Raw genomic sequence first — 138,625 nt, 5'->3', positions numbered from 1 at the left:
GGCTGAGGGGTGGGTGCCAGGCTTGGGAGCGGGAGAGGAATGGCAGAGTGTCAGGCTAGCAGGGTACATGGTGCATGCACAGGGGGAGGAGGGGAGGGTGCCAGGCTGAGGGGTGGGTGCCAGGCTTGGGAGCGGGAGAGGAATGGCAGAGTGTCAGGCTAGCAGGGTACATGGTGCATGCACAAGGGGAGGAGGGGAGGGTGCCAGGCTGAGGGGTGGGTGCCAGGCTTGGGAGTGGGAGAGGAATGGCAATGTGTCAGGCTAGCAGGGTGCATGGTCCCTGCACAGGGGAGGAGAGGTGGGTGCCAGGCTGAGGGGTGGATGCCAGGCTGAGGGGTGGGTGCCAGGCTTGGGAGTGGGAGAGGAATGGCAGAGTGTCAGGCTAGCAGGATGCATGGTGCATGCACGTGGGAGGAGGGGTGGGTGCCAGGCTGGAGGCTGGGCATAGCGCAAGGGCAGGCCAGGAGGGAGGCAGGGTGCATGGTGCATGCACAAGGGGAGGAGGGGTGTGTGTCAGGCTGAGGGGTGGGTGCCAGGCTTGGGAGCGGGAGAGGAATGGCAGAGTGTCAGGCTAGCAGGATGCATGGTGCATGCACAGGGGGAGGAGGGGAGGGTGCCAGGCTGAGGGGTGGGTGCCAGGCTTGGGAGCGGGAGAGGAATGGCAGAGTGTCAGGCTAGCAGGATGCATGGTGCATGCACAGGGGGAGGAGGGGAGGGTGCCAGGCTGAGGGGTGGGTGCCAGGCTTGGGTGCGGGATAGGAATGGCACAGTGTCAGACTAGCAGGGTGCATGCACAGGGGGAGGAGGGGTGGGTGCCAGGCTGTGGGTTGGGCATAGCACAAGGGCAGGCCGAGAGGGAGGCAGGGTGCATGGTGCATGCACAAGGGGAGGAGGGGTGTGTGTCAGGCTGAGGGGTGGGTGCCAGGCTTGGGAGCGGGAGAGGAATGGCAGCGTGTCAGGGGCGGGAGGGAGGCAGAGTGTACAGTGTCAGTATTGGGGAATGTAAGCGGGGGGGGGGGGGAAATGGTGTCCCTAGCCTCTGTTTGCCAGAAGCTGGGACTGGGCGACAGGGAATGGATCAGTTGTTGGTTACCTGTTCTGTTCATTCCCTCTGGGGCACCTGGCATTGGCCACTGTCGGAAGACAGGATACTGGGCCAGATGGACCTTTGGTCTGACCCAGTATGGCCGCTCTTATGTGCCAGGCCTGGTACTGTGATAGGGGAGAGGTCAGTGTGTACTTGCTCTATTACCAATTGCCTAGCCTTAAACTTGTATTCAGGTGCCAGTGTTTGATGATCAGTAGCACCCATTTGTCCAAGCTTTAGCCATAGTTTAATGGACTGGATGCAGGCTCATTCCTGTCAGCTGGACGTTCTATTAGTATGACAGAATAAAGATGATGCACAGGAAGGGAAACATGATTACTAATCAGAAATCAGTGCAGCAGCTAAAGCTGCCTTCCTTGCCCATTGATTCATGTTGCTGCCTTCTTCAAACCACTGCCCTGGTGCCCCAGCCACGAGCACAACAAATTTTAACATCCTGTCACCACACTGAAACCCGTGTCCCTTCTTCTTTGTTGCCTCTCCCCGTTGCCAAAATGCTTCATGGTTTCTCATGCAATCACAGCCAGGCTTTCGTCCACACAGCCTGACATAGGCCCTGGCCACAACTAAGTCCCTTTTGCAGACCCTCTTCTACTTGCCCTGTATACAAAAGCCATATGTGTTCTTCCCTTTCCCCTAATCTCTGCCAGTCCTGAGGCTGTGAGCTCCTTGGGGCAGGGACTGTCCTAGTGTGACAGGCTGGAAAGTGCCTCGCATCTAGTGATTGCTGCCATAAACAAACCAATCATAATAAACATTAGTGAGTCTTTTCCATTTCAGCACTGACGCAATCAGAGCTAATCATGGCATATAATAATAGATAACAGCTGTTTCAAGTAGACTATTTTTACTCTTTCTTGTTAGAATTGCTCTCAAAAACTAGACGGAGAATTTTAAACTCACCATTTGTAACCCAGACTAACCACCTGAAGGCGATGCTTATTTACTGATAATTATCCTTTTCCCTACTGACGACTTGCCCTTTCTTACTTATTAAAAAAAAACCCAACAACCTCACGTTGCAGAGTAAAAGAGTTGGCAAGCAGGCTGTGTAGGAGCTTTAGATTAACAAGACTAATGTCTTCCTTTCCTTCTGAATCCTTTGGCACCTCCTGTAGCAGCATCACTCTCAGGTTGGTTTAAGACCAGGGGTGGGCAAACTTTTTGGCCTGAGGGCCACATCTGAGTATGGAAATTGTATGGCGGGCCATAAATGCTCACAAAATTGGGGGTTGGGGTGCAGGAGGGAGGCTCCGGCTGGGGGTGCGGGCTCTGGGGTGGTGCCATAAATGAGGAGTTCAGGGTGTGGGAGGGGGCTCCAGGTTGGGGCAGGGGGGCTGAGGGCTCCAGCTGGGGAGGGGGCGAGCTCTGGGGTGGGGCTGGGGATGAGGGATTTGGGGTGCAGGAGGGTTCTCCAGGCTGGGACCGAGGGGTTCGGAGGGCAGGAGGGGGATCAGGGCTGGAGCAGGGGGATGGGGTGGGGGAGGAGGTCAGAGGTGCAGGCTCTGGGCGGCGCTTATCTCAAGCAGCTCCTGGAAGAAGCGGCATGAGCCCCTCCGGCTCCTACGCGGAGGTGCGGCCAGGCCGCTCTGCGCGCTGCCCCGTCCGCAGGCGCCACCCCTGCAGCTCCCATTGTTCCCAGCCAATGGGAACTGCAGAATTGGCACTAGGAGCGGGGGCAGTGTGCAGAGCCCCCTGGCTGCCCCTATGCGTAGGAGCTGGAGGGGGGACATGCTGCTGCTTCCAGGAGCCATGGCATGTGCAGAGTGGGGCAAGCCCCTAACCCCCACTCCCCGGCGGGGGCTCGAGGGCCATATTAAAAGGTCTGATGGGCTAGATGTGGCCCCCAGGCCATAGTTTGCCCACCCTTGTTCAAGACCCTGGCTAGATGGTGCTTGTGTAACAACACAGCTATTCAGGTCATCTGTGGGCATTGAACCTGTGACTGCTGGCGTTAAAAAGCAAAAACCTCTACTGTCTGCACAAAAGAAATAGGTCTGTGAGCCCAGAGACGGTAGCAGACAAAGGGTACGTCTACACTACCCGCTGGATCGGCAGGTAGTGATCGAGCTATGGGGGATCGATTTATCGTGTCTAGTGTAGACGCGGATAAATCGATCCCCGATCGCTCTGCCGTCAACTCCGGAACTCCACCACAGCGAGAGGCGGAAGTGGAGTCGACGGGGGAGCGGCGGCCGTTGATCCCGTGCCGCGAGGACACGAAGTAAGTGATTCTAAGTCGATCTAAGATAAGTCAACTTCAGCTAAGCTATTCTCGTAGCTGAAGTTGCGTATCTTAGATGGATTCCCCCCCAGTGTAGACCAGGCCTCAAACTTCTATACATGGTGTAGCCACTCGGGGGGCAGGGGGGAGGGGAACAAAGAGCTACATCATGGTAACATGGGTTACATTTTACTGTTTTTAATTGTCCCTTGTGTGGTTCAACCTGGTTTCACTTTCAAATGGACATCTGATTGAGGATGTCAACTAAAGTCTTAAAAGTCCAGAAGTTTATTAAATTGAGACGCCAGGACCTTCTTTCAGCATCTGCTAAACAGGACTTAGGGTATGTCTACACTACGAAATTAGGTCGAATTTATAGAAGCCAGTTTTATAGAAATCGGTTTTATACAGTTGATTGTGTGTGTCCCCACATAAAATGCTCTAAGTGCATTAAGTCGGCGGACCGCGTCCACAGTACCGAGGCTAGCGTCGACTTCCGGAGTGTTGCACTATGGGTAGCTATCCCACAGTTCCCGCAGTCTCCGCCGCCCATTGGAATTCTGGGTTGAGATCCCAATGCCTGATGATGCAAAAATAGTGTCGCGGGGGGTTCTGGGTACATGTCGTCAGCCCCCTCCCCCTCCGTCAGAGCAATGGCAGACAATCGATTCGCGCCTTTTTACCTGGGTTACCTGTGCAGACAACATACCATGGCAAGCATGGAGCCCGCTCAGCTCAGCTCACCGTCACCATATGGCATCTGGGTGCCGGCAGACGTGGTACTGCATTGCTACATAGCAGCAGCTAATTGCCTTTTGGCAGTAGACGGTGCAGTATGACTGGTAGCCGTCATCGGCTATCTGGGTGCTGGCAGACGTGGGGCTGCATTGCTATACAGCAGCAGCTCCTTGCCTTTTGGCAGTGGATGGTGTATTACGATTGATATCCGTCATCGTCATATTCCTCAGTGAGTTCAGTCAGAGGCACCTGGGCAGACATGTTTTGTCTCCTGGAGACTCAGTCCTGCCGGCAGTCCTATTGAACCGTCTTGACGATGATGGCTAGCAGTCGTAATACAGCATTTTCTGCCAAGCACCCAGAAGATGCCGATGGCTATCAGTCATGCTGCACCGTCTGCTGTCAGCTTAAGATGTAAAAAATAGATGGACCAGATTTGTTCTGTATTCATTTGCTTCCCCCTCCCTCCGTGAAATCAACGGCCTGCTAAACCCAGGGTTTTGAGTTCAATCTTTGGGGGGACCATTCTGTGTGACGGTTGTTTGCGTTTCTCCCTGATGCACAGCCACCTTTGTTGATTTTAATTCCCTGTACCTGTAAGCCATGTCGTCACTCGCCTCTCCCTCCCTCCCTCCATCAGACAATAGTTTCGCGCCTTTTTTCAGCCCAGACGCCATAGCACTGGGATCATGGAGCCCGCTCAGATCACCGCGGCAATTATGAGCACTATGAACACCATGCGCATTGTCCCGGAGTATATGCAGAGCCAGACCATGCCAAAGCAAAACCAGGCGAGGAGGCGATTGCAGCGATTGCAGCGCGGTGACGAGAGTGATGAGGAAATTGACATGGACATAGACCTATCACAAAGTACAGGCCCCAGCAATGTGCAAATCATGGTGTTCCTGGGGCAGATTCATGCCGTGGAACGCCAATTCTGGGCCCGGGAAACAAGCACAGACTGGTGGGACTGCATCGTGTTGCAGGTGTGGGACGATTCCCAGTGGCTGCGAAACTTTCGCATGTGTAAGGGCACTTCCATGGAACTTTGTGACTTGCTTTCCCCTGCCCTGAAGCGCCAGGATGAGAGCAGCCCTCACAGTTGCGAAGCGAGTGGCGATAGCCCTGTGGAAGCTTGCAATGCCAGACAGCTACCGGTCAGTCGGGAATCAATTTGGAGTGGGCAAATCTACTGTGGGGGCTGCTGTGATCCAAGTAGCCAACGCAATCAAAGACCTGCTGATATCAAGGGTAGTGACTCTGGGAAATGTGCAGGTCATAGTGGATGGCTTTGCTGCAATGGGATTCCCAAACTGTGGTGGGGCGATAGACGGAACCCATATCCCTATCTTGTCACCGGAGCACCAAGCCACCGAGTACATAAACCGCAAGGGGTACTTTTCAATGCTGCTGCAAGCCCTGGTGGATCACAAGGGACGTTTCACTAACATCAACGTGGGATGGCCGGGAAAGGTACATGATGCTCGCGTCTTCAGGAACTCTGGTCTGTTTCAAAAGCTGGAGGAAGGGACTTTCTTCCCGGACCAGAAAATAACCGTTGGGGATGTTGAAATGCCTATTGTTATCCTTGGGGACCCAGCCTACCCCTTAATGCCATGGCTCATGAAGCCGTACACAGGCAGCCTGGACAGGAGTCAGGACCTGTTCAACTATAGGCTGAGCAAGTGCCGAATGGTGGTGGAATGTGCATTTGGACATTTAAAAGCACGCTGGCGCAGTTTACTGACTCGGATAGACCTCAGCGAAGCCAATATTCCAATGGTTATTGCTGCTTGCTGTGCGCTCCACAATATCTGTGAGAGTAAGGGGGAGACATTTATGGCGGGGTGGGAGGTTGAGGCAAATCGCCTGGCCGCTGATTACGCGCAGCCAGACACCAGGGTGGTTAGAAGAGCACAGCAGGGCGCGGTGCGCATCAGAGAAGCTTTGAAAACCAGTTTTGTGACTGGCCAGGCTACAGTGTGAAACTTCTGTTTGTTTCTCCTTGATGAACCCTCCGCCCCCCCCACCCGGTTCATTCTACTTCCCTGTAAACTAACCACCCTCCCCTCCCCACGTCAAGCACCGCTTGCAGAGGCAATACAGTCATTGTTACTTCACATTCATGCATTCTTTATTAATTCATCACACAACTAGGGGGATAACTGCCAAGGTAGCCTGGGAGGGGTGGGGGAGGAGGGAAGGAAAAGGACACACTGCAGTTTAAAACTTTAAAACTTTAACACTTATTGAAGGCCAGCCTTCTGATGCTCAGACAATCATCTGGGGTGGAGTGACTGGGTGGCCGGAGGCCCCCCCACCGTGTTCTTGGGCGTCTGGGTGAGGAGGCTATGGAACTTGGGGAGGAGGGCTGTTGGTTACACAGGGGCTGTAGTGGCAGTCTCTGCTCCTGCTGCCTTTCCTGCAGCTCAACCATACGCTGGAGCATATCAGTTTGATGCTCCAGCAGCCGGAGCATCTACTCTTGCCTTCTGTCAGCAAGCTGACGCCACCTATCATCTTCAGCCCGCCACTTGCTCTGTTCATCCCGCGATTCAGCCCGCCACCTCTCCTCTCGTTCATATTGTGCTTTTTTGCACTCTGACATTGACTGCCTCCACACATTCTGCTGTGCTTTGTCAGTGTGGGAGGACATCTGGAGCTCGGAGAACATATCATCCCGAGTCCGCCGTTTTCTCCTTCTAACCTTCACTAGCCTCTGTGAAGGAGAAACATTTGCAGCTGGTGGAGGAGAAGGGAGAGGTGGTTAAAAAAGACACATTTTAAAGAACAATGGGTACACTCTTTCACGTTAAATGTTGCTGTTCACATTACACAGCACATGTGCTTTCGTTACAAGGTCGCATTTTTCCTCTTATATTGAGGGCCTGCCGGTTTGGTGTGAGAGATCACTCACGCAGTGCCAGGCAACAGATTTCGGCTTGCAGGCAGCCATGGTAAGCCACAGTCTTTTGGCTTTTTTAACCTTCTTAACATGTGGGAATGGTTTCAAACAGTAGTGCCCTCATTTCCCATACCTAGCACCCGTTGGGTTGGCCATTTAAAATGGGTTTGCAATGTAAAAGGAGGGGCTGCGGTTTCCGGGTTAACATGCAGCACAAACCCAACTACCCCCCCCACACACACCCAATTCTCTGGGATGATCCCTTCACCCCTCCCCCACACCGCGTGGCTATCAGCGGGGAACATTTCTATTCAGCCGAGCAGGAACGGGCACCTCTGAATGTCCCCTTAATAAAATCACCCCATTTCAACCAGGTGACTGTGAATGATATCACTCTCCGGAGGATAACAAAGAGACATAAGGAATGGATGTTGTCTGCATGCCAGCAAACACCGGGACCATACGCTGCCATGCTTTGTTATGCAATGATTCCAGACTACGTGCTACTGGCCTGGCGTGGTAAAGTGTCCTACCATGGCGGACGGGATAAGGCAGCCCTCCCCAGAAACCTTTTGCAAAGGCTTTGGGAGTACATGAAGGAGAGCTTTCTGGAAATGTCCCTGGAGGATTTCCGCTCCATCCCCATACACGTTAACAGACTTTTCCAGTAGCTGTACTGGCCGCAATTGCCAGGGCAAATTAATCATTAATCATTAAACTCGCTTGCTTTTAAACCATGTGTAATATTTACAAAGGTACACTCACCAGAGGTCCCTTGTGCGCCCTCAGGGTCTGGGAGCACGCCTTGGGTGAGTTCAGGGGTTACTGGTTCCAGGTCCAGGGTGATAAACATATCCTGGCTGTTGGGGAAACCGGTTTCTCCGCTTCCTTGCTGTGAGCTATCTTCATTGTCTTCATCATCATCTTCCTCGTACCCCGAACCCGCTTCCCTGTTGCGTGATTCTCCATTGATGGAGTCAAAGCACATGGGGTAGTGGTGGCTGCACCCCCTAGCATCGCATGCAGCTCTGCGTAGAAGCGGCATGTTTGCGGCTCTGCCCCGGACCTTCCGTTTGCCTCTCTGGCTTTGTGGCAGGCTTGCCTTAGCTCCTTAATTTTCACGCGGCACTGCTGTACGTCCCTGTTATGGCCTCTGTCCTTCATGGCCTTTGAGACTTTTTCTAATATTTTGCCATTTTGTTTACTGCTACGGAGTTCAGCTAGCACTGATTCGTCTCCCCATATGGCGAGCAGATCCCGTACCTCCCGTTCGCTCCATGCTGGAGCTCTTTTGCGATCCTGGGACTCCATCATGGTTACTGTGCTGATGAGCTCTGCGTGGTCACCTGTGCTCTCCACGCTGGGCAAACAGGAAATGAAATTCAAAAGTTCGCAGGGCTTTTCCTGTCTACCTGGTCAGTGCATCTGAGTTGAGAGTGCTGTCCAGAGCGGTCACAATGAAGCACTGTGGGATAGCTCCCGGAGGCCAATAACGTCGAATTCTGTCCACACTACCCCAAATCCGACCCGCAAAGGCCGATTTTAGCGCTAATCCCCTCGTCGGAGGTGGAGTAAAGAAACTGGTTTAAAGGGCCCTTTAAGTCGAAAAAAAAGGGCTTCGTCGTGTGGACGTGTCCAGGCTTAATTCGATTTAATGCTGCTAAATTCGACCTAAACTCATAGTGTAGACCAGGCCTTAGACTAGCAAAATAAGTCATATTTAACTCATCTTAGCTAACATGTTTTAAGTAACATGTTTGAACACTAGTCTATAACAGGATTTTTAATACCTCCAAAAAGGCTTTCAAAATGTTTACTGGTGTTTGAACTAGTGTTCACCTGTGTGCCTAACACATTTTAAACATTGTATCTTTTACTGTAGGTGAAGCTGAAAACCCGAAAAGCAGCTTCAAATATCATGATGGTAATACACACTGTAAAATCACGAGTAGAAAACGTGCAATTAAGCTGTATAAACAAAATGCGTGTGGTAAAAATCACAAGTAAATTATGCAGTTATACCAATAATAAAATAATTTAATTCACCACCAGCTCCATTGATATAAATAGCCCAAACAACAGTGCCACAGCAGCAACTAGAAGCTAATTGGTAATCCAAAAAGGATTATATTTAATGAAAGCACACCTTGCAAAGAAATAAACTCTATAGCAATCCGGGGATGCTGTCTTCCCACGGGCATCTAAATGTTCAGAAGACATGTCTCCAAAGCCTTTAAATACAATGTGTTATACAGATAGGAGAGGAGAAATATATGTTGCATATCAGTCAAACAGGGCTATGGAATGAACCCCAATGGTTTGCTTTGTACAGCCCTGCAGACTGAATGGCATGAAATCATTCTTTAACGTTTAAATCTTATTTTTCCTTTCTCCTACACTCTGTCCCATTAGTGATTGTCAGTATTTTATATTAATTAATTGTTTGGTAGTGAAAAATAGAATCCTGTAAAACAAAGGACCCAATTGGCAATTATCTTTCTATCGCTTTTGTTTATGTGTGTTGGTATACATGGGAACCTTATGACAAATATATCTTATTTTCTGTAGAAAAAATATATTCTGTCACTAAAAAAATGTGTTACATTTTCATTTTGTGTTTGGGTTATTTGATTAAGCATTACACTTTATAAACTAGTTATAAATGTATCTTTATTATAATAAAGTGTTAATAAATGATTAATTGATGTTTTAATACATTGTTAGTTAATTCTTATAGCATCCAATAGGTGAATATGTTATTTATAGCCAAGGCTTATTACCACCTATTATTAATTCTACTCTTTGCTGATAGCCATGCATGCTGCTCATATCTGTAACATATTTATGACATCTATTAATCATTCATTATTAATAAATGTACCTTTCTTATAAAATGTGACCTGATTAACTAGGTTAGCATTAAATGGCCTTCCTTTAGGAGGAATGGAGTAGTTCTAACAAGTCCTTCACCTGAAAGTAGAAACTCATTATTCAGTAACATGATTACTAAGCAGGGGGTCCCTTTATATGAATGATTAATTCTTATTGTCAATTATTATTATTCCATAGGCCCATAATTTACTTGGGCATGGTATATGCGGAAGATGTAGACAAAGACAGGCCCTTGCCCAGAAATGCTCACATTCAGGCGGGTGACCATTCTACACTCTCGTTAAAGTCAATGAGAGTGGGGGGCATTTATAACTATGAGGGATCAGCCCATAAGTAGATAAAATACTGATAATGATGAGGGAAAAGTAAGTGACTGAATTGTATGTTTTGTTAGTTTTAAGGTTTGTTTGTGTACTTTTCCCCCTTTTAATATTTTTAAATATTCTTCAAATTTAGCTAAATTAAATAATTATAATGTGAGGTCAGACACCAGCGATTGGAGGTGATTACTGGCAGGGTATCCAAACTATATGCATTTGTAAAATGGCTCTGCAGGAGGAGAACAAGTTGTCTTGGTGCACCACAGAATCACTATTCTACGCCTATGGAGAGTGTAATAAATCCTTCTTTTGCCAGGGCCTCTGAGATCAGGATACAGTTTCATAAGCCAAGCAAAAAGGGGGTAGGTGGGTTCCCCTAGAATAATAGTGGGGACAGTAACTCTATTTATGACAATGTCATTTGGTGGGAATAGTGTCTTGGCATGACAATGAAGGTAGACTCCTGATCAGCAGGAAACTTTGGCATCAGGAACTTTTCCAATACAGCCCACGATGACACCCATAAGTCAGCGATTATGGGCCACCAGGGCCTGCATAACAATAGAGTAGTATCTTTTGCAGTTATGTACTCATGTGCTCCGTGAGGGAGGCAAACTATGAACATGAGTCCCATCAATGGCCTTGGCATGGTCTGGAAAACCCATTCTCAAAACCAGCAATTACTTCAGTGTTATTGGTTATGCCTACTGCCTTTGAGTAAATCACACGCCTGCTAGCCTCAGAAACTTCTGCCCCCGCTTTTCCCACAGTTGACTTTCCAACAAACTGGTTAGCAACTGACCTGTAGTAGTCTGGGGTAGCCAGCTTCCAGGTGGTTAAAGCAACCTGCTTCTGGCCCAGGAAGGCCACCCTCATGCATGTGTTGTAATGCTGGAGGTTGGGGCAAGCTGCTCACAAAGCTCCAGAAATGTTGTATTTTTTTTATGCAAACGTTCTGGAACAACTGCTTGTCATCCCAGGCCCACAAGATGATGTACTTCCATCAGTCTGTGCTTGTGGCTGCTGCAGAAATGCCAGGTTGTGTGAAGTGTGTCAGCGTCAGTGGCTACACCAAGAGTCGTGCGCAGCATCAGCCAGTTCAAGTCTTCCATGTCTGTAGCGTCCTCCTCCTCCAGGCATCTTTGGTAGGCCAAAAAATGCCATTGAAATGTCCACCAATGTCTCCTGGATGCTCTGCCCATTTTCTGAAATAGGAATGAAAGTCCAAGCTAGACAAATTCTTCCAGTGGTGACTCTTCTATGTTCCTGACTTCCTCCCTGCTTTCCACCCTCCAGCTTGGAGCCACAGGCACAGATTCATTAGGGGGTTGCTTGATAATGGACTTCAGGATTTGGCCAATCCTGCATACAGTAAGTCAAGCCTTGTTTGAGCTTAATGCACTTTCTTCATTCAGAAGCCAGGAATGCAGAATAAGCCCACGGCTTTATATCTCCCACTTCATGGGTTTTTCTCCACTACATTTTCTTTGCTCCCTCCCCTGTGTTTATCTTATATCATTTATGTTCTCACGGTTAAGGCACTAGACTGGGACTCAGGGGATCTCGCTTCAATTCGCAGCTCTCCCACAGAGTTCCTGTACAATCTTGGGAAAGTCACTTAATCTCTGTGTGGCCCAGTTCCCCATCTGTACAAGTTGGTAATAATCCTCCTTTTCTCCCACCCTTTGCCTGTCTGTTTAGACTGTAAGTTCTTTAGGGCAGAAAGTACCTGTTACTGTATGTACAGCACCCTGCACAGTGGTACTCCAATCTTGACTGGAACTGCTACTGTAATACAAGAAAATAAAATGCTCCTAATACATTTAAAAAATCTTGTACTAATTACTTTTGTGCCCTTTTTTAGACTCATTTGCTCTAGCATACTTTAATTTATTACCAGACTGCTAGGATAATAGGTTATTCGCATCTTTGTTAGCTTTGTTATGACACCTGTAGTCTGTAATTGGTCTGGGCAGTCTCCAGTTTTGCCCTAACATCCATGTGATAGTGTGTGTGTGTGTGTGTGTGTGTGTGTGTGTGTGTTTTTAATAAGCACATTGAAGTGTCTCTCTTGTCCCTTTGAGAATCATTCTCTCCCCCCGCCTCCTCCCCAGTGGCAAACTAAAAAAGGTTCATTTTAGTGAATGGTGGGGGGAGAGGGGACAGGATTTATGAATTGGAGAAATGCATTCCTGATGTGGAAAAGGCACATTCCACATTTTTTCTCCGCGCTCAATAAATGTGCCATTTTTGTGGCAAATCGCCAAAGGTTTTATGAATAGGGTCCTTACTTTCTCCATCTGCTAGGAACCTTTCTCAAATCTGACTTAAAATTAAAGCACTGCTCGAACACTTTAAGCACTCATAGCTTTGCTGTTTGGGGGCTCTAGTATGGAGTTTTGTGTCAGAAGTCTTGGTTTGAGTGACTTCTTTAAAATATTATTAAATGGGGGGGGGGGGTGGAATCCAAACAAACCCTGAAGATGTATTACATGATTTGAAATATTCTTCTCACTAGCATCTGTATTGCTACTGATTCAACATAATTATGTTCCTACATTTGGTTGAGAAGATAAGCATTCATTTAGATCCCTGTTGATTGTCTTACAGATGATATTATTATTAAGTAGGTAGATGCACCATGGGTAGTAAATTAGTTTCAACTGTAGCTTTCCTTGAGTTCCATTTTGACTGCTGAATTCTCTTTTCCAAATTGAAAATGTTCTCAGTTTTCAGGGGTAGGTATTAAACATTCAAAACATACCAGCTGTTTCCACACTGTGGGCCAATGGTAAAACCCATGTAGAAGTGTCTATGAATTGGCTCTCCCTTTTCTCATTGGGCCCCATTCAGAGGATAGTTTAGTCTTGCGTGAATCAGTATAGTAAATAAGAGGAAACTATTTTATTATTCAGACAAATATAGGGATGTTTATAAGGTTAATGACTTATTACTATGTTTGGTTACTTCAGGGCCTAATCCAATGCCTATTATTGACTTCAGTGGGAGTCAATCAGACCCTTAAAGTACCACACTGGGGAACTGCATTCTGGGGTAATTTGCAATAGAAAATAGAGATTTTCACTTCCGCATCATTGGTTTGAATCCAGACCTGGCTAGTAGTAACCAAAAGTTATACTATTGGTTGTTCATTGACTTACATGAAATGATTTTGGTGGTCACTGTGACCCTGAGAGTCCCTTTATACCAGCTGGCAAAGGGTACACCCAACACACTATTGTCAGAATATTTAGCCAGTGTCTTGTAAGGTATCATGTAAAACTGGTGACACGCTGGTCATGAATATCACTGTGGGATGCATGTATGGGCTGGAAATACGTTCTTAACCTATGTTTTGGAGGCAGTTGATAAACAAGCCTGCCCTAGAATATGGATTTGTCTGTCTGCAAGGCTGGATTGCAAGCAAAGGACAATGAAAGTACATTTACATATAATGTGAACAGAGTGATTAAGCCAATGGAAAAAGCAAATTGACCAGTGGATGAGGTAGACAGCATGGCATCTGCACACCCGTGGGGAAGAAGAACTCTGTCTGAGGTGTACACTTCAAAAGAATACTGGTTTACTGGACTATGAAAAGAAGGGGAGAGAACCCCTTAGTTATCCATCACTTAGGGGACCAAGGGGGCAGCACCCTCTGAATCTATGAAGGGTGGATCCTCCTGTCTGAGAGGCTGGAGGTGCTGCAAATTTGGTGGAAGTGAGAAAGCTAATCAGGCCAAGATTGAAGCATGTTATTTTTGTTTGAAACCAGACCTGCTGTTTTTCTCCTGCATAGTATCATTTAAATCTGTGTTTTTAATTAATAGACTTATTCTCAGTTTTACTATAAACCACCTCAGTGCTGTTATATGCGTCATCAGCCTGTTGGCTGGTGTGTTTTCTGTCTCTTTGGAGACAGCAGACTTGGTTAATTGCTGTGAGTGTCCAGGGAGAGGGACTGGATGCTGCAGAGAGATAGATGCCTCTGGGGAACTCAGGAACTGGGGTTCACTGAATGTTACCTGGAGGGTTAAGTTTAGACTGGCAGAGGCTCGAGGAGTTTGCTGGTTAGGCAGACAGATTGGTACGGCAGGGAGCTGTCACACAGGACTCTCTTGCTGAGGCTGAGAGGTTTACAGTTCTGGGCTCCCTGAAGAGCGTATCATAGTCGCAATCTAAGTTTGGGAGGCTATATGAATGTACTGTATTCCTTCCAGTCCTGGGCAAGTCTCCAGATCACAGACAAAAAGTCTCACCCCTGCAATTATCACTAATTATCAGCTTTATTGGCAGTCCTAGTAGAGAGGTCAAGAACAGAATGGGCATGGAAACTGAACTGTCTTCTCAGCCTTGGAGATGGCCCTCTAGGTCAAGACTGAGGCACACTGGTGAAGCATGGAGGGAGGGGGGAAGGAGGAACCTGCTATACTTGTTCTTTGAATAGAGGACTTAATTCTCCCAGGCTTTCCTGAGAAATAATTCATTAAAACATATTTTGAAAGCATGTAAACCCTGTAACTTATCTTCTAATGCTTAGTATATCTCTGGCTTCTCCCACCTATGTATCTCAAAGCACTGTGCAAATTTTAATTCACAAGACACCTGTCAAGCAGGTATTATCATTCCCATTTTACTGATAGGTGCTAACCACATAAAATCTGGGGCATTTCTCCTGACTTTCGGACCTCTGATTTGCCCACTAAACCAGGCTTCCTTTGTCAACTCACCATCATAGGGTACGTCTACACTACCCGCCGGATCGGCGGGTAGTGATCGATCTATCAGGGATCGATTTATCGCGTCTAGTGTAGACGCGATAAAATCGATCCCCGATCGCTCTGCCGTCGACTCCGGAACTCCACCGCGGCGAGAGGCGGAAGCGGCAGCGGTCAACTCACCGCTGTCCTCACGGCCAGGTAAATCGACCTAAGATATCTTAGGTCAACCCCCCCCCCACCCCCAGTGTAGACCTAGCCATAGTCTAAAAGCAAACCCAAATCAGGTCTTTCTCTTGTACATAGGTATAATTTTTTGCGATAATTTTAGCTGTGTGCATGAGTGCTGTGAAATTCCAGACTCCTTCATTGCTGTGTGCAGTGATACTGCTATATTATACTAGAGATATTATTTTACATGTGCTCTTTTGTATGTTTATGCATCACCGTAATTTTGCAATACCAGCCAATGCACATTTGAAGGCAACGGGTTTTCCACTACCTTCAATGGATCAGGGTCTTTCTGAATAATGCAAGAAAAGGCATTTTTAAGATTATTAAAATATATTAATTCACACTCATGGGATAGAAACCTTCCTTCTTCAGAAGAGAGATTGGCTCATTCTAGCGCATACTGGATAGGCTGACCAGACAGCAAGTGTGAAAAATCGAGATGGAGTGGGGGGTAATAGGTGCCTATATAAGAAAAAGCCCCAAATATCAAGACTGTCCCTATAAAATCGGGACATCTGGTCACCCTAATACTGGATATTTGTCATGTAAATGAAAAATCTTTTCAGAGCTCATTTTTCAGACAGTTTTTCTCCATCCTCAGGAGATCTACTAATCTGTTTTCATCATGTTTGTAAATCTGGCATATTATAAACAGTTCCTCTCTCAGTGAAGATTATAGTGCCCTCCCCTCCTGAGAACGCTCTCAGGAGTAAATTTAAGGACTAGTCTGAAACCAAGAAGCAGCAGCAATAGCCTCTGGAGACATGTTCATAAATAGAAACCACAATGTTTTCACAAAGTTTGCTGAATCAGGACAGGAGAAAAATGTTTTGGATACACAGATTTATTTAAATTCCCTTGAACTTTTGTAGTGAGTCTCCCCCCCCAGTACAAACAAACACAGACCCACAACCATACAGCTGGACACTTAGATCATTCAAGGTCAAATCTTGGTCCCAGTGAAGTCCACAGCAAATGGGCTTCAATAAGACCAGGTTTGGGCCTCCACTGAGGTGACTGCCTATCAGTAGGGCTGAATTGGAGTTTGTAGTAAATAGGCAACAACAAATGCCACCTCGCATCTTTTAAGTCAGTGTAGCTAATGTCTGCTTATTAAGATTGTCCCAGAGATGCATGTTAAGCAAAGCAGATTACAATATGCTCACTTCTTTCTGTATGTGGGAGAAGGGGAAGATAGTTTGGATGATTTTTCCAGACAGAAATGACTAATCAAGCAATAGTGAAAACAAAAGGCTTAGGGCCAATGAATTTGGCCCTCATTTTTTAGGTGAGTGGGAAATAGACTTGGCCAATGATTAGTTGAAAAGACATTTAACCCTCTTAAATAAGTTGAACCCTCTTTATAATAAAACATTGGCCTTCAGTGGAGAACTGTCATTAAAAAGAATGTAGATACAAAATCCAAAGGGGTGCTGCTCTGCAGAATGATTTCCAGCATGTCGTGTAAGACATACCCAGTGCAATAACCGTATGAAGGTTATACTGGGGTGATCATTTATTTTTATGGGGAGGAACTATTATGTGTTCCAGCTCATAGAGAAACCGTTTAGGCAACGCATTGCTCCTATTAATATTGCTATTTATTTATTATTTGTATTACCATAATGCCTAGGAGCCGTAGTCATGGACCAGGACCACATTGTGCTGGGCGCTGTACAAACCCAGAACAAAAAAAGAGGGTCCTGCCCTAAATTCCCTCTAAGCCGCGCGGCCGCGCAATTGCCTATTAAGCCCTGCACAGGGGCTCAGGGCTGTGGCAGGGAGAGATGCCTCTCCCCCAGCATGGCCCTGCCATGGCGGTGAGAGGTGCCCCTCCCCGCCGGCCCCAGCACGGACTTGCCGCGGTGGGGGGAGAGGCACCCCTCCCACGGCCCCAACATGGACCTGTCCCGGACTTGCTGCGGCTGGGGGAAATGAGCCCCTCCCTTGGCCCAGCCCTGCCCTGGCCCGCCGGAGAGGCCTGGTAAAGGAGCCCCTCCCTCGGCCCAGCCCAGCCCCGCCAGCGGCAAGAGAGTGCTGGGGGGAGTCCTCTCTCCCCACCGCAGCCCCGGGCAGCCTGCACCCCAAACCTCTCATCCCTGGCCCCACCCCAGAGCCTGCATGTTGCACCCCAACCCTCTGCCTCAGCCCTGAGCCCCCTCCCGCATCCCGAACCCCTCATCCCCAGCCCCACCCCAGAGCCTTCATCCCTAGCCAGAGCCCTCACCCCCCCGCACCCAATCCTCTTCCCCAGTCCTGAGCCTCCTCCCACACCCTGAACCCCTCATCCCCGGCCCCACACAAGGCCCCACACCCCAAGCCAGAGCCCTACCCCCCCTTCGCACCTCAACCCTCTGCCCCAGCCCTGAGCCCCCTCCTGCACCCCGAACCCATCATCCCCAGTCCCACCTCTGAGCCCGCACCCCAAGCCAGAGCCCTACCCCCTTCGCACCCCAACCCTCTGCCACAGCCCTGAGCCCCCTCCCGCACCCCCAACCCATCATCCCCAGCTCCACCTCTGAGCCCGCACCCCCAGCCAGTGCCCTCACCCACCCCCGCACCCCAACTCTCTGCCCCAGCTCTGAGCCCCCTCCCACACGCCGAACCCCCTCAGCCCCACCCCCACCACATGAATTTTGTTATGTGCACATAACAAAATTCATTCTACACATGGACATAAAAAAATTAGAGGGAACACTGGACTCCTGCCCATCGCTCTACCTGCAACATGCCACCACGTTTTCCCTTTCCTCTGCCCCATCATTTAGGACCTAGGAGTCTCAAACCACAGCAAATAACACCAGGCTGCCAGCTAGGCCTTTTATACCTAAACATACATATACACCTCTACCCCAATATAACGCGACCTGATATAACACGAATTCAGATATAACGTGGTAAAGCAGCGCTCCGGGGGGGCGGGGCTGCGCGCTCCGGCGGATCAAAGCCAGTTCGATATAACGCGGTTTCACCTATAACGTGGTAAGATTTTTTGGCTCCCGAGGACAGCGTTATATCGGGGTAGAGGTGTATTACCATTGGTTTCTAGTGCACAAATCATTGTGAATCCAAACTTGACTCCACTACTTGGAATACATTTATCGAACACTTTCAGAAAGTCAACATACGGAGTGACACTATAGCTGTCACTCAGTAGTGTACATGGAACATTTCCTTTTAGTGCAGGCATGCTGCTTCGCAAAGCCCGAGTAAGGAGGACGTCGCTTTGCATTCCCGTTTGTGGTTCTCGGTGGCCAAATGGAACACCAGCCCAACAGTGCTTTTGTCGGCATAGCTCAGTGGTTCTCAAGCTTTTGTACTGGTGACCCCTTTCACATAGCAAGCCTATGAGTGCGACCCCCCCTTATACATTAAAAACACTTTTTTATATATTTAACACCATTATAAATGCTGGAGGCAAAGCTGGGTTTAGGGTGGAGGCTGACAGCTCGCGACCCCCCCATGTAATAACCTCACGACCCCCCCCCCCCCCCCGTGGGGTCCTGACCCCCAGTTTGAGAATCCCTGGTATAGCTTATACCTGTTCCCCAAACGAAATAAGATAGACCAGCAAAAGCCCTTTTATGCTAGTATAATTGTGTCTAAACTAGAGTTCTTGCTTGTATAGAAAGGTCAACAACAAAATAATCACACCACTAACAAGATAGCTATTCTGGTGAAAGTTTCTAGTGTAGACCTGGCTTTATTCTGACATTACCACGGTTCCACGCCAGTACTAGTTTCATTAATTTTACCATAAGGGTAAAGTTCATCTGTGGAGGAAACAGCTTTCTGGGTGGGGGAGGTGGGACGGGGAGGGCAGTATGGGTGTGTCTACATTGCAAAAAAGTAACCGGCGGCAGCAAGTCTCAGAGCCTGAGTCTTCAGACTTGGGCTCACAGGCCTTGCGCTATGGAGCTAAAAATAGCCATTGAGACTGTGCCGCTTGGAGAGGCTCAAACTGGGGGAAGGGAGGATGGGTTTCCCGAGCGGGAACATCTCCACGCACCATAGCGTGAACCCAAGTCTGTAGACTCAGGCTCTGAGACTCGCTGCTGCTGGGTTGTTGTTTTTTTTGCAGTGTAGACATACCCTATGACGCTGTTGAACAAACTCCCCCAGGAACTCCCCAAGGCCCATCCCAAACCTCACCACCTTCCATGCCAAGCACAAGGTGCAGTTTTTCAACCTGCCTTTTCCAATATAAACACACAGCAGCTTGCACATTTTTTTAAATCCCAAAACAAAACCCTACCAAACCAAAACTCTCCACTGCACACACAAATCTCCTTGGAGAGGATGCAAGAGAGAATGACCCACCTATGATAGATGTTAGACACATCGCTTAATGCACTACTGGAAGGCACTCTGATACTTTGGTGATGGGAGTGGTCCAAGAACCTATATAGAATATGCATTCCAGTTTTCTTATCTTAATTTTCCCCATATAGTGTATTGATGCAGCCTCTACTGAGCTTTTTCTCTTTATACAGTGCTATTGGGATAGATCATAGAATAAAAGGTCAAATCCTGAAGTCTTTACTCAGGCAAAACTCCCATCAATTTCAGAAATTCAATATTAAGGTCTTCAGGACTTGGCTTGTTGAAATTAGAGATGAAAAAGACCTAGTAGGTTGTCTTCATCATCCTTTACTTAGATTATAAGGTCTTTGGGGCAGGGGGCCATCTCTTTTGCTATGTGATTGTACAGCACCTACCCAGGAGCGGCGCCGGGGTTTTTGGCGCCCTAGGCAGGGGTCCTTCCGCGCTCCTGGTCGTCGTCGGCAATTCTGCGGCGGGGGGGGGGGTTCTTCCGCGCTCCCGGTCTTCTGGGCACTTCGGCGGCGGGTCCCGGAGCGAGTGAAGGACCCGCCGCAGAATTGCCGCCGAAGACCCGGAACGCGGAAGGACCCCCCGCCGCCGAATTGCCGCCCCCCAAAATCCTGGTGCCCTAGGCGACCGCCTAGGTCGCCTAAATGGAAGCGCTGGCCCTGCACCTACCACAACGGACTCCCATTGCACTACTGGGGCTCCCACACGGTACCCCAACATTAATAATAATAAAATGAAAATAACAGAGGATTGTTCCCCGCAATATACTGCTTTGTCAGTCTAGTTTTAAATATGTTTCTGACATGCTGTATTCATTTTTCATGACTGACTTATTTCTCTGTTGCATTTTTTTTAAACTAACCATCTACCTACCAAGTTGTTTGAATCTAAGTTTTTGAAACCACGGAAAGATTTGATAAGGAATCCTATTCAATATCAAGGAATTCTTGGCTCAGTAGGATCTTGAAAGGTACTGCTATATTGATTTGGTAATGTCTGTTTTACCAGCAGCATATAAATCATAAGACAGCGTATGCAGTGGAGGTACCTATTGGGCATAATCAGAAAAGAGAGACTCTGTTCGCTCAGACTCTTCTCCTTGCTAGCTGACATGAACGAACTAATAGGGTGAGTACTTTTTTTTGTAAACAAGGGGTGATGGAGTATGTGTATGAGAAAATGAATCACCTTATTCCAAATTCAAGGGAAGCTGTGTTGCTCCTGATCACAGACTAGAGCATGCAAGTGATTCATGTACTGTCACACACCAGAGACAAATGCAGTCTGGCTCCAGCAAAACAGATGAGCTGAATAGTTCTTGAAACTGCAGTATCACTGAGTAGGGTCATATATAAAGGAACAAACCTGGAATCTGGCATCAGTAGGTTCCTTTAAGTTGCACCTGCAATACAGTGAGTGATGGCACTGCAGACAGAATAGCCAATTATTGACAGAACTGTCATTAGAAAGAATGTAGGCACCGAATCCATTACATTGCAGTAGTGCCATGCCAGGAATGGTGCAAACATATAATCAGTGGCAGTCCTTGCCCCAAAGAGCTTACAATCTAAAAGAGAAAGCTTCATGGGATAGTGAGAAGAATGTGTGCGCCTGCTGAGTTTGGCTGCCTTTTGCAGCTAAGGGACTGGGTTGAACTGATAAGAAAGGATAGGCCATAAAGCAAACACACAACACAAAGGTAGAACTCATTTAGAGCACTGAGGGCCAAATTCAAAGGGGAATATCACTAGTCTAGAGAATAAGTCTAGCTGGTACAACTTACACCTTCTTCCAACACCCTAAAGGTGGCAATTTCAAAGCTGCCTGAGGAACGTGGATACCCAGTTCCCTTTAGAAAAAAATGGCCATACAACTCTTCTGGAGGTATTGAAAAGTCTACTTTTTTCTTTCTCGCTCTCTTCTTTTCTCTAACTGTTCATTTATTCAGGAGGTTTTATCAGGTTTACAAATCCTTGCCATGTAAATATCAGAAACAAAACACAACTATAGTCATTACAACACTGTTTGTTTAGAGAAACATTATACAGTAATATAATCATCAAATCTCTGTATTTAACAGGATGTTACCACGGAACAGAGTGAACATCTGTACACATTCCACAGCATAGAAAATTCCACCCTTAATGGTTAAGGCTTTGCTTACCCACAAGTTTGCAGAAACTTAATTAGGCCTTGTCTACATGAGAAAGTTGCACAGGTTCTGAAATGGATTGAATTAAATGGTTGCAATCCTGGCATAGACACTCATTTTGGCTTATTTGAGTTTAGTTTAAACTAATTCCTAATTGACTTAGGCTATGTCTACAGAACACCACCCTCCTGACCGACATAAGCTATGCTGACAGAAGCCATTTTCTGTGGGCACAGTTGCATCTATTATGCTGAGGGTTTGGTTGGCATAGCTCTGTCATTGGGGGGGAGGAGGGGTTCACACCTCTGACTGTCAAAGCTATGCGGGTATATGTTTAAAGTGTCAACCAGGTCTTGAACTGTGCAAAAGGCTGTGTGGACATTTATTTTGGTTTATCTAAATCTGTTTAACATCACACCTTACATTAAATTGGTATAACTCTCTCAAGCAGACAGAGCTTAAAACTGATTTAGTTAAACCATTTTAGTATAACCAGTGCAAATCCCTGTGTAGGCATTCTGATTTTGGGTTTAAGAGTGGCTTCTTTTGCTTTATCTTAAACCAGTTTCTAATCATCATCACTACCATCATTCTTCCCTTGTCATCAAATGCATCAGGCAGGGCTGCCCAGAGGATTCAGGGGGCCTGGAGCAAAGCAATTTTGGGGGCCCCTTCCATAAAAAAAAGTTGCAATACTATAGAATATTACATTCTCGTGGGGGCTCCTGTGGGGCCCGGGGCCTGGGGGAAATTGCTCCACTTGCCCGCCCCCCCCCTTCCGGGCAGCCCTGATATCAGGCAGAAGTTGTTTCAAGTCCTTTATATTCAGATGTAATTATGCTGCTTCAGCCTTTATTGTGTTATGGAGTATGCACTATTGTGCTATGGAGGTTGGCCTCTCCAATATCTTGCCCTGGGGTCACTAAATAAATTCTTGTTCAGGCAGCCTGTTATTCTTAAAAGATGTCCCAGTTATGCCCATCACTTCTGCTGTACTTTTTTGTAAGTAGTTGTGCCCATTCTCAGACCTCTTCATTATTTATTCTATCAGGCCAATTTACTTTGAATATTCTACACAGCCACCTGCATTGAAAGCTGTTCAATTTGGGATGGGTGGACATATTAATTTTCCAGAGGAGGATGCTCAGGTTGTTGCTTCTAAAGATCTTTTGCTTATCCCATTGGACATCCATACTATATTGTTTACTTGCTTTACCTATTCTGGCCTTTACATCCAACAATGATGCTACCCAGAAAAGGAAACTTCTTCACAGTTTTCAAGGCTTCACTTTCCAAGCAGATAAAATCATTGGTAGGTAAATTCATTTTCATAACTTCCTTCTTTGATTTATTGATGGTAAGACCTATTTGCTTGGCAGAACTTGCAAGATTATCTCTCTTTTGCTGCATATCTTCATAAAACCGATGTCAGTCAGTCTCCAGGCTCGCCTTTTTTCCGTGCAAAGCCAGTTTCCAATCAACTCAAGTTAAATGGCTATAAACCCATTTTAAACCCAGCCTCCTGCACAAGTTTAGGCTTGACTGCATAGGGAAATTTACCGGCAGAACTATACCAGTATAATTATACTGCTATAGCTATGCTGGTATAACTCACCATGTAGATGCTCCTTTGGCTTCTTGGGGGATTAGCTTAAACCACTTCCAAAGAAACATAAACTAAACCAAAAAAAAAAAAAGGCATTCTAAACCCAGAAATGGAATGTCAACATGAGGAGTTATATCAGCATAGTTATGGTGGTATAATTATACTGATATAGGTCTGTCAATAAATTTCCCCATGTAGACAAGCCCGTAGACTCCCTCTGCCCTTAGTTATATTCACATCTAATCACTAATGTGAAACTTACATCTTACCTATCACCTCTGAATTTGGCTCACTAAGTATATGGGTGACTAGGTCTGCACTACAAAGCTTTGTCAGCATAAATTTTATAAATTAATGGAGATATCCTATCTCCTAGAACTGGAAGGGACCTTGAAAGGTCATCGAGTCCAGCCCCCTGCCTTCACTAGCAGGACCAAGTACTGATTTTTGCCACAGATCCCCAAGTGGCCCCCTCAAGGATTGAACTCACAACCCTGGGTTTAGCAGGCCAATGCTCAAACCACTGAGCTATCCCTCCCCCCCCCAGCATAACAACGTTGGTCCGGGTCCCAGGATGGAAAAACCCCACATCTCTGACTGACACAGCTATGCTGGCAAAAGCCCCTGGGTAGACCCAGCTTACCTCAGCAAAAGGGTCTTTTTGCCAATATACTATGTCATTTGGGAAGGTGGTTTAACTACACCAGCGAAGGAACTCCTTTTGCCTGTAGAAGGTGCATCTCCACTAGGAGGCTATACCGGTTCAGTTGTATTGGCAAAGCCTGTGTAATGTAGACTAGCTGGGGAGTCTGAGCTGCTGTTGCCCACACAAGGAGTCAGAAGAGAGGAATAGCAAGAAAAGCAATTAGCATGAGAATGTAAGGAAGTGTCAGTTAAAGTAGCCCTCACCCTGTTCTAACTTACATATTCTTACACCTTGTTACGGCTCCTCAGTGTGCTGCAAAGTCAGGTCTACACTACAAAATTTTGTCGGCACAACTTTGTTGCTTAGGGATGTGACAAAACCCACACATTCTGCAAACATGATGCTGGCAAAAACCCCCAGTGTAGATACAGCTAGGCTGACAGAAGATAAGGGCAGATAGACCTTTAGGGAGGAGGGGCTGTGGGACTGGGGTGAAAGAAGTACTGTAAACTTAAAAGGAAAGACAGACCCTCAGAGAGGAGGGGCTGGGCCCCATTGAAACAGGAATGAAGACTTTGTAGGTATGAGTTCTATTTGGAAAGTCTTTGTGCAGGACTTAATAAACTGGATCCCAGAAGGGGAATGCTTTTAATATACGGACTGTGTGGACTTTTTAAGGGGAACTGACGTGGGCCTCAGCAGAGCTATGCTGGCCGGAAGGGGGTGCTACAGGGCAGGTGCACCCTTTGACAACAAAGCCAGAAACAGGGTGGGGAAAGAGAGAGAGAGCACAGAAGCAGAACCATGGTTTGCAAACATCATGTTAAAATTTTCCTTTTAAATTCCCTCTCTGGTTTGTCAGGAGGAGGTTAGCTAGATGGAAAGATAAACGAAGGCAGAGGGGCCAACCCACCCACCTACATACACAGGGAGAGGGGTGAGCAGCAGGCGTGCAAACCCACTTATCTTGGGCACCTGAATGTAGGGCCTGGATTGGCTGTGTTTGAGCACTGGGTTTAATTCCCCCATGTGCCCTTGTGCAACAACACAGCCTGGGTAATGAGCCGGCCATCAGTGAACCTTTCACTGGTCCTTCACTTCCTGCTTATCCTTACATCTGAAATGCAGTATCTTTGATAGGCCCTTAACTAAATGTTTGTGTAGACAAGCCTTTAGGTTCCTACATGCCAACCTAACTTTCGAAAATGGGAATTAGGCTCCTAAATCAGTTAGGCACATGAGAATTTTTTCCCCCTCAATTAAGAGGACGCTCTCTTTCCAATCTCCATGTCCATCAGGGGAAAACATATGAGTCTTAGAAAAAAATATATCAATACAGGGAGAAAAGATGGACCCTGTTCATATTAGTTGTTATTGGATGGCTTCCTAGTTATGTTTCCATTTCCACTAGTAATGCTGAGTGCTACTATATATCAACTTGCTGGCTTAATACTTTCTTTTTGAAGGCGTTGCCATTCTATTTAATTAGCTGTTCTCTCTTTATTTCCTGCCTTCATTTGGTTGTTTTTATTTCTTTTCTGTATTTCAAATTGTTGTCTATTTTTCTTCCATTCTCTCCTCTCCTCTCTTACTCTGTGACCTGTAGGAACAATCTCCCCACACAGACAAGGCAGCTAAATCAACATTAACAACCAGCTTAAACTCACTCAGCACATTAGCTGGTTTTTAGAAATTGTGTGCATTATATTGTGTTGGCTTCTGGCAAGCTATCTGAATGTTTGCGGAATTGATTTCAAAAGCCTGCTGGTTGCCTGTTTGTGTTATCCTTATTGTTGTATAATTTAACAAACAAAAGAGAAGAAATCAGAAGAAGCCCTACCTCCCAACACCAGATATGATTTCTGCCAAGGTCCTGAAAAAATTCAGCAAGAAAGTCCAGTCAGACAGGGCAAACAAACTCACTGAAAAATCAGTTGGTTCAGTGACACAGAAAGGAAATGGCAGCATGTGGCAAAATCAGTGAACAAGGAAGACAATAGCATCTACCCCAGACAAACTCAGACCATAAGAGAGTGTTTTAGAGGAGTAGCTAAAACTGGGGTATTTGCACAGGACTTCAGGCATGAAAATACTGAGTTCCTACTGCCCATCTAACTAACTAGTGAGCTGGCGCCTTTCTTGTTTGCTATATTAGTTCATCTGTACTGATAGAGGTGGAGGTTGTCTGATATCCGAGGACAATTTCATGCATGGTGTAACTCCATTTAATGGAGTTGTCTCAAAGATAAATTTGGCTCTCTCGTCTTGACAAGACTGCATTTCATAGTGAATGAACACTAGATGGCGCACATGCCAGAGAATTAGAATTCCTGAATTCTTCAATGCTATTCAAGCCTCAGCTTGGAAAGTGATCATTACAGCCTTAGGAAAAGAAAACGGAAAAAAGTAAAGAAATGGCGATTTTACCATTTGCTGCATACATCCAGTATACATAATGCTCTCCCTATATTTTACTTCACTAAAAAAAACCCTCAGCTCTGTTTTACAGTCATTCACTTAGTAGAAACTAAGGTATGAAGTCAGAAATGTGACTGCATTTGACTGGAAAAGAGGCTGTTCTGTTTGGAAAAACATCTCCTCAGGCAGACTCTCTCCCCAGTCTTCCTTAAAAGATCTTAACTGTCACCCCACCCAGCTCATCTCCCAAATTACACACGTTGTTACCATGCTATCAATATACTCTGGAACAAAGCATAAACAATTACAGTAATGGGCAGCTTGAGGTGAGCTCATTTGCCTAATGATTTTTTTCTCCTGCTGTTATTTTTGCTACAATGGGAAAACAACTTAATAGATTTATCAGAGCTTCCCCACTCCCCAACACGTAGAATAAACATTGTTCATCACAGGCTAGAGGGACTGAGAAGGGGAGAGGTGGGGGGGGACGACACGCATAATTGGCAGTATCTGACTCCAAAAATAGCTGCTTGCTGTGATGAATGAGCTACTTAAACTGGCCACTCTTGCCCATAAGTGATGTCAGCCACAGCTAGTTCAGTAATACTTTGCTAATGAAGGCCCCGAATCAAGAAGATACTTAAGCACATGTGTGACTTTAAAGGTAGGGGAGGTGATATCTTTTAGTGGACCAACTTCTGTTGGTGAAAGAGACAAGCTTTCAAGCTCCACAGAGCTGAACTCAGGCCTGGTCTACACTACCCGCCTGAATCGGCGGGTAGAAATCGATCTCTTGGGGATCGACTTATCGCGTCTCGTCAGGACGCGACAATCGATCCCCGAATCGACGCGCTTACTCCACCAGCGGAGGTGGGAGTAAGCGCCGTCGACTGGGAGCCGTGGCAGTCGATTTTGCCGCCGTCCTCACAACAGGGTAAGTCGGATCTGATACGTCGAATTCAGCTACGCTATTCGCGTAGCTGAATTTGCGTATCTTAAATCGACCCCCCCCTATAGTGTAGATGTAGCCTTAGACGCAGTTTCTTGTGTCCTCAGGCTGGGGCAGAACAAAGCCAATTTTAAAAAGACTCTGAAACCTTTAAAAAGATAGTATCTCAACTCCACTATACAGAACAATACCCCTCTTCTCCTTCCCCCCATAACCAGTCATAAAAAATAGCATAAAATAGCAAAGGTGGGTACAGAACCTTCATTCTACAACTGCATAATCACAATCAGGAACCTGATCACTGTCTCTCTTCCTCCTCCTAGTCCGATCGAATTACGGGCTTGTCTTCACGTACAGCGCTAGAGCGGTGAAGTGGCACTGATGCAGCTGTGCCATTGTAGCGCTTTAGTGCAGATGCTACTACACCAGCAGGAGAACTTCTTCCGCCAGTTAATTAATCCACATCCCCAAGGGGCGGCAGCTATGTAAACGGGAGAAACTCTCCCATCAACATAGTGCTGTCTGCATGGGGGGGGAGGGTGTCGGAGGTTAGGTCAGTATAACTATGTCTCTCAGAGGTGTGGATTTTTCGTAATTATACCGATTATAGGTGTGTAGTGTAGACCTGGCCTCAGTTGTAGCACTGAGATCTGAATAACAGAGACATGGAAGTATCTGCTTGGATTCCTTGCCTGTTTGTCTGCCTGAAGCTCTGTCCCATGGGTGGTTAAAGTGTCTTGGTCTCCTGGAAATCATTTCCCATTTGAAACACCTTTGTGTTTAAATAACAGGCACTTTCAGCCACTCTGAATAAGGCTCTGTGCAAAAATTCAGGAGAATTATTCCAGGGTCCTTTGGATGCTAAAACACTTTTCTTTCACAACATACATAAGAAATCTCTTCAACCCAAAGCACTGGGCAATACTTATTCACCACAGACTGCTATTTGTATTCCCTTTTCTGTTCCTTTCAATTATGGGGAAATTGACATCTTGTAACCAGTGCAAATGTATGAATAGCGTTATTATTTATTATTAGTCCTAGAGGTGTGTTTTTCTTCAGATCATATCTGCACAAATAGGAAAAATAATAGTCTTTTTGGCTGATCATGAAATGGCTTGGTTTTATTACTGAAGACCCTGGAACTTTTGAAGCAAGCTCCTGTTTATTGCTTTTTTTAAAAATAAATGATATTAAAATGACAGTCATGGCGGAAAAGCCCTCGCTTTTTCCAGGCTGAGTTCCGTAAGGGCAGACTGTCATTCTGTCGTCCTTCTCCACCAGCGAAAGGCTGTCTCTTGTTACACCTTGGTGCCAAGCTATTTTAAGAGTCCCCTTTTATAGAATTAATTTCTTCTCATCTGAATTTAACAAAGGCTATTGCATTTGTTGACATTTTATTTCACTGGTTTACTCTGTTCCACCAGAGCCCTCTCAATCCCAACTAGCATGCATAATTTATGGAGTGACAGTGTCTGATATTAAGACACTACAGTGACAGGCATGGTAGAAAACCCTAAAATAGATAGATTAAGTGCAGACATGAAAAATATGCTGATTTCTCCACACAAACTTTAAGAATGGACACATGCAATCTTTTCAGTGAAGTCTAGTGGCAATAGATAAAATCAGTGTTTGGGTTCATTAGTATTAATTGGTAACATACCAGCATTTCTCCAGGCTAATCATCAGATACAGAAAGCCATCCATACGATCCACCTTGATAAAGGTTCTGGCAACAACTGAGCGGAAGATGAAAACTAAAGTGAATGTAAAGAGATTCCATAAGTAAGCCATGCCATGACTTGTAGTTTTGGCATCAGGTAAGCGATACTGCCAATGAATTTCAGGATATTTGATGTTTGACTTAAAGCTTCAGCTCTTAGTGGGGTAAGAGTCTCAGCTTTCATTTTTAAAAAGAGGATGTTTCTTTCCCTTGTGATTGTGCAGAAGCTTGAAAGTATAACCCAGGTGCACCCTGAAGACTCAAAGCCCAAAGGTCAAATAAAAACAACTCAACATTGATCATTTTTTAAAAACTCTGGTGATTGGGGAGGGGGAGGGGGAGATGGGGGACTGATTCATGATTTTTAACATTTGGAGTTGGCAATACTGGATAAGCCAGTCCAGAGAGTGAGGGATGTGGTGGTATACAAGCAATTTGGGGACTGTTGTGCAGTGGCTGTTGATGAGTCTGTGCTTCCATATGTTTCAAATGTGTTTACTGGCATTGCCCTGTCAGCTATTTAAATAGTCCCAGATTCAGAGAGGATTCAAAGATTTAAGGCCAGAAGGGATCCTCTATTCTGACCCACAGGCCATCGAATTTCATCCAGATACCCCTATATTGAGCCCAATAACATGTGTTTGGCTAAGACATATCTTCCTGCAAAGCATCTAGTCTGGATATGAAGACTTCAGGAGCTGGAGAATCAGTGCTTAATTTGTGCCAGGGCCCCGGCACCTCTAAATATGGCAGTTCATAGGCCTGACATCTCTGGGCTTGCCACGTTACTTATGAAAGTAAAAAAATTGCTTGAACCCCAGCACCTAATGGCTTGAGCCCTGGTAGCTCTTTCATTACAAATTAAGCACTGTGGAGAATCTACCACTTCCTCTGTATTTTGTTGCAGTGGATAATCAGCTGTTAAAAATGTGTGCCTTATTTCTAATTGGAATTTGTCTGGCTTGAACTTCCAACTACTAGAAGTTCGAGCAGGAGAAGGCATACCTATTAAGATAAAGTATGCCCCTGGCCCTTGTTGAAGTAGAAGATATCAAAACATTTTGATGATTTGCAGAGAAAGCAACATCAGGAGCATCCAAGTGGTTCTGTATTTCATACTAGTGGCAACATAAATTTTATCATTAAGTCAGCCAAGTTGTCTAAGGTCAATGTGAGTTCTTCAGCATCATTTGTCTCAAAGGTTCTTTTCATGGCATTTCTGCAGCCTTTCAAAATTGGGTGTTCCCCTGTGATGTTTAATTGGCTCTTGGAAACACAGTTTAAAACAAGTTTTGGACATAGGCGCATGGAACAAAACCAGCATTGGTGGGGAATTCATTCTGGCTGCAAAAAGAAGATGGTGAGAGAAGCCTCCCTCATGAGGCATCATATGGAAGGAGGCCTGAACCAAAAAGCCAGGCCCACACCCTTTTGGGGTATTTGAAATCCACACCCAGATCTGAACGTGAATTGTGTAAGTGTCTTCTAACTTTATAGTGGATTGATCCAAAAACCTGGATCCAAATACTCCTAAATTTGGTGTCTTGGTCTCATCTCTGATCATAGTTATCTAAACACCCTAGACGAAATTATTCAAGTGGAGAATGAAAATCCTTTGCCCAGATTTACACCAAACCATCGTTTCGCTTTGTAGGAAGCTTGGCAGCTTTTGGTAAGGCCTTGAAAAAAGAACGTGTCAAGATCCCAACCAGGAATGAAAACGTTAATACAGCAGGGGTGTGTTACGTAAATCTGTACTTCAGTGAAGCACTTGATAAGTTAAATGAGAGCTGAAGAGCAGGCTTTGAAGATTATGGTTGAGATTCTGTGCTGAGCCTGTAAGAGACACAGCACAGAATTCATAGCCTAGAGGAATGGCGGCGGGGAGGGTGAGGAGTGGGGGTGGGGGGTACGGTGCCTTTAAGCCACCCTTGTACTCTGCTGATCCTGGAGAGGCCCCTGGCATAATGCAGACAGCTATTTAAGTTGTGTCAGCCTCCTTGGGCAGTCTTATGGGCTGCAGTGCTGCCCAGAATCTCTGCAGTGCTGTGGTCTTGTCCTTGATGTGCCCCTACATCATCCAGCCTGAGCTGTTTGACCCCTCTGTCAGGGCTTGAGACTGTCTCTGAAGGCAGCCTTATTACAGCTGTCATCCAGAGTGCAGTGCCTGCACCTGGGGAACGTCCACCAAGCAGAACGGGGGCTTTTATGGCCCTTTGATATCACTCTGGCTCTTCTGTGTGGCAAGAAGGGGCTGAAGCAGGCGGAGTGAGGTCAGGAGCTCACCCTATGTGCTTTGGCTAGTGTAAACCACAGACATTTTTATCTTGGAACAAATATTTGAGTAGAAAGCACAGTCGGGAAAGTAACTGAAATACTTCCCTGATGGATTTTATTTTCGAACAGGTCAACCTATCCTAAATTCTCAATTACTAAGAGACAATCTTCACTCGTTGATATATTTGCTTTCCACAACCAACTCTCTGTATAACTTTTTATGAGTGATGTACCCGAATATTTGGATGCTAATATCTAAATTGTATCATTAAATTTGTTAATCATATTTGGGTTATTGCTGATTATGTACTATATGTATTGTATTACTTTTAAACCAACGTTTGCACTTTTGGATAATTTAAGCGTTATATCCAGATGTACAGAGACTCTTTTCTTAACCTATGGATTATATAATTTTAACATTAGCTTTAATACAATTTTTAAATTCGGCTTCGCCTTGTCAAACGTGTTAATGACCTGAAGATAACCAGCAGTGAGTTAACGATGGTAAAAACTCTAGTGTAGACAAACCCATGGCAAGAGTTGCATACAAATCTCTGACCCAGCTCTGCAGACATTTCATATGCAGACATCCCATTGGCATTGAAAGGACTGATTTTGAAGTCCTTTCATAGGCAAAGCTCCCATTAATTTCAGTCATCCCCAATAGGAAACATGTGGATTGACTTCAAAATTGGACCAATACTGGAAACAGAGCAGACCTAGGGACTAGATATGTTATTTTCCTTGTGCCTCCTTATCTCTTGATCAGTCTATCAACTATCCACACATATGCTTCTCTAAGACCCATTTTAAGAGCGTCTCCTTGTTTTTCCAGTAACTCATCCAGCCCCAGGGGTGAAAGTAAGTCCAGTGACTTACCGGTACACTGGGGCCAGCTCTGGCCCTGGGAAGGGGCGGGGCCTAGGGTGGAAGGGGCGTGGCTGAGGGAGTCAGAGCCAGCCCCAGCCCACCCTGTAAGGTAAGTGCCCCCCCCCACTGGGGTAGCAGCAGCAGCCCGGGGCTCCAGGGGCTATTTAAAGGGCCCTGGACTCCCCTGCTTCTACCGCCCTGGCCTGTAAATAGCCGTGGGAGCCCTCGGGAAGCAGCGGGGCTCCTGAGGCTATTTAAAGGACCAAGGCGGCAAAGGCAGCTGGAGCCCCGGGCCCTTTAAATAGCCCCTGGAGCCCCCCCATTACCCCTGGGCTCTGGGGGCTATTTAAAGGGCCTGTGGCTCCCCTGCTTCTACCGCCCCGGCCCTTTAAATAGCCGCCGGAGCCCTGGGGAAGCAGCGGGGCTCCCGCGGCTATTTAAAGGACCAGGGCGGCAGAGACAGCTGGATCCCCGGGCCCTTTAAATAGCCCCTGGAGCCCCCCGCTACCCCTGGGCTCCAGGGGTTATTTAAAGGGCCCGGGGCTCCCCTGCTTCTACTGCCCCGGCCCTTTAAATAGCCGCCGGAGCCCTGCAGTAGTGGCGGCGTGGCTCTGGTGGCTATTTAAAGGGCCGGGGCAGTAGAAGCAGCGGGAGCCCTGGACTTTTAAATAGCCCCCAGAGCCCCGCCGCCCTACCCCGCAGCCCTACCCTACCGGCTCTTGCCGGTACACCGTACCGGGGTGTACTGGCTTACTTTCACCTCTGTCCAGCCCCCATCAACGTCAACCTGCAAGGGGTTTTGTCTCCTGCTTAGAAGACACAAGCCTACACACACAATCTTCAAACCCCGCTCTTCAGCTCTCATTTACCTTTTCAAGTGCTTCACTGAAGCACAGATTTACAAAACACAGCCATGTTAATCTTCTCATTCATTGTCATGAATGTGACATGTTCATCTTTTAAGGTTTTACCAAAAGCTATCAAGCTGCCTATAAAATGGGAAGATAGTTTTGTATAGATCTGGAAAAGGGATTTTTTTCATTTGGCCTCTGAACACTTTCATGCAGGATATCTGGATAATTTATGATCAGAGATAGGTCCAAGCCACCAGATTTAAAAGTGTCTGTTTGCCCTATAAACCTTAAAACTTGCATCCAGGAACAAACATCTGGGGAGTGTCCAGACTAGACTTTACAAACACGTTAGCTACCGTGAGTTAACCTGCAATCAGTTTAGAAGTAAAAGCTCTAGTGTAGACATATCCTGTGAGGCTGCTGTTTACAATGAGACTTTCATTGACATGCTGACGAGTGTACATCATTAACACATGCCACATTACTTGAATTTCAAACAAACTTCTGGAAGCCGGCCAGCAAAAAGCACAAACTCAGATTTTACCAGTCTTTACAAAGACTGTTAGATGATGTACCACTTCTTTTACTAACTATGGACTGTGAAAATACTTGTCCTGGGTAAATTGCACATCAGGGTGCAGTATACATACAACTCTTTAAGGTTTTGCTAATAAATGCATGAAAGTATTTGGGGAGAATATATGAATATATAAACTGTTATATATAAACTCTTTTTAAAAAAAATCGCTAAAGCAATAAAATGACTATGATTTTATGCTGGGATTTTTAACAATGTCCATGTTTCATAACTAAGAATCTAGTATTATTTTAAAGTCAAAAAATTATTCTAATTCCTCAGTAAATACTATATTTGAGCAGAATAGCATTTTAGAAATCCAATGATGATAAGATCCTGGAAGATTTTAATTATGACCCTTTGAAATCAGTTTAATTGAATTTTTATTTTATAAGGCAATTCCAAAGAAGGGCACTAGATGGTGCTATCATTCTCTTTTTGAGCAATCAGGCTATTGCTCAAGCTTTAAATATATACATTACTGCTGCAAGTGCAGTACTGCCAGCCACAAGTGATCAAAAATCATTTTAGCCCCCCTACAATCATGAGATTGTTTTAAAAATCACGATGTTAGATTAAAAATCATGAATTTTTAAAAATCTAAAAAAATTGGCTTTCATTTCCCCCACCCGCCACCCCCTTTCTGGATTTTGAACCTTTAGGTTACACTATTAGGTCACATTTTCCAGCTTTCCTCCATATCCAAGAAACTTGTTTATTTCTTTAAATGAAAGCTGACATTCCCATGTAATCAGCTCATCCCTTGAGCGAAGGCTTTAAGACAAACACTAAATATCACAAAACTCATAAAAATCGCGAGAACTGATAACCCTGCAAATGTGTGCTTCAAAATACACTGGACTTTACTAAAAAGCACAAAGCCCATTGTATCAGCAGGGTCTTAATCACCTAAGTAGCCTTATATGTGAGTCAAATATTTGTGGCCTGATTCTTCACTCAGTTACACCAGTTTTACTCTGCTATCCTTATGGTGCTGCAGAGTGGAGAATTAACACCTCCTTCCAGTTTATGCATTTGTGCAAATGTATCCGTGTAACAGAACTGATCTTGTGCCTAGGGACTCTTGGACTTTCCTCAGACCTGGCAAATAGTTCTTAGCAGGGGTGCCAGGCTGATGGTGTGTGGAAGTCTGGTGGCGGCTAGATGTTGGGAAAAGCAGATGATATCTAAAAGGGGGCATGGCCCGGAGTGCGCGGAGCCAAGTGACAGCAGTAATTAAATGCCACACTAGCTCTGACTCAGAATAGGCTTAGCCCTTAGGAGCTCTCTCTCGGATGGTAACCCCTCAGATAGTATTCCCTCAGGATATGCAACAGCCTGTGGCATGAGAAATGGACCCCAGCTGAAAAGTTTCAATCCAGATCTGAGCTTTCCAAAAATGTGGTGCTGTTCAGGTCTGGGGCTTTGATTCAGGCCTATTTGGTATGCACAGTATATCCCAGCTCTGTTCCTCCATCTGAGTTTGAAGCTTGTGTAGACAACAACCAATGAAACAAACATTTCCTTCTTTCTCATTTTGGTTTTGTTATATTCTTGTTATTTAGTGACGTAAAAATAAGACCCAGGGTCTGATTCTCCCTGCCTTGCATCTGATGTAGGGACTTGCACCCACAGGAAGGATCTGAAAGCCCATGAAAAAGTCAATAAGAGTCTTTCTACTGACTTCAGTGGACCTTGTAGCTAGCAGGCCCAAAATAAGAGTAACCTGGGTATAAATACTAGCACTGGTTTGAGGGGAGAACTCTGATTTGGTAGTGTTTTACACAGGGGTAAATGAATATAGAAGCATGCTTTAATAACAAAAAGACAGGCAACAGAATTCATTTTTATGCTGTGGAGTGTTGGCAATAGAAAGATGAACCTTGTAGATGAACAAGAAAACTGACCTGAGAGGTCTAACTTGAATCATGGGGACAGATGAATTCTGCATTGCCATTTAAAGCAGCTCTCCTCTTCTATCCTGTCAGCCCCACGAAGAAGGAGTCTTCAGGAAGGATGTTCTTCTGAGGAGTGTTTTCTCAGCCTTGCACCTGTTGCATCTCCAAGTAGAGTTAATTCTTCTCTCAGGCTACGTCTTCACTACCCGCCTGAATCGGCGGGTAGAAATCGATCTCTCGGGGATCGAATTATCGCGTCTCGTCGGGATGCGACAATCGATCCCTGAATCGACGCTTGTACTCCACCAGCGCAGGTAGGAGTAAGCGCCGTTGACGGGGGAGCTGCGGAGGTCGATTTGCCGCCGTCCTCACAGCGGGGGTAAGTCGGCTCGGCTACGTCGAATTCAGCTACGCTATTCGCGTAGCTGAATTTGCGTCTCTTAAATCGACCCCCCCCCCCCTCCCCGTAGTGAGGACGTAGACTCAGGCTTGGGATGGTGGATATCATCTTTGATATTTGGCTCTGCTTACATAGGTGAACTTCCCAATAACATTAAAGATAGTCTAAACAGACAGGAAAGTTAAAGTGGAGAGCCACTGTGTCGATCTGAGAGCAGAAATTTAGCCTAAGAGTGCACCATCTCAGATAAGGAGCAGTTCAGCTTGTTAAATGGAAGCATATTTAGAGGAGGCTGTTGCTGCAGAAAAGCCCACCTGCCATGGTAATAGTCACTTATAGAAAGTAGCTACAAGTAAAATAAAATAAATAATCCACCCATAGCACCGAAGTTTGGGAATATAGGAATTGCCAGACTAAATCGAACCCGATATCAATCTAGTCCAGTATCATGTCTCTGACAATAGCCAAGACCAGGTATTTCAGAGAACGGTGTAAGAACCCCACAATAGGCAAATGTGGGATAATCTGCCCCCCCCCTTTAGGTTTGGTTTAAGCCTTGAAGCATGAGGTTTAATATCCCTTCAAAAATTGTTATAATTTATTATGATAATTCTGGATATTCTTCTTATCCATATAAATGTCCAATCCCTTTTTGAAACTTGCTAAATTCTTATCCTTAGTGACTTCCTAGGGAAATGAGTTCCACAGGTCTGAGTCACCTTGATTTGCACTTCTGCTTTTCTCCATCTGAAATTTCAAACGATATTTTAGAAATTGAGAGTGGGAGATAAAGAGGCACACCAAGGAGAAAGATGGGAGAAGAAGTGAGATAGGAGAACGGAAGAGTAAAAGAAATGATAGATATCCTGCATTTATCTAGTGTCTTTCTTTCTGAAGGATCTCAATGCATTTTACAAAGAAATTCACATTAAAAAGTACAAATTGGAGTCAAATTTGAGATTGAATGAAACCACTCTGTGCTGAAATGTAATGACTACTCATGCTTCTCTCAATTTTAAAGAGAATATAACTGAATGGGAAGTTTTTAGTGAGATTGCTCATTAAACTCAGTTATTTTTACAGAAAATTATTCATTAGAAATATCAAGATTAAATAAATGAAATGTAATTGTCTATTTAATATATGTGTTTAAAATATTCCCGTTAAACAATTACATACGATTCTGGTCAGTAACGACCTTTGCTGTGAACATAGTATACCCTGATGAAGCCTGATCTGGCACTCCTTTTACACCCAGTGCCCAGTCCTGCCTCTGCTGAAGCTGATGAGTTTTATCATTGACTTCAGTGGGATCAGGACTAGGTCCCCAAAACATCCAGGGCCAAATTCTCTGCTGGTGTAAATCAAGTGACTTTGTGAAGTAAATCTGGAAAGTTTAGTATGGGAGAAATGAAAGATTGGGCCCTAAAATGATAGCTAATGCATAATTTATTAAATAATTGAATTTATGAATAAACAACATACCAAATTATTATGAATCTCTCTGGCATTTTATTAACTAAAGTCTTAAAGCTGCTTTTCAGTGCTAACCGTTTGATCAGCTCACGCTTTACAATGGAGAATTGTAGCATTCTTTTCCCTTAAGAAAAAAATCCAAAATTTGGACTAATTTGTGTGCAAGTGCATGCATCAATTAACAGTACAATCATTTTGTTATGAAAACGTAAACATTAATAGCCTGAAGGGTCTTGTAAATGGAAATGAAAAACTTTCATTTAAACACCCTCTCACTTTCCCTTGAAGTACAAGAAAAGTCTCCTTTTTTTTTTCATTCACTGTTACAATAATAGTTCCCCCCCCCCCAACGTTAAAAAGGTAATTGAATTTAACCCAGAGAATTCTAAACTGGGATAATTGACAGTCAATATATTTTGAAACAACCTAATGCAGGCTGAAACAAAGTGTTCTTAAACCAATGAACTCATCTCATAGGCCATGAGCTACCAAACGGAAAAGACACATTTGACTACAGTCAGTGGTAGTCTCTTGCTGTTTTTCTAAGTGTCTAACACTGATGCAAGAAACTGTCTGGATACTGTTGACTGTTATTGTGAACCAGTTGCAAATTCCTTAGGACTAGATGGGGCCTTTAAAAACAGCCCTGAGCAAGGAACCCTGAAGTAGCCCCTGAAGACACTGTAGCCCACAATTCCCTGGATGCTTCCTCTTGCTCCAGAGCAAAAGTGAAGTGAAGAAACTTGCATGCAGATCTAAGGTCCACGTGAGCTAGTGGTTCTCAGCGTAAGGAAAAAGGTGTGGGCAGGTGCCATCCTGAAGCATAAGAGCTCTGTGTAAGCTCAAAAGCTTCTATCACACATCAACAGAAACTGGTCCAATCAAATATATCACTTCACCCTCCTTGTCTCTCTAGTATCCTGGGACTGACTGGCTACAACGACACTGCTTATATGCAGGGCTGGCGCAACCCATTAGGCGATAGGGCGCTAACATTTGGGGGGCGGTGACGGCGGCGGCCGGATCTTCGGCCGCCCCGGTCGTTGGCGGTATTTCGGAGGCGGGACCTTCCGCCGCCTCTGTCGGGGGCAGTATTTCGGGGGCGGGACCTTCCACTGCCTAGGGCGGCAAAAAAGCTGGCGGCACTCCTGCTTATATGTCCTTAACAGTGTCCTTTTAATTCAATTTCAAGCATCTTCATACCTTGGTCTCCCTGCCTTCAACTCAGGGTTGTTAAAATTACAACCCTGCCAGTCAGGATTCCAAGGTAGAATTTCCATTACTTCCTAGGCAATTTTTAATCAGATCAAAGGGGAGAGCAACAGAGGTAATAATCCTGGGTAAATAGTGTGTGTGCAGCCTTGTAACTCTGGGACTGTTCAAGCCAAAAATCCAAAAGCTTTAGTTATTCTAGCTTCATTAACACAACATTCCTTCTGCAGCGGGGCAAAGCAGCCAACTTTGTGGAGGGATTATGCCATTGGATGAGGCAGCCAGGAGGGATGTCTGTGGTCAACCTATTCCCTACATACTGTGCAGTGGTTGTGTCCAGGGCCCCAAGAGCAGTTGCGACCCAAACCTGCTTCTGTATCCCTGTTTGTGGTCTGGCATAGCAGGGTGCTCGCAAAGAGGTTTCAAAATACTCCTTATACTGGGTCACAAGGCACAACAGAGCGCTCCCTCAGAGGGGGTTGATCTTAGCACACCTCACCTGTAGAGCCGATCAGAAGAAAAACCCAGTGGAGAGATTTAAAGAGGCAGTTGCCACCACGTACCCCACCCCCAATGTGGAAATCCTCCAGCCTGAAAACATTTTCTTTTCCTTTTACACTTGGACTGTGAACACTAGGGGCTCCCTTCTGCTGGGAGAGAAGCTTTTCCTGACCTTTTTTTTTTTTTTTGCTTTTCTTCCCTCTGCAAAAAAAAAAAAAAAAAAAAAAAAATGTGGAGTTAATTATCATATGTATATGTCAGCCTCAGGAAGGGGGCTGTACTTGGATATCCCATCAGAGCCAGAGTGACTTCGGGTTTCTTTTCTTTGTGTGTGTGTGTGTGTGCGTGTGTGTGTGTTGTTAAAGGGGTGGAAAGGACCTGGTGAAATAAAAGTACAGGCACCAGCCCCTGCCAGCAGCAGAAGCTGCAGCCCCCAAGCAAAAGCAGAGCTTTGTGTTAAACCGGCTGGGGAAGTTGCTTTGCAAGATCCCAACTTCCATTCATTGAGCCAGCATCCAAAGGGGGCTGCGGTGCCGCTACTACGACTCCCCCCCCAGGACTTGGTGATTTCCAAACTTGGCCAACTTTTTTCTCGATCGCATTTCCCCCCCTTTTATTTTTCTCTCCCCACAAGGACATTGAACGGTTTGAGACGAACACAAACGCACCTCTCGCCTCCCTCTGGCCCTCCCCTGCTTTCCCCCGCCGGGAAGAAGTTTATACAGCAGCCACACCACCGCCTAAACAAAGTCTGTCCACCAGCGACCACCTCCTGCGAGCCCAGCCCGGGCAGCGCGCCCCTGCCGCTCCAGCGCCTGGATTGCCGCTTGGGGACCGGGTTTGCTTCCCCCCCAGATCATGCAGAACTACAAGTACGACAAAGCGATCGCTCCGGAGAGCAAGAACGGGGGCAGTCCTGCCCTGAACAACAACCCGGCCAAGAGCAGCAGCAAGAAAGGGCTGCTCATCTGCCTGGATCTCCTCTGCCTTTTCATGGGTGAGCGTCGCCGACACGCAACTTTCTTCTCTCTCTTGTGGTTCATGCACTTTCTTGGGCAGCTCCGCGGCTCTTTCTCTGCTCCCCTCCCCCGTCCCCCCTTGCAGCTCACTCTCTGCCGAAACTGAAAAGGAAGAGCTTTGGGTTTTTGTTGTTTTGTTTGCCTTTTGCAAATGCATCTTACTTGCTGACTTCTCCCCTCACCCCTGGCATTTTCCAGTTTTGCTGCTGCTGGCGGTCTCTTTTGCAAGAGCTCTTTTTGTCCCCCCACCCTCTCTCTTTTTCTCCCGTGCAGTCAGCTGTATATTCCCAATCTGCCCGCCCTGTTTGAAAAATTATGCCAAAAAAAAAAAAAAAAAAAAAAGCACTGCAAAGATTTGCTAGAGTGGCAGTTTGCACTGGCTGTGTCCAAACCAAATCCCCATCCCGAGGGGTTTGTTACAAAAATAGGGACAAAGTTGCGAAGATGTTGCTAAAGGCCACTGGGGCAACGAACGTGGCTTGAGTTGACTTTCGATGTATTGAAAACACAAAGTAGTCCTGGTGTCATCCAAATAAAATGGATGTCCCAGCAGTGAGCAGAGCTTCTGTCTGTCCTCAGTATGTAAACACAGCATCTCCCACCCTTGCTAGCTTTAGGAGCGGCCTGGGGAACAGGCATGGTTTTCATTTTGCTTCTGTCTAAACAATAGTTTGAAAGGTGCCATCCCAGATTTAGTCTGTTGGGAACATGTAGTATGTGTCCCTCTGCAAAGTACAAGAACCGCAGGGGGGAGGGGGAAGCAGTGGTTACAGTTTGGGAGATAATGTGTGATTTGTCCCACCAGGTTGGTGTCTTCAAGGTTTTAGTTTTTTTCAGACTACAGTGCGGGTATATCTCCGCAACTAAGCAAAAAAAGGGGAAATATAGTGGTCTTATGGGTGGACTTGGTACGATACAGGTCAGTGTAAGAGGTTGAAAAGAGTGAGATACAGTAGTTGATATGCCCCACTGCTGACAAACACTCATCTCCCACAGTAGCAATGGGTCTCATTAATCAAGAAACAGGCATGCCTCAAGTTTAGAAAACTCACTGAAAGAGATCTGGGGGGCCAGGCAAGATTAAGCCAGGAAACTGATGAAATCACAGTTTTTACTTGTAATAGGTTTAGCTACCAAGCCTTGTTTTGATATGATGATAGGCGTTTCATAGAGAGATTACACTGATAAAGAAGCCACAGTTTTTACTTGTAATAGGTTTAGCTACCAAGCCTTGTTTTGATACGATGATAGGCGTTTCATAGAGAGATTACACTGCTTCCTCTTGAATCAGGCCAGGTTGTGGCATTAAAAGACCCCTAGCTGATGTAAGCTGGCACCAGTCCACTGACTGCATTGGAGGTTCACCAGTTTACACCAGATGAGGATCTGACCATGTGCTGAGTAATTTGTGTTGATACTGCCCAGTGCCATGACCTGAGGCATATATATAACGTGTTAAAAGCACTTTCACAATCATAATAGTACCTCCCCAGTGTAAATTAATGCAAGGACAAGACATAATAAGTCACTCTTGTGAAAACAAACTCGTCCCGTTCCCCTCAGGCGCTGTATAGTTTGTAAATGCTGACTGAGATGCTGTGTCAAGCTGCTGGGCTCAGAGACATTATTTCAGGAGGTGAAAGCCCTCTCTCATTACTCTATTATGTGTCATATGATGATTAACACTTAAACTCAAAGGATTCAGAACAAGCCTCTTAATCTCAGAAAGACTATGTCAAATGCTCATTTTCCCTTACTGGCTGTGTGGAAACAGATAAGAATGTGTTAACTATTTGCAGCAACCCATCCCTGACTCATAAGGCAAACTCACGAATAGTATGGGCACGTGTGTTTTGGTGGCTGTGCGGGGTTGGCAAAGGTGATTTTTTTTTCTTAAGCAAATAGAGACCAGATCCTACAGTGCTCCCAGTGAGAGTTTTGCTTCAATGGAGTAGGATCAGGCCCCCTGCTTCTCTTCATACTCTCTTAGACGCAACTTTGTGATGCTGGGAAGTAGCAGCACTAACTTTTCTGACAGCTGTAATTGACAGGAAAAAGAACCAATGGGGTAGGCTTTTAGGTTGATTTTTCCAAGCAACAATTCCCTTCTCCCCACATAAGGGAAAAAATGTGCATAGAAATGTATAAAATCCATGTGCCAAACATAGCAGAGGGACTGGAGAAAACACTTGGGGTTTATTACAGCTTTTTTTTTTTTTTTTTTGCCTCAAAATGATGTATCACAACACACTATGCTGGCAACAAAAGAAAAAGGATATGGCTGTAAACAGTATCCAGGGGGCACTGTGGTCTAGTGGATCAAATGTACGGCTAGAAATCCCAGACCTGGGTTCCAATCCTGTTTCCAGTGCAGACTTGTTGTGTATCCTTGGGGAATTCAACTTTCTGTACTTCAGTTATCCCATCTGAATAACCATACTTACTCACCTTTTGTAGGTTTCAAAGACAGCTACAGATGGAGATGGGTGCTGTGTAACAAACAACTAAGCACATCATAACAAATGACTAAGCACATTTCATAAAGTTTAGAAACAGCTGAGAAGGAAAGGATGGGCAGGAAAGTAGGTTACTTTTGGTTGTTGGGATACATCATTTGCTCTAGTCGAGTCGTCCCCTTCCCCTTCAAAGTACAGACATCTCATTATATGTATTTATAGAATAAAAAATAACTATTTCCTTGAAATATTGTGTGTGCACTGAAGAAAGTGATTTAAGACATCTTGTAGTAACATATCTAGAAATCTGTTGATTTGCTTTGCTAGAGAAACTCTGCTTTTGCATTTAAAGAAAAGTATAGCATTGTCAACAGTTTCTTTCAAAATATCTTGCATGCTGAAACATCTAGCATTTGAAGATAGTTATGTATAAGGTTGACTATTTAATTGACGCATGCAAGAAAAGTCGACTGGCTTCCAACAAATAAATTAATAACAGAAGCATGTGAGTTTAATATTCTAGACACCACAGTCTTTAAAACAATTGTTTCTGCTTAGAGCACATTTTTCTGAAGACTGTCAGTTTGATTTAATTTTTACGTAGTTTATTGATCATCTGGTCTCTATTACTAGGCACTAATATATTAAGAAGAGAGACATGGTTTTCTCTTTATATTCCCACAGGAATACAGACTAGTGCAGAAAGCTTAATCTTCTTGTATCTGGAAAAAATAAAATATTTGATATGCTCTATATAAAACTGATATAAGTAGAAAGATATAAACTAGCTTGACTTACCTCATTCTTCTAAACAGAAGGTTAAATTCTTGGTGAAATGATTCCTACAGGTCAAATCCTCCAACCCTTTACTCACGTAAGTTCTGTTGACTCTAACAGCACTCCTTGCATGAGCAAGTACTACTTGAATGAGTAAAGTTTTGCAGGCTGGAGTCCTAAACCCTACAGGAATTATCTGACATATGTTACCAAAGCCCCAATTTACAACTGATGTTAGTGGATAATGTATGCAGTGTAACTACCCCTTTATGTCGTTTTGATGCCAATTATTTCAGGTGGGAGCAGAAAGGGAATGGTTAGTATTCTAGTGTATCTAAGTAACATTTGGAAGTGAGAGCATAATTTGAACAGCTGACGGAAGGAGTCCGAGTCTCGCTTAATCATGTGCAGATGCAGAGAGCTGGTAAAACGTAGTAAGACAATTATATAACCTGTAACCATGATGCACGTGTGTGGAAGGTCTTTACAAAAATACTCAAATTAATAATGATTTCAGGATTGTTGGGGGATTATTCTGTGACCCAACTACCATGTGCGAATACACTAACAAAGATCAGAAGTTATTAATTTCAAGGGAAGGAACTTTTCTGCTGACCAGCTGGCAGAAGAAGAGTCATTACCTTCTTAATATAATCTCATCCAGGGACGAGAATTCAGTAAAATTTTGCAGTGTTCATGAGCTCTTGATTCCCATCTAATCTTCATTTTATACCTTTGAGCTCTTTAGAAAAAGGCCTGTTTTAGTTCAGTGTGTCTCGTGTTCATTTGGTTTGTGATGCAAAGAAGGTATTTCAGTGAAAGGAAATGTAATCTATTGGCAAAGATGGGACAAATGTAAGAAGATGAATAGTCAGTTGTTTAGTAAAATGAAGAGTAGTGACTCCTGTTTAGAACTATAATGAAAGAAGTGATCTATTTTATGGTGGTGGGAGGCAGTAGTAAAGACACTGAGCCAGATTCTCAGCTGGTGCAAATTGTTGACTCAATGGACCTGTGCTGATTTATACTAGCTGAGAACCTGGCCCATAACATACAGAGTGACAAGGAGACAAGTCCTTAGGCTCTTCTGATTTGGAGGTAATTCATAAAATTAGTAAAACTTTCCTTCATTTGCAATATTCTATGATGCCATATTTACTTCTACCAGTGTGAATAAATATTGGGGGAGGGGAGAGAATATAAAATATTCTTGAAATTTCCATTAAAAACATGCTTTCTCCACTATTAACTTTCCAGGAGTTAGTTCTGTATAGACTCCCTTGTTTAAATACACAATCAACCTCCTTCTGAGAGCAAATTACCAATGAGAAGGAGATTACCTAGATTTTTTTTGCCTAGATGTGAAACATTTATTCTGAGACAGCCAGATGGAAATAAGTACAGTAGCCTGTCTCAGGTGCTTCCTTTAACTTTAATCTTTGGGTACGTCTACACTTACCGGAGGGTCCGGCGGCAGGCAATCGATGTTCTGGGATCGATTTATCGCGTCTGGTTTAGACGCGATAAATCGATCCCGGATCGATCCCGGAAGTGCTCGCCGTCGACGCCGGTACTCCAGCTCGGCGAGAGGAGTACGCGGCATCGACGGGGGAGCCTCCCTGCTGCGTCTGGACCCGCGGTAAGTTCGGACTAAGGTACTTCGAATTCAGCTACGTTATTAACGTAGGGCAGATTTGGATTGTCAGGAACTTTTCTATAGCTCACACAGGTGCAGTGACTTTCCAGAAGTCCTAGTGGTGCCACATGACAGACAGATTTCATTTAGCCTACGTGGTTGTTGGAATCCTGGAAGTCAAATGATAGACTCTCTTGAGTTTTGAGGCTTATGTAGATTGCTTTTTACACTGGACAGCTGTAAGCCACTGTTTTCTTTTATACTCAACTCACTACACTTCTCATTCCTCTGTCTGAACGTAGCTTTAGTTTTCTCGTTTACTGTCATCAGTCCAGGGCAATCATTACAGCAGACAATTGCTGCACCTGGGAAATCTGGAAGCAACTGAGTGGCAGCCCACTGAGCATTTAAAAATCTCTTCACTTTTCTCAAAGGACTCCATGTCTCTCTTTTATATATACATAGAGATTTAGTCCTGGCTTGATCCTAAACTGCACTTTAAAAAATAAACCTAAATATTATATTAGCAAAAATTTCAAATGCATATGTGAGCAGAGGATGTAGTCTAGCAATTTGGGAACTAGTAATCTAGTAACTTTCTCTATGGGGAAAAATGTGTGTACAAAATTGTGTCACCTTCCTTCTTCTCAGGAGCAAAAATCCACCTGGGACCTGATCAAGGTCCTGTACAAATCAATGGGAGCAGTATGTGGATCATGATTTAATTTTAAGGACAGGGGCTAGTTAAAGATGAGGGGTGTTGCAAAACTAAGACATGTTGGACTAAGCAGCATTAATGATGATGTTTTGAAAGAAGATTCTGAGTGTGCAGTGTCCGTTTTAGCTTTAGAGGGCATCTCTCGATTCACTCCTAAAAAAAAACAGTGGTGACCAAACCGTTTTGTTACTTTATTCAAGAGATAAATCTATCTGAAAACACTAAGCAACAAAGACTTCACAGCTTACTGGCATTATCTTCCCCTCTAAGATGGCTACGAGGTTGCTCATTAGAAGAACTAGTCCATACCACACAATATACTTGGAGGGTGAGTGTTTACCTCACTGTTAGAACTGCAGCATCAGGCATAGTTGTGAACTTTTTCTGACACTGAAAATTTTAATATCTGTTGGATCTGTTATGGTGACTCACCTTGATACATTTTCATGGGGCTTTCTCTGCCCACTCTTCATTAGGAGAAAAGTGAAACACAAGCTGAACAGATCTGGCTTTGTGGAGATACCATGAGGCCCAAGACCCTTGCACATAAGCATTACCTAGGAACTGGCAGGGGCATCTTGCGGATGTTGGAACTGTTGTAAGAAAAAGGCTTCCTGAAGTGATATCTTGACATTGGACTACATTCATTTGGCTAGTTATTTTCAACCTTGTTTTTGGAACAGTGGTTCCTTTTGTATTTGGTGGGTTTCTAGTTAGGTCAGAAATTAGCATCCATGCGATGGACTACTGAAAATAAATTAATCAGTGATGGGTTAATGTGTGGGGAAATCTTTGACATGGTTTCTTTTATAATTCTCGCGGGCTTTAAAAGTATGTACAGTGAGCAGGATATTACTGGCAATTATGTTGTAGAAGTTAGTTATCAATTAACTGAGTCATTTACCTCCTGGGCCAGCTGGCTTACAACTGTTGAGCTCTACTCCTATCAATGGAGCTACACTGATCACTCTGGGTCAAAGGAAATGTAACCATTTAATTGTAATAAGAAATATGCTCAGATTCCTATTTACCTGTTGTGGCAGCACATAATATACATATTACATTTATGCCAGAAGAGCTCTTTTAATCGTCTGTGTTTACAGAGGGCACAGATGTTAATGTAAAGCATCAAGAGTAAACTGATTAATTTTGGACTTTTAAAATCTCATTTGATCACACATGACTCTTTTTAGGCAATTTGGATTTGATTTGGGTTGCCTTGATATATGCCATTGTCTTAGTGTATGCCAGCCTCACTATAAAGCTGATCATTTCATTTGTTTGAATTGTTTATAACGAAAATGACCGAGGCAGGTTTCAGTGTGAAGGTTGCTGAGAAGTATGGCAGAAGCTTGCTGTCAGGTTGTTGCAGTAAGATGTTATCCAAAACACTACGGGCATGCTGTTCATAATCTTGGTGTCCCATTTTGTGCCTGCAAGATAGGTAGTTAGACATCTACATGCCCTCATCTGTGCCTGAAATGAATTGTGTCTGATTATTTGTGGCTGCAAAAAGGAAAGTTGAGTTAAGGTTCCTTTAAAAATTGGGGACTATGGTGTTGCACATAGCAAGCTCAATCCTCCATACTTACTCACAAGATACACCTGTTGATGCCAGTGGAGTGAAAACCAACAGCCTTCCCACCCTTTGGGTAGACTATCTTTATGTAAGTACAATATAATTCCAGTTACCTGAATTCCCTGTAATCTTACTTATCCAGATCCACAGTGTGTCCCCCAGGTAGCCCTACATTAGTTAATAGCACTTCCATTTATCCGAACATCTGGTTTTCTGAAAGTTTTGGATGTCCCCCAGGCATTTGGATAACCGGGAGTGTACTGTACATCCATAGCTGAGGACTGTGTTTTCAGTGCAAAGTGCAGCATGCTGGGCAACTGTCATTAGGGTTAAGTAAATCTTGTGTACATAAATACATAGCTGCATGGTCTAATGTAAGAGAAAGGGGAAAGGCGGGGAACAGGGAATCTCCCATCCCCAAATAAAGTTTTCTCCCTTCACACAGAGGGGTATTAGTGCAATGTTGCCAAATGTCATGATTTTATTTTGTGTCTGATGACTTTTCTTAAAGCTCCACTTCCTGCATTTATGTTACTGTGGGAGAATCTCGGCTTTTGTTTTCTAAACAAAGTAGATTTCTAGCCCTTGTGGTTGTGGGGTGACGCTTGAAAACATGACACAGGTGAATGCTAAAGACTCAGAAAACAGATGGTAAATTAAGAGAGTCAGTGAGGGGCTCATTGAATACTCTTTGTCTCACCCATTCGGAGGCTGCAGTAAGCCATATCTTTCATCTCTTCCTTGTGCACCTGAAACCTGCCTGCTCGCAGATTTTGGGCCTGATCCTATAAGTGCCCCAGGAATGGAATTGCCATTGAAGTCTGTGGGAATCCCATTTGTGGGGCATCTTCACAGCTTGGACACAGGTAATACAAATAATAATAAATAATAATGATGATAGCTTTTTCCGATAAGAGCTCTAACCTATCAGGAAGACTCATTTCTATCACTTTTAAACATGCTTTATATTTCTTTAATTCCATTCTCTTTTTATCTGCTGTCTCTCCTGTACCTTCCAGCATGCTAGAGTGCTTAAGTGTCATTTTTCACATTTCATTGTATGTGATGCCCTAATTACAGCTGTGCGGTTTAATCAATAGAAGGAGCTTCTGAACTCCTGTGATGTTTCCTTCACGATGAATAGGCAGACAGATGCTGAAAAGAAGAATTGAAGCATCTTTAAATAGCTTTTGATGGAAGGCTCAGACTTGCAGTAAGAGTAAGATCGTTCCCAAAGGATATATTTTAAAAGTATGGAAATTGCGTTCATCCCAAAGAAATTAGGTGTATCAGAGATTTCCACAACCTCCAACTCTGTTAAATTTTGTCCTTTATTTCACTGACAGCAATGTCTTATTCTTTATTTTGTTGGGTATTTTGGATGTTAGTTCTAACCAAACTAGCGGGAGAGAGGGCAATTATTTGACTCCCCAAGTCAATATTAACTATTAAACAACATTGTTTTGGCATATTTAATGTATTGAACTCCAGGTCCTGTGACGAGTTTGGTTCTCAAGATGGTTATAATATGTATGCCTTTTGTATTTGTATCACTGTGTTAAAATTGATCTAAATAATGTGTGTGAGAGAGAAAGTGGTTAATAAATTAGGAAGGAAACTTCCCCAGTGGTGAAAGAACAAACGCATGTGTTTAATCTCAGATAAAATTAACAGCTCAAATAACTGAGGATCCAATTCTACAATCCTCACTCTGGCTAAGCTCTCATTGATTTCAGCCATGCAAAGTGCATCTTGACTGCAGAGTAACATGGACTGTTACTCAGGTGTTGTCCCTAACCCCCCTCCTGCCCATGCACAAAATCTTCTCTCATAGACTCATAGACTTTAAGGTCAGAAGGGACCAATATGGTCATCTAGTCTGACCTCCCGCATGATGCAGGCCACAAAAGCTGACCCACCCACAACAGAATCCTCCAGCCTGCGACCCCTGCCCTATGCTGCGGAGGAAGGCGAAAAACCTCCAGGGCCTCTGCCAATCTACCCTGGAGGAAAATTCCTTCCCGACCCCAAATATGGCGATCAGCAGAACCCCGAGCATACAGGCAAGATTCTACAGCCGGACCCTCATTTTACCCGCGATGGCACGTTAATGCCTAATTGACTAAAATCACGTTATCCCTTCAAACCATTCCCTCCATAAACTTATCAAGCCTAATCTTGAAGCCAGAAAGGTCTTTCGCCCCCACCGTTTCCCTCGGAAGGCTGTTCCAAAATTTCACCTGGGTTTAGTGGCGTGTTCAGCCTGAGATGGCTGGGCTGTCTGAGGCTATAAAGCCCATGTGAGGCTGTCACGCAGGCTGGTAAATCTAAACCACCTGCTTTGCAGTGAAGATGCAGGCTAACTCCTTTGAGTGCTGATAGTCCTCTAATGCCTTCCCACAATTCACTGGGAAAGAATCATAGAGTGGCTCAGTTTACTGTAGCACAGAGAACCATGGGAGCTGTCCGTAGAAGCCCTAGCAACACACACAAAAGGGAGTGCATCCAGCCCTGAGGGCACAATAACTCGAGTTGGACTTTGCACTGTGGCTATTCACACCAGTGCTAGGCTAACCTGAGTGCTGATCATCCAAGTTAACTCTGCAGTGAAGACTTGCCCTTACTCAGGCCATGATCCGGCAAACACTAATTAATGCCTATGGGTAAACATGAGTAGGTCCACTGAAATGTAATGGAACTGTGCTTACGGTTAAATGCATATATAAGTGTTTGCAGGGTCAGGGCAGTAAAGACTGCAGGATCAGTCACTTTTGTTTTATTAGTAACACCAGCCGAAAAGAAGGCCTGTTCTTCCTTTCACTAGATCAAACAGGAAGACTGAGATTCGCTGGTTAGCAGCTGTGGGCGTTCCTCTCTTTCATGCAGTAAATGACAGGTTTTCTGACAGCTTGCTCCTTCGAAGGGTGGTAGTTATTGATGCTTGCCACCACAAAAAGGAAGTGACAGAATGGTATCATACCTATATGTAACTAACCACAAAATGGTTTTATTGTAAACCAGTCAAAGTTACAGCTGTTTTGGAAAGTTTTTACAGCATTGCCCTAGGGTCTGATCATGCCTGCGCTGAAGCTGGGACCACAGAATGCATATGAATTCCATCTCCACTGTTTTCAGAGTTTAGACATAATTGCATGACTTGCAATGTATTTGCCCAAACATTTAATTATAAAGAGAGGGAAAAAAAGACAGTGAATGTGGTGGAAGCATTTTCTTCTTCCCCAGTCTTTCTGATATTTTCAAAGTAATTACAACTCGGCATTTTGGATGTTATGCCACTTTCCTTAAACCCTCTTGCAGGGGTTAGATCATGCTGTACGGAAGCAATACAGAAGACAGGAGGGAGGGGGGGAAAGATAGCTCAGTGGTTTGAGCATTGGCCTGCTAAACCCAGGGTTGTGAGTTCAATCCTTGAGGGGGCCACTTAGGGATCTGGGGCAAAAATCAGTACTTGGTCCTGCTAGTGAAGGCAGGGGGCTGGACTTGATGACCTTTCAAGGTCCCTTCCAGTTCTAGGAGATGGGATATCTCCATTAATTAAGACGGCTCCAGTTATCTTTCCCACTGATGTTTACAGGAAAGTCTTCACTATAGTCATTGTACAAGTGCAGTGACCATAGCAACTGTCCAAGAACCTCAAACACTTCTTAGCAGCAGAGATTCAAGTGCCATGGCTTTTCATAAAGCCCTTGCAAAAATATATTGCCCTGCTCCTTGTTTTTAAACTGATATTTTCATAAGGGAAACACTAGTTAAAAATATCTCATTACGACATCATCTTTACTGATCCCCTGTTGAGTTCCTTTTAGTGGATCTCCCTGTGCATTTGTTTTCTAAATGATGTTCTGCAGCTGGTCTAATAATCTGGAGCAGATTCTCAGCTGCTGTAAATCAGTGTCGCTCCGTGGAAGTCAATAGGAATGGGACAGTTGACACCAGCTGAGGGTCGTGCACTTTGTGTTAAACAAGAAGTTGATCCTATGATTACTTAAACCATCAGGGCTTTTTTTCCTCCTCGTGATGCATTATTTATTATTATTCTTGTATCACAGAAGCACATAGAGTCTGCAATTGAAATCAGAGCCCAATTGGGCTAGGTGCTGTCCAGAGGCATAGTAAGAGACAGCCCCTTTCCCAAGGAGTTTACAGTCTAAATAGATAAGACAGACCAAGGATGGGGAAAAAAGGAAGGATTTTTATCCCCAGTTTTCAGGTGGGAAACTGAGGCACAGAGAGATTCGGGGCCACATTTTTTAAAGGTATTTAGATACCTGAAGATACAGAGAGGCACCTAGTGGGGTTTTCAAAAGTGCCTAGGCACCTAACTCACATGGGAACTAGGTGCTTAGTGCTTTTGAAAATCCGACTGAATGCCTAATACTTTGCCCAAAGTCATACAGGAAGTCTTGTGGCAGAAGAGGGAATTAAAGCCAGATTTCCCAAGTCCCAGTTCATTGCCTTAAACTTCATCTCAAAGGAGGAATGCATATAACTCCTGTTAATATTAATAGGAGTTCTGCACATCTATCAGTAAGACACTAGACTGCTAAGACTATGAAAATTAATGTTTGATTAACTGAACCTATTAATGTTTACAAGTTTAAGTGGCCACAGTTTCATGTGTACTTCTCAAATAAGGGGAAATGGGTGTCGTGCCATCTGGCTACCTTTTGCATTTGGAACTGGCTTGTCCAAACCTGGAACAGAAGAGTTGTGGTGTACCTTGATAAAAATATACATGAGACATCTGTTAAACAATGACACATAGTACAAATGGTTAATCCTAAAGATAAATGATTTACCAAAGTTTTATCCTACTTGTAATTGTCAGGCTAGCAAAAATCTTCCCGATTTGACTAGTCACAAAAGGCTATGCTTTTATTTTAGGGCCTAATCCTTACTTATATGAGTGTTTGCAGGATCAGTCCCTATATTCCATTCAAATATGTTAAGTAGGATAATAAAGTGGGTTTTTCTTGGTCAAGAAATCTTTGTCGCTTTCATATCCCCACAGAAGGAGTGCAGCTTTAGCACGCAGCTGTCATTCTGGTGCAGTTTCCACAAACCAGTTAAAAACCAAGGTAACAGCAACATTTTGAGTGAAGGGGCATGAAATGTGGAATAGGTTCAGTGTATTTCTGTGCCATTGTTGGAATCCTATTCAATCTGAAGCTGAATAGTAGAGTGATTAGCATGTGGGCAAGTTTCTAAAGCATTGGTCTCTACGTTTTTTCTTAAATGACAAGTTTTGTGGCATTTATTTTTCTGACTGAGTTGGCATGAATCTTTGACAAATACAAACCCATGAAAAGTCAGATGGGGTTTTGGAGAAGGCCCATTTTGATAAAATCTGCACATTCAAGGTTACAAAGAAGCTTTCTAAAGACTGGGCTCTAAGCGCTGTTACAGAATGTGTTCTGGACACAACGTTTTTTTTAATGAGTAGATGGCTACAAATAGGATATGATATTGTCCACCAGAGGCCCCAGTGGCGTCCCCTGCATGGATATAATTATGCCTTTAGAGACCCTGATAATGCTTCCGTTGAAGTCACTTGCAAAACTGCTGATTCTCTATCTCTATCACTGGCAGGGCAAAAAATGTGAGGTTGATAGGAGTCAAATGCACTTGAGAGCAAACTGTCTGCTTACAGAGAAGCTGATTAAAGCTGCGGGGCCTGAGTCTGATTTCAGACCGGCTTATAAGTTCTTTGGTTTCAGTGCAGTTACTCTCATTTGACAGTTATGTGAAATCTTCAAATCAAGACAGGATACCTTACTGGACAATATGCTTTAGTCAAATACAAGCTATTAGCTCAATATAGGGGTATCTGGATGAAATTCTGTTGCCTGTGTGTTATACAGGGGGTCAGACTTGAGGGTGTAAGTCTATGAATGAAATCAGAATCAAACCACTCATATCAGTGGAACTGCGCCAGTCCCTGATAAGAGCCAGTTCTCAGTCAAGTGGTTTGAAAGTGTTCCCATTATAGCCCATTGTTTTAAGGGAGTTATAACATGCCTTTGAAACTCTGCTGGGCTGAAGGGTAGATGACATATAATCAGGGGAATTTTCCCCCTGCAGTGTACATTGTAAAATAGTTTAGTGGGTTGAATTTACAGTAGAGTACATAAATGAAAAGCAAAAATTAACCTGTTTTGAATATTTTTGAATATTGACTCTGTTACTGTCATTGAAAAGCATTTCAGACCCCATTATTCCATACTGTGCACTGTGGCCCCTGATTGCCATCAAAAAGGTATGTTTAGACTAACCTATGAATTTCGATTAAAGGCATGAGCTAAATCCATAAAGGCCAGGGATTTTCTAAGTAAGGGTTTGGAACCCATTCCTGTTCCCATTGCAGTCAATGGCAAGAATCCCACTGAATAGGGTACTGTGGTTCCGCCCTGCCTTTTAGAGTCTATGCAACTGGGTGCAGTCAGGGCATAAAATGCCAGCAGACCAGAACGGTAGCATTTCTGCTCTCATTCTGCTCAGAGATAAATGCTTTCACAAGGGGCGAGGCTGGAGAAATCAGGCTCTCAGTTCCTTATCTCACTTTGGTCTGCTCAGGTGAGCTTTATCCAAAGCCTACTGAAGTCAAGAGAAAGAACCCTCCCCCATTGACTTGAATGGGCTTTGGATCAGATCTGTATTAAGGGGGGATCTCGAACAACTGGCTGGGTTCTGTTGTAGGGATGTTGCAAAATCTAGGCGCTATGTAGCGAGTCACAACCTTCATTCATGCTGTGATGTTCGGGTTAGACACTTAAAGGCATTTGTGTGATGTAACAGTAAGTGGGATTCTAAACTGCATCACTGGTACTAGTAGAAAGAGGCTGGGTTCAGAAGTCAGCACAGGACAGAAACTAAGATATATTGGGGTGGTTTTTTTAGGTAGATCAGATTTAAACATTTGGGTCTGAAACATTGAGCTGAGCATCATATTAACTCAAAGCCTCACAAGTATATTAAGCTGCAGTGTTATTATTGATTTGTATTCTAGTAGTGCTGGAGGCCCCGACCGAGACAGGGCCCCCCTCATGCTACTTGCTATACAAACACATAGCAAGAGACAGTCCCTGCCCCAAAGACACAACTGAGAAAAGCTGGCTTATTATCCTCATTTTTTCAGATGGGGCATAGTGAGTTTTAGTGATTTCCCCCAGGTGGTACAGGAAGTCTGTGACTGATCTGGGAATTGAACCTAAAACCTCCCTAGTCCCAGTCCCATGAGTCCGCGCTTCCTCTCGTGAAATGTGGTGCCCGTGATTGTGCTTTCAGATGAGGAAGGTACACTTTTTTCTTCTTTTCCCTTTAAAATATTCCAGCTTTGGAGGACAAACTGCATTTCAAGCTTTCTGGTGTGTCTTACCCTATATCATTTAAGGTTGATTAAAGCTATCATTTAAACTGGGGGAGAGGTGAGGGAAGGAATTTAGCTCTTCTGGTAGCAATTAATGATTAAAGAGTTGTTGGAAGTAATTTTGTAATACTTTCTTTTTTCTCTCTTTTAACTTGAAACGAGTTCCTTAGCAATGTACGTGCCCCAGCACTGAGGTTTTGAAAGCTATTACGGGACCACAAACCTGTTGGCGGAACTTTCTGCTGCCAAGGCATCTAGTATTAAAAAAAGCATTGGGGGTTCAATCTGAGGATATGCTGATTTGGAAAGAGAATACAAACAAAGAGGCTTTTCAGTGGAGAGGCTGAGGCTTGGCTTCTAAACTAGAGCAGTTTAGGGTTGGTGAAGCATCTGCAGGACTAGAACGATGTGAGGTGGATGCAGGAAAGTGTAAGACTTCTCAACACAGCATGGTTTTGTTTTCCAGGCGAGGGAATAAGCTGTAGGTGCTTGTCTCTTTTCCCTACCGGCAGGGGAATCGCCAAAGGGGTGTGAATATAGTTTTGCATTTTTATAATGGAGGGGGGAAAGATTCTCTTCCCACAAAGATAGGTGGATTTCTCTCCCTGGCATCTCTGGCTCCAGGAGTCTTGCTTGTGTCTCTGTCTGACTGCCCCCTCAGTGCCGTAGGGTGACCAGATGTCCTGATTTTATAGGGACAGTCCCAATATTTGGGGCTTTTTCTTATATAGGGTCCTATTACCCCCGACCCCCTGTCCCAATTTTTCACACTTGCTATCTGGTCACCCTGCAATGCCACCACAATCCCAGCACTCCACAATGAGCTGATCAGGAAGGGCCATTTACTTCTGAAATCACAATCCCATCACTGGTTGGCTAAGGAGACAGACACGGGGGAGAGTTGAGGAGGGAGTTACCGAGATATTGTGATACAAGGCATGATATAAATCAGTAGCCAGATCAGATAAAGGGGCAGGGTGATCGAAGAAAAAGAATGGAGAGGGAAGAGAAAGCACTGTACCCTGCCCCCACTAATGAACTCTTACTTGGGCTGAAGGAGAGAGGGGAAGAGAGATGGAGGGGCAAGGGTCTGCGTCCATGTTTGTCTGTGTTCATAGGGCAACAGCTGAAGGTGGCGTGTTGTGAGCTCTTTGGAGCAGGGATTGTCTTTTCATTGTATGTGTACAGCACCTAGTACAACATTGTCCCAACCCCCAACAGGGGCCTCTGAGTGCCTCCACAATACAAACAAATAATACTCATATAAAAGGAGGGAGCTGCCTATAGAGTCCCAGTCCAGCCAACTGGATTTTTGGTTGTAATAGAGGAAAGCTGAAGTATTTATGACCTCTCTCACATATTGTTTGTTGTTTTTGTATTTGTGGCCTGGATAAAACCATGCCCCATAACCTGCCAGTGAATGACAGAACTCAAGCTTTCTCTCTCTCTCTTATTATGGTATTAAGTTTTCCCCCACTTGATTTTCCCATAAATTATCCAGGTAGTGATAGTTGGCATAAAGACTCAAAGCATTAAAACAATCCGTGTTAAGCAGATTAGCATGAGTACAAATGGAAGAAAACCTAAGTATCTACATGTCAAGCACAAAGAAGCAATAAAATGTCAGGTCCATATTTTCACTTCCTGTTTATTAAAAATCCTCATGATAAACAAAAAAGCTTTCATGGCTGGACAAGACATGTATCCTGTCAAACACAGTGAAAGATTTATTAGAAAATAGAATGCAAGGGTTGGGCTAAGCTGCAGGCCTGCTGACATCAGCAAGCCTTGGAGTGTAGGCTGTTCAAACATGGCGAAAGTAATATTGCAATGACATGTGAGAAGTGGAGAGGTAAGTTCAGAAAGGTCTCTTGGAAGACCACTTTTTCTATGGATAGCAAAGAACACAAAGATTTGGAAACGGGGGGGAAATGTGGATTTTTAAAAGCCGTCAGAAAAATAAATATAGTGAAGCAGTTGCTCCCGGAGAGAGATGTAGGTAAAAGCTAAAGACTGAAGACTGAAATCTTTCCTAGGCCAGGTCTACACTAACCCCCAAATTCGAACTAAGGTACGCAACTTCAGCTATGTGAATAACGTAGCTGAAGTCGACATACCTTAGTTCGAACTTACCGCGGTTCAGACGCGGTCCACACGCGGCAGGCAGGCTCCCCGTCGACTCCGCGGTACTCCTCTCGCCGAGCTGGAGTACCGCAGTCGACGGCGAGCACTTCCGGGATCGATTTATCGCGTCCAGACCAGACGCGATAAATCGAACCCGGAACTTCGATTGCCAGCTGTCGAACTACCGCGGTAGTGTAGACCTCGCCCTAGTTAATGCTAATGAAGGACCCTTTGTATTTTAAAATATACCTGGCAGGCACAATACACTCAAATGCTGCTCCTTCTCCTTTTGACTTAACTGGGAGCAAAGCTAAGCCAGTGCTGAGCGCTTTGGAAGAATCTCACCCCTCGTGTATATTTATTATGATTTCTCTCTGAATACTCTAGGCATTTCTGGCAAATACTTAAAAACTCAATAAATCCAAAAAGCAGCAGCAGTTCCATAGCAGACAATAATGTCAGATAATGAGGCAGCACAAAAATGAACCATATTCCCCACTTCCCTTAAACTTCATCGCCCAGGGATTTGCTTCTTTATCACCTTTCCAGAAAAGAGGTGGCTTACAGCCTGTCCTGAACGTCCACAGATGTCCCTCCCTCCCACCCCCCAGTTTGTTTACACTGTGCATCCAACTGCAGGGAGTCTTGTCACTGACTTCAGTGGATCCAGGATTTCTGCATATAGTCAGTTTCACTATTTCCCCTGTGCAGTCCTGCAATCTTGCTTCATGTGAGTAGACCCCTGTGCGCCAGTCTTGCAATGCATTACTGGATTGGGGGCATTAGTCAATTTCTCCTCTTGTTTATGAGACACTTTCACACTACAACAGGGAAGAAAAATATTTTTATTAACATAGAACAAAATGTGATTGTAAAACCACAAAAATTAGCAGGGGGTCTCAGTGGGAAGCCTGAAATTACTTTTAAATCATTTCCCTGTATTGTTTTTGAAATCAACTAGATTAAAGCTTCCCCTGTTCCTTCAAAATCAAATTAATTGGAGCAGTACACCATGCCATTGTATTACCTTCCTGCCGGAGTGTATTATTATGGAACGTTTGACAGACTATTTAACATGTATGTTTAATATTAGGCTTAATGTAATAACAAATGTACCTCTGCAGAGCTCTGATTGATCTGCTGAATGGCATCCGAAACATTAAACTCACTGGGTGTCTGAGGGCATGTCCACAGCAACAGTAATCAGTTGTTAGATATGCGTTATCATTTTTCTGTTCTTTTGTTTCCTATCTTCCAATGGATTCCCACTATAGGCTTCCAGAACAGGCTGCCTCTTAGCTATGAGATTGGAACCAAATCCAAGATAGGCATGAAAGTCCCTATGCTTTTTCATGGGTTATGGCAAGTGGAACAGCTTGGAAGGACAATGATGGCACAATCTATCAGCACATTGTTCTCAGGACTAAGAGCTTGCAAACAAGATGAGTCATTGGTTTTATGGTGCCTCTGCAAGTTGTTGGCTAATGCAGGATGCAGATGAAGATTGGCTATCAAAAGAATGCATTCGATCCAGGGACTGTAGAAGCGCTATACAAATCATTAGAGAGTGTCAAGTAGGATAAGAAAGAAGAGACCTTGACTCTTAATTTTCACCTGGCAAACCAATCATTGTGATAAATTGGAGTATTTGGAAATCTGTTATTATTTTTAGCCCGTCAGATGACTGTGGGTTAAGAGAGTGAACAATCCTTAAATCATACCTTTTTTGCACAGAATTGCAGTTCTACCTTTCCTAAAAAAAGTATCATTTAGAGGAATTTTTATATCTATGCACATCAAAAAAAAAAAATCAAAAAAATTGCCACTTAGCCTATGAGTGAAGAATACCCTTTTAATAAGATCTCTTAAATAGTTGCACTTTTGCTCATTATTTTTTTCCGGGTTATGATTGAAAGGGTCAAATTCTGCATATACTCACATCATATACAATCACATGAAAGTCAAAGATGTCAGTGCAGCCCATTGTTGTGTACATGGCCCTTTAGGCTTGATCCACAAAGAATATGAATCTGTTATAGCTGCCAGCTAGAAGAATTAGTCTTTTATCTCTGGCTCCAGAAGCTCATGCTTTAGTTCTGGAGGTCCTGGGTTCAGGGCTGTCCTTACCCATACGCAAAGTACGCAGCTGCGTAGGGCACCTGGTGCCCTACGCAGCTGCGTGCTGCTCCAGACCCTGTTCCGCCTCTTCCCCATGGCCCCGCCCCTGCCCCGCCTCTTCCCACCCCATCCAGCCCCGCCCTCACTCCCCTGAGCTCTGCAGCAAGGCCGGGGCTGCACTCACCAGTGGCGGGAGTGCAGCGACCCAGACCCAGCCGTGCCACTGGTGAGTGCTGGGGGGTGGTTTCCCCCTGCCCCCCAAGCCAGCCCCGCCCCCCCTGCGGAGGCCTAGGGCCAGCCCCCCCCCCGCTGCCTCCCAGAAAGGCCTGGGGCCCGCCCCCTGCTCCTCCCCGCAAAGGGAACAGCAGTGACACTAACCAACCAGCTTTGAAGGATGTTAATGCTCAGGAAAAAGGAGGATCCTTTGGTTAAAGATTGTAGTGTTTATAAAATAGATTCACTCCCTGAAAACTCAGTTTGTATGCCTGTCTGGTGCAGTGGGGAAGCAAAGAGACATAGCCTAGTGAGTGGGTAATGAGCAGTTTAATTCCAACCATCAAGGTTAAAGTTTAATATTAATTTTGCTCAGTTACATTGCATTGTAGAGTGATGCCTTCCAGTGATGGAAACTCATAATTATTTCATAATCATTAATTAATTCCTACATAGTTGCGAAATAACTGCCTCCATGCATCATGCTTCACTGAATGTTAGGTGGAGAATGCTTCTTTGTTCATAATAGGAGTAACATGTGCATTCTTGGTAGGGGAGGTGGCACTTTAACATTGGGAAGTGCAGGAAGAAAGCAATTTGGTGCATATGATTGCTGGAAGAGGGAGGGAGAGATTTTTCCAACTAGTATGATAGTGAGTGAAAAATGACACCATTTCCCATAGTGTTGAGGGCAACTGGTTGAGCCTTTGCTAGGATTTTAGGTTGCTTTTAGAAAGGTGTTGACAGGGGAAATAATAGTGGGTTTGATATATACAGTAGCCTTTTTGCCTCTGAAGATCTACATTGAAATTCTAATCAAGTCATAAAGAAAATGAGCTGCATTGTCACAACCTAGTTCCCAAGGGAACATTTGCCTACAGAAATAAAAACCCCTTCAAAGTATGACACAACTGTGCTCATGAAAGAGAGCAACAGTGAAATGACCAGGCTTGAATCAGATTTAGGGCCCTATCCTTCAGTTCTCATTCAGGCAAAACATCCACTGACTGGGCAAAACATGAATTCCATGGGAGGTTTTGCCTGGGAAAAAATTGCAAGATCAGGCTCATTGATTTGTGTCCTATTAGCAGAAAGCATGAGGAAGCTTGTTCAGTACTCTCCTACTACCTGTCATGGTAATATCTCCTTTCCCGAGCACCACGAAAGTTCACTACTTTAAAAAAAATCAACTAAAATCAGCATATGAAGTTTGGTGTGTGGGGTGCATACTTCTTGACATTAACTACCTGTGAATCATCCAGCAGCATGTTAATTGGAACCCCTTAATAGATTAAGATCTGGCATCAAGTCTGCATGTAATTACAAGCCACACACAGAAAAGACATAGGCAGCTAATGAACTCTTGCCAAACCCGAGCTCAGTTTGTGAAGCTTTTGAAGTTTGCTGGTCTTTCAGCAGTTTATATAGTAAGCATATTGAAAAGCGTCAAATCTTTCCTTTTGACAGGATTTAATAAAGGTTAGTTTGTTGAATAACTAAGACCCTCCAAGTCCCAGTCTGAGGACTAAAGCATCTATTTGCTTATTTTTAAATGAGGCAGTGATTGGAAAATAGAAGGCATTCCTAAGAATTCTCAGAGATCCTGTCTCTTAACAGGAGCCAGAAATATTCCTTTTTAAGAAAATAAACTATTTTTATTAGAAATCATTAAATAGTTTTAATGGTGTGGAAAAAATGCTTTCATGTAATTAGAATGCTTAAAATACTTGGCTGTGAAAAGATATTTAAAATGCATTCTCCATATCTATACTAGGCTCAATGTTATAAGGTAGGTGGTAAAGGAGTTTGAGAATGTTACTGTCTGGGAAGGGAGTATACATTTTAATGAACTCCGGGAGCCGTATTGTGTGGTGCTGAATTCAGATGTTATTTGTGCTTTTCTCGTAGTTGCTGTGGCATTTGCTCAGTGCTTTGTTCCTGTGATTAGATTTCAGCCTGAGCGCTTCTCCTCCTCTTTTCATGTCTAATTTTACAAAGGGAGTTGTTGTGGAGGAAAAACAATTTCCATGAAAACCTACGATTTTCAGGCAAACATACCAGGCTGATTTCATGGCAGTACCATGGTGAAGAGGAATAATGTTACTTGGCACTAAGCCCTTCAGAAAAAATGGAGAGAACAGTGAAGGCTTTGTCGAAATTTACCGCAATAAAGAAAAAGGGACTGCCATTCCCTTGGGCTTCTTTAACCTTTTTTCCCCAATTTATTCACACATTGCTTGACAGCAGGGCACTGCATTGTTATAAGAGGTCTGAAAAGGGAAGTTGGGAGTGATCCATTTTTGTGTTTAAAAGAACACTACACACATTGTGTCCTGGGAGTACAAGTGAATAGCAGGCTAGCTGCTGCCTGCACCCTTAGAATTAGGAACAAACTTAGACCTGATTTAAACTGTAATCGATGAAAATGTGTGCATAAACCAGCACATTACCTGCCTGCTTGCAAAATGCAACTGGGCAAAGCATCAGCCCTTCAAATGCATTGCTATTGTCGTTACAGTGTCGACCTCAGCTGTGTTATGGTAGGAGCTAGTTTGATAAGGGTGGGAAATTGTGCCAAAGTGTAAGCTAAGATGACATAGTAAAGGTCTAATGCTGCCCCTTGCTTACATGGAAGCCAGGGCCTGTATTTTTGAAAGGAGCTAGTATATTTTTAAGTGCCCAACTTGATACGCCTACGAGGGGCCTGATTTTCAGAATGTAGTTGCTCAGCAATTTCTAAAAAAACAAACCCATTTAAGGTACCTGCAATTTGGGCACCCAAAAATGGAAGTGCTCAAAATCCCTGGTCGCTTTTGAAAATCTCAACCCAAAGAATGTTGGGAATATAAATAATGTGCAGGCAAATTAGTTGCCTAGGAACCTTTCCACAGAGGGGCAGGAACGTCAGGGTGGGGAATTCATCCTCCTCTGTTAATGGCTTGTGAGGGATTTTTCAGTCCTGTAGACAGTGGCTTTCCCTTTCACTGTAGGTTTTCCAGCTACTTCAGACCAGAGTAATTGAAACCATGAAAGGTCTATCAGTTCACCGTGATGTGGTTGTGTAAGAACCTGTGTGCCCACATAACAAATCCAGGAGACTTAGCACTTCTGTATTCCCAGTGAAAACAGGAGATTGAGGAGACTGAAACAGGATTTTCAAAGGTTTAAATTTCATTCCTAGTTAAAATGGCTCTAAGGGGGCATCTGATTTAGTTCTACTCTCCCTGTTATCCATTTCACAGTGGTCCATATCCTCAAGGCACTATGGTTGCTATGGGGATCTGGTTTGCAGCATCCAGGAAAGCTCCTCGCCTGAAGGAGAACATGACTTGGTATGAGAAGAGAATGGGCAAAGATTGGGGGCAGGGCATTCAGAACAGGGTCCATAATCTGTGTGGGCAACTTGGTTCATCAGTCCTTACTCAGGAAAGCTCCTATGGACCTCAAAAAGGACTGAGTAACGACCTCAGTGCTGGCCTTTTGATAAGAAAGTGTTTATTTAGGCCTGGACTACACACACAATAACTGTGTGTGTGTGTGTGTGTACTGCTTTAACTACAACAGCAAAGTTAAACTGGTACATCTTCAGTGTGTAGACAAAGCTTGTTAGGGTCTGATCAAAAGTTCATTAAGGTCAAACTCCTGTAGCTGTCAATGGGCTTTTGACTGGTCCCTTAAACACCTGCCCTTTTCTCTTTGTTGTGTGCTGCATATTGCTTCTTGGACAGGTCTGTGGAAAATGTACCAACCCTTGATTATCTAGGGGGGAAAAGTTTCACTTCCACTTAATCATGAGAGTTGCATAATACCATTTATTCCTGGGGAACTTCCAAAAAAAGTGTATTATCTAAGGCAAATACAGCAAGAGGAAATAAATTATAAATAAAAAGTGATTAGTGAACTTTTAAGTAGAAGGTCAAAAGGATTTTTTTGGACTACAGACTTTTTAAGCTTTCAGTACTTGTATTCAGTTACAGAGTTATATCCCTCCATTATTTGTGCAGGTGGCCGCTGCTTCAAATCTGAAGAAGGCTTCTGCCTTTACAATAGGTACATTGACAGAGCTGCGTCAGAAAGCTCCTCGCTGCAATCTTCAGTGCTACGAGCCCGGGGTTTGTCGTATCCTGAGCAGGCTGGAAAGGGAAAGTTGCTCCAAAAACATGTGTAATTACAGCTGAAATGCTTGGACAGGAATCTCAGGGGGAGAGCAAACAAAGCTTGGGAGTAAAACAGATGAAACTGAAAATTTAATTTTAAAAAAGGCCACACATGGACAAGATGAACTGGCTTCACTTTCATTTCCAAAAGCTTCTGCATTCACCCTTTCATTTTTTTTCAATGTATATGAAGTTTTGTGAATGTCAAAATGTGGACTCATGAAATTGCAGGGATGTTATAATGAATGTTGTATGAAAAGTAGCCAGGGGTTATAGCTTACGCTGTTTGAGGGCAGTGTGTTAAGATATTGAGGCCACTGAGTGTTATTTGCATATATATTAAGGGCAAGCTCCATCAGTCCCTATTCACAGGAATAATCCCATTAAATTTCAGCATATGTAACAACTGATGGAATAGACCTAATCCTGCCACCTCTCCTTGCACCCAACTCACATTGACCTCAATAGCAGGATCTGGTCCCATAATTACAATAAAAAGTCTCTGAGTACTTGGGTTTGTTCATGATTCCTATTTGTGTCAATGGGAGTAGTGTGTCTCAAGGAGAGAATAGATTCCATTTACTCTTAAACCAGTTTAAAGAAGAGCTCCCAGGTTTCCTTGAAAGAATATAATTTGGGCTTTGTGGAATTCCTTCTTTCCCACTCCCACCGCCTCTGACCCCCAAATTATGAACTTAATCATGGGATTCGAATCCAGAGGTCTTATGTGGTCTCAGGCCCTTCCATTGGAATGACAAGTCGTAGTAGAGCAATTTATACACAAACATGAAGAAGTCATGATGAAGCAAAACTCATTCCAAAATTCCATTGACCAATATAGTAAGCTACATTTACTACATTTATAACTGAAAACATAATAATCTCCTCAGTATATTTTTCACATGGTGTATTTGCCATGAGTATTGGAGACATTGCAAACCCATTCTAAAACCATTTCCTATTCTAGCTGGGACATCCAAGGTCAGCCATATCATATCTGCCTATTTCTTCCAAACTTTCAGATTTATAGAGGTGTCTTGTAAGATCTTGACACTTTGGGTTTTTACTGCATAACACATTTTATTTCTTGCTTTAGACCATCTGAAATGATGTCTTTGTTCCCATTCTTGTTGGGCTGCAGATGGCTCTGGTTTAGCATTTATAATAACTTTTGTATTCACCCTGTCCAACACTGGCTGTCCTGCCCGTCTGGCCTTTGTTTTAGCACATGAACACAGAATTTTATATACACCTGGGTAGTGTGTCTTGGACAAGGACTTTTAATTCTTATTAGTGCATTTTTATCCATTTCAAAAATAAATGTGTACTTTAATATATACGCCTTTTTAAATATAGAACTGTAAGTAGAACTCCCAGGAGGAACAGCTGAGTTTACTGCTTGATATTTTCTTCTTGTGTCATTTTCTTTCTTTCTTTGTATGTGTTGTTTACCTCAGTAAATAGATAACAGACACTTTTAGAGGCCCAGTCTTGCTCCCACTAAAATCAAGGGCAAAACTCCCATTCATATAATTTGGAACAGGATCTGGCACCGTAAGATCCCAATAGTAGAGTGAAGCTTTTTCTGCTTAGACTTTGAATCAGAAAGAGTTTGATGATGATCTGTCCAACCTGTCAGTGTCTGAGGATGATTTGCTATTTGTTTTAAATGTGTTTGCTGCCAAGATCTTTTCTATATAACCAGCCCAGAAAGCCCACACAGATAATCACTGTCAGGATCTGACCTTTTAACAGTGTTATACTCACAGATGTACCTCAAAATCCTGAAATTGTTCATTGCTGCTTTCCTGATAAATGCATTTGACCAGTAGGTGGAGACATAGTTTACCTTGGGCCAGCAGTTCCCAAATTATTGGTTCATGTATCACAAAAAATTGTGAAGTGAATGGATGGAACATCAAGCTCAAGTACCATTAGTAAATTCCTGCCTTAGGCCTCAGCACTCCAATGGGATTCTCTACACCAGTGGTTTTTTACCTGTTTTCATGTGCGGGCCCCTAAAATATTTCAAATGGAGGTACAGACCCCTTTGGAAAGCTTAGACATAGTCCGTGGACCCCCAGGGGTCCGTGGTTCATAGGTTGAAAATCACTGCTCTACCCCAAATCACAGTCTCATTCACTTCAGAAGGAATACACATGTGCATAAGGGTCATTAGTAGCACATCTCATTGGGGCCATAAACATTACAGGGATGTACATGCAGGAATTAAATATTCTTTCCTTCCAGGTTATGTGAAGCACACTGCAAGTATCATGTGGGAAAACAGAGAGAGATTAACGATGCTCAGAAAACATGAATAACGAGCTCATCACAAATAATTAGACAGCAAGATTCATGTCTTGATCACAGTGTGCTCTGCTTTCCCATTAGCACACCTCTAGGCTCTGTAGCAGATGATGGACTTGGCAGTCTGTCCATGCTTAAGTTAAATTATGTCTCTGCCTGTTGGCTTAAACACAATTAATAGTAATGAAATGCCACCCCTTTTGTAAGCAGGAGGGACACCAGACCAGACTAACACAGACAGAAACAAAGGTTAGTGAGTTGTGTAGCAAAACCTGTTGTGAGTAGAAAATAAACTAAAGCCTGTATATTTTGGTTAAAATCAACATATCGTATCATATGACTTTTTCCATAGAGTTAAACAATCAAATTGAATAGCGAGTGATGACTTTCTATAGGATTTGTAGGATTCTAAAGCAGGTTTATGACCCACATTAAACTGAGTGGGTTTTTAGAGTCATTTTTATCCCTATTCATTTCTGTAGGACTTTCCCATAAGAGAAGTGGAACTGCTAATTGATTTGAATGGGGAGTTGTATTTAAAATGTGGATGGTAAAATTTCGCCACTTGTTAAAGAAATCAGATCAATTTCCATGTAGACAAGGGCAGAGAGAGGTCTACTAGACTGCTGGAAACCAAAGGAATAATTAGGCTGAGATTTCCATAGGAGTCTAAAGGAGTTAGGCACCCAGATTCATTGGGAGTTGGGCTTCTAACTGCCTTAGACTGCTTTTGAAATTATAGCCTTAGGGCCCAATCCAACACCCACTGAAGTCAACGGGATCCTTTCTATTGACTTCAGTAGGCATTGGCTCAGGCCCCTAAAATATTTTTTACAGTTGATAAAAATCCCGCTGGTTTCATTGCAGCTGAAGCCCCTTGGGAAGGCTGGCATGGTAGGATTCCCTGTGCTTGACATGGGGGAGGCACCTTAATGCTCAACTCTTCTTATAAATATTTGTTTTCTAAATGAGCCATACTCAGACTATTTCACATTAGCAGCAGCAGCCAGGGCTAGTGCTTTCCTTGTCCGAAATGGCAATTCTTCTTTAAGAGCTGGGGAAAGTCTCAATAGGGGCCCACCTTAGTCTAATCTGGATTTTATCCAGCCTTCAAAATCTGAAGAAATATTGTAAACCAAATAAGTTTTATACATTCCCAAGCCCAGCCATTAATTACTCTAAAAGGAACCCCTGTCACTTACATGTAACCCAAATATTTATACTCTGTGTCCTGAGTGAGGAATCAGATACACCACACCGCCCCACTATATTATTCAAAGATCTTTTTCAACTATTAGGCTAGCACCCGAATGCAGTGAAACTTTAAAAACCTCCATGGGGTCTGAGCATCATAGACTCTAAAGCAAATACAGGGCAGAATACTTGTAGCAAAGGCTCAAGTAGCAATTCCTGACATTTAGCTGAGATGCCTATGATGGGAAATATAATTCTTGATGACTTGTGATGTCTAGGGAGAGCAAAGAGTAAAGATTCTTCCAAGGATTTAAAAAAAAAAAACCCTTCCAAAAAAAAAAAAAAAAGACTGCGTTTAATTTAGTGCAAAGGTGAAGCTTTGGCTGGGAAGATCAGAGCTTCATGGCTGGGTCACCCCAGTAACACCTCCCACATGACTTTATCAATGGGTGGCCAATGAAAGCTTATCCTGTTTTTTTTTTTTTTTTTTTAAATCTGCACAAGTGGTAGCTTTTCAAAGACTCCAAGTTTCAAAGCATTGAACCCAACACAGAATCCTTTCTTCAGCCTTTGATTTTATGCATGTTGGAAGCTGGTCAGTGAGTGCAAGTTTTTGTTTTGTTTTTCTATAGATTGTTAGCATTCCCAGGAGGTATTGAAAATGAATTGATTGTTGGGAAAAGGCATTAATAAACAGGGGAAGAGATGTCTCTCCTCGATGCTAGATTTCAAAACCTGATTGGCCTCCAGGATAATGTGCTTTATTAAATATAAAGGCAAATACATTTAAATCCTTTACTGAAATATCTTAGTGTAGGACACCAGCAGCGAGGGGTTAGAAAGTCGCTTTGACTTCCTCCCAACAAAAGCAACATAATTTTTCACTGCACAGCACCACGGAGTCCTGCAGTGCCTAACTGAATTCATTAATATCCACACCTGCTTCATGCTGCATTTAGCAGAGGCTCGATCCAGCTTCAAATGAAGTCAACGGCTAAACTCCCATTGGTTTTAATGGTCCGGGATCAGGCCTCAAGAGATTTCTATTATGTTCCTGGTTTGGAGCAGAGCCCTGTTGGGGAGCAGAGCATATCTAGTTCAGGGTGTGTGGTTGGAATTTCATTGTTATGTTATTACACCAGAAACTCTTTATATGACCACAGGGTAGAAAGATGGTCCTGCACTTAAGAGACAGGACTTGGAATCCAAAAAAACTGGATTCATTTCCCAGCTCTGCCAAGACTCCCTGTGTGACCTTGGGCAAATTCCTTAATTGCTCTGTGCCTCAGTTTCCCTATAGGTAAAATGGGGATAATAGCACTTCCCTATCTCACAGGGGTCTGGTGAGGGTAAATCTGTATGTGAATGCCTCAGGGCCAGTCTATACTACAGTGCTACATCTGCACAGCGTCGCTGTAGCGCGTCTAGTGAAGATGCACTGTGCCGATGGGAGGCTGCTCTCCCGTCGGTATAACTACTCCATCTCAGCGAGAAGCGTAAGCTATGTCGATGGGAGAGCTTCTCCTGCCGATATAGTGCCGGTGTGGACAGTGCAAAGCTTGCATCACTTGGGGGTTGGGGAGAGGCTTTTTCATACTCTTGAGCGACATAAGTCAGATCGACTTAACCGGTAGTGTAGACCTGCCCTTGGGTAGTAGTGAAATGGTACTTTCTTGAAGCATTACAGTAAAGTCTGCCTGCCATTATCTAGGTGTCCAGAAGGGAACTGTCAGTACTAAAGTGGATGTGATCCCTTTGCGCTGCAGCGGTATTAGAGGACAGGTTTATTCATGCCACCCTTTCCTGTGGAACTGAAAGCATAGATCAGCAGACCTTTCCCATGGAACTGAAAGCATAGGTCTCACCCCCCCTTACCCCACCTGCCCCCCTCCCTCGCGGCCGGGGTAAGGGGGCCGATGCTGGAGCTGCAGCTGGGGGGGGGGGGTGTCGGGCTGGGAGCGGTGCTGCGGCCAGGGGCCGAGGCTGGAGGTGGGGCCGGGAGCTGGGCTGCGATTGGGGCTGGCAGCTGGGCCGGTGGCCAAGTGCAGCTCTGCTCCTGGCTTTGCCCCCAGCCTCAGCCCCGGCCTGGGAACAAAGCCGCGGCCAGCGTGAGAGACTGGGGGCTGGTGCGGGGCCGGGAGCTGAGCTGAGCCACGCCAAAGCTGGGGACAGTGCCAGGCGCAGGGTCGGGAGTCAGTTATGTGGCTGGGAGCGGGACTGGAGTGGGGAGGGGCTGGATGGTGCTCCCTCCCAGCCACTGTGGTGGCTGGCATGTCCCTGTCCTGCCCTGGTCATGCTATACCCCCCCGTTTGTTCTTCCATGCCCCTCTGAGGTAGGAGGGGGCACCCCACACTTTGGAGATCGCTGGCATAGATGAACATGAGCCATGGACAGAAGCACCAGGATAAATAGCTACCAGAGATCATTTTAGGATGGTACAATCTATTGCCTATTACATGGATCAACCAATCGCCTTGGTATGGACTTACCACCTCTCCCCTGCTTTCTAAGGACTGCCTCTTTGACTGTCATTACTTTCTAAACACTCTGAGGGCTTCTGCCATTGTCTTCTAGTGATGTTAAGGGATCATGGAGGATGGTAGCTTTTAAAAGGTGGGTGCCTTAAAATGTTGTCCAAATCTTGAATTTGGACACACAAATCAGTTCATAAGGGCACAGTGTGTACCTTTATGGGAAAGTGTCAATATGAGCATCCAAAATGAAAAATGTGGATGTCTTATTAAGATGCCACAGTGGAAAATTGGACTTGTCTTTTTATTCTCCTTATGGCACTAGTACAGGAAAAGTGATGGGGCCAAACTTTGCTCTCTTGCTGTAACTTCATTAATTTAACTCCATTGTTTGTCACCCTCCATGATACTTGCCTTCTCTTTCTGATAGACAATTGCCACCTCTCTAATCTGGAAGTCTTTAACTCTCTGATGAATATTCCAGTGTAAATGAAAGCAGAATCAGGAACATCTCTGTAAGGAACCCTGAAGGGACCTTTCCTTTTGTTCCTTTATTGTGTTCTTTTTCATCCATAGCATCTTCTGTAAAATCCATTCTCCAAATAGCTTCTGGTACTAGTACAGGCTTCCCTATGTTGCAGTCTCAGTGCTAACCATTGCCAGAAAGCATGTGAAGTGCCTGAAAGTGAGAGTGGTGACAGTCACTTAGACAATCTGTGCTCAGAGAGATAATCTTTTAAAAAAAGGGCCATCTTTAGCAGGGTATCTGGCAGCACATTCTTTATTACAAGAGTGGTGCCTTCTGTCACTTGGATAATAACCTTTGAAAGAACAGCCTCTAGCCCACAGTCTAGGGTATATTATATCTTCTAAGCAATATCCGTTGAGCTAGTGAGGGTATGTTTATGCTTCTCTTGTAAAAAAGAAAAAAAAGGAAAAAGAAAAGAAGGGAATCTGAGGTTACTGTTTTGCTGGAAAAATGTCAAGACTCTATTGGCAATATCCCACTAAACCACAAGTTTATAGGAGAGAAAACAAAACCATTGGATTTTTCTAAACTATGTCTCTGTGCATTTTAGGAAAATAGACACAATGTATGCCACTTATGCTCTTATTATAGCTGTGGCAATCAAACATATGATTGAACACACAGAAATACTACAACCTCATGCTGTTCAATGAATGAAGGGAAAACAAATCTTTATTATTCCTGGGTTCATATAGTACACAGGAACAGTATTGTCTTTCTTTCTTTCTTTCTTTCTTTCTTTCTTTCTTTCTTTCTTTCTTTCTTTCTTTCTTTCTTTCTTTCTTTCTTTCAGATGTGTTTCATTGTCTGTGGGAACATGTGTTTTACAGACCTGTCATGTGAAAGCTATTAAAAAGAGGAACTGGAGAAATAACAATAAGCCATGTAACTGTGGTATGTCTACTCCCCAAGTTCAACGGTTATGCTGCTGTTTCAAGTGGTGGTGAAACTGGATCGCACCAAACAGCGTTAGCTTTTCTGGTGCAATTTTTCATCAGGCTACTCCGGATCTTTAAAGAAGGCTATTAATATCATATTGCCGGCTTAAGAGATACCTTTCAGAGCCAAACTGGCTAGGTTTCAAAACTCTTAGAGAGTGGAATGAAGATGAGCTGGATCCACATGAGATGTCCAATTTTATTTGCAAAGCCTGAGATGAGCTGACAAGAGGAATAGTTCTGAGACATTTATTCACTATTTCATTAGTGTGTTGGAAAACAGACAGCCCATTGCAGGCAGCCTGGATCTCTGTGTGTTTAATATTACCAGCTCCTTATATTCTTATAGAAAATCACATACACAATAACCCGGAACACTGTGCCAAATTATGGTCTCGGCTATATTTGAGAAACTGAGAACAGAATTCAGCTGCGTGTGTGTGTGCGCGTGTGTGTGTGTGTGTGAATGAGAGACCTTTTTCAGAGTACACTTATACGTTTCACATTGTGAATCGTTTATTTAAGGCAATCAGCAAAAAGTAATAACTATGGATTAGAAAAATCTGTTAAAACAGAATGAAAGAACTCCAAAACGGATTACAAAATGTAAGCACTTTAACTTGTTTACACACAAATTGAAACCATTTTTAAAATGAGCCTTTGATTTTACCTTTCTGGACAAAATCCTTCACTAATTACAGAGTAGCTGTTTATGACAGCAGTAAAACTTTGCTCGAGGCAAATCAAGTGAAAACCAGGAAGCAACATTTCTTAATTTAAGAGGAAAAAATCTGATAATTTTAAAGTTGGAGGAGTGTAAACAAGAACTCAGACATTTAACCAAGTTAGTGGTCAATAAATATTCCATGACACTTTTTGCAACAGTAGGGTGAGCAGTCCTGGTGTTTTAGCCAAATGCCAACTTGGATAATTACATTTTGCTTACCTAAATGCTATCCCCTGTAGTTTCAGTCAAACATTGTTTTTTGTTGCTGTTTGCGTCATGTCCGAAACTGTTAAGTAGTGTTGCTGCATTGTTCAATGGTTTTTTGTTTCACCTCAATGGGGCTATTATTTCAGAGACGAAAGAAGATTTTCCTATATGTTTAGTTGTAAATCACTTTGAAAAGGTTACAAAGAGCTTTTGGCTCAATTGTACTGATCCTGCTGTTATTGAAGTCAACAGCAAAACACTTGGTGAAACTGAGGCACATAAATGTGTTAAGTGGCCTGCCCATACTCATCCAAGATCAGCAACAGAACTATGAAAGATTTCCAATCCTCTGCTCTAACTTCTAGACCAGGGATTGGCAATGTTTGGCACGGGACCCGCCAGGGTAAGCCCCCTGGAGGGCCGGGCCAGTTTGTTTACCTGCCGCGTCCGCAGGTTCGGCCGATCGCGGCTCCCACTGGCCGCGGTTTGCCGCTCCAGGCCAATGGGCGCTGCGGGAAGCTGTGGCCAGCACATCCCTCGGCCCGCGCCGCTTCCCGCAGCCCCCATTGGCCTGGAGTGGCGAACCGCGGCCAATGGGAGCCGCGATCAGCCGAACCTGCGGACGCGGCAAGTAAACAAACCGGCCCGCCCTGCCAGGGGGCTTACCCTGGCGGGCCGCGGGCCAAACATTACTGATCCCTGTTCTAGACAATGCTACATTCCTCTGAAATAGCATTATTATTGTTATTATTAATAATAATTCTAAGTTTTATTAGCTTGTATCAGAACCAGTTTCTATTGGTCTGTGACCATATATTATACATCTGGTTTGAAGTTCCAGCTACAGTGTGGCAATTAAGGTCTTTAAAACAGTGTTTTAAAAAGGTATTTCTCATGGTTGCAGCCAGTAGGATCTGATGTGGTTTCACCAGCTATTGTGGATGGTTGGATAGATGCTGTGTTTGACTAGCATTCAAAAAGTGTTCAAAGAAAGATTGCGCTAATGATGTTTATATCCTTTGTCCACATTGGCCAGGCAAACTGTGTTGGAACCCCTTTAAGACACAGAGGTATATTAACCATGGAAATGCAGTTTCGTTTTGCTTTTAAAAACTGTATCGAAGCCAGTGTAGATGGGGCTTGGCCTGGTCAATATGGCAGGAAAAGCATGACCTGATATTTGCTAATTAGAGTTTGTTTATTCAGTAACTCCTCCTACAGCCCTGCCCAGCTCAGCTTCCATCATGTCATGTCAGAGAGACATTTTGGTGCTCTGGTCACAGCGCCAGGCGCTCTGTGGGGAATAGTGTCATATTCTTTTCCATGACTTCTTGCAGTGTTGCTGCTGGCATTCATTCCTGTAAGTTAATATTTGTAGTGCGCAAGGCTTCACTGGGACCATGCAGCATGTACATCCGATAACCATAGCAGAATAGGTACTTTTTCCCCAGGAGAAACTTAATAAAACAGTTCCCAACACTGTGCACTTTGGAAACGGATTAGGAAAAAAAAGAAAAGTATCATGAGAGTTGTGGTGCATTGTGTTTTATGGAGTTCTTGGGGAGGACTCTTTGTTGCTTTTTGTTTGTATTTGTCCACGTTACTGATTTTTTTTCTTTTGTGTTGTTCTCTGTTGTTTGTCTTTTCTCTCCCCCAGCTGGTCTGCCCTTTCTGATCATTGAAACCAGCACAATCCAGCCGTACCAAAGGGGGTTTTACTGCAACGACGAGAGTATCAAGTACCCTTTGAAAACGGGCGAGACGATTAACGACGCTGTGCTGTGTGCTGCAGGGATTCTCATTGCCATCCTTGCTGTAAGTAGAATCGGTCACACTCTTCTGCCCCTCTCTGACAGGACTGTATGTTTGTGTCGTCTCCTAAGCAGGTAATGCTGACAGGGCCCTATTGACGCTCCCACACAGCGTGCCAATCAACACAAAGAGACTGTTATAAATTAATTACTGAGCAGAGATTTTCTAAGGATTGGGAGTTAGGACCATGCTTTGAACAAGTTAAAAAAAATCTACTGCAACAGCAACAAGGACAAGATGGTGTTGGTAATAGGATATGAAGCCTTTCACCTCTGGGTCAGTTGTTCAAAATCAGTCCAGGTTAGTGACTGAAACTCATTAGCATCCAAAGACAGTCTGGTGTCCCTGGTGAAATTAACCCGTTAATAATTTGGTGAGTAGCTGGGGGTTGATTTGCTTCGTTTGTGGCAGAAGATCTCCCCATTTCAAATACCACTATACTAATGAGCACAGACCTGTATGCAGACAGAAGCAGAGAAACTAAAAGGCCTAAGTTCTGCTCCAGCACTTATTGAAACCATGTTGACTCTTAGGGTACGTCTTCACTACCTGCCGGATCGGCGGGTAGTAATCGATCTATCGGGGATCAATTTATCGCGTCTCGTCTAGACGTGATAAATTGATCCCCAAACGTGCTCCCCGTCGACTCCGGAACTCCACCAGAGCGAGAGGCGGAAGCGGAGTTGACAGGGGAGCCGCGGCCATCGATCCCGCGCCATGAGGACCCGAGGTAAATCGATCTAAGATACGTTGACTTCAGCTACGCTATTCTCGTAGCTGAAGTTGCGTATCTTAGATCGATCCCCCTCCCCCCCCCCCAGTGTAGACCAGCCCTTTAATGGAAATGGATGGGGACTGATGAGAAGCCCTTTCCATATCAGATTATCAGCATAGGGAAGCATCATCCTATTGATGTGCCTTTACTGTGTATAGGAGGCATAAATTTCCAGTGCTGTTAATCATCTTCCACAACACACACAACAATCTGCAGCCATATGCAAATGAAAACTTACAGCAGGAAGAGTAAGATTACTTCTGAAGCAAGTAAACAAGTCAAACCGTTTGGGCAAGTCTTGCAAACTTTACAATATAATCTAGAGTTCACGTTTCAGGAAGCATGCTCCTTACAAGCTAAAGGATTTAGTGCCAATAAGGATTTGGCATGTTGTGTCCACATTTGAGTGATTGCTGTGGTATTTACATATTCCACATTTCATGCAGTTTTTAAAAAGAGGTTGTGCCTTTGCAGCCAACTGCTGCATGGAAAAGTTTTGGAGGCAGTATTAGGCTTTAATAAATAATAAGCTAGACATCTATTAAAGGGCAGTTCTGCTGCTGTGATCTTACTTGTGTCGCCTTTCTGATTACTTTTGATTTTTCCCCCCCTATCCAATTTCCCACTACTGTGTGGAGGGATTATGTTGTGCGTGAACATATTTGCTTTAAGTTTCAGCAAATGGGCCAAATCCAGCCCTGGAAGAGTCAGCGGAGTTGAGGCTTCTTACACTAGTACATTTGTCAGCTATTTACTAAAAACACTTTGGGCTAAACATGTAACAGGAAGCCTCATTACACTCAAGTCACAATGCTCTACAAAAATTTGACCGGTGTCTGTAATGCCATCATGAAAAGCTGAAATGAAGTGCAGTTTGTTATTTAAAAACAAAATAACACCTTTAGAGGTGGCAGATCTTTGCCCCTGTTCCAGTCCCTTGGCTCCACTCCTGCAGTGCAAAAGAATATCTGGGGATTCCTTTGATGTGGGGGCATTCATTGGTGACACTTACTCAGCTCTGCACCACCTGCTCCACCCCATCCCATCCTGATGGCGAGGGGCGTGGACAGAATTTGCACTCTGACATTCCCCAGCTGCAGAATGGCCGCAGGCAGGTGTTAGTGGCCAGGATAAGTTAAAGCAGCCTGCAGTCTGCTCTAACGTATGATGGGTGCCAGGCCCAAGTTCCCCACGACTGGGAGAGTGCAAAGGTGGTTTTGAACCACCTTCCTCCCTGTCCCCACAGGTCTAGCACCAAGCATAGCTCGTTCACATGCAAGGTTCTGGCCCTTAATTTTTGTTTTAAACATTTTATCAAGATACCATTTCCTTTCCCCCCCACCCCCAGCATTTCTGTATGAGAAGTACTGAAGTTTCCCTTTATCCCGCTTCGAGCATAATGTAGGTTTTTCCTTAAGGATCACTTTCAGAACAGTCCTTTGCTTAGTTCTGTCAGCTAAAGCAACTGTACTGTGAGTAGGTAGGTTAAGGCAGGGATTCTCAACCTTTTTCTTTCTGAGCCACTCCCCCCCCCGACACACACACATGCTATAAAAACTCCACAGCCCACCAGTGCCACAACAACTGGTTTTCTGCATATAAAAGCCAGGGCAGGTGTTGTAGCAAGCAGGGCAATTGCCTGGGTCCCCACACCACAGGGGGCTCCCGCATAGGTACATTGCTCAGGCTTTAGCTTCAGCCCCAGGTGGTGGGGCTCAGGGCCCTGGGCTTAAGCCTCATGCAGTTGGGCTTTGGCTTTCTATCCTGGGCCCCAGCAAGTCTAATGCCAGCCCTGCTTGGCGGCCCCCCAGGAGGCCTCGGACCCCTGGTTGAGAACCACTGGGTTAAGGGACAGAAATGACTTTAAGCTCCTATTTCCCCCAGCTTTCATTCTTTGTCCTACAAGCACTGTAATGTCCAATATCTTTAGCACGCCTAAGCTTTATACTGTTCGTTCTTACTGACACTGGTGGTTCAGATAGTAAATTGTGCACATGAGTTTTCCTTTCCTTTTACTCCATCAGAAGCTACAGCTGTAAATTAATCAGAATCATGATATTGGTCTGGTTGATTAGAAGGTTCATGCACTCTGGGTAGAATTCACTTCACCCGAATAAAGCCAGAGCTGTTGGTCATTGCATGGATGAAGTGCATGTGGGGGTGGGTGGGTGGGGTGGCTTTGTTGGGCGCAGGAGGTTGTTGGGGGCTGTGGGGAAGAACTGGCAGGGAGAGAGTTGTTTATGTGAAACCCACTTCCCAATGGGAGCAACACGAGGCAACTGATGCACGGGCCCTCAGTAGCTGCTATGCAAGCCTGTGGGATACAGTAGCAGTCACAGCCTCTTTATGCCCCTTTCAGAAGAAGGTGGATCCTGTGAACCCTCCCTCTGATTTGGCCCAGTCACTGCCTTACCCACTAGCCTTTGCAGGGCCATAGGGAGAGAGCTTAGCTTGCCTAGTGTACCAGCTCAAGGCTTAAGCTGTACAGAGGGGGTCCTGTGCTGAACGTGCGCACTGGGATGAATTTTGTCCTATTAATTTTTCCCTCAAGGAAATATTTCAGTATTACTGTCTGAGCCTTTCAGCAGTGATTAAAACTACATTATAGTCTGTGCAAAGATAGGAAGCAATCCCCAGTGGAACTCTCTCTCCCGTCAATGGGAGTCACGTATGTATAGGTTGAGGGTAGTATATGACTCATTGTGTTGTGTCTACCAAACAGATGGCTGATTTCTTTTCAAAGTCATCCTTTGGCTTGGTTTTTTCCATTTCCAAGATAATTATCTGTTAGTTTCCCCCCTCCCCCAAGCAGAATTGAAATGAAGCCAGGTTTCAGCTTTCATTGATCGCAGCATCGTTTGCCAGCCAGTTTATTCATAGAGCCATGGGCAAACAGTCCCAATAATTCTCTGTCTCTCATTCCAAAAGTGAAAGTGGAAAAAAAAATCTATAAACAAGGAGAAATTTTTACCCTGCAGGTAAAATTCCATACCCCCAAGTATGGAAAAGCCATAAAATAAAATGAAAAAAACATCTCATTTTCACATTACTGCCTGACATACCGTCATGTCGGCTCCATGCAGAATCTGCTTCTGATCAGTAGTGAGCCAGTGGCAAATACAAGAGTTGGAACTGAAATTGGAAACATAATCAACTGAGTATTTAATCCATCAAGTTTCTAACATGAAATGGCAGGTCAATTAAAAAGAAAAAAAGTTTCCCCGAAAGAAATGGATGTTTTCTATGTAGGTTTCACTTCACTCACAACAAAAGTAAATTGGTAAGGAAAATACAAAAGCTCAGTTATTTGTTGCTGAGTGATACAAATGGCTAACAAGTGATTTAAGAAACAGATTTCTTGCTATGGCAGAATATATGGAAAATTCAAGTCATGCTAACCTCTTTTTCAGATGTAACCCAGATACCAGAATTTTTGTAACATAATATGAAGTCCTTCCAAATCCACAAAGCACCAATATCTCTCCTTTCATTTGAAATGTTTGCTTTTCAAAGACATGACTGCAGATAGGGGCAATTTAGGACAATAAATAAAACAAAAAAAAATTCACGTTTCCAACTCCCAGCTTTAAATACTCGCACCGGCAGAATCTTTAGGCCAGAGCGAAAGGTCCGGGTTGTGTTTTATGTGTCTTGAAGAATGCCAGAGCTCTTGCTAAGTAAACTTTAGAGGTGAAGACTTCTGCTTCTCTCAGGACATAGTAGAATATGCATTTGTGTTCAGTGCCTACATATTTACTGACTTGGAGACAAAGACTGCCCTTGGCATTACACATGCATGAGACCCTTGAGATACTAATTGCCCCTAAGATTTTTGCTCTCAGACCTCTACTAAATGCTCATAGACTTTAAGGTCAGAAGGGACCATTATGATCATCTAGTCCAGGGGTTCTCAAACTGTATTGGGGTCGCAACCCCATTTTAATGGAGTCGCCAAGGCTGGTGTTGGCCCTGGGTCTCGCAAGTCTGAAGCCCAAGCCCCACTGCCCAGGACTGAAGCCCAAGCCCTACCACCCAGGGCTACGGTTACATGCTCCCACCCAGGGCAGAAGCCCTTGGCCTTCAGCTTTGCCCCACTTCTCCCCCCCCCCCCCCCCGTTGTTGTGTAGTAATTTTTGTTGTCAGAAGGGGGGTCACGGTGCAATGAAGTTTGAGAACCGCTGATCTAGTCTGACCTCCTGCACATGGCAGGCCACTGAACCTCATCCACCCACTCCTGTAATAGACCCCCCTAACCTCTGTGCTTTTACTTGTGGAAAATATTTGACCCTCATGGAGATTGAAGGCCTCTTTTTATCCATAGACGAGGCTTGGCATGAGCTGTGATAATACAAGATTCTCCACACTGACCAGCTAGTAAGCATTAAAAGCCAGTTGTGGAGGGACTCCCTGTATCAGGGAGAGAATGATTCATGTCCATTCAGTTCTTGGCCTTGCTGTTCTGAATGCTAACAAGGGAGGGGCAATTGCTCACTAGGACTGAAATTCAATCTGTGCGGAGGACAGCACAAGGCTTATGCATCATTGATGTCCTCAAAGAGGGCTGTCCTGTGGTGCACAAGCTTTGTGGTGGTTTTCTGCACAGGGATGAATTGCACCCTCTGATCTTGAGTGAGGCCACAAACCTATTTCACATAGGCCACTGAACAGGTGGTAACAACTGGCAATCACTTCCAGCTAGGCTTGGATTTGAAGCCATGCCCTAGAGGTAAAAGGTTCTTTATTCCATTTTCTGAGCCCCCTTATGGCTAATACTGTTGTTTGTACCCAACTCCATGTACTGTCAGATCTTGACAGCTTGAGGAAAAAACCAGCAAGCTTTCTAGATCAGCTAATTTATAAGAATACAAATGTGGATAGTCAGATACTTTATATTGCAATGGTAAGTGCTCCCATTTGGCAAGACACAGAAAAACAATACCTTGGAGGACAAAACTGATTAGAAAGACCCTGAAAGTGTAATTACTGGGGCAACTGGATAATTGATGATAATTGCATATAAAACTTACACTTGATCAGAAAGATTGTAGAAGATACTAGAGAGAAAAGTTTGATATTTGTTTCTTACTAGTGACTATGTTAAATATTTCCAGCAATTCACACTGGGAAATTCTCTATATACCACATGCAAATTATTTGCTGGAGACACAAGTCAGAAAAGGAGATTAATACCTTTAAGACTTGTTTGTTCAGGATGAAATTTCAGTTTGTGCACATCTGTGCTGAATTAGTTTTCTAAGTCCCTCTTTATCAGGGAGAGCGCTGCCAAAAAACAACTTCGCCCTATTTTAGCTTTTCATTAACGTTCAGCCATGATTTTAACTAAAATAAGGAGGGGTCATGACTACCCAGCAGTGTGTTAGCGGGAGACTGAAGTCTCCAATTTACAATCTGTTACATCTGTGCAATTACCAAGACCACCAGCAGTGAGAAAAAATATTAATCCCTAGACTTTGTTGGTCCCTGTTTAAAATGGTCACATGTCTAAGCTTTAAGGGGATCCATTTGTGAACTCTGAGAATAATGGTACATCCTGTGGTGTCAAGTATCCTCCTTAATTCAATTTATTTTCCCTCTGCAGTTCTAAGCCTTATAAGATGCAGGCACCTCTTCCCTACATGACTATATGCACCCAGCTATCAAAGAAAGTTGCAGTATGCAGTTGGGGTGAGGTATTCTTCTGCGGTGCAGTTGCAGACTGGACACCTTCACTTTGAGAGTGGCAAAATCCACCGGCATTTCTTTGAGTATGTTGACACTATGAATGGCACAGCTGCAGCTATGCCACTGAAGAGCCATAGTATAGACACTTCCTAAATTGATGGAAGAGCTTTTTCTGTCAGTGTAGGTAACCCAGCTCCCTAAGCGGCGGTAGCTACCCGGTGGTTAGGTTGGCTTAACTACAGCTAGGTCAATCTAAATTTTACGTGTAGACCAGGGCTTTGTGTGTAGTGGAAATAGATTCCTGAGTGCCCACAAAACCCACAGGAGATTCCTAAACCACTCATTTGCAGATAAATGAGCAAACACAGAGAAAATTGAAACAGCGGCAGGGAGAAGAACTGCCTCCAAATGACAATTAGAAAGCATGAATGTCCTTTCCATGACACAAATGAACTGTGTTCTGCCACAGGAGAAATGTTCAGGCATTCTTTTTTGGTCCTCATGCAAATATACTTCCTGGCTCACAGCCTGCATTTGAAGATAGTCCAAAATCTAGATAAACCATCATCTGCAGAACATTTGGATTCTCAAGGGATTACAAATGACTCTGGAACAGGTCAGCTGCAAGACCAGACAACCTCAGTCAAGCCCATAGGGAGCTCGATACTAATATTCTTTTGTTAAATGTGACTGTGGTTTGTAAACCCTCCATGGCAGGTCAATGGCCCCGATGTCTTTCTCCAAGAAGTATGGAAGTATAAGTGCCTGCTTGCAGCATTTGGGGTTTTTTTTTTACTTCCCTTTGATAAAGGCTGCATAGCTATTATTTCAGTTACTTTAGGTCAACCTTTGTTTTTCAAGCCCTGGTACTCAGAGTTCAAACCATGATACAGTTTCATCTCCTCTTAGTCTAATTGCAATACTTCTCCAGTTTATTAGTTTCCAAAAGTTGTGCCAAGTTTTTAAAAAGATAGGTAGGGGAGAGTTCTCTTCTGCATGGAGTTGGCTGGCTGCCATGCTGTGAAGAATATTGCTAGCTGTTTCAGAAAGGGATTAGCATGAAGGCATTTTTCCTGACAGTTAAATTTACATATCACAATGCTGCTGACTGGAACAGAAAGGGGAGTGAGGGAGAAAAAAAAACACCTCATTTTATTACTCAGGTATAAAAACATTGAAAGTAATGAATAAAATCCTCAAGCTGTAAATCTGGAGCTCAAAAACTAGGTGTGTAACGTGACAGAACAATTTAAGCTTTTGCCTCTTTTGGAGAGGTGAGACATTTAGACTTCATTTCATGGCCTGATTTTCATTAAATTGCCTTTTAAGAGTTAGGATTACAAGAAGCCAGGTCCTCAGGTTCATAACTATGATTTATCATAACATTGTGAAATCCACAACACTCCCCCACTTCGTGGCACAAGAAATACATAATTTGCTGCTTAATAACTACAAGGACCACTGGAATTCCCAGGAAAGTCCTGTGTTTATAGAAGCTTTGTATGATTTAAATTGGGTCTGGCCACTGCAAATTTTGGGCCAGATTCTAAATACTTTGAGGATCTAAGAATCTGATTCTTTGTGTTCATTTTTTTAAAGCTATGAAAAATAATAAAAAAACAACAGCCCACCTCTGAAATGTTAGATTTTTTTTTCTATATGGAATTTAATATAGTAACCTTGCTCCTCAAGGAACCTTGATTCTTTTGTCTCTCTGATTAGCTTTTAGTTGAATTCTGATCTCAGTTACACGGTATAAATCTGGAGGAGCTGGAGCATTTGAAGTCAATGCTGTTATTCCGGCTTTACACCAACGTACGCGAGAGCAGATTTTGATCCAATGACTAGCTTGGCCTTAGAATTTTTCCTTACGTTGAAAAAAAAAATGTTGGTCTTGATTTCGGGAAAGTATAAAGAAAAATGGGAAATTTAGGATGTGTCGGAGAAGAGAATTCCAAATGGTGAGATCCTGCAGGTGGCGGAACGCTCTCCCACTTGACATGGTGGAAGCCCCATTACTTGAGCTATTCAGAACAAGAAAAAGCAAAGCATTGTAAATTATACAAAATATAATTAGGGAACAATTTGCACTAGGATGGAGAAGAACAGAACACCTAGCAGGTGTTTTTTGTCTCTGATATCTATGATTGCATGAACATCATCTGGTTACAAAGGTTTCTCTGGAACTTAAGGGATCTCAAGTTCAGCTTCATCCATGTGTGAAGAAAACAAAATGGCTGGAGATTTCTGAAAAGGAGTGTACTGATATACTGGTCTTTTATTTACCTTCCTGTTGTGGGTGGGCTACCTGCTTTATGCATCAACAACATAGTGACAACACAGCAGAAAGGTGAAAATGCTGTAATCCACTGTGGTTTTGTTATATTAAGAACAGTGGCATTCCTAGGGCTCTCTCTCTCTCTCTTGCTCAGCCGACTGATTCAGGCCAAGTGAGCACTTCTTAGGAAGTATTCGCCTTTTGGAATCATTTGCTGTTGATTTGGGCCACAACTGCACTGTGTATCTTGCGACGTCCATGAAGCAAGTGTCCAATCGCTGATATGGTGATACCAAATCTTTTTAGGTCTGGCTGACTGCTTTTGTTGACACAGTAATATGGGATAGCTAGAATCTACAAAAAAAAGAGGTTAGACCAGTTTCTTCATGTCTCTGGGCATGTCACTGTTACCTGCAGGCTAACAGGGGGGGGGGGAAGAGAGAGACTGGTAAGTGCCATTTTATGGTGCTCCAGCCAATAAACAAAAGCATTTTTTTTAACCCTGTGTTGCATTCTGAGGTAGAATCGTGAGTCTGAGATATAATGGCATCTAATAGCTTTCAGATGGGCAAGTTGTTCTTGGAATTCCATCAATATTTATTTAACTTGAGTCTGCTTCTAAGACAGGATTTGCAGATAAATATGTATCGTTCAGAAACATGCTTGCCTTCTGTCTGAAACAAAAATTCTCTCACTAAGAAGTGTTAATATGCATCTGGCCTTAAGCCTACAGTAATTAATGGGGCTCTGAAAGACTTGAATGCAGGACCCTGTAGTTTATTTCTTAACAAATGCTCATTTATTCTGAGATCTTATTATCTTGTGTGGTTGCACATTTACCTCATGTGACCTCTTAATGCAAAATGTGTTTTTTATTTATATATTTTTTTAAATTCCTCCCTCAGATCATAACAGGGGAGTTCTACCGGATTCACTACTTAAAGGAGAAGTCTCGGTCCTTCATCCAGAATCCATATGTGGCGGCTCTCTACAAACAAGTGGGCTGTTTTGCCTTTGGCTGTGCCATCAGCCAGTCCTTCACAGACATTGCCAAAGTGTCCGTCGGACGCTTGCGACCTCATTTCCTGGACGTTTGTAATCCAGACTTTTCAGTAATCGACTGCTCTAAAGGCTACATTCAAAACTACACCTGTAGGGGAAATGACAGCAGAGTCCAGGAAGCCAGGTGAGAGGCATTTCCTTGACAATATAGGAGGGAAAACTGTTGTTTCTGCCAAAATGGTGTCCCACAAAATACTCCTCAGGTCCCTTCTGCCAGCAATGGATCATTTGAAAACTTCCTTCTCTGGAAAGACTGTCATGGAGCTACTACTATTGACTGGCAATTTTCCTAAGGAGTTATTGAACTCTGCTGAATAATACCTCTCCTTCCTTCTATTAACTCCCACACCATTGTTTTATGAATGCTTGCTCAATGTGGGAATTTACCATAAGAGCTGACATCACAGTTAAGTGGTTTGGATCTACACGGCAAAGCAGCCCTTCCTTTGTGTAAAGACAGCAAACAGTGCCAGGAACTCTTTTTCAAAGTCTTTTTTGTGTCGTGTTCATTGGATATTTAATTTTGATTTTTGGGGGGAGGGTGAACTTTACAAGTTATACTTAATGCACCTGGATTGGTGTTTACCTTTATTTCTATAGAAATTCCCAGATATTTGGGGCTAGTTTGTAAGTTATCAGTCTGCTGAGTATATAACAGTTCATAGCCATGCTGCCCCAAAAGCAGACCAGGAAGGGAACTGCAATCCCATGATTCTCCACCTATTGATCCATAGAGGAAATAATTTGCTACTGGTCTTCTTGTCATGTTGCCATGCTCAGCTGCATTGGCTGGAGTGTCAGGATGGGGGTGGAGCCAATGCTCAATACATACCCTGCTCATCCACTCACTCTCTACCCTGCTGGGTATGGGGGGAGCAGCAGCCCCAGAGAAGTTGCTTCCCCATCCACAATGCCAGGTAGCCCATACTGAAAAAATAAGGGTGTACCTTACATCTCTTAATTCCCCTGTTGTAAGATTATTCATAGGCAGGTTCAATCTAATATTTCAATGGCTGGTTCATACATGTTCTCTGTCTTACAGGAAATCCTTCTTCTCTGGTCATGCCTCCTTCTCGCTCTATACCATGCTTTATTTGGTGGTGAGTACCCTTAATTTTTTGAGAGCCAAACCTGTTTCCACACCGCAGCATCCCCACATGGGACGCTCACCCCCACTTGTAGCAATTTGGCAGCTGATTACATTGCTCTGACTACATCAGAAGACTGCAGGGACTGAATAAACAACTGCCATTAAAAACTCAAAAATACTTGAACTTTTTAGCATTGTTTGGTCTTGTGACTCCTGAAATTTCTATCCGGTTACACAGACCTTGGCTGCACCAGGACTGTTACCAAGTCTCCAGATCAATCCTGCATTCCTTGCTCAAACTCTCACTGAAGTCAACAAGAGTTTGGGGTGAGCCAAATAAGGAAGCTGCATCGCCTAAGATCAATGCACCGGGGCTTTATTTAGGGTTATATTAGGCAGCTTGCACTGGTCTCTGCCCTTGATGAATATATAAGCCTAACTGGCTGCCCCTATAGGTTAAAGTCTGGTTTCCATGTCACATTTGGGGCCAAATCTGAAAGCAAAGCAGGTGAACTGGCCTCCCCCACACAGCCTGATCCAAAACTGTGGGCGGGTCTGTTTTTCTTTGTCAATGAAAAATGGTTCTGCCCTTCCTCTACTCTGCCCTTGAATAGAGCAGTGTGCCAAGGTGCTTCCTGCCTGTAGCTGCTGGAGGCATGCTTGATAGCACTCATGAAACAACCCAGCACAGGTCAATTATGGGTGGAACTACAGTAAACTTTTTTGGAAAGGGGATTTGGACAGTGATTTGTGCAAAAAATAATTAGGAAAAAGGTTTTTGGATACTTTCAAAGATTTGCAGCCCCCATATCTCCTGTAACCTTAGATTGGAAACCGAAGAAACAGCCCTGTACTTATGAAAACATTAAACATGAACTTTTATTTATCCACGAGCTGCACTTCCCCACCTCCTCTTTACTTTGCCATCTGAAAAGATAAATTACCACTGCTCTCTCCTGGTTTTTTACTCCCCTCCCCGAGGCTGGAAGCAGTTTCTGTAATTTAATTACTGGGGTTTTAGACAGTTGGGGGGGTTCCATTCATTGATTTCCTCATTTTCTTTTTTCTTTTCTTGAAACATTTCAAATTTATTCTGGAAACATTCACGCCATTTCCTCTCAGCAACGTTAAAACAACGTTGTCAGTGAACGGCTGGGGATATGTGATGTGAAAGGAATTGGACATTTCCCACCCCACCCTACCCTCCAAACAAAATTGGGTTGAATGTTGTGTTTGTGTGTGTAAAAGAAAGAGAGACCCAGGGTTGTGGCAACAGTTCTGCACTACAGGTTTCTGAATGACTGTTTTGTTTTACCCATCAACAAAAATCACTACTTCAGTTTTCCATGAAACAGTAACTCCCCCCTGACCCCAGCATGCTGTCAGCGAGTGATCTCTATTTATATACCCTTAGGTGCAGCAGCTTTAATTAAAGTTAACAGGTTAAAAGTTCCTTTGCCGTGTCAGGAGGGGAGGGGAATCATTCATAGTGCCAAAGCCAACGCAGTGATGTTTCACAGAAATCTAAGCCCTTAATGGCTGATTTGCAAAACTTTCCAAACTGAGCTTGGAGCCATTGCTTGCCATGAGTATTAAATAAGGTTCTGCGTGCAGTCAAGTAGGTCATCTCTAAGAGGCTTTCAGGCTTGGCTTCAGGAAGCAATGAGGACCGGCGGCTTTAATTAAACAGGTGGCTGGGTCTGTCAGAACAATAAGCGAGACTGGTGCTGTCTTTCTGTGTTTGATCCCGTTGTTTGCTAGATTCTGCCACCACCCTTTCAAGGCCTCTGCTGATCCTGATACCACAAAGGAGTGGCTCGCACTCTTAAATCATAAGGATTCTGTTCTGCTGCTTCCTTTATTAAAATACGTGGGGACAAATCTTGAAGTGCTGACTCAGGCAAATCCGCTCCACCCCCTTTGCGAGATGTGCCCGGTGTCTTCAACAACAGTAAGGGATGCAGGTCAGCATCTCTCAGGATTTTTGCCCAACTGGCTTCAATGGAAGTTGACTAAAGACCTCTGAGTTTCTCTCTCCTATGTTAAAAGCACTGGGCGGGTTTTATTCTCACAAACTTTGCCAGGTTTTTTCTGCAAGGCTAGCAGTTACACAGCACGTTAGAAACAAAACAGCACACTGGCAGTTCAGATATGCAGGATGGGCCTGACCATATAAATGCTCCGTGCACTTGGTTCCCTGCAAAGGCCAGAGCCAGGCAGGCCTGGAGATGGCATCTTGCATGAGATGCTGCCACGGGACATTAGGAACAATGCTTTTTTTTTTTCACCTCTTTGCCCCAGTGCCTGCCATATATTTTTCTCTGTGCTCCACAGTAGGTTACCATGTGGCTTTTAACGGCTGCCCTGTATTTGGGGTAGCGCATAGCTGAATAGTCACGGCCCATGAGCCTTCTGCTAGGCTCCTCCAGAGGGGAAGCATGCTCATCTGAATCGACTGAGAAGTGCATTGTGGGACAGGGCCTCGGTTGCAGCTGTTAGCAGGCAGCAGTGATATATCAGAGAGAGAGAGAGAGAGATTGCGGCCATGGCACACACCAACAGTAATCAAGCTCTGATTTCTCTTCCCTGTCCCTGCCCTTCCCATCGTCCTCATATGGAAGCACTTCAGTTATCAGCGCTCTGCAGCGTCTGCCTCTCCCCCCCAACCCACTAGAGACTGAAAACAAAACATTGTGGAAACCGGCTTTTGACCGGTACAGCTTATGTCCTCCAAGACTGCAGTCTGGAAGGCACCGACCTCTGCTCCTCGGCTGGGATATAACAAACTGACCCGTGACACTGGATTGGTTCCATTTATCCCTCTGGATGGAGGATTACTGGCCCAGAATTTCCAGAGGTTTTAAGGCTCGAAAGACTAAGCTAGGATTGGTAGTATGCACAGTCAGGCTATCTGTTCAATTGTGCTCATAGAGCTGGGGCAAAAATTACGCTAATGGGTTTGATGGAAATTGAAGAGGGGGAGAAAAAAGAAACAAACAGACTATACACAACTATGTCTCTATGTCTGATGTCAGGAAGTCTCCTTGTCCAGTAGTGGCCTCCTCTTTGTCATTCCACACCTCCCTGCCACTCTGTGCGAGAGTCTTCTCCTTTGTGTTTTCTGACACCAAAAACATAATGAAAATGTACCGCCCCGGCACAAAATCCATTGTACTGAAAGCTGATAATGATATTGTATTAGCAGGTGTTAAAAAACCCTCTCTCTTTCCCAGTTGATTGGGTGAGAGAAGCTTCGTAAGACTGGTTTGAAACACAGATAAATCACGGCAAAGCACTATTTTTCCATGCTTCTAACAGTAAGTTTGATGGACCCAATCAAGGAATCATCTTGATATAAACAAATTGTTTGCTCTCTGATTCCTGAGAAGCTGCTTAGCAAAAGTTTGACTGCTGAGGGCTTGTGTGATGGAGGGCTTGGCAGGGGCCTGTGGAACAGGGAACTGGCTGCATTTTTTCAGGCATCTCCTGCAGATTGGGGGTCATTAGTCACCAAGTCCTTTTTTAAAGACATGCTTGGACAGATTTATGGGGGCTTAGTGAACAATGCAGAACACTCATTCAGCCGTGAATCTCACCCTCAGCAAGTATCTCATTCTTAAATGATCAGCCCCAGGAAACCATTGAGATGTTGTGTTTGTGAGTGGGTGGGTATCTAAAATAATTCACTGATGTGCAAAATCCTCAATAAAAATATCGTTCATGCAAACCTTCCTTTTCAACAGGTCTGTGCCATTCATTGGCCAGCTCTTTGGCCATGAGAGCCTAGATGGAGACCTCAAACTCACTAGGAAATATGTACTTGTGTGGGGAAACACTACCAAAAACTGTCAGACAGCTTTAGAAAATGTGCACATTTTGTGGTGTCCAACTATGGGGTGGATTTAGCATTCCTGCAGGGTGCCTGACCAATAGCCCCAGCCTGTCATTTATCCACAGAAATGATCCAGAGTAGAAATAGCAGTGCAAGATTCCCCCACAGTGCCCAACCCATGTGCTCCAACTTTGACCTGGAGAGTTTAGCCCTGGGGATGAGAAGATGGGACGGTCCTTGGCTTCCCTGGTGATGCTGTCAACTAGTGTAAATTGTAGTGGCTTCCCCCCCCCCCTTTTTTTCCCCCAGTGAGAACATTTATCCACTAGGAACTGGACTGATAAAATATCCAAACGAGGCCAAGAGTTTTGTTACTATTTGCCCCCATTAGTGAAATAGGAATAAATACTAAGTACCAGAGGGGATTCTATATTCCAAATCCTTGTGGAAGTGTTTCCAGGAAGACATTTAATACACACAAAAAGCGCTTGGGGCTCAATTTGAAACACAGATTCAGGGCTACATTTTGTGTCATTTTCTTGTCATCAAAAACTTGCAATTAACGTCACGTGCTTTGTATAACAATTTACAAAGGAAATGACTGTCTGGTAATCCTGTTTGTACTAATTTTTCTTGCCCTGTTACCAGTTGGCTAAGTAGAACCATAACGCTTATTGTAATTTTTATAGTGCGATGAGTGAAGAGGAGCTATACAATTTGGTTTGGAAATGGCCGAGAAAGTTTGAATGTATTTGTGTGCACACTAAGGGAGTGTCTTTACTAGGGGGGAAAAAAGAGGTGTTCTTCACTCAAGATAAAACCATACTGAAGACAAAGTGGTCTGTAGTTTTCACAGGAGTTAGCAGGTCAAGTTAAAGACTCCAGGGAAGCTGGCGGGTTTATCTCAACCTGCTAACATGAAAACTACAAACTGCCTGATCTGCAATAGGATTTACTTCCTGGTAGTTAACTTGAGTTAGGAATACACCTTTTTTTCTCCCCCGAGAGAAGCCAAGGCGGAAGGTCAGATAAGGCCCATAAGGATGTTGAACTATGAGGATGCAGATGGCCTGTACAATAGGATTTTTCAGCCCATGTGGATCATAGAGCTAAGCACAGTGGGGAAGAAGGGGGAAGCCGGTGGATTCTAGGGCGGTCATTAACCTGAAGTAACATCTTTGGACTAGCTACGTTGATGCCCTAACGCCCTGGCTCTGGGCTGAAGGGAGATTTCTATTCCTCAAGCCCTGCAGAAAGCTTTAGCTTTGTGCTGGGAACCAGTTCTTTTCTCTGTTCTCTGAAAGCAAGAATAGCAGAGAATTTCCCCCCACCTGTCAGTGAGCATAATTAAAGAGAAACATCAGTTATTAGCCTGCAATTCAATGCCGCCTGGTGACAGAATCTTCCTAATAACCTCACAACTATCTGAATTCTTTTGTATTCCAGGGATCCTCATTCCCTCATGAGAACTGAGATGCCAGCAGTTATGCCTTAGATTAACTGACTGATTGCAATCCTTTAGCATTGTTCTTTGCTTGTGGCTTAGTAGGAAGAGCTGGGTCATGGAATACTCTCTCTGGTCCAAGAATGGTGTGAGTTTAGTAGCATGCAGATGCAAGCTCAGGGGGCGAGCTGGAGTCATAGAATCATAGAATATCAGGGTTGGAAGGGACTGCAGGAGGTCCAACCCCCTGCTCAAAGCAGGACCAATCCCCAACTAAATCATCCCAGCCAGGGCTTTGTCAAGCCGGGCCTTAAAAAACTCTAAGGAAGGAGATTCCACCACCTCCCTAGGTAACCCATTCCAGTACTTCATCACCCTCCTAGTGAACAAGTTTTTCCTAATATCCAACCTAAACCTCCCCCACTGCAACTTGAGACCATTACTCCTTGTTCTGTCATCTGCTACCACTGAGAACAGTCTAGATCCATCCTCTTTGGAACCACCCCCTTTCAGGTAGTTGAAAGCAGCTATCAAATCCCCCCTCATTCTTCTCTTCTGCAGACTAAATAATCCCAGTTCCCTCAGCCTCTCCTCATAAATCACATGCTCCGGCCTCCTAATCATTTTTGTTGCCCTCCGCTGGACTCTTTCCAATTTTTCCACATCCTTTTTGTAGTGTGGGACCCCAAACTGGACACAGTACTCCAGATGAGGCCTCACCAATGCTGAATAGAGGGGAATGATCACGTCCCTCGATCTGCTGACAATGCCCCTACTTATACAGCCCAAAATGCCATTAGCCTTCTTGGCAACAAGGGAACACTGTTGACTCATATCCAGCTTCTCGTCCACTGTAACCCCTAGGTCCTTTTCTGCAGAACTGCTGCCTAGACATTCGGTCCCTAGTCTGTAGCAGTGCATGGGATTCTTCCATCCTAAGTGCAGGACTCTGCACTTGTCCTTGTTGAACCTCATCAGATTTCTTTTGGCCCAATCCTCTAATTTGTCTAGGTCCCTCTGTATCCTATCCCTACCCTCCAGTGTATCTACCAGTTTAGTGTCATCTGCAAACTTGATGAGGGTGCAATCCATGCCATCCTCCAGATCGTTAATGAAGATATTGAACAAAACCGGCCCCAGGACTGACCCTTGGGGCACCCTGCTTGATACCGGCTGCCAGCTAGACATGGAGCCATTGATCACTACCCGCTGAGCCCGACGATCTAGCCAGCTTTCTATCCACCTTATAGTCCATTCATCCAGCCGATCCTTCTTTAACTTGCTGGCAAGAGTCATTTAAGAAAAACAAGTGCTTGGTTCAAGTCCTACTTAGCTGATAATTTTGGGGTTTCGATGGGATCAGGGCCAAAATGTGACCCCTAGGTAACCATCTGCAATTAAATTTCAGATTACACAGTCGACAAAAGGAAGAAAATGCAAATGTGCTTTTGCTCCTATGTGCTTGTGCTTGCAAATGTGCTTGTGCTCCTAATCCTGCAGTTCACAATCAGTCAGCTAACTGCATCCAGGCAGGCTAGTGGACTTTGCCAGGGATGAATTTGGCTTAGAGAGTTTTGCCCATATAAGAATTCCAGGATTTGTGCCCTCTTCAAAGGGCGGGGGTGTGGGTGGGTTGGGGTGGGGGGGGAAGAGGTTTACATGGAAGATAACTTCAGGTCAAGTGTAAAGAGTCCAGTCAGGGAAACATGATAAGGCCCTGCCAATGCTCGGAGCGAAATCTTAGGAAAGAAAATGACAAATTTCCTAGATCTGGCTGAATGCAGCCATGTGATATGGATGGGGTGAGGGGGAGTTCTGTTTGACAGCCCAGGGACGGCGCAACCCATTAGGCGACCTAGGCGGTCGCCTATGGCGCTACAGTTTGGAGGGCGGCAACCGCGGCGGTATTTCGGCGGCGGGACCTTCCGCCCCCTCTGTGGGGGGCGGCATTTCCGGGTGGGACCTTCCCCCGCCTAGGGCGGCAGAAAAGCTGGCGGCGCTCCTGTGACAGCCAAGTTACTTGCTCAGCACCTTCTTCAGTAAACGACTCCAAAGTATAAAGATTAAGAGTATATATTCTTCTCTCCCTGCCTGCTCCTGACTTGTAATCCTGCAGATGGACACAAACTGTTGTCTTGTTCTGTTTGCTTAGGCTCACTTGCTGACCACAGTCTGCTCTCCCTGACATCAGTGGAAGTTCCCTGGCAGGAGGAAAGCTATGTATTGCTCCTAAAGCCATGTGTTCTGTGGTAACTTCTCCTCTGCCAGCACTTCTAACAATGGATAGGCTCTCTAAATAGCTACTACTACATATTATTGCAGGTCACTTCATCCTTCCTTCCCTCTTGCGTTTTGTCAGGCCTGCTCCTTTTAATCATTATATGTTACTTTCTTTTAATGCTACACAGTGGGCTGCAGTGGGAGTAACATATTTTACATTATTATCTTACCCCCAGCCAGGATCACCCATAAACTTCTCCTACATGGCAGCATTTACACATTTAGCAGAAGCCACTTGCAAATTCTTTACAGTGTGCTCTGAAAAAGATTAGCAGAGAAGCTGCTGGGGGTTTCCTGCCTTACATTATACTACTGATTTTTCTGTGCCAGGACATTCTGATGCTTTCTGTTTTTCCTTTAGCTTTCTGATTTTCTTTTCTTTTCTTCCCCTGTGATATGTATTTCACACACACACACACACACCAAGGGCTACAGTTTCAATATAGCCTCAGTTCAGCCTCCTAAATTCATGCCTGGAAATGTTATGTTTTAGGTACAATCTTCTATGTATTTATCCTCACTACCACCTGTGAGGTAGGGAAGTGCAATTATCCCCATTTCACATAGGCAGAACTGAGGCACGGAGAGGCTAAGTGACTTGCCCATGGTCACACAGGATGTCTGTGGCAGAGCAAAGAATTAAATCAGGGTCCCCCAAGTCCCAGGCTAGTGCTCTGATTTTTGGACTGTCCTCCCTATTGTACGTGCATGATTTTTGAATTTCCAAAATCAGAACATAAGACTGGCCATACTGGTCCAATCTAGCCCAATATCCTGTCTTCTGATAGTGGCCAATGCCAGGTGCCTCACAGGGAATGAACAGAACAGGCAATCATCAAGTGATCCATCACCTGTCCTCTACTCCCAGTTTTTGGCAAACTGAGTCTAGGGACAGTCAGAGCATGGGGTTGCATCATTGATCATCCTGGCTAATAGCCATTGATGGACCTATTGTCTATGAACGTATCTAGTTCTTTTTTGAACCCTGTTATATTTTTGGCCTTCACAACATCACCCAGGAACGAGTTCCACAGATTGACTGTGTGTTGTGTGTTGACGTGCATGCAATTTGGGCAGCTAGATGTCTTTAATTACCTAATACCAGGCATGCATTGCTTTTGTCCCATATTTACAGAAGGACATGTGCCAGTCTGAACTGTGTGCATGCAATGCCTGATGTGTGGCACAATTAAGACATTTGTTTTTGAAAAGGTGGGCACACAAACAGCTGGACGGGCACATTTTGAAGCCATTTTTTCTCATTTTACCCCCAAATGTCTTGAGTCTCTCACTGTTGAGCTTATGTTCTATTTAAATTCAATGTTCATTTTTAATTGGTCATTTTTAAATTAAATTCTTGCTTTCTCTACTCTGATTGAACTCTTGAGTCAAAGCCTTTGGGCTGCATTGAGGAGAGGACAGGGAAGTAATTCAAATCAGTATACAGAAGGGGATAGATGCATTACTGTTGCATATCAAACATTTGAAACCTCTTTCTTAAGGAATTGGAATGAACTCAGCATGAAGCTTTATGCATGACATTAGCTCTTGAGTTCTTCTAGCAAAGTGTAAAGTGTAATGCTGTATACAGGGTCCATGCTTGTAGCTGAATGAGGCAGAGGCTGCAAACTTGCATCTGAACATCAGTGGCAATGCAAATTTAGCTGACATCCCTCAGCTGCTTTAAAAACCACCACCCTTGCTCCCAAAATGTAGACTTTTAAAGGGACAGCACTGTCTCTGTATAACAACATCAAGAGTGCATTTGAACGATAACGGAGCAGATTGTGAGCCCCTTAAATCCTGTTCCACAGTATCTTATCTCCACAATTAGTTCCCACTGATTGATTTCTTAAGGAGTAAAGGACTACTCAATATGACCAAGGGTATCAGAATTTGGCCCAGAATGAGCACATAGATATTTGACATCCATTCAGAAGCCAGTTCACTGTTAATGAAACACATGGAACGTGCTGGTTCTGTGAATAAAGAAGTGCCCACTGTTAAATAGTTTTAAATTGCTATGTAGTGTTGCACTGTGCTATTAAACAGCTTCAGTCTTCCACTTCAGAGATGACTGCATTTTAGCAGTATCTGAAGTGCATGTACTTTGAGCAGTGCTTTTAAATCCTTCTGGATGAAAGATGCAGTGTGTTTCTAAAGCATTTTTATGATGAACTAATTCTTTCCCTAGCATACAAATTATTATTAAAAATACAAGTACAAATGTGTGGGAGTGAATTTACAGAGTCTGTGGAATACAGCAACATATATACTGGTAATGTGCTTTGGCCAACACTGAGGTGCTTTGGTACTGCTCTATTCAATCCTAATTGGCTGTCAATTTGGATAATTTGAAGCATCTGCTAGATTGGTGCAAATGTTTCTTCAGATCATTTTAACGTTATTCTGCGTACTTTTTCCAAAAGGGGCAAATAAAAGGTTTGTGAAACAGACCCAACCTATTAAACCATTTACCACGGCTTTCCAGGTTTGCCTTTGCACAGCGTTTCTGTGTTTTGGGGGATGCTATGGAAATATCCCTGGGCTTGATTCTCATTTACACAAAGGCCACGTTACACCATTCTGTCAGCAGAGCAGCTGGCCTAGAAACCTTACTCAATCACCATTTTTTTCCACGTGGCTACTGGCTATATTTTCTATTTCATTGGTAAGGACGGCAGAGCTGTGCAGGGTGTTTAGCTGGGCTACAATTCTAGACATTGGGGGAGGGGGTGTATTCTGTCTAATGAAGAAGCTGCTGCTCCTGTCTCCTCCCCAGGTACCCACACACCCCAGACAGTGCTATGACTTCCTGACCTACATCCGTTCCACATCTCCCCCATCCAGCCCTCCCCACCCCCGTCTCCACTTCCTCCCTCATGCACAGGAAGGGAGCACTTTCTGGGAGGGCACTACTCCTCTTGGCTCTGCCTTGGGGGGGTGATCGGCCTCAGGCAACTTTGATTTGTGGACAGAAGGTTCCAATTTTCCTGTCCTCTCTTCCCGTTTGGTTTCCCCAGTTCCCACAGGAACCTGGGAAATAGGTTGTGCCCACCGTTTGCAACGGAAAAAAGCTCAAGATAACTGTAAGGGGGACAATACCCATTTGACGTCACTTCAACTTCTTCACTTAAGGTCAAGTCCTTTTGTTTCCCCTTGTAAGTAAAAGTAACATTACCACCTTCCCCCCCCCACACACACACACCCCTCTCTATATTTTGAGTAACACAAAGGCACTGCAGAATTCTGTATGCTGAAGGATCAGAGCTTAAGCTGGTAGAGAGTCTTTCCTGATGTGAGTAGCCCCAACATAAGGTCTGCTTGTGTGAGTAGTGAGTGAACCCCACTGTAACACGTCAGTTATTCTGGAGCAGGGCTGGCTCTTTGTAGGTCCATTAATAATTATCCTGTTTGCACAGACTGAAGGAGGTGGATATGTGCATTGTTACCACCAGCTTTTTCTTGCTGAAGAGTTCCTGCCTTTAGATAAGCAGCTTGCCTCCCTCTCAGATTAGCTTTTTATTGGTAAATATTGGTAAATGTCAAGTTCACGGTATCCACACAAACTGTCAAAAAATATTTCCATTGATGATCATAGAAATTGACAGATAGGCAAAGAAAGAAAGTGAGAACTTATCCGCGTTTGCTATAAGGATATTTGCTTTGTATAGTTTGACACGTGCTGTTGGCACTTTGTGTTCTGCACTGCCCTTAAGTAATTATTGTCTGACACCCCCACGCCCAATTTCCCACAGTTGTGAAAATATAAATGGATCATAGAAAAAGACGATTAAATCCCATAATTTTGCATAACTGAATATTTAAATAGATAAAATTGGAAAAAATGCTTTAAAATAAACATCGATGTGATCTGCTGAAATTATAAAAATAAAATAAAAATTGAATTCTGCCAAGCCTAATTCTGGGTCTGGCTAAATAGTGTTAATACGAACTCTCATTGCTCTGTTTGGCAAATGTTAGAGAATTGTTGTGTTTATCCTTTACCTTCAGCAGGCTTGTTAATGCAGAATGAACTGGAATTGAAAACGCTCAGTGGTGTGGACTGCTTTCTCGTAGGGTCCGTCTACACCAGGGGTTCTCAAACTGGGGGTTGGGACCCCTCGGGGGGTCATGAGCTGTCAGCCACCAACCCAGACCCCGCTTTGCCTCCAGCATTTATAATGCTGTTAAATATATAAAAAAGTGTTTTGAATTCATAAGGGGGTCGCACTCATAGGCTTGCTGTGTGAAAGGGGTCACCAGTACAAAAGTTTGAGAATCACTGGTCTACACAATGAGTGGCAGCCCGCAGCAGCCAGTCTCAGTGCCCGGCTCCACAGACTCAGGCTCGTGCTACGGTGCTAAAAATAGCTAGGTAGACTTTGCAGCTTGGGCTGGAGCTCGGGCTCTAAAGCCTAGGGTTTGGGGCTGGCTCACAGTCCAAGGTCCGGCCTGAGCCCCCAGAAATCCAGCTCCCCCTGCCTCTCACCACTGGATTAGAATCCCACCAGTTCTGCTGCCATGACGACTACCTCAGGCACCCGTCTCAGGGCAGCTTTTGTTAGCTGAACTAATTCATCTCCTTTAAAGAACCCTCCTCCCCTTCCGCCATAACACACGAAGGACCAAGTTCTGCCCTTAGATACATGCATGAAATTCCTGCTGTATCCAGTGGCAGCCAGCTGCATGCATCCGAGGGCAGAATGACGTTCCTCCGCTCCATTTCTACAGCTAGCCAGAGCATTTGTTCTACGTTGCTGTGCACACTGTGACCAAGGTGTAAAATTAATGCTCCCCTTTGTTTTTCTTTTCTCTCCTTAGTTATATCTGCAGGCCAGATTCACATGGAGAGGAGCCCGTCTGCTACGTCCTCTTCTGCAGTTTACCCTGATCATGATGGCATTTTACACAGGATTGTCCCGTGTGTCTGACCACAAGCATCACCCTACAGATGTGCTGGCAGGATTTGCACAAGGAGCCCTGGTGGCTTACTGCATAGTGAGTGGCATCTCTTACTATTGCACTAATGACAGGGCAATCCTGGTAACACTGGAGATGGTGATGGGCATAACCTGTGACAGAGGCTATTTACCATGTTAGGAAATCCAGCCACTTCAGGGCAGGTGGGGCTGTTGAGAGTTAACATGTACATGGTGGACTGCAGTGTGGAAGATGCCGTGTAAACCAAATGCCTCTCTAAAAATCTGTCTTCGCTGGGGGCATGGATGTTGCACAGAGCAGGTAGGGAGTGCTGTGAGACAGGAGGCAAAGAGGACTCAATCCTGCATCAGAGAACTGCTGCAATGCCACCTAGTTACTCCTGTGCAGCAACTGCTCTGAGGCTTAAGAGCAGAGAGCCTCATTAGCAGGAGGATGGCTGTTAAGCCCCTGTGTCCTCAGCTGTGCACGTTCTCCACCCCTGAGCCCTTGCAAATAAGGGAACGGGCACTGGGGGCACTTGACAATGCTTTGCAATGAGGACAACTACACGTAGTGTTTCCCCCTACTTCGCGCTAATGAGTAATGACATCAACAATGCACCGGCCAAGGATTTGCAGGATCAAAGTCCATATGTAAAATGTAGAGAGTCTCATCTGAAACCCTAGTTATGTAAAACCCATCTTAAGTGAAGCAGCTGAGTTGTGCTCTGCCCTATCAGCATTAGGGTCAGTATGTTCGCTGATTAGCAAGGATTCAATTATTAGTGGCCCTCTCCAATCCAAGCAAATTACCAGTGCAGCTCAGGGAGGCTAACATGCAAACAGTGGTGGCAGTTTTTCCTCAAAGGCTAAACACTCCTTTGTTGATGAAAGCTGTGTTGCTTTTCAAGGCTCTGCAGAGGATCTATACAGAATCAAAGATCCCAGAAGACTGTCTTGGAGGTGGGGAACATATATGTTCCCTTCAGAGTTAAACCAAAACAATTCCCTGCCTGGGAATGTGGATCTTGGGTTTGTTCTTTTGATTGCAGGTTTTTTGTTTTGTTTTTTATGTGGCAAAAAGGTTTATGAGAAAATGGTTTACAAAAGCCATGATTGCTTGTCTGTCACTGCCTGGCTTGTTCTCATGCAATTTACTTTCCAAAGAGTGACCTGATTGCACAGTCCTTTAACTCAAAGTGACACATGTAAACGTTTAATGTAGGCAGAATGGGAGGCGCCGGCTCCGTGTAATGACGTGATTGTTTTCAGTGTAGTTATCTTGTTTAGAAACAAAGGGACTGGGGACTAAAGTAATTATGTGGCTTTAGAAACTCCTAAAACCAAGTTTTCAAAAGGTTACACACTTTTTATTTTGCTTGATCTGAAAGTAAAGTAAACCTGGAGGCAAGGAATAAAGTTCCCTAGAGGTTTATTTGCAGGAGTGGAAAATAGGTTGTTTGTGCATTTTCCACGTATTGATAAAATGCTAAACATGAGCAACAACAACAACAAAAAGCTGCAATCTAGTTGTTTAAAAAATGATTAACCCCTTTGGGTATGGGAGTTGGGTTTTGCCATTGCCAAGTGCCCATGCACCATTATGGCTTAGTAATCCTAAATACCAGTGCCAAAGGGTTAATTGGTGGAAGTCTTCCACATAGACCACTACTATGTGTGACTTTCCTTCTTAAATTTGCCTCTTTTATGCATAGCAGGAGCAAAATCATTATGGTTCATATATATCTTTTGTTCAAATGTCACAGTTTTCCTCAAAGCCTTGGAAACCTTTTCATATCCTTAGCAGCCAAGTAAAGAAACAACACATCACTGTTGAAAGCTCTTGGGCAACCTTTGGAACAGTGAAGCAGTTTTTCTCAGTTCAGGTGCTTCATATCACGTCATGTGGCTTTGTCTAGGCCAGTGTTTCCCAAACTTGGGACGCCGCTTGTGTAAGGAAAGCCCCTGGCGGGCCCGGGCCGGTTTGTTTACCTGCCCCGTCCGCAGGTCCGGCCGATCGCGGCTCCCACTGGCTGCGGTTCGCTGCTGCAGGCTAATGCGGGCTGTGGGAAGCGGCGGCCAGTACATCCCTCGGCCCGCGCCACTTCCAGCAGCCCCCATTGGCCTGGAGCAGCGAACCGCGGCCAGGGGGAGCTGCGATCGGCCGGATCTGTGGACAGGGCAGGTAAACAAACCGGCCTGGCCTGCCAGGGTCTTTCCGTACACAAGCGGCGTCCCAAATTTGGGAAACACTGGTCTAGGCATTAACTGTGTATGTAGTCAGACTGTTTTTTTGTGTGTGCATTTCCTAATCCACATAACCTTTTTGTCACTTTTTTAAAGCTTTGTCACAGGTGGGGGGGGAAAGAATATGCACAACAACACAATAAAAGGATGAAACATGAGACTGAGCTAAGTAGTGGCTTCTGAAAGACAATAAGGGTCCAGATGCTAGGGACAGACATTCGTACATTTCCTGTCTAGTGACAAGTTGCAAATCTGGTGGTCTCCTCCCTGACCCTTTAACAGATGGCAAATTGTAGTGGGCCAGGAGGAGGGTGAGAATGTTGCTCCCATAGGCTGACTTTCCTGTGACGAAATAAATCAACATAGGAAGCAGCTGCCTGGTTATTTCACAAACAGGCCTGGTCTTTCCCTTCTAGCTCAGGGCACACCCACTCTACTCACTGCTCTTTTGTATGCCTCCATTCTTAGCCCGGATGTGGAGAGGGCACTGGTCATTCATTGCCCTGTTCCTACTGCCTGGAAAAGATACAAGGGGTTTCCAATGGGATTCAGACCCAAACCCCTGTCGCATATTTGTCCAGGTGCAAACAACAGCTAAAATGTTCTTGGATTCCTGAACTCACTCATTTAAAAAATGAAGACCAGGGTTAGTATTTGCCCAATATGGGCCTACATTTCTTTTCTTCTTTTTGGGGAGATGGTGGGAGGCTCCCTTAACAGTAAGGGCCACAGGCTCTAAAAAGCTGCTAGGCTGCTGCCACTGTAAGCTACTCCAGGGTTCCCTGCAGCTGGAATCAGGGCAGTGGTGTAGGAATGAGCAACCTTCTCACCTCCTGCCAAATTAAATTGTCAGCATGTCAGAGGAACGGCTCGCATGAGTAAAGGATCAAGGATCAGGCTCTCTTTAAGTCCTACCTTAGACCTTCTCTTGTAAGCAGTAGGCTTTTGTTTTCCCATTCCATCCTATGCCTAGGTCAGACTCACCCCAATAGATAGCCCTAGATCCTAGCAGTTTGCATGCCCCATCTACCACTATGTCCCAGAACAGCTCAGAGATCACAGGGTTGCATCCCTCCCACCACCCTGCAACTTCACAGTCAGCTCTCATTGGCTGGCTGCACGATTTCCCTGCACTCCCACGCCCAGCTCTTCACTTTCTCTTCCTCCCTCTCTTGCCCAGCTGCTAACTGCTTGTAGACTAGCAGTCTTCAAAGGCTGGCTGGCTGCCCTCCCCCCGCCCCTTGTCTATGCTAAGATGGGACAAGAAAAGCCCCGGTCATTGCATCAAGTGTAGAATTTGTTGTTTGTTAGGTTCACTCTCTGGGCTGGATGCTGTGCATTCCTTCATAAGCCACAGCACAGCTGCAGAGCCATTCCGTAGCCACAGCTGAAAACGTGAGGTTGCTGCAGTGTCCACAGTCCTAATGCATCGCATCGCATCGCATCCCCTCCTATGAAAGAGGAGTTAGGCCTGGGAGTAGGATATCCAGATGTCTGGATTTTATAGGGACAGTCCCGATATTTGGGGCTTTGTCTTATATAGGCGCCTATTACCCCCCACCCCCGTCCCGATTTTTCACACTGGCTGTCTGGTCACCCTACCTGGGAGCTCCCAACTCACTTCCTTATGCTCCCCACCAGATCCTAGCCCCACTCTCACTTCCACATCAACCTAATGACCCCTCCCCCCAGGATTCTGCTACACCTTTGCCAAACAGATTTCAGACCAGTTCTGAAAGCTGGAAACTCACTGGAACCAGTGAGGCCAGGGAAAGATTTGCCTTGAAATGAATTGCTAGTTAATATCAACCGTTACAAGTTATGTAGTTCTTTGGCTTGCCCTTTCCTGTTGAGCTAATCAGCTCTTCTCATAGAACAATAAACTCCTGCTTGTCAGGGAAACCTTTCTGGAGACGCACACTGAGTAATTTCTCCTTCACTTGGCTGGGGCTCTCTCTCTGTTACATTACTAACTGGTGAAGATGATAAAGCCAGGCTTGACCTTTGATTCACGGGGCATTCAAGGCCTCCGTGCTTAGCCACAGTTTTTTCACTCCCATCCCTACTACATTGTGTCAGAGCGGGGTGACTCAAAATCATTCTGAAGAACAGCCTTCCGCTGTGACTCAAGAACTGAGTCCCAGGCTGTTGATACTAAAAGGCCATTAAGTGCAGTAGTAATCATGCTGTAATTCTCCGTGGAAGCCAGTTGTGTGTTTCATCTCCAAGAGTTACCAAAGCTAAAAGTTGTAGCAGACGCATTTGTCCTTCCCGGCCTGAAATAACAAACGCAAGACATTTGTGTCAAGCACTTCCAGCTGATGAAACATTTTTACTTGGTTCCAAAGTGAAATAGGATGAGAATTTCCGAAAATCAAAATAGAAGTATAAGCAGACTAATACATATCACATAGTTTACATGAGTGGAAACATTTAAAGAGACAAGATACCTTTTGGTTTCAACTCTTAAAATCATATTAGTTTGTTTTACTATTGTGTATATGAGAATGGATGTCTTTAATATGATGAAAAGAAATGGGATTATTAAATGGAAATATAAGCTACTGACTTAGTTTGTATAGTACAATCCCAGTTCTCTGCTGTCAAATTTTCTTTATGGGTGGAGAGCACCTTCTACAGGAAGTGGAATAAATCCAAGTAAAAACTTTGCACATTTATTAGCTTTTTTTAGTGTTAAACAGTTCAAGCATTAGGAGGATTTAACACACTGTTTTGACCCTAAAAGATCATGTTTCAGGATTCTTGTAAGTGTGTACATAGCCTCAAGCCATGCTAGAGAGAAATACAGTTTAAAGGGGAATTAAAACCACGACCAAGTATTTGAATTAAACCCTCAAAAGCAATGAACTGCAGAGGAAAGGCTAAAAAACAACCAACCATAGGATGATACTCTATCCATAACTGACTCGTTTATAAAATAAGGCCACATTCAATATAATCTCCATCTGCCTCTTGCACGGAGCAACCGCCACCTACCTCCTCCCACCAATTGATTTGTCATAGATTTCTTGATGTAGAAGTTGGACACCTTTCTGATTGAATCCAATGGTAGCTGGCAGGCATGTGAGAGAAATGGCAACAGAATTACTCCAAAACAGCTGGTTTATTTTATTTTATTTTTTGAGTACTAACAACCAAAAAAAGAAAAATGTTTTACAGCAATGCATTCTCTCGTTGGGACATTCCAAGCATGACTTTTTTTTGTTTTTAAAAGGACTCCTCCAACCTTCTGTTTTTGTGGGTGCAATTTTACTCCCTCCATTTACTGTAGCACAAATGCTAGCATTTATTTGTCTAATCGGCAGATATGTGGGCACAGTTATTTAGCTAGACATCTGAATGTCCGCATTTTCACTCAAGGAAAAAATATTTTTTTAAATGTTGGGCCTCTTACGCTTTTCTGCTCCAGACAAATATTTATGGATAAGTAATAAAACTTGAAAAGTGAAGGATTCAGACTCCCAATTTCTCAGTTTTAGAAGTAGCAATAAATAGTCATTTCAGATCAGGCCAATTGTCCATCTAACCTGGTTTCCTGTCTCTGATAGTAGCTTAGAAAAGATGTTGAGGCGGAAAAGGAATACTCCTGCTGAATAGTGCATCTGGACAGCTATATGATGGGGACGGGAGTGAGAGGGAAATGCCTTCCTGTCTTCACCAATAAACCACCCCGAAGCATGCGGCTCAATAACCCTTGTATTTGGACTAGCTAATGTAATTGTGTAGTCTAGTGTTATTCATGTAAGCATGTTATCCCTTTTCCATTTGATTGTGTTAAATCCAGGGCACTTCCAAACACTGCAGTAGGAAGAGATACAAATACATTTATAATTTTAAGGCTGCCATCCTATAAGCGTGATAGGAATGTAGGACTTGCTATACCAGATCAGCTCACTAGTCCATCCAATCCAGTATCCTTTCTCCACCAGATGTTTTAGAAACCCCATAATGGACCATTAAAAAAGGATAACCTTTCCTTAAGGGAACCTTAACCCTACACCTGCCAATGTTTCGCTTATGCTCGGAACTAATAAGCTTCTATGGAAGGTTGTGGAATCCCCATCACTGGAGTTTTTTAAGAACAAGTTGGAGAAACACCTCTCAGGGATGGTCTAGGCATACTTGGTTCTGCCTCAGCAAAGGGGGCCGGACTTGATGACCTCTTGAGGTCCTTCCCAGCCCTGCATTGCTATGATTCTACAAACGTTAAAATACCAAGTATCATTCTCCCTATCACTTTGGCTGAAGTGAAATGCGATGCATTCTCTACGGACAGCTGTCAAATTTCAGTGTCAAAATAAGTTTCAGCTCAGCTGGCAAATTCTGATTCACAGACTTATCAAAAGTGGGGCTGTGAAGTAGCCTTGGTGCTTGTTGGCATGTGTGTTCACCAGTCACTGAAGTTTGGTTTTGTTTATATCAAACAAGATGAGTCCTCTCTGCATTTTGCTGTTTATGGAGAGTTACACTGACTGTTTTCCCTTCAGGCTTCAGATTTAAGTTTAGTAAGGGAGAAAGTGCAGCAGTCATGCTGGACTGATAAGGGTTAGGCCAAGGCTGCCAAGGAGGAAATGAAGGTTTCCTCCCAGCACTCTGTTTCTGCCTCCCTAAATTGTCAAATGCTGGCCTTTTCACATCCGGCAGCGCGGTTATGTCATTGGGTATGCAGGAATATCTCCTCCTTCTATTGGACTCTGACTGCTAGACGGGCATCCTGACTAAACTTCAATTTTGTAGCTCATGTGTCATGAGAAAGGGGGAAAGTAGAGTATATCAAGTGGCCCTGATTCATAGATAATTAGGGTTGAAAGGGACCTCAGGAGGTCATCTAGTCCAACCTGCTGGTCAAAGCAGGACCAATCCCCAAATGGCCCCCTCAAGGATTGAATTTACAACTCTGGGTTTAGCAGGCCAATGCTCAAACCACTGAGCTATCCCTCCCCACATTACAAATGGTGTTGTTTGTAGAGTAGTTTTAACTTTAGGGCTTTTAACTGCCCCTCAGATCATTTTAATCAGTGGGGCTATTTGTGTGAGTCAGGCAAGCAGGATTAAAACTTTTTTTGGGGGGGGGGGGTTCTTTGAGCCTAGTATATTGATCGTCATTATTATTATTATTATTATTTATTTGTATTACTGTAGTGCCTAGGAGGCATATACCTGAACTAGGACTCTATTGTCCTAGGTGCTGTACAAACAGAACAAAAAGATAGTCCCTGCCCCAAGGAACTCTCTTGATTTCTGGGCTTTCAAGCCTATGCTGTGGAGTTGTGTGTTATCAATCTATTTATAGCAAATAAATGCAATCATTTATTAATGCCCACCACAGTTCATACTGAGCCATTATCATGTAACCTCCCCAAACCCTATGTGGCTTGTAGTCAAGTATTGTACATGCCTATGCCACAGCTAGGAAAACAGCCATACAGAGGCTAAGGGCCCAATCTTACAAAATGCTAAGTACTCCCATTGCCCCAGTGGGAGTGGAGGATGCTCAGCACCTTCTGAGACCAGACCCTGAGTCTAAAGACACACGGTGAGGTGGTTTCAAAGCTGGGATTCGGGCTCAGGAATTCCTAGGTCCCAGTCCTGTAGTCAGTCAGACAAACAAACAGAGAATTTGGTTACAGTAAAATAGAACATGAAAACTCTCTCATTGATAATCTATCAAATAGTGTTTGAGGAAAAACTTCTTCAAATATGACTCCGTTGATTTTTAAATTCTATTTACAGGTGTTTTATGTGTCAGACCTCTTCAAACCCAAGATGAGGACCTCCCTGCCTCCTCCTCCAATCCGGAAAGATATCCTTTCACCTGTGGACATCATTGAACGGAACAATCACCACAATATGGTGTAGACCTTTGAAACCCTCCTCCCTCCACAATCCTCCCCCGCCCCCTTTTTTTTTTTGCAAAAATGACTGCTGACAGCAACTACCTGCTGCTCTCAAATCTCATCAGACAGTAGAATGTAGGGAGAGACTTTCTTGCCCGACTAATAAGGTCTTACTCTCTGGCCTTTTCACTTGCAACATTTGCATGAAATGGGTATTGTTCAACTAAGTCAAAAGCAACAATGAGTAAAACAAACAAACAAACAGCGATGCCGGAATTCTGGGTGTGCAATTGGTTGAGTGTTCATGTTGTAGTGAACCCAAATTGTTCATGGCATAATGAACACTAAACGATTATGTAAAGCCGGCCATCTTAGCTTTTACTAGGAAGATTTCCAATGCCTGTAAGAAAAACTCACAACTAAATTATATAGCACTATATACAAGAAACAGCACTGATTCAAGATTTGGGATTGGTTTCTAAGTGTCACCGCTCTTTTCCCCTCCCCCCTTCTTTTTAATATTGCTTTGTTTGACTCCGTTCCATACTGTGATGTTGGTTCAGAAGAAGCTTGCCCAGCCAAAAATGTCAGAAGGGTGCCTGGTCATACTACACAAACTTAAAAAAAACCCAACAATCTAAGGTGGTTCCACAACAAATTGTGCATGAATGAATCCGTTATCCACTTAGAAGCCAAATCTCTTCATTTCCACTGCGTACCTGGTGACATTAGTACTGTACGAGGCATCAAGCCTACACAAAATTGACAAATGGCCTAATTTAAAAAAAGGCTCCCTTCACTACTCCTGGCCCTGATAAATTGCAGAAGGATTTTCTGTGCTATCACCGCCACCTTTGGGAGTTCACGTCATGTCAGTTTTTAGTGGTCAATCTTGTTGAAGATATGTTAGCACTATGAATTTGGGATTGAGTCCCAGGGAACAATGATTCTGCAGTTTTAGGACGGACTGCTGGGTGGAACGTCCTAGCCTGTATTTCAAACAGTTTTGAGCATTCCCTCATCTTCTCTGTTTAGGGTCCTGTTTATAAGCCATTCAATAGACATTAGGCCAAATTCTGATCTCAGTTACATTGCTAGTGTATCAAGAGTGTGTAAAAGAGAGCAGGATTTGGCCTACTTCTCCTAGCTTTTTGGCTTTCTGATGGAAGTTAAAGACAAATATTGAAGATCTATCTTAAAACTTTGAAAAAAAGCTAAATTGAAAAGGGATCATGCAAACCACGTGGAATGGCCATTTGCACATCTATATTACACAATCCGTCCTATCATTTCAGCTATAGCAAGCTATGATTTTTATATATAAATATTATATAAATAATGTATAAAACATTAAAAATTAACTATGTAAAATATTATTTCTGAAACAATTTTTTAGATATATCCACTATGATTATAAACTGTGTCTTGACCTGTGTTATTTACATTTTGCTGCTTAAAAAAGCATTGAATTAATTTTTTTTTGTAGTCAACTAAAATATTGTAGGTCTGTGGTAGCAATATTTTAATGAAAATAACTACAACTAGAGACAATTGTATAAAAAAAATCATATTAAATTGTCTGTATTTTTGTAATGTTTCATTTTGTAAAGAGAAGAATATTCAAAGACTTTTGTAGAATACAAAATTGAAGTTTGTATCTGCGAAATTATTGCTGTATAAATGTGCTTTTTAAATAAAAGCTCATAACACAACTAAATATCCTATTTTAACCATGTTCTGCATTTGTGGTGTTCTTAGATTAATCTGAAGAAAATGCATTGGGGTGGTATATCTGGGGCTTTACACTGCACTGGGTAGATGTTGCATATATCTGTTCCAGGCTCAAAAAAGCCCTGAACCTGATCTCACTTTAAATGAGAGCTCTGATGTGGGGGTCACCAAGGGCATGCCCACACTGTGGGTGTTACAGAAGCACCACTGCAGAGCGGTAGTGTAGATGCTTCCTACATCGATGGAAGGCGTTTTTCTGTCGATGTAGGTAATCCATGTCTCCAAGTGGCAGTAGTTAGGGTGATGGAAGAATTCTGTTGACCTAGCCGCGTCTGCCCCAGGGTTTGGGTCAGCTTGACTGCAGCACTCAAGGCGGGAATTTTTCATACCCCTGAGAGATGTCGCTAGGTCTGTCTAAATTTTAAGTGTAGACCAGGACTTTGGCTTATTTCTGTCACAAGGCAGAAGTAACTAAGATGGAGGCCCATAGCTAAACCCCTTATTTACATAGTAAGGATGAGCTCTCCTCTGGCCACACCTCTTTCTTACCCAGTGCTCTGGTGTATGAAGGAGTGGTGCTCAAGGAGCTTGAAATTTACTTCTACTTATTTATGTTAAGGTAGGCCCCTCTCTGCTAGGCACGATGCAAATGGGAGAGACAGCCCTTGCTCTGGAGGGCGTATAGTCTAAATAGAGAACACTGAAGAGGGAAACAGAAACATAGAAGTCAAGTGACTTGTCCACAGTCATGCAGAAGATCAGTGGCAGGGTGAGAACCAGCTTTCTAATCCAGCGCCCTATCCGCTAGACCACAGCGCTTCTAATTAACGTCAAGGGCTGCCAGGCACTTAACCTTACATGTGCCCATGTGTTACCTCTGCATGTTTGCACTGGAGCACAACAGCCTCACGCTGTCTGTTGTGTACAGGACAAAGACACACAGACCACAGTCTGCAGCCTTGCCACTTTCCATGCTCCATCTCTCTTTCAGCATTTTCAAAGAAATCTATTTTGTCCCCATTTTATTTATTCCACATTTTTCTTCTGAGACCAACAACGCTCCAATGTAATAGGAAACTTTCATCTGGATGGATATGGAAGATCTTTTCTGAGTGCAAAAATCAAAATAAAAAATGCCCACATCTATTTATGTCCGCACACAGGTGGCAGTTAAAAGTCAAGGTATCTCTCTGATCGCTCACTCTGGAGTGAAGCACAGAAGCGGCAAAGATGCATGACAGTTTGTGATAGGATGTGAATTCCACATCAAAGTGAAATAGCCGGGGGGGAAATTAAGCAGGCAGAACATGGTAGGAGTTGTTATTACTCATACTGAAACTTGGTACAGCTGGGTAAATGCTATTAGTGTAAGGGGATTTTTTATATTAACATTCATCGGCAGGACTTATCTGAAAGATGGCATCTCTAGCTGCACTGTGTCTGATAATATCTCCAATACTTTCTCAGAGGGAAGAGTCGCCCCCTATTGAGTCATCTTCAGCAGCCTGAATTTTCCCTTGAGGGAAACCCTGTCTGGGTTTAGCAACATGCAGCCCACAAACAGACTGTAGTTGAATGCAAAATTCTCTAAGTGCTATGAAGGTAAACTTAAGGAAGTCTTCACTGTTGGACTAAATGAAGTGCTTGCTTGGATTTTAATGTCAGATCTTAAACCACCCAGGTAGGAGGGCAGGAATACAGATCTATGGGTGGAAGAGTAGGAATTGGAGGAGTGTCAAAGGAAATGGGGAGCAGAATAGGAGGTATTAGGAGCAGTGGGAGAGACTGGTGTTTCTGACTGCTTCAGGGAAGTATTAATAAGCGCAAAATGAAGAATGGCAGAAAGACTGGGTCAGTCAGGAGAGTGGAAGAAGAGGAATGAAGTGGAAGAACATAAGAATGGCCGTACTGGGTCAGCTCAATGGTCCATCTAGCCTGTATCCTGTCTTCCAACAGTGGCCAGTGGCACATAACTTGGGAGAGAACAACCAGAACAGGGCAATTTTGAGTGATCCATCCCCTGTCATCCCGGCTCAGCTTTTGGCAGTCAGAGGTTTAAGGACAACCATGGGGTTGTGTCCCTCACCATCTTGGCTAATAATGACTGATGGACCGATCCTCCATGAACTTTATTCAATACATGTTCTACTGGTTAGGGCACCAGATTGGGCCTCAGAAAACATGGGTTCTATTTCTAGGGCTCTGCCACTGATCTGCTGTGTGACCTGAGGTAAGTATGGCCCCTTCTGGGGTCTGTTTCTCCTTCTATCCTTTGTCTGTCTTGGCTATTTACATTGTAAGCTCTTCAGGGCAGGGGCTGTCTCTTACTTTGTGTATGTAGAGTGCCTAATGCAATGGGACCCTGATATCAGCTCATGCATCTAGGCACTGTGGCAACACAAATACTAATAACTGAGTGGAGATGGGTCTAAGGGAATATGCAGGAGTAAGGTTGTTTTGGAGGCGTGCCTACAGGGAGGGAATATTAAGGAGTGGGATGGTACAGTGGGGAGGTGCTCGGATGCCACATACAGAAGACAGTTTAATAGAGGAAGATTTAGCAAATGGGGAGGAAAGATATAGATTGCTGGGATATGGGAAGGGTGCATTAGTGAAGAGCCTATAAAAGCTAGTAGAGAGTAAGTTTATGGGAGACAGGCATATAAGAGGAGAATAAATTGATGAAAGTTAACAAATCATGGGATTTAAAGTGTATTATGGAAAGGAGCCATGGAGGTTTGTGGCAGTTTCTGGCACCACTTGAGTAGTTTTCTGACTTTTACAGAGAAATGAGGTTGAAGAGTTAAGAAGATCAGAGGCCTTCAATAGCTGCAGAGGTGTGTAATTTAGCTTGCAACCATTGTACCACTAGCAAGCAGTAAAAACGTATATTAAACATCATGTATGTGTTGGTAATACAGCATAGTTGGATTAAAATAGTGAGGAGGAGATAATGAAAATTAAACAAAAGTTTTTTAAAAAACTAACCACACCAGAGAAGACAGACTAGAGAAGCTGACAGGCAAGCCAAGGAAGTAACATTTGCTTGAGCAGAACAAAAACAAAACAGAGAACTGGCTAGATGAAGAATGGTGTCAGAAAAGAGAAAAGGAGAATCTCAGGGGATGCAAGCTAAAGACCAGATGGCAAGTTCTAGGAACAGGGTTAACTGCAGAGGACCTAGTAATAGTCAGAGATGATTGGGTCCAAAGTAGCAGCACTGTCAGGTAGGAGAAAAAGAGGGAAGACTGGATAGTGGGAGTAAAGGTCAGCATAGGTCTAGAATACCCTGTGAGTGCAGGTAGTGAGCAGAGTAGGCTTAACTAAAAAGGTCTAGATTCCAGAAAGGGCAGCAGACACTGCAGACAATAAAGGATTCATCTGGAGAAAAACAGGTAGGTCATGATCAATGTGTAGCTGGCAGGAGGGAAGTGAATGAGAAGCCAGTGAAATGGAGAACCAGACAAGGAGACAGGAAACCAAGGCAGCAGACTGAAGTCCAGTGAGGTAAGTCAAGCCTTTTAGAAGTGGCCAAAGGTCAGAATCTCTCTGCAGTAGATGGTCTTCAATTTACAGCTGTAAACTGAAGCTGTCTAAAGAAGGGCCAAATGCAGCCTGCTTTCATCTGTAGCATATAGATCTTGTCCACTAGGTGAAGTAGAGCAGATATGGAATTTTATTGTTGATGAACGCAATCAACCAGCTATTTCAGTTACACCGGGAAAGCTATCAGTACCTGGATGGTTGGTGGGGTTGGATTAAAAAATTAAGCACATCGCTACAAATTAGGAACATTGCTCAATCCCCAGGTAAATTGCTGATATGGCTTTTAGTACTGCAAAAAAATTAGACGCCATTCTTGGAAGTGATAATGGCAGCCCTAGAAAGCATGAAAAATTGCTTTTAGCCATTGGTCCTTTGGTCTTTCTGTGAAAGTGTCAGAGCTATGGGGGGACACCTACTAAGAAACTATAGTTTTGCATGCAAACATATTTAACATATTTGCACATGTGTGGCTGCATGCAAGCACCTGTATTTCATGGAGTAGAGCCTTTGGCTCCAAGGTAAGATTTGAAACGTTCTGTGACAACAAGGAGTCTGGTGGCACCTTAAAGACTAACAGATTTATTTGGGCATAAGCTTTCGTGGGTAAAAACCTCACTTCTTCGGATGCATAGAGTGAAAGTTACAGATGCAGGCATTATATACTGACACAGGGAGAGCAGGGAGTTACTTCGCAAGTGGAGAACCAGTGTTGACAGGGCCAATTCAATCAGGGTGGATGTAGTCCACTCCCAATAATAGATGAGGAGGTGTCAATTCCAGGAGAGGAAAAGCTGCTTCTGTAATGAGCCAGCCACTCCCAGTCCCTATTCAAATCCAGATTAATGGTGTTAAATTTGCAAATGAATTTTAGTTCTGCTGTTTCTCTTTGAAGTCTGTTTCTGAAGTTTTTTTGTTCAATGATAGTGACTTTTAAATCTGTAATAGAATGACCAGGGAGATTGAAGTGTTCACTTACTGGCTTATGTATGTTACCATTCCTGATGTCCGATTTGTGTCCATTTATTCTTTTGCGGAGGGACTGTCCGGTTTGGCCAATGTACATGGCAGAGGGCCATTGCTGGCACATGATGGCATATATAACATTAGTGGATGTGCAGGTGAATGAGCCCTTGATGGTGTGGCTGATGTGGTTGGGTCCTCTGATGGTGTCGCCAGAGTAGATATGGGGACAGAGTAGGCAACGAGGTTTGCTACAGGGATTGGTTCCTGGGTTGGTGTTTCTGTGGTGTGGTGTGTAGTTGCTGGTGAGTATTTGCTTCAGGTTGGGGGGTTGTCTGTAAGCGAGGACTGGCCTGCCTCCCAAGGTCTGTGAGAGTGAGGGATCATTTTCCAGGATAGGTTGTAGATCGTGGATAATGCGCTGGAGAGGTTTTAGCTGGGGGCTGTATGTGATGGCCAGTGGTGTTCTGTTATTGTCCTTGTTGGGCCTGTCCTGTAGTAGGTGATTTCTGGGTACCCGTCTTTCTGTGTCAATCTGTTTCCTCACTTCCCCAGGTGGGTATTGTAGTTTTACGAATGCTTGATAAAGATCTTGTAGGTGTTTGTCTCTGTCTGAGGGGTTGGAGCAAATTCGGTTGTATCTTAGGGCTTGGCTGTAGACAATGGATCGTGTGATGTGTCTTGGATGGAAGCTGGAGGCATGTAGGTACGTATAGCAGTCAGTAGGTTTCCGGTATAGGGTGGTGTTTATGTGACCATCACTTATTTGCACTGTAGTGTCCAGGAAGTGGATCTCTTGTGTGGACTGGTCCAGGCTGAGTTTGATGGTGGGGTGGAAATTGTTGAAGTCCAGGTGGAATTCTTCAAGGGCCTCCTTTCCGTGGGTCCATATGATGAAGATGTCATCAATGTAGCGCAAGTAGAGGAGGGGCACTAGGGGACAAGAGCTGAGGAAGTGTTGTTCTAAGTCAGCCATAAAAATGTTGGCATACTGTGGGGCCATGCGGGTACCCATAGCAGTGCCACTGACTTGAAGGTATAAGTTGTCCTCAAATCTGAAGTGGTTGTGGGTGAGTAAATTGCCATTCCCAGAAAGAGGTTTAAGCAAACTTCAGACAGCAAAGGTGTTCTGGTACTGTTCAGTAATTTTGGTGTGTGTAGCTTTCCATACCAGGAAGAAGGTCACCGCATGTTCCACAAGCAAAGGCAATTTAATACTAGAGATCTTTACGTTAGATTTTTAATAGCCCAATGTTTGGGTACAGGGTTTTTCATCTCTCTTTATAAAGATAAAACCAAGAACAAAATGTGGATCCAGATTCAATTAACAAACACTCCTAACATTGAGAGCTGGGGTTTTGGGCCAGACCCAACTCTAAGACTATATGTAACCTGGATCCAAGAAAACTTTGAGAGCTTCCAAAAACATTACCTCCCGCCTCTGACTCCATGATCTCACTCTCTCCACCGTACCTGTGACCACCTCTTCCCCTTGACATACTCTCCTCCTTATTCCCCACTCTCAATGAACTGATTGATCTTCCCCTCGTCACCACTTTTTATAGACTTGTTTATATATCCTGCCAAATATCTCCAGTGTTTAATGGATACTTGTGAATGGAGGTTGACATCTCTATTGAATGAAGCAGAAGTTAGGGAAAGTTTGGGGGTAACAGGGAGGATCAGCTAAACATCATCTTCTAAGACACACATCTCCCGAAAAGTCTTTCAGACGTGATCTTCGCACCCTACCCCCCAAGCTCATATTGGTTCCAGATGCATTATGTATGTCTGAACTGTGTTATGTCTAGATTGTAAATTCCTCAGGGCACAGACTGTCTCCTTATGTGTTGGTATAGTACTGATCAAACTGTCAGCAATGACTAATTGCCCAATCCCTTGTTTTCAACCTATCCATAGCTGATAAGGGAAATGATCTTGAATTTCTTGTTCACCCAACACTCGCAGGGAAGTCACAAGAGAGATCAATTCTCTTATCCACACATATCATTTGTTTTCCTTAGAAAAGTCTAAGTCTACAAAGTTTATTCTCTACTTGTGGACTAAACTCCTATAGAATACACTCCTAGGTGTTATGGTAATACTACTACTACTAATGTCAGCAAGTCACTAAGTAATCGTGTATCTTCCTAGTAATCATGGTATTGGTGCTGCCTCAAGTAATAAGGTATCTTTTTATTTAATCTAGAAATAAACTTGATCTCTCTGTAACCAGATAACTTTCAATGTCACGCTTTGGGACACCTCACAATACAAGTGTGTTAGTGAACTCACTGGTAGTAGCTAAAATATCAGCATATGTAGCCTGTAATGGCATGAAGTTTACAGTTTTTGATCTCACTTTATATTAAAAGTTCATAACCAGAAGGAACAATGAGCTGTTATTTTAAAAAACACCTTTTAGTGTTGCCACGTCAGCAGAAATGTGTAAATATATATATATATTTTTATCCCAACTCTGTCACTATGACCCCTTTGTGCAGAAATGAATTCAGACCACTTCTGATGAGAATCTTTGAAGTAATTAAAATTGGGCAAAAGTCCAAAATATTAAAAGGTATAATTTCTCTCTCCACCCCAAACTAACAAAAATTCACTTCGTTTCTACAGGAACTGGTACAAATAGCTTGGCTTTTCCATCCAAGATTTTTATAAATATATTTGTGTGTGTGTGTAAGTGTGTGTGTGTGGTTTCAGTTCTGTAGTGTTGGGTGAGCTCATGCTGAGGTATAAATTAAACAAGCTAGCACACACATTACACTATGCTAACTATTTCCCAAAAGAGACACCAAAAGTAACTATGCTGTTTTAATAAAGGTCTCAGAAATAAAACTGTTTTCAAGATAAAGCGAGGGTGTACTGCAAACTAATGGACAAATATTGTGTTCTCATCAATTTATGCTGGAGAATGAACACTTTTTCCTTCAGGAAAATTTGAATGCTGGTGGAAGGTGCATGAATAACATCTCTGGAGTTTTAAGGGCTTGTGTATATAATAAAGTTCCACCAGTTTGACTTAAGATGTGAATTTAAACCAATTTAGTTAAGCCAATGCCGAAAACTGTGTGGATGCTTTTCTTTCATTTTTCACCAAACTTATTGCTGTTTAGTTTAAGTTGGTAGGAACAGGATTGAGTTAAACAGAAATAATACAGTTAAAAACAAAATAGGAACTGGTTGGAAGTTTTCCATTGAAACTGTTTTTTTGTCTGTTTGTTTTTATTTTTAATACAGGAAACTGGGTTTTAATTAAATGTTTTTTTTCCCTCCGTTTTTGTTGAAAAAAAATTACATCCCGAAAAACTGAAATATTTGAGCCAAACCCCCAAATATTTTGATTCAGATAGCACACGTTTGTTCCTCATGGGAGTTGTAGTTTGGTTACCTCATGTCCCCATTCTCCTCTCTGGGCCAGGCTTTCCAACCGCACTACATCTTCCAGTATGCACCATGGCCAGGGTCTCCCATGATGCAACCACCTCCCCTCACTATGAGAGGAGACCATGGTTCATCATGGGAGATGTTGTCCAATCTGGCAGTCCAACCTTTAGAAGGAAGCTGCAACTCCCACAAGGCACCACAAAAGCATTTCCTAATCAAACTATTTTGGTTTTCAGCCAAAATATTTCGGTGTTTGATTTTTCACTGAAAAGTTGTAATTTTCTGCAAAGTAAATAAAGCTAATTTTCCAACCTGCTGTTATGAGCACACAGAAGTTTGCACAGATTTAACTAAATAAATTTAAATACTGATTTAAGTTAAACCTATGCAACTTTCTTTTTGTGTACAAAGCCTAAATTATTCTCCTTTCCACAGAACAGGTACAGCAGGGACATTAGTAAGACCAGTGAGGCATAGCTAATCCATGTGGTTAACATAAAAGCTCCCCTCTCCTGAATGTTACCCCAAAACTCAATCAAGACCAACTGGAACCATATTTGAGATTCATGCAACAACTTTGTCCAAATTAGCCAAAGGGATCCATTATGATCATGTAGTCTGACCTCATGCATAACACAGGCCAGATTTCACCTACTGATTCTTCATCTAGCTTAACAAGTTGCTGCAGAGATAGAGCATATCTTGTAGAAAGGCATCTAATCTTGATTTAAAGATTCCAAGTGATGGAGAATTTACCACATCCCTTGGCAATCTGTTCCAGTGATCAATGCACTGCTAATTCTTTCCTTATTTTTCATTTCCAGCTGTTTGTTTGCTACTGTGCTACAAATAAAATTGGAAGTGGGAGTGTTGGGAAAATTTCAAAATTGTTTGCTCATATTAGATCTTTGCCCCAATTTTTTAGATAAGCATCCATGCTGTGGTTGCTCATCAAATATGGGGATTTGCTCATCACTAATTCTTCTAAAATTAAAATGGTCGTGCTCTTCACCCAGTCTGTCTTTTGCCCTCTGTGAGACTGTCACATCAGTTGATGTCAAATGTGTTGGTAGTGATAAGGCCACTTAGCACCACACTGTGACCATCAACTCATATCATATAAGCCACCAAACAGCCATGAGACAAGAGTAACTTTTAGTCAGAAATCAGATTTCTCCTAGTGTCCCATAAGAAAAAGACTCCTTATTCCATTTTAAGGCCCTGAGCCTTCCAGTCCCCTGGAGAATGATAATTTTGTAACCTTTTCCCACTGTACTGATGCCATATTCAACCCAGCATCTCCAGCTAACGGAGCCCAGAGTGCATATCAGAGGAGACAACAATTTTTCAAGTGGATTGTTGGTTGGTTCATCACTGTAGAGCTGGCTTCCAACAGAGATTATACTCCACCAAGACTTGCCACTTCCGTGGCATGGTACAAGACCCATCTCTTCATGAAGCCCTAATGGATGGCGTGACAGAGTTCTATCTGTAGCACCCTATTCACTTAGCAGAGGGGTAGCCGTGTCCGACGAAGTGGGCATTCACCCATGAAAGCTTATGCTCCAATACATCTGTTAGTCTTAAAGGTGCCACAGGACTCTCTGTTGCTATTCACTTAGGTAATTGCATAACCAAAAAGCTAACAGGCTTAATTGGAATCAATTAACCTGTTATGGTGGGGATTGTTGACACTTGGGGACAATGATTGGGCTAATGAGGTAATTAGCTCAATACTAACAGGAGTACTTGTGGCACCTTAGAGACTAACAAATTTATTAGAGCATAAGCTTTCGTGGGCTACAACCCACTTCTTCGGATGCATATCAATACTGGGGATCTTGGCTGTGCTAGGGAAGAGGATCTGGATGCAGTGGATGAATGAGATGCTGCACTGGCTAACTGAACAACAAAAGAGATGCAGGGGGACCCAGTAAGCAGAGAGACAAGCACTTTTGGGTTGGCAGGTGAGACAGCAACAGGCCTTACAGGAGTTCATCAAGGAGCAATCCCAGGTACAGCAGCATCTCCAGCAGAGGCTGGTGAATGCCAATGAGGGAACAGGACATTGGACAGTAGATCTGGGACTATGTAAAATGGCTTTGGAGGATTATCCTGGTGCCTTTTTGATAATGTTTGAGCACTTGGCTATGCGTGTCAGATGGGACAAAGGGGCATGGGGCTGCAACTAGCCCCTTAATTCACCGGTGAGGCTCAGTGGCTTAAAGGAGCATCAAGCCAAGGACTATGACACACTGTAGGCTGCTATTTTGGATAGGGTGGGCATGTCAGTGGAGAAATACCACCAAAAATGTAGGGCAGCCAGATGGAATGATGGGGTACATCCCCAGGCATTCATACAAAAGCTATTGTTTGGGCCAATTGGTGGCTGAGGCCAGAAAGACAGGACACAGGGGCCATATTGGACTCAATTACTCTGGAACAGTTCACACAGAGCCTCCATGAGACTCTGAAAGGTTAGGTACCAGCTGGAGTTGCTGGAGTCCTCCGTGACATTAACACAGGAATATGTGGAGGCAGACTTTCCAAGAAAAGAGCTTCTCCCTAGGAAGGGAGTGAGAGAAAAAGTTTGAGGCGCCGCCGTCACCAAAGCCTGGAAAGGGGATGATGTCAGAGGTGAAGAAGGGTGCCTCTAGTGCCCACCCAGTGGTGTGTTATCACTGAGGGGGCAAAGGACAGATAAAGAAAGACTGCCTGTGCATAGACTATGGGATTCTGAATTCTGTGGTGGGCAGAGGTAAAGGCCAGTCTGGGGATAAGGACAATTCCAATGGATTCTGCAGCTGCATGTTCACTGGTGCAGAGCACCTTGGTCAGGCTGCAGTGGTGACAGAAAGGGGTGCTGATTACAATGAATTGTGCCCACAGGGAAAGGAACACTTAGCCAGTGGCTGTTTTTCCAATGGAGGTAGAAGTGGCAGAGAGTGGGCATTCTGAAGTTGTTGCCCTATGCAGGAATGATTAGAATGGACTGGTCTCCATTTCTGGTAGAAAAAAAGCAGGAGGACGGAGAAGGCAACCTCCGTGGTGGGGCTTGTATAAAGAACTCTCTGTCGTACACCCTCCAGGCAACCCTTCAGGACTAGTGTTAAATAACGCTAGACACATGCCAACAAGCTCAGAGAGAATCCAAATGCTAGTGGACTTGAGGGGGGGAGGGAGAAGTACTGAAAGGGGGCACTCTGTCTGGGAGTGATGGATCTAGTGGACAAGGAGGGCAGAGTCTCAGCCAGCTCCCAGGGGGAGCAAGCCACAGGCAAAGCCCGAGATGGAAAAAATACTAATGAGGGAGACAAGGTCCCTAATAACAAGAGGAGGATCTTAGGCAGATAACCTCTAGCCTGGGGCATGGCAAGTTGAGGGAAGAGAGAAATCCCTATATAGATACAACCCAGGGGCAAAGAAAGCTGGAGGAAAGGTCAATGGGACATGAGTGGTGTGGTGACCTAGAGGTCAAGGTGGAAATATGGGACAAACCTCCAGTCTCTGAGTTAACTTTCTGTGGGTGGGGGTCCCTTGTCTTCCACTGGTGTCCCATGGACAGCCAGTGTAAAAGGGCACACAATGATCTGGTAGAACCCCAGCCCTGCAAAGTGGGTAGGGCTCCAATGGGGAGAAAGAGCCCCCTCCCTTCCGGGAGGCAATAAAAGGTCTCAAATGACATAAGAAGGGGGAAGGTATGTGATAGAGTGCTAGCGGTAGCACCCTGATTACTTAGGTAATTGCATAACAGAGAAGATTAGAGGCTTAATTGGAATCAATTAACCTGTTATGGTGGGAATTGTTGACACTTGGGGGCAATGGTTGGATTAATGAGGTAATTAGCTCAATAAGGGGAAGACATGTAATTGGCAGGAAAAGTAAGTAAAGGGAGAGCTCAGAGAGTGAGCGGGGTGTGTAGAGAAAGCTGGGTGGAAGACTCCTCCTGACACATGCCTGTGTTATGTTCTGCAGTGCTTGGTATCTAAAGATTAAAGGTACACATGGGGAGTAGAAATAGGCTGTGTGTGTGTTGTGAATAAGAGACCACCCAAACAGGCCAGGCGGTGTGGCACACTGGGTAGCTGAGGGAGTGCCCTGTGGCAGATGGGCTGCATCCTCCGAACTCTACCTCAGGTCTGATTATCCTCTTACTTACACTGGTATACATCAAGCGTGATTCCTATCAAGTCAATTGAGTGACCAAGTTGGAAAACCAGTACAACACTAGATTTAGGTCTTTGGAGCCTAATTCCTCTCATGAGAAGTGAGGAGGTGAAGTTGGAGTTAAGCTCATTGGGAGCAGACTTTGTCTGCTGGTGATGAGCACCTTAAATATTCATGCAGTAGAAGTAATGTGTATAATAATTTCAGCTTTCCAGGGCAATGCAGACACATTGTTACAAAGAAATGGTAGGAAATCCACACAAGTTCTTGAAATGCAACTATTTGCCTGCAAAGACACAACAGGCAAATGTAGCATTGGCCTTGATCCGAATAAACAACAGTACATTGTGTCAATAATGGATAACTGCATAGACACTGGCTCATGCAATCTTAAAATAATTCATTAGACTTTTCTCTCCCAGTGGCTGCTCCCTGACCTACTAATCTACAGGGAGAGAGTCAGTGGAAGGTTGCTTTTTTAAGTTGTATTTGTTAAGGACAAGATATTCAAAGATCTTGAATGCCTTCTGCACCCCTGAAAACAGCGTTTACAATAGGTATGTAATTGTATTTTCAGGCTCCCACATTGGCATTTGGATATGGAAGGCAAAGTCACGCAGGGTGTTAATCCATGCATGCACTGTCATGCAATACATACAGTAGCTCCCAAAAGCAGATGGAGAATGGGCCTGGCTATAAATTGAACATGCGGATTAACTCTTCAAAGGAAACGCTTGTGCAAAGCAATATTCCTGCAGAGCAGCTCCCCATACAAATAACTGTATTGTAAGGCTCATATGTCTCTAGGGACAATAATTAGAAAAAGGAATAACCCAGGGAGCAAATTGACCCATCAAAATATAGTCCTTTTCTGATTTATCAGGTAACAACTGTGTGTACATATTGGTGTGACACTTGGACAATTTAGCATCTCTAATCAGGCTGGAGGGTCAAACATGCATGAACTACAACAGTGATGTATAATATATTGAGTATGGTATATAACTAAGCTATCAGTATACCCTGTATACTTTATTAGAAGCAAAATATAAATATTTCCAGTGCAGCACACTTACCGTACTTTGAGTTTGCTTGCCCAGTAATGCTTGGTTAAGAAACCATTTTTGGTTACCTGGTGGGAAAAACGGAATAAATTTCCCCAACCCACTTCCATCTTTTTGTCTGCCAGCATCTACACTGCCCCTTTGCCCCCAGGCCTCCCCAGCACATAGGGATCAACACAGGATAAGGAAGAAACAGGCCCATGTTCATATATTGGCTGCCATAGTTTACCTCCACTGTGTGTGTGGGGTGGAGGTGGGAGGGAATCACATTATACAGATAAGAGATTTAATAAACAGCATGGAGGGGAAGCAAATGTGATTGGAAATGGGGCAAAGGCACCACATGGAGGTTAGTATTACTACACTATATTCTTTCCCCTTCTCAGCCAATGGAAAGCCATTCACACTGTGCTTTGGGGGCTCTGTGAGAATTCAGGGCAGTTGTACGTCACCAGAAGAGAAGTGTCCTCAAGGGACTTCTATGCGGCATTTCCCTCTGAGGGGCCATTACTACTGCTCAAGACAAGAGTAATTTGTAATTCAGTCTAGTTTGAAGAGCCCAAGAGATGTGCAGCCATGCCGGGCTGGTAGGGGTGTAGACTAGCCAAAAGCAGCAGAGCATGGTAGGACCGTCAAACTAGAGCTACAGGTGGACCTATGATCTGCAAGAACCACGCATACTGACCCTGCTTCTGCAAATCTCAGCCTTATAAAAGGAAGACCGGCCTCAATCCTGGCCTGTCCGTCATTCTACTGCAGGTCCTTCTTCTAACAGGTGTAGTGGAACACAGAAGCCATGTCTCTGTCCTTGTCTTCTGGAGCTTTATTGTTTATGTTACAGTAGCAGTTAGAGGTCCCAACCGACATCAGGATCCCATTGTGTTAGGTGCTGTACAAACACATAGTAAGACAATCCTTTCTCTGAAGAGCTCATAAGCTATTTAGTAGCCTGAAAAGGTACTGGCAAAAGGAAGCATTATTATTAATTTACAATGGAAAACTGGGGTATAGACAGATACAGTGATTTCCCTAAGATCACACAAAGTCTGTGGCAGTGCCAAGAATTCAACCCAGACCAGAGTTTCAGTCCAGTGCCTTAACCACAAGACCCTCCTTCTTCCTCTCTTGGGAAGTGGAGGAATCTTGTAAATGGATTCCTGAATATATTTCTCTTTTATAGGATGCTTTCACAAAACCTGCTTATTTTAAACTATATTCCTATGCTGTCTTATCTTTATGTATGATTTTTTGGTAATAAGGGGTAATTTTCAACGTTGAGAGTAATTAGCCATTGGAACAATTCACCAAGTATTGTGGTGGATTCTCCATCACTGACAATTTTTAAATCAAGATTGGATGTTTTTTCTAAAAGATCTGCTCTAGGAATTATTTTGGGGAAGTTCTGTGGTATGTTTTAGACAGGAGGCCAGACTAGATAATCACAATGGTCCCTTCTGGCATTGGAATCTATGAATTATGCAAAAAGCTTGAATTGAGTCTCATAATGATGAATGAGAGAATAAGACATTCATTTATTTCCTTTAAGAATGAGTGACAATCGGATTCCAGATATCATTTTTGGTCAACCATAATACACTATAATTCAAAAGTAATTGTGTAGTCTTGTGTAATGTATTGGAGTTATTTGAAGGCAGCAGATATGCTAGATGTATGTATTTACTTAGGCCAAATATGTTCAGAGTTTCTCCTACACATTTCTGTAATTACTAGAGCTGGTCAAACATTGGAATTTCTAACCCATGAGAAATTCTGATATTTTGATGTTTGTTTTTTTCATTCTGAATCAGGACAAAAAAGTCAAAATACCAACATATTTCATTGAATGGAAAGTTCTGAAAAAATTCCCTTTGGAAATATCAAAATGTTTTGTGTAGGTATTTTTTGATGGAAATTAAATGCTTTGACATTCCTGAATCAAAATGGGTCATTTGGGGTCAGTCTGACATTGAACTGCATCTATCTGAACTGCTGCAGTGCCTTTGGGTGCCTCATGCCCCATTTTCTCCCCTATGGGCTGAGTGGCTGGGCCAGACTACCTCTCCCATGATGCACTGTGGCTATTAAACTACCATGATGCAGCACACTGGTTCCACAGAAGACTCATACTTTCCCTACAGGGGAGCAGGGGTGGAGAGGAGGAGAGGGAAGGGAAAGATTTTGCAGAAAGGAGTTTTCCATCGAAGAACCAGTGACAGAAAATTCCCGACCAGCTCTGTGTGTTGTTATTGGTATTGCAGCTGTGCCTCTGGACCCCAGTTATAGTTCAGAGCCCCTCAGTATTAGGCAGCATACACAGAACAGAAAGGCTGTCCTTGCTGTGATAAATTATAATCTGGTGGTTGTTTCTATTTGATGTTGTTTTATTTACTCTAGAAAGTACCTCAATACACTCCAAAACAATAGAAGGGATTTCTTAGCTATGCTAAGTGGCAAGAGTCATCGATGGCCAAATCTTCAGCTGGTGTAAATGGACATTACTCCATGGAAGTCTATGGGTATATGTATACATGGAAGTTTATGGGTATATGCGGCTGATGGGGGCTTGGACTAAGGGGCTGTTTAACTGTGGTATTGATGTTTGGGCTTGGGCTGGAGCCCAGGCTCTGGGACCCTATGAGGGGGGCGTGGACCAGGCTCCAGTCCGAGCCCAAATGTCTATACCTCAATTAAACAGCCCCATAGCCCAAGCCTCATGAGCACGAGTTAGCTGACATGGGTTAGCTGTGGGTGTTTAATTGCAGTGTAGACAAAACTTATAGGGCTATGCCCATTTTCACCAGCTGAGGAAGTGGTCCAATATATTTACTCAGAATGGGCCTTCAGAAATGGATGTTGACTGGAGTTTTGCTACTAACTTCAATAAGAATCGGCTCATATGCCATGCCTCTCAGGGTTCATTGTACATAGCGCTTACTTGGTTCTTTTCTTTCACTCCCACACACCGTATAGCCATTCTTGATTGGTAACCAATTGATTCTCAGCGTAAGTTAGCCTTGATACCTCCCTCATAACCTCAGAAACCTCCATAAAGGTGATATGCACATTTTCACCTATTGCAACAACCCACTTACACGTTGTTCACAAGAGCGTAAGTCCTGGCAATAAACAGGGCCCATTGCACTAGCACTGATATAGCTAGTACGTAGAGTACTTAGAGCTGCATAAGCAAATCATAATCAGAGAGCAGGCAAATGAATCATCCTTTGTTACATTATGTAAATAATTAAATCTGAGTCAAAATAATTGCCAACAGAGAAAGTGCAGACTCATTTAAGGAAGAATACAGAAATGTTGCTTTCCTTACTGAAAATATCTGTTGTCTAGTGATGTTCAATGTTTAAACAAACCCTGTCTAAGTCAAAGTGAGAACTAACTGCCTGGGCCTGGTGACATATGTTTTATATTAAGAAACTGCTTGAGGGGCCTGTATGGCTTAGTGGATAAATCATCAGGTCTGTCCCCTTGCAACTCAAGACTAGCCTGTGGTCCTAAAGGAAAAGAAACTTGGTCTGAGCTTAGTTCTCACTGGAACAATAGTTTACATCATACAACTTATGCTTCACTAAGAAAAGGTTGGCACACTGGAAAAGGTTGTGGACTAAACTAATAGGAAACCTGAATCCTATATAAATTACTTGTATCAGGCCCTGTAATCTGTATTTAAGAGGTGACTCTTCAAGACCTGCCATCATGGACCTGTTCTATGGGTTTCCTTTTTTTATCCGTAACCTTGAATGTGAACTTTTTGATTAAATATGGACAAAGGAATGAAAAGGACGATAAGAAAGGCCAAGGATATGGAACACAAATAGCAAAGGAAATAAAGAGAAATGCGAAGATGGTCTTTAAATATCTGAGGAGGAAACCGGCAAGGAGTCAGTAAGGCGACTAGGAGACATGGGCTGGAACTTAATGACGGATGATGCTGATATTACTAGGAAGATGAATGGATTATTTACTGCCACATTCACACAAAAAGCTGAACATCACATCCTAGAGACTGGAGATGTTTTCCTGGGAGGGGAAGAAATACTAAAAAGCTTTTAATAGCTTCTGTCCAAGCAAGATAGGTAACAAACATGAGCATTAGGAGGTTAAAAGGAAACATGCCTCAATCTGAATGAATAGACATGCTTCTTGCCCTTGTTTACTTCGTTCATAACTCTCTCCAGGTCCATTTCTAGTATTTCTCATTTCTAATAAAAAGAAATGGACAAAAATAGGTAAGGAAAAGTTGTTTTTCAGCTGCTAAATGTGGGTTACAAACAAAAGAGTAAAAAAACCTCTCTCTCTCTCTCTCTCTCACACACACATATATATACTTGGCTGTGTCCTTTTAAGAAAGAAGTAAATATTACATTATCCAGCTAGAGACTTTCATTTCAAACCTCTTCATAATTAATCAGAGTTCAACTCCATTCCAAGAGCCAGCTCCAGGAAAAACATCAACTAGTTTTTTGACAAGAAACACTGCATCTTGGGGGGGAATAAAAACCCTCAGTGCAGTTAAAAGAAAACAAATTTTTGAACAGTTCTCCTAATATTTGAGCAGGGATGGTTTATAATGTGTGAAGTCATTTGTACTTTGGGTTTTGCAACGTGTTGGGTTCTTGCCTGTGACTGGGTAACCTTTTGTGCAGAAACAAACCAACTTGCAAGGATCACTTGGGTTTTGTGATTCACATTTTGGTGCCAGAGGGTATTTGATATCGAAAAGATGGAAAAAGTCATGTCCCACAATTTTGGCAGTCTGCATATGCTTTATTAATTATGTAAATCAACAATAGGAACATTTACATAGGTACTGTATTATCTAGGCCTTTTGTCCCCACTCTCACTCATGTACATAGGTGGAACAGGTACATTTCCTACAAATAAATAGCTTGAGGATTAAGAGCAAGTATAATATATTGGCATTCTAAAGTCCTTAGGAGTACAACAGCGTAAATGTTGCCAGTTTTTGTTCAAACAATCTATTAAGTCAGTTTCAGGTAATTCAATTTTAATCCTCAGAGATTGTTTCAGGTTTATTTGATCCCAGCAAAGTGAAGGGAGAATTACTAGTGAGTTTCATTAAGCTCTGTGCTTAACAACGTTTTATAAGAATTCAGGATAACATGGTTTGTTCAACACAGAAGACTTAGGGTACATCTATACTTACCTCCGGGTTCGGCGGTAAGCAGTCGATCTTCTGGGATCGATTTATCGCGTCTTGTCTAGACGCGATAAATCGATCCCGGAAGTGCTCGCCGTCGACACCGGTACTTCTGCGCCACGAGAGGAGTACGCGGAGTCGACGGGGGAGCCTGCCTGCCACGTGTGGACCCGCGGTAAGTACCTTGTAGTTCGAACTAAGGTACTTCGACTTCAGCTACGTTATTCACGTAGCTGAAGTTGCGTATCTTAGTTCGAACTGGGGGGTGAGTGTGGACCAGCCCTTAGGCCAGGTCCACACTAGTGAGCTTACAGTGGCACAGCTGTACTGATGCAGCTGTGCTTCTTTTAGCCACTCTATGCCAACAGGAGAGAGCTCTCTTGTCCACCTAATCAAACCACCTCCAATGAGCAGCGATAGCTGTGTCGGCAGGAGAATGTCTCCCGCCAACATAGCGCTGGCCACACCGGTGCTTCTGTTGGTGTAACCTATGTTGCTCAAAGGGTTGTTTTTTTTCACACCCCTGAGCGACATAAATTATACCGACAAAAATGCTAGTGTAGACATAGCCTTACTGTGTGACAAACAGTTGCCAGTAGTGTCACAAAATCAAAACAAAACCAGGAAACTCAGTGTCAAAACCCCTTTTTTACTTTTAGGGGCAAAAATAATTCCTGATGTAACTCTTTACACCAGCGATAATTTGAATTTGACCTAAGTTTCAATGAAAGGTTTATGTGCTCAACTAAATTTTGCATGAAACTCACCTGGTTTCATTTCTCATTTTGAACCTGACATTCACAACGTTTTGTGTGGCCTCCTGTTTTACATAGATCACATGGACTAAAAGGAAACTGAATCAGACATCAGGTGATACCCATTGCCCTGAATGCACAAATCAGGTATTTAGGTGCTAACGGTCATGATAAATGGATCAGTGATGGAAGAATGGTAAGTGCCACTTTTCTGATTATGCAATGGGTTAAGAGGGTGTAACTGTCAAAATTTCACCATAGCAAATGTTTGAGCTATAGTAAAGCTGGCAGAAAAGACAGTTCTCAAGTTAATTTGGGAAATGAAGTTAATCTCCTGAATAATCAGTCAAAGGGAAAGGGCCGGGGGAAGACTCAGACTGGGATATTCAAAGTTGCATAAGGGAGTTTCATAGGGAACTGAGCACCTAATTCCCTCCCAGCTCCAGTGCAAAGAATGTGTAGGACCAAGTTGTGGACATCAAATAAGATTAGCAGATACTTTAGCGTTTCACATAGAGATATAAAATGGAAAAGGAATGAGATTCCTAAAGGCTTGTGAGAGATAAAGTAAAAGCGGCCCAGCTAACACCCTTCTAGAATACTGGTAGAATGTCAGGTCCATACAAAAACAAGCAACATTCCAAGCTAGGGAAAAGGTTATTATCAACAGCCTGAGCTGCATTGAAAAGGTGAGCGACTCAAGACTCAACTGATAACATCCACAGATACAGTCCTGTCAGTCGAGTGGCACCATAAACACTCCTCAAATTCCAAGGAGATAAAACAGCTCTGAAAACCTTATCCGTTTTAAGACTTTCTAGATATAAAATTGCATCTAATGAGTAAACACGTTTTATTACTCTTGAATTATCTACCCATTTGCCTCCAGGGTTAAATTATCAAAATTCCCTCTGCCTGGCCACAAAGTTTGAGCCTGTGAATATTTTTGAATGTTAATATTTTAGGTTAAGCCCTTCAGAGCCTATCTGGTGACTGGTTTCAGAGGGGTAGCCGTGTTAGTCTGTAGCAGTAAAAACAACGAGGAGTGCTTGTGGCACCTTAGAGACTAACAAATTTATTTGGGGCATAAGCTTCGTGGGATATAAGTCTCTAAGGTGCCACAAGGACTCCTCATTGTTTTTATCTGGTGACTGAAGACACTTGATGAAGAAGTTTTACAAAATGGTCTGTGCAAACCCAATCAGCTTAATCTGGCATTTAACCGCTGCTCATAGAATTTAATGGCTGAATCCATGTTCTTCCCATATAGTAAATACTATAACTCTCTGTGACTGTAATGGAATATCTGATAAACATGCCATTCATATGGGAGCTTATTCAAATAAAAACGAGTAAGATGATGCTACGAATAACCTGGACAGCATTAGGACATTTTAGATTGCTCTACCATCAAACAGTACAAATATGTTTAGCAGCGGTACAGCTTGGCCATGAGATTTATACTTATATTTATATTGTTTTGAACATTGTGTATAATAAGCAAACACAAAATTGCACACAGAAACAGCAGAGAAGGGAAAAGCCACGTAGTAGGCTGGTTTGGTTTTATAGTGAAAAACAAATGGGATTATAACACGACGCTGGAGTGGAAGTAAGGGAAAACTTCCAAGTGTAGTGAGGGAATAGCCTGTCAGAGTGTGAGAGCAGCACTGAAAAGAATTCTCCAGTTAAGTGAGGTAATGTAAACAAGACCTTTTCTTGGAGCAACCTAGAATGATATAACATGGATCAGAATAAATACTGTAAACATTACGTCCCTAAGCCTGGCCTGGTTGGGGAAACTTTTTATTTTTTTTTGGCCACAAACACAAAGGTTGGAAGTTAGTTTCAAGAGTGTTTTAAAGCTCTCACTGTTCTATCAAGTTCCCTTTTTCTCCATTTATTAGGGGCCAATTCTAACAAGGATGCAACCTTTTGTGAGTCTTCACCTCTTAGGATGGAGACCCCCTATGCTGGCCTCTTTCTATAAGACACTATTTTGTAAAATGTGCTGTCACTGGGGTTCTGCAAAGAATTTTGCATGTAATGGGAAACATGTGTCACTTATTTGTGCTTGGAATCTTCTAAGAGCCGGAGAACTCAGTCAGCACTGAACTGGGACCCTTCTCCATGGAGAGAACCGATAGAGGGGACTCGGAAAGTTACACAAGAGGTGACAACTTGCGTGTTTTTGTGTGTTTCAAAAGTGAAGGATCTTGCATATAAAGGTTATGAGCAAATCCTATTTTCTTTTTGGACGAGGGCGGGTGAGTGGTAACATTTGGCCATAATGACAGTAAATGAAGGAGGGGGAAAAAAGGAGTGAGAGAAACTGTAGATTAGAAGATGACAAAAGCAGAATAGTGGGGACAGCAACCAGATTCCCAACACTTCCAGGAAAGAGCTAAGGGCAGAGGTGGAGACTGCAGAAGATGCAGAAATTTCAGGAAGATGGTCATTTTCTTTTAATTGGTGATTTAGCATCAAAAGGAAAAAAAATAAAGACAGAGATAACTATTCTAAGTGGTTTTTATTCCTGGATGTAGCTATTTGAAACTGTATGCTGTATACGAAGGAGACGCTATATGGCAGTTCACAACACAGTGTTACTGGGCCCGATTCTCAGGTTTGCTCCAGTAGTACAAAGCAGCTGTATCCACCTTAACAGCCTCCTGATGGATTTTCTTTCAGTGAGGGAATCCCAGGGGATGTAGAGCCAACATAGTTGCTCTATACCACCCTTCCTCCTAGCCTCTGGGAATTTCCCAGGAGAAAGAGAATGGCCAGGGAATCCCTATGACTCAGTGATCCTCAAATGCCTGAACACACTTCTTGGGAGAATGGATATGTAATTAAGAGCAGCCCTAAGGCTGCTCTAACTTATACCAGGCCCTAGCCAACCATAGGGGGAGGAGGACAAAAGGTATCATAAAGTGCCCCCTTCCATTCAGCACAGTTGTGGTAATATATCTCAGCCACTGTCAGGGTTCTAGCTTACTGAGTCTTAATACAAAAGGGAAATATGAGAAATAATAAAGACTAGAGGAGTGACAATAGCAGAAAGAAGTAGAGGGGTGAGTATGTGGGCAGATTTGAGAGAAAGGGGGAAAGGGATGTTAGCTCTATTTCCCAGGTTTAGACAGAACTTTACAGTACAGGGTAGACTAATTAGAAATGAGGGGCATGGACCCCATTATCCTGAGTGTAAGTTTGGCGTGAGTCAGGCTTAGTCTCTAAAGGAGCAAGCCAAGCAGGATCCTGCACTATCTAATAGAGATGCTTTCTGAGCTTCTGGGAAGCACCCATTTTTATACAGCCAAGACAATTTTAAGAAAGAACCTAGCTACATGACTGAGCATGTTATTTCCTAACCAGTTCCCTTGGGAAGGCCACTGGTCCCTATATCACCCTCTTTTCCCGACTCTCTTATTGTAGCCAACATCATTTTAGTTCGTCAAGCAGACCACCACACCACCACATTTTCCTGGTTACCAGCAGCACTGTAGCTTTCCCCCGTCAGATCATAAACCCTGACAGGAACGTATGTACTATATGTAGTGTTGCCACCTTTGGGTGCAAAAAACCTGGACACCTGGGATGATGCTGAGCCCATAAAACTGGACAGCTGGCAGTGTGTTCTGAACACCCTTACTGATTTCCCAGGACAGCTACCTCAAAAAGGGATTATCCTAGGAAAACATGGATAAGGGCAACTCTAGCAATAGGGCTTGCAGTGATATTTCTTGCATGTAAGGTTATCTTTCAGTGCTGTACCCAACATAGACTCCCTCATATGTTAGAAGAGAAAACTTACCATGATAAATTATACAGGATTATACTGGTACAGGGAGTTGCCATCACATCAGGAATAAGCAAAAAAGTCATGGGGCAGAAGATACTGTAGGCGCAGTGAGGGAAGATTTGTGGGCTGGGGGCCAGGATGAGTGGTGGAGAAAAGGGGAGTTACCCACTGTGGGGGAGGGGTACATCGTGGGCCTGGGCTGGGGGGCAGGGTGGGGATATGGAAAACAGGGTGTCACCCGGCTGTGGGGCAGGGGTTACATCCAGGGGACAGTATTTACTGGGGAACTGCACCCTCCTGGCTCCTGTCCTGCAGGACTGGCTGGATTCAGCCCACTTCTCAGGGCATTGCAACCTCCAGGGTCACAGTACCTCCTCAGGTTTGGCCCAGCCCCCTTGATATGTGAGTGGCGTTGTGACTTGGTGCATGGGGTCACAGTGCCACTCACTCAAACCAGCCCCAGCCAGCCCCCTGTCATCATGATGGACGGGTGACTGAGACAAAACTCGGTGGTGCTTGACTCCATGCACCAGGTCACAACACCCGGAGCAGAGAGCTGAACCCAGCCAGCCCCATGACCCTTTGACGCATTCTGGAGACCCAATTTTAGGTCGTGACCCACGGGGTGAGAAACCCAGTTCTATACCTCAAATCATTCTCGCAGCTCTTTTCTGAACCCTCTCCAGTCTGTCAACATCCTTTCTAAACTGTGGACTCCGGAACTGGACACAGTCCAGTCATGTTCTCACTAATGCTATACACAGTGGTAATAAGACCATTCTACTTTCACTCTAAATGTAGGCCTTTGTCTTTGTTTTGTTTTGCTATGCTATTATGTTGCTGTAATAAATATCCAGAGGAATTCTGGGCATCTGCTGTATCCTTTGTTTGACGTTCACCACCGCATCTTCCCAGTAGTATAGTAGCATATGATTATATACATGCCATATAAATAATTCTCGATGTCAGTGTTACTTTTCTACTGGAGCTCTTCCTTCAGATCCTCTCTTCTGCATTTCCCATCCACATTCACACGCTTGCATTACTTGTCTAGCCTATATTTTACTCTCTTGGTTCTAGCTGGAGTTTCTTTTAGTAAGGGAAGTCTTGATTATATGTTACAGCCTATAGACTTAAATCACAGAAAAATGAACACAGAGAAGCATTCCCTTGAGGTCAAAATGTAGTCAGCACTCTCTGATCAGGAGTCAGACTGTTTCCAAGAGAGCTGGCAGGCACAGTGCTGAGGTGCCTTCTATTTGCTCCAAGTGACCCTATCCACGAGCATAAGGATTAATGCAGCCACACCACTTCCTTACGGGAAATTGTAAACATTCCAAGTCAGTCCAAGGTAAACTGGGTGTAGGTCAATTTTTTAAAAAAGGCTGCAATCTTCATGTCTGGGAAGATTCCTATATGATTCCAACACTGGGAAAATGTATAAGCAAGGAAGTAATATTTATATAAGTTAAGGAAAACACTGTTTCCTTCTTCAGCAGGAAACAGCAGCTATTCTCAGAGCTTCAGCGATAGGAGGAGTAATTAAATAAAGCATTGGCAGCCTACACTTGTTTTATTTCTGTGGTTTTACAGTCTGAGTCAAAATAAACACATTTTTTAATCTCAAGAGAATTATTAGGGTAATAATTGAGAAAAAAAACGTTATTTTCAAGTTTCAGTGGAACATTTCAGTAAATCGCTTAAACTGAAACAAAAGATTCAATGCAAAAAAAATCTGAGATCATGCAATCATCTAGTTTAGTTTTAAAAGTACTAGGGCTGTGATCTGGCAATCTCTGCACAGACAAACCTCCAATTGATATCAATGAGTGTTTTATCTGAGTAAGGACTGCAAAAATCAATGTTTGGTTGAGTTTGGTCTCATTTAAGCCAGTTTACCGCAGTGTAATTCCATTTATTTTAATGGATTTTTGCCCCTTATTTATAATGATGTGGGATCCAGCCCCACAGTTACCAAAACAACAAGCTTCTCTGTCCAGGGATTGATTGGGTCATTGTTTACGGTGTTAGTTTATTTTGCCTTAGGATGTACAATGAGGCAGACTTAATGGGAATGATAACTTTACATTTTCATACTCTTATGTGTTTAAAATCTCAATCTTTACAATAAATTCATGAATAACAGATTTTTGCATGTAATCTCTTTAGGATGAGGGGGAAGCTTTTCCTAATATGAAATTGAAAACAATAGAAAAGTTGGATCACACCTTCAGGTGAATGCACGAGTTGCATCTATTTCCATAATTCCACAGTCCCAGGTTCTGTAGCTACACTACTCATGGACCCCAACGTCTCTGTGAAATCAGTGGAAGTTTGGGTGGGCATGGACTGAAGGACTGAGACTCTCAATGTGTTTATTTGAAAGGTCTCACATCCTCCATGGCATGTTTAGTGTTCCTGCCCCCAACAATTTTTTCATTGTCTTGCTTACTGAATCAGCTCCAGGACTGAAATTCATTTTCTGTGACCATGCAGAAAAACAAAACTTTGCCTGAGCATTTGTACAGACCCCCATGTGAACAAGAAGGGATGCAAGCAGAACTGAAGCAAGATTTTCTTTAGAAATTGCTGAAATGGTCACAGATCACTTTTCTTACTATTTGCCCAGTTGGAACCAGTCTGCCCATGGGACAGCCCAGCTGTATGTAGTAAAACCAGAAGACAAACCAAGATATGAAGCAGAAACTTCCATGGGTCTGATCCCACGGTCTTCCTCCACATACTTTGATGGGTGCTCTGTATGGTTAAGGCCAGCAGAACCAGGCAATTACATTGATGAACTTCCAAGTGTTTACTAGACTGATTATTCCTGGCAAGCAATTGGCAATAGCATTTGCAGCTAGAATTTAGGAAAACCAGAGGTTTTTATATCCTTCATTCGATATTTTAAATACCTTGTGTTGATGTCTCCAACCATTTACACTTCTTCACTTTTCTGTCATCTGATGTTGTGTGTGATCACTGAGCTGATAAAGTGCAATTTGCACTGATAGCCTAAGATTAGAGCTTCCAGTCCCTGCTTGCTCATCTGAGACAGGCTTACTCTGAGTCACAGGGCTACTTTAAAATGCAGAACTCCACAGAGCATTAAATACAACTGTTTCAAAATGGAATTCCTTTGCATTCCTTTTTATTTATAAAACTCCAAATCCTGGTCCAATGTAAACCAATGGTAATTTTGTCATTCATTGTATTATTACAGTAACACGCAGAGGCCTCAGGTAGGGCTAGGGCTCCATCTTGTTAAGCATTGTACAAACATATACAGTAATAAGAAACAGTCCATGACTTGAAGATTCTACAATCCATGAGCTCAGTCTAGTAAACCTTTACACAAAGGAGTAACTTTACTCACACGAACAGCTCCAGTTATTTCAATGAGAGCATTCCTGTGAGTAATGCTTCTTCTGTGTTTATTTTCAGGGTCATTAAGACAGGACACAATGTGATAGCTGCCATTTAAATAGGCTGACCAGACAGCAAGTGTGAAAAATCGGGACGGGGGGGGGGGGGTAATAGGAGTTAGAAAAAGACCCAAATATCCGGACTGTCCCTATAAAATCAGGACATCTGGTCACCCTACATTTAAACCAACATCAGAGATTGAACTACAGCTCTCTCGAGCTCAGAGCATGGGCCTTCACAGCTTGAGCTAAAAAGCCAGCCTGTTTAGCTGAGCGCTGTACTGGACTCACATCCTGTGTGGATTGTGCACAGAAGAGGACATGTAACAAACACTGACCAGTGGGTTACAACAAAAAGAGGTTAAAACAAACAATTAGATGGTCTCAACTAATTAAACATTTGTTTGTTTTGCATTATAAGAAATATTAAAGGAAAATGAAATGAAATAGATGTCAGTATCTCTTGCTGGCTACCTGTTTAGCTATTATCAGATGGTAATTTATCATAGGTAGCATGTTAGTCTTGGGGAGTGACTAGAAAGAGGACTGGTAGTGGCTTTATCAACTAGCTCAGTGAGGGAATTTTACACTGAAGGGGCTGTATGGAAGAACGCACACAGGTGTTTGTAGAAGAAATGGTCAAATGAATAATGCAGACTGGCCTCGGTGATGGAGTGGAGGGGACTAGAGGCTGCAATAAGCTACAAAAGCAGATAAATATGAAGAAACAAAACTCATAAATGTGAGGTCAAGAACATGTCATTGTATATGGTAGGGAAAGAGGAGACTATGGATGGACTCAAAAAGGGTGGGGTGGAGTGTGTGTGTGTGAAACCATCAGAACAACAGGTCCAAAAGATGATTATAACAACATTGTTTTCAATGGACATGTGAGGACAAAGATGGGTGTCTGGAAGGGTAGGGAAGGGTACGTTCTGAGTGGTATATTATCTACGGATCCATACTGGATCACAAGAACACCTTGCCCATTCAAAACTATTCGCTGACTTAAGACACTGTTTAAAGGCTAGAGGTTAAATACCCAAGAAAGGGTGTAATTTTCATAAATAGGGCTCATATTTCCCATCTGGAAATATATATGGAAAATCATGTATGGATGATGTCTAAGAAATGCACAAGAAGAAGTACATCTAAGCCTAATTATCTTTGCTTTTGTTCTGCTTTCCTGATGCTTTTTAAATACTCTTACCGGTATTGACCTGGGCTTTACTGCTTTTTCCACTATAAACTTTTTACAAGGTTGAAGATCCTTTGTTCTCTCCCCCTCCCCCATCTCTTTGAACTGTTTGTTGTGCTGTTCCTTGCGTGTGCTTTTTCTCTTCCAGGGAGCCATTGGCGAGGCGGAAGAGGCAGAGGATGTGAACTCCCATATACAGTACAAATATAGAGGATGACCATTAAACGTTATGTTGAAATGCTTCCCAGACAAACAGAGAGCTCTCGAAGATGATAAACAAAGTACACACTGATAATAATGGGGATGGGAGATGTAACACTCATGACTATAGTGGCACTAGGAACTCTTGTTACCAAATGGTTAAACCCCTCAATGCTAGAATGCCAACATTTGCAGCACTCTGCTCTAGCTATGATTCCCTGTTTTCCAAGGTGTATATCTGAGATGGAGTCATTTATGTTATTTCCAGATATGAAATGCATGGGATCCCAGGGCTCTTGGTGCATATATAATGGTTAAAAGAGTAAATACATATTAGCATTGCTGGCCCATTGGGAAAGGGCCTTTAATGATAATTCAAGGGTGGAATACAATATTTTATAGATAAGTAATTGATCTAGTAGTTAAAGCAAGAGGCAGGGAGCCAGGACTCCTGCGTTCTATTCCCTGTCTTCCCAATGATTTACTATGAAATCTTGTTCAAGTCACTTAACCTCAACAATCCTTAGTTTAACAATAGGTATAACAATACGTAAGTACTGTGAAGCTTACATAGTTAGGACTGAGTTGTGGCTAACTCCAGTTCACACCTGCAGGAGACAACCAGAAAGCTGAGTGCATTGTGTGGTGGGGGCTGACCAGACTTGCATAGCCATCAGTGGGCTCTAGTTCGAAGAGGGCATGAAGGTTGTTGCATGGATGCAACATAAAGTACACAGTACACAAGTACACAGAATATAGCGGTGGTGGGAGTCATATGATATCCTAGAGAGGGTGGAGGGCATGGGACCAACAAGGCCCTGCCCCTTGTACAAGTGCCAGCACTGGAAGAAGTGGGCACCGCATATTTTTAAAGATATAGTAAGTCCCACTTCTGAGTGTTGCTCATGAGGAATCTTCAGCTACCCTTGATTAACTACAAGTAAGCCTCTTGCTGCTGAAGTCATAAGAACAGCCAAACTGGGTCAGAACAAAGCCCCATCTAGCCCAGAATTCTGTCTTCCGACAGTGGCCAATGGCAGGGGCTTCACGGGGAATGAGCAGAACAGGTAATCATCAAGTGATCCATTCCCTGTCGCCCATTCCCAGCTTCTGGCAAACAGAGGCTAGAGACACCATCCCTGCCCCTTCCAGCTAATATATATTGATGGACCTATCCTCCATGAACTTATTTTTTTTTTAACCCTGTTATAGTATTGGCCTTCACAACATCCTCTGACAAAGAGTTCCACAGAGTGACTATGCATTGTGAGAAGAAATACTTCCTTTTGTTTGTTTTAAACCAGTTGCCTATTAATTTCATTTGGTGACCCCTAATTCTTGTATTATGAGAAGGAATAACTAACACTTCCTTATTTACTTTCTCCACACCAGTCATGATTTTATACATTTCTATCATATCCCTCCTTAGTTGTCTCTATTCCAAGCTGAAAAGTCCTAAACTTATTACTCTCTCCTCATATGGAAGCTGCTCCTGCCCCTAATAATTTTATTGTCCTTTTCTGTACTTTTTTCCAATTCCAATATATCTTTCCAATCACATCTGCATGCAATATTCCAGGCATACCATGGATTTATATAGAGGCAATATGATATTTTCTGTCTTATTATCTATCCCTTTCTTAATGATTCCCAACATTCTATTAGCTTTTTTGACTACCGTTGCACATTGAGTGGATGTTTTCAGAAAACTACTGACAATGACTCCTAGATCTCTTTCTTGAGCGGTAACACCTAATTTAGATCCCATTATTTTATATGCATAGTTGAGATTGTGTTTTCCAATGTGCATTACTTTGCATTTATCAACATTGAATTTAATCTGCCATTTTGTTGCCCAGTCACCCAATTTAGTGAAATCCCTTTGTAACTCTTCACAGTCTGCTTTGGACTTAACTATCTTAAGTAGTTATGTATCATCTGCAAATTTTACCACCTCACTGTTTACCCCCTTTTCCAGATCATTTATGAATATGTTGAACAGTACTGGTTCCAAGACAGACCCCTGGGGGACACCACTATTTACCTCTCTCCCTTGTAAAAACTGACCATTTATTCCTGCCCTTTGTTTCAGAATTAAGCCCAGAATGCTTTGGTTTTCCAGATGAAAGAGGCTGTGTAAATGTATTTTGCCTCCATTACCCTGGAGCAGCCACCCTGTAGAATTTGTCCAACTGGATTTAAGATTGGAAGCTCTTTGGGACAAGGACCATCCATGTGTACAGAGCCAAGAACACTGGTGGTCTGGGCCAGCATCTTAGGTGTTTCCACACTACAAATAGTAATAATAATTAAATTTCAGTTTTATTTTGGGTGAAACCTGGTGATCATGTGACCACATAAAACCAAATGTAACTTTTCAATCAAAAATAAAGAGGGTGCAATATCTTCACCTCAGCACCAGCTGTTGCAAATACCTTCAGGAGTTAAGCATTCAGTTGACAAAGCTAATGTTTTTTACAGCACACAGACAATACAGTACTATATGTTCTATTGGTGTCTTTAAAAAAAAAGCTTAATGGAGAAACAGGCTGTTAGAATACAGGATACTTTGTAGGTTAGCTCTTCTCCATGCTTCATCACCAGATATTTGGCCAGTTTGCATTCATCAGATTTGACAGTGTACAAATACTTGGATACAAGCTCATCAAGTCAGCTACAGGTTTCTTAAGAGCAGTTTGCCCACTAAAACATTTACATAAAAGCTGTAGCTATTAATGAAACTTATTCTTGTCACACTGCTTTGTCGACAAAATCGTCACAAATCCGGCATTTCATTTTTCAATCAAGTGAAAACAAAACCACCGTTATTTTGTTCAACAATTGTTCATATTCTTTCTGAAGAATGTAGAATGCACTAAAAATGGAAAGCAGCTGGGTTTTCTCCACATAAAGTAGCTTCTTCTGCCTTTGAACATAAGCAACGTCCTTATTTTCCAATAAACAAACAAACAAACAAATAAATAATTAAGTAAATAAATAAATAACCAGCACACTCTTCCAAAATGAAAGCCTGCAAGTCAGAACTCCCTTGGGGATTTCATTTGCACTCTGGTCACTTGCACAGTTGATTACTATGTTTCTTACAGGATTCAATAGATGACTTCATTCCTAACACACCACAGCAAGCTTGGTATCCCACAACAGAAGGGCATTTTTTTTTTTAAGATGGGGGGATTTAATCTGTGGACATTTGTGTGTTTTTTTGTTGCTGCTGTTGGCTTGTGATAGTACCATAGGAGAGAAAAAAACTGCCTTGGGAGAAGGTGTGTGCATGTGTGTGTATGGGCTGGGGTGGGAGAAAGGGGTTGACTTGGTAGTGGAAGAAAGACTTTCTAAAATGACACCGAAATGTAATGGAAGGGAACATCCCAGAGTGATCTGTCACTGCTGCAGGGCTATGAATCTGAAATTCCTTGTGGTCTTCTGGAGAGTTTTACTCTGATATTTTCATGCTTACATTGTGACTTTATTGTATTACCTGACAGTCTCTGTCTGTGGCAGCCTAGCAAACACAAAGTCCTTCCTAGACAGTTAGGGCACATGGTATTAGCACATTAGATCTGGGCCAGCTGCACACTAATCAGATGACTTCAGATGTTGGTTCTAAAGGTTTTCCTACACTTACAGCGCTGCTGTAGCCACGGCAACATGAGTGCAGCTACCTAGGCTGATGGGAGAGTTTCTCCTGTTGTGCTCCACCTCCCCAAGAGGCAGTAGGTATGTTGACAGGAGAAGCCTTCCCATCTATGTAGCGCTGTCTACATGGGGGGTTAGGTTGGTTTAAGTCTGGATTTTCCACACCAATGAGTGACATAGTTATACCGACAGAAGTTGGTAGTGTAGATCAAGCCTTCGTAATGCAAACAAAGATGACTTCAGTTTTCAGAAGAAATGCCACCATTAAGAATGGAAATGCTTAAGGCCATTGGAAGTCAAAAGAAATGGCACTAGAGAGAATTTATAAAGGTGGTGTCAAACCAAAACCGTGAATCTGAATGACCCCAAACTTCAGGGGAGATTGAAGCAAAGTCCAGAAGAACCATACTTGGTGGCTTGGACCCACTTACAAAAATAATGTAGAATAGGCTAACATTTTTGATGTTCAAAATTGGTTCGGGATTTGTTCATGATGATTCACATTTTTGGACAAAAGGTTGAAAGAGGCTCTTGTATCTGAATTGCATTGTCAAGCTCTAATAAGCAGCCTTCCTTGGTGAATATCTCCCACTCATTGCTCAACAGCCAGCATAGCAGCAGTTACAAATGGACAAAGGTTTGTGAAGTTCTTAGGGAACATG

General features: G+C 43.5%; 1 protein-coding gene across 1 annotated transcript; it reads left to right on the top strand.

Annotated features, from left to right (window-relative positions):
* Positions 1–39,894: 39,894 nt before the first annotated feature.
* Positions 39,895–104,901, top strand: PLPP3 (phospholipid phosphatase 3). The gene is made up of 6 exons (XM_065409626.1): positions 39,895–40,033; positions 73,255–73,412; positions 83,050–83,330; positions 84,249–84,306; positions 96,677–96,853; positions 104,776–104,901. Exons 1-6 carry the CDS (start codon positions 39,895–39,897, stop codon positions 104,899–104,901), a joined length of 939 nt encoding a protein of 312 aa, XP_065265698.1.
* The last annotated feature ends 33,724 nt before the right edge of the window (positions 104,902–138,625 follow it).

Source organism: Emys orbicularis, chromosome 8 (assembly GCF_028017835.1).
Source record: "Emys orbicularis isolate rEmyOrb1 chromosome 8, rEmyOrb1.hap1, whole genome shotgun sequence".
Lineage (NCBI taxonomy): Eukaryota > Metazoa > Chordata > Testudines > Emydidae > Emys > Emys orbicularis.
This window is presented reverse-complemented; position numbering and strand designations above follow the sequence as displayed.

What these genes read in the sequence shown, in the direction of transcription:
- PLPP3 (XM_065409626.1), top strand. Translation starts at nt 39,895, where the DNA reads ATGCAGAACTACAAGTACGACAAAGCGATCGCTCCGGAGAGCAAGAAC. An exon ending in TTCTCATTGCCATCCTTGCT is followed by an intron (nt 73,413 to 83,049) that starts GTAAGTAGAATC and finishes TTCCTCCCTCAG; the next exon opens with ATCATAACAGGGGAGTTCTA. An exon ending in CCCTGGTGGCTTACTGCATA is followed by an intron (nt 96,854 to 104,775) that starts GTGAGTGGCATC and finishes TTCTATTTACAG; the next exon opens with GTGTTTTATGTGTCAGACCT.